We start from the raw sequence: 143,575 nt of genomic DNA, 5'->3' as shown, positions 1-143,575 counted from the left end.
CCAGCTGTTCTCTCCCGTTCAATTTGCTCCCTGCTGGGAGAATCTGATGAAAAGAAAGGGGGTTTGGAGATAATGAATATAACAACCAAGCTGCTGCAAAATTGCACGTTCCACAGATAACTTGGTTTTAGTCGTTGAAAGCCGGCGTGTAATTTCAAAGCGCTCGGTTACAGAGAAAGCGTGTGGCGTCCTGCGGGTCATGCAAATGAAAGCAAAACCGAAGTGGAGGTTCTCCTGGGGGCCCACACTGTGGTTGTAATAAAATGAGCTCAAGCGGCTTGGCTGTTTCACGTCGCTCTGTTTTAGGAGGAAGAGTGGAGGGAGGAAAAAAGTGTCTCCTATTAGTGCTTCCAACCGACTGTCGGAGGCTGTTCTTTTCATGCTGTCCAGTGCGGTGGGGATTAATAATTAATGCGTGGTATTCCTTTGAAGGCCGGGCCATGCGTGCTGCTGTCGAAGCAGTCCAAATTAATGATGTTTGTTGTGTATCTGCGCGGGAAGGCCTGTGAACTTTCCTCTGCCTTTCCCGGTGAGGGCACGGAAATAATAATTGCCGTCCTTTTCCCCTACTCCCGTTGTCTCTCCTGTCACAAAGCCGCAGCGTCCCTTACCGCGCGGCCACAGAGCGCCTGCAGCGGCGCGGGACGTGCCAGATCCTCCCTACTCTGTTGGCAACATCTGTGTGCCGCCAGCACAGTCTGACGTCGTTTGCACGTCCGTGTGCTTTCGCTAGGATGCAGTGTAAACTTTTTTTTTTTCGTACCCAATTTTTCCAATCATTAAGGACAGAGGCGACCAAAGAATATTTGAGGCCCCAAGGAATGGTTTGATTTGAGGGCCCCGTGACGAGTTAAGCCCACCAGCCTCTGTAATGCCGAAACCTTCTTTAAATTGTCCAAACTTTATGGTTTGTACTTTTTTTTTTTGCAACAGTTTAACTTATTATGACTTATGGAATGAGATTCACTTCTCCTTAATAGCAAAAAAAAAAAAAAATAGCAGTGAATTGTAATTTTCATTTAAGCTAAACAGTTTCATGACTTGAGGAGATGAATAGTCTTAAATGTAACAGGTCATTTAAGATAATTAAAGTGTACATTGTCAGATTTTTTTATTATGTTATGTTCTTATTTATTTTGTTTCTAATTCTTTTTGGGGCCCAGTGACTCTTACAAAATATTAAATATCAAAGAATATCACAGCTGCGATCAACTGCAGGTACATTACATTTATTGAACTCATAACCATATTTCTTTAAAGCAAAATACAGAGTAATATTTAAAATTGCCAGTTGACAAACACAAAACATCTTCTTGATGATATAGCCTAATCAAGTTATTTCCGATATGAAACAAGTAAGAAGATAAAGCAGAAAGAAAATAATTAACATGTGACACTAAATTGTAACAAACAAACTAGTAAGTATTATCTTTTTTTTAATTAAAAGTAGAATTTTTTCACTTAAAAAAAATCTGACTTGCATCTTATTCGGCTTAGAGGGGAAGAATAGTTCTCTTGCACTAAAAGAAACATAACACTGCACCTTCAGGCAATACAGTCAATGGCAAATTGCTAAATGACATGCAGAGTGTGATTGGTCAGTACTGTCTGTTCATAAACCTTCATTAATGACATGCAGAGTGTGATTGGTCGGTACTGTCTGTTCATAAACCTTCATTAATGACATGCAGAGTGTGATTGGTCGGTACTGTCTGTTCATAAACCTTCATTAATGACATGCAGAGTGTGATTGGTCGGCACTGTCTATTCATAAACCTTTAAACAAACCTGAAATAAAGCTAATTGTTGAATCAAGCTAGAAATGTTGAGTTTTGAAATAATGTGTCGTATCAGTGGTGCTACCCAGCAGCTTAGCGGGCATCTACCTTGGGCCGGCGTACTGTTCCCGACATTCAAAAAACAGAAAGGCTTTCTGTCCTAAATAATGGCAGCGCTTCGTCGTCTTTCCGACAAAAGGCGGAGCTTCGGGAGGGTCTCCCCCGTCATTCGTCTCTACCTTTTCCTCGTGCCGACGTTCAGCTCTGCCTGTTCAATCTGAGCTGTTCAACACTCCCAAGACAAAAGGAGGGGGGGTTACAGTTACACGGTTACGCCGCTTCGCCATATTACGGATTTTTAATTGTCGCGGGCACATAATGAAAATGCATGGCCCCCTCACTTTGCTGACGTTATTATTCCCCAAAGCGAGGCCTCCTCCACCTCTTCGCCCCACGAGGGACGCGGAGGCTGCGCGGCTGCTCCCCCAGCCGCGTGTTTCCACAGAGACAGCCAGCGAGGAGGCCTTCTCTTCATCACCTGTTCCGACCGCACAGACATATTAACAAGTGATTTTCACCCGCCAACCCTCGAGCCACGCTTGGCGGAGCAGGTATAATTACAGAGAGAGGAAAAGAGGTGAGAGAATAAATGGCTGAGTGACTGGGTGGTGGAAGAAGTGTTGGGGGTGAAATAAATGAGTGCAGGGAGAGAGCTCTCTGTTCTTCCGGCTCCATCAGCTGACTCCTTCTGCTCCTCTTAGCACAAGACCCCGAACAGCTTGGATGTCTAACTAGCCGAGCTGTAGTTGAGTCACGGTGTCAGCCGAGGACCGGGGAGGAGGTGGAGGGTCTCGGTCGGCGCCTAATAAAGGCTGGGGGTTTCTAGACGTCAGCTGGACCGACGTAGGTCCGGGTGGGTACGCAGGCGGACCCCCACCGGGACACGCTGGGCTCGGTCCATTTGTTGCCTCTTGTCTTAACATTCATAATAGCTAATAATATCTTTGGATGAATGTCTGCAGTAGATTTCTGTCAGAAACCATGCAGACAAATATTTATGTATAGGATGATATTTTTTTAAATAAAAATAAAAACAATAATGGAAGTACATATACTTCCATTAAAATGTTTTTAGATTCTAAAATCAGGATCATGGAAGAAGCACAATAACCATTAGCCCAGCATTGTTGATGCTGTACTAGTCAGTGGTACATGCTGTCAACACATATATTTAAAATTGTACAAAAATGTATACAATAATGGTTTTCCAAAAGAGAACAGCAGCAAGCGTTTGTATTCAAACAGGTCAATTGTATTTATGTAATTTTTGACTCAAAGAAGTGGGTCATAAACCATGAGCACAAAAATTAAAGCATGATGGAAAAAGACACTTGAATTTAGTCAAATACTTCCATTTTGCAAATTACAACAAAAATGTGCTTAAGTGAATGTATATTCAAATGGGAATGTAATTAATTGAGCTCTAAAATTTTTACTCATTGTGAGTTGAATTTTTTTAATTTGTTAAATTTAAGCCAGAATCAGCCTCTACTGTCATCGTACAACAACGTAAGGACATGGGTAGACAGGCGACTGAGGATATCTTAATATTAGTCAGTATAGTTAATATTTTTCTTATACGGAGTAACACCTGAATAACAAGATGGTTCATTAGTCAAGCTATCTGCTCTAGCTGAGTCTACAGTCAGCTGCAAAACCGACACAACATTTTAGCTTGTTTACCGTGGTTAGCAGTCAGCAGTTACCGTAGTAACTGTATGTGCTGCTCAGCGGAAAAATATTACCAAACGGGCACATTCGTTTAGATTTACATTACACTTCTTTCAGCAGCAACAGGTAGGGAGGGTCCCTACCTGTTGAGTTACTCTATGCTCCATACACCCTAGAGAGAAAAAACCTCAAAACAATTGGAGTTATTATGGAACTTTCTCCGATGTCACCCTAAAAGGATATTAAATAATAAAAACATCATGACCTTAAATCTTACCAGACACTACTACCCTCTTATCGCATTGGGCAATCAGAAAAAACATCTCTCCTCTAGACGTAAAAACCTTGAAATGAAAATTGTTTTAAGATCCAGTTAAAATCTCCTGGCTATGTAAATCTGACTCGTAATCTGCTCCAGATTATTTGCATCCAAGCATGAGTCTGTGAGCAACACCATACAGACATAGGCTAGCCCATCAGGTTTTCACACATATGTCTGTTGAGGCCAAAAGGTAGCAAATAGGTTCTGTAATTACCAACAGCCTACAGTATTTTAACAGCTTGATGAAGTAAATTAGATTTTTGTTGTTTTAAATATTGTCACACTTAAAGTTTTGAACCAAATGTAGCGAGTGATGACATCATATTGAAACGTAATCTTAAAACAGGCCCATAATGCTCACTTTCTGACGTTTAATGGTCAGAAAGTGAGCTCGGTTACGGTCTCTAAAATTATTTATATTTGCTAAATGCCAGAATAAATACAGAGAAAAATAAAAATCCTGTGGGGTTAAGAACAAGGCATTGAAATGGACTTTCAAGCGCACTGACTTTGTTATTTCCACATTACTTTACAACTTATTTGGCGGTGTGTTTCAAGTCATTGTCCACTTGTGCCCAAATTTTTAACATCCCTGAGTGATTTCTGGAAATGTTGCGTCAATAGTTTTTAACCAGTCATATGAAGTACACCAGTCCCTCCTGCAGCAAAACACTAACCAGAGCTTCAACTAGCACATCTTTAGACGTTTCTGCTACGTGTGATGCTCAGTCTTTCTTTCCTACAAATCCACTTCCCTTTGCATTTCTGCATCACTGTTTCAAACATCGGCCACCACTGCTTCTGAAGACCCTCCTCCCCCCATTTTCTCCATTCGGCTAACTGAAACTTGCTTGAGTCTCTTAGCCCCAGTGAGACGCGAATCACATCCATCTCACGGAACGGGGCCGCAGCCAATTATGTTACTATCTGTCATGTAATCTGTGGCTTTAGCACTCCCACGAGACCCCGAGTCTCTCTCTCTCTCTTTCTCCTCACTCTGACTTCAGCCGTCCTTTCAGACAAGTGGCATACCAGCCGAAGGAGAAGTTCTGCCTTCAGGAAGAGAGCAAAAAAGACAAAAAAAAAAATCTCTTTCCTTGTTATTGTCAGGCCACAAGCTTTTCTGAGGCGATTGAGATGGATGAGTAATAAAACCAGGAGGGTGGAAATCATTGCACTGGCAGTCATTCGTTCACCCTAGGTGGACCCAATTGGAACTTTACCAAGACAGAGGACTGGCATTGTTTAACACCTCACTTTAAAACACAGTCATTAAAATCCCTCCCTGCTCTAGCCTGTGGTCCACGCCGTGGGAATGCAGGAGGGCTGTTCTCATGCTCACGACCGTGTTTGCAGAGCCACATTTAATATGCCAGTGTACTTTCACTGTGTTGAGAGACAGACTGCCAGGTTATCGGATTGCCAGAGTGCCGTAATTACATTCACCACACCGCACTGGTTTGCTGCTCCACAAACACCTGGCAAGCTGCCCCAGCGGCTGACCTTTCCCTTTGAAAAAACTCGCGCGGCTATGTAAATGGAAGTCTTGTGTGGCGACAGAGTCTCCCGGCTCTCGAGGGACAAATGGCAGTCGTGTGAGATCTTCATGTGCACGCCGGGCTTTGACTCTTTGTCAAAGAGACGTAAGTCTCCCCAATTTCTCCCGATAAATCCCCCAAGGTCAGTAAGGAACCATTAAGAACACTAAATGTGGATCCTGAATACCGGTCTTCGGAAAACTCAGACCATGTCTGCCTGGGAAAGTTTTTTTTTTCCTTCCTAAAATTGGTTGTCGGTTTCAAAACACTTTCTTCCACACAAAATCAGTCCTTGAAATGTTTTCTCTCAATAACTACTGGTAGCTGCATTTCTGTTGCAAATGTGTTCAAAACGTACTGCATCATTTTCCTCCTACTACTTCCTGCCGTCTCCTTCTCGCCAGTAGCAACATCCTGTTGTTGATCAAATGACTTGTGTGATGCAAAAAAGAGAAAACCCATCAAAGTTTATTCTAAGGTACCTGAAATAGTACAATTTACCAAATATTGCTTCTAAGAAGTATTTCAAGTGTTATCGTAGCAATACAAAATATCACTATATTAGTTGTGCAGTTTGACATTGACAAACTAAATTTGCTTCATGAAAATCCGCTTATTTGGAAAAAATATCTTTCATAAAAAGTTTTACTGCTCAGGTGAAGTGTTATTTCAGCTATATTAACTAAGTTGATACTCCATGGCACATTTGCGATGGAAATGTAGAATGATCTGAAATGTGTTGAATTTGTGGCAAAACATTCCAGTAATTCTTGGTAAGGTGATGGGCTTAGCCGGAGGTCTGGCCCCAAACCGAACTCTTCCCAGGGTTCCCCCCACAGTTTGGGCCGTCTAGGACCGCGAGTGAGAAGCCTCATCGCCTTCCGTAATGTGGATTTATAAGTTATGACACACGAGCACGCCATGGCTCGACGGGAGTCAGGGCGTCCACGCCGCGCTCGATGAACGAGCGGCCGCCTACACGAAGACGGATCTGAGCCGGCAGCAGCCCGGCGCCTGCTCCGTGGCATCTGCCGCACGGGCTGCAGAGAAAGCAGCAGGGGAATTGCAGAGGTGCAGAGATGTCAGGCAATTCAACAGAGGGAAAAAAAAAAGATTTCCTGAAATTGTACTTAGTCGACATGGTATTTCTTGTGTGACTTTTTAACGCTGGAGTGTTTTTGGAAAATGTTTTCTTTGATGTATTCTCGTGGGGGTTTTCACTGAAAACTCCACTCAGCTGATATAAAACAAAATAAACCTTTAAAAATCAAAGTGTTTACCTATAAAGTTACCACATTTTAGTTAAGAATCTGTATGTTCCTCTCCGTGACAAATCTGTGCCTGCATCTCACGATTTAACGGTCTTCACTCTTCATACCTCAGCCACGAACAATCTTATCAGGCACACATGGGCGATTCTCACATTGATTCCTCGGCGCGCAATAGCTCGGCTGATCAATGGGCCCAGTCTCATTCGCCTCGTGAAAGATTTTTCTCTGAACTCAAAACTTGAAACTCTTGGCAGCTTGTTACTCGAAGGCGGCCCCTACACCGCTGTTAAAAATCAGCCCAGATTGATTTTCCTGTGCAGAAACGTACAGCCGGAGCGCTGCTGTTCACGGTGAGCTCCTGGAAGCAGTTAGTGCTTTTTTTTTTTACTAAGAAAATTTGCAAGGGACGTTATCTGATCCTTTTTCAAAACTGTTTCACTTATACAAAACATGTAAAGCAAATTACAAAGATGCAAGGACAGGAAAGTTGCAAGAGAAACGGGATTACAAACAAAAAAGGGAAATTAGATGCAAGTTTTGGCAGATTAGATTATATATTCAGTACAAAGTGATAGTCTCTTTAGGCTTGGGCATTAGTACAGTACTTTAAATAAGATAAGTGGGAAAATACTTAGACAAAGAAAGCATTAAATGTGGGGTTTAGCTTTGAAAATTTACTGTTGTGGATATGAAATTTTACTAATTCATGTAAAAATCAAATTTTTGAGCTTTACTTCATGTCACAATGTTATTATCTCTTAAAGAAACTAATGTTTCCTTGATTAGTTTCATGCATTTTTGAGAAATCATTCAGTCTCCCATGGCAACCATTAGCTTGGTTGCAAAACGCTTTGGTGGCTCTAGCCCCGCCTTCCACACACAGCTCCTCCTCAGAGTTGATACCATGTGCTTGGAAAATAAATTTTGCCCATTCAATTTCAAGTTTATGTCAAGACTTAGTTATTTTGGGGTGTTCAAAGAGAAAATAGAGACCTAATATAGTTTTAGAGTTTATTTCCAATTTTATTTTTACTAACAAAATATATCTTTCCAAAACATTTGAGCGTAAAAGCTGTCCCAGTAAATATGAGTGCTGGTTTCCTCAGAGTTGTAGCACAGTGGGTTGAATGATATCTACAGTTCTTCTCACCCTTTGACACATGAAAGCAGAGGTTTGATGTCACCGGAGCTGGTTGTTTACGGAACAACAATCAGATCGGTAAGTAAGAGAGTAATTCTGCTCATTTAAATTGCATTTAAATGAGCAGATTAAGTGCTGCCGTCTGTTTGGATTTGTAAGTCTGGGAAAGTGATGGAGCCCTGATAACACCTTCGGCCCAGAGTTCACGGAAACATGTTGCTCCGCTGCTCTGTCACGCTACCGGTGTTGTTCACGTTGACTGGTAATCACATCCACACGGCTCTGGGTTGCCACTGCGGCTCTGTTTGCGATGCCTCTGAACACAGATTGGGTTACCGTTTACTGTTTCTCCATTCAAGAATAACTCTTTGTGGACAGCTTTGTAACATTTGTCAACTCGTCATCACTGTGACTTTAGTTTCCTTTATTTTCTTTTTTCTCCTCGGCTCTTACAGGATTTTGTTTATTACATGTCTGTGAATCGGGAGTCCTTTTCTGACTGAATTGATACTACTTCAGTTTTGTGTAAGCACAGCAACATGCTTACACCACATGTGTAAGCAACATGTAGTGATAATTTGTAATAAGGTAACAAATCATGACTAGAACTTTGTTAGTTTCTTCTTGCTGTGGAGTTGGTAGCAACTCTGTATTCTTTCAGAATGACATTACAGTACTTATCTTTAAGTTATTATTTTTGATTGTGTCTCATAATATATTGCCTGTCTCTTTATATTGGCGTTGCTGAGTGCAAAGTGGATGCTTTTTAAAACACACATTATCAAGACAATTAGTGAAAAAAAAAACCAAAAAAAAAAAACTGCATCCTGATGAGCAATGAGGAAAACCATAAACATACAGCGGAACAGTTCACATCAAAGCATATGTTCATATTGGCCCAGTCAAAGTCCATCTGCAGCTCTTTATCAGTCTAGCCTAAAAAAAAACATTTTTTCTATTACTACTGTAATATGGCTACCTTTCAAACCAGACCTTAAAAAAAAGGTAAGGCAAATATGAATGCTGTTATGGAAATGCAAACAGTCAACTTAATTATTACTCTTTTTTTTTTTTGTCTGATTTTATCTGTAAATCTCCAGCCATTTTAGGGTCATCTCGCTTAAATCTAAGCAGCCCCTTTCGGAGACCGATGAATGAGATTTAGTGAGGAGCAAATAAATGCAACCGCCTCAGGCTGAGACCAGAAATCATCTGTCCGTGTCCCCGAGTGCAGTTTATTTCCAATATTGCACTGTAAGGAGGAAATCCAATGACAAGAGAGGGAAATGTGTGATATACTGTACTTCAGTTCTGTTCATCATAGTTAGATCTGGCAACTTTACGCTACAGGGTATAAAAACTAAAGTGAGTTTTGTTTGTTTGTTTGGTTTTTATTGCATACCCTGTGTATTTCTCTAACGTTCCTCAGAGGAGGTGATCAATAACAAATCAAACCGGAGTTGCAAAACAAAACTTGTGAAACTTTTGCAGAAGGAGACCGGCAGTCGAAGATTTCCGTGGGGTGGGGGGAAGGAAACGCTCACACAATCTTCATGATTCATCCTGCGGAGCCTGGGAGTTCCCCAGGTGGACGATTTTTTCATTATTATTAATTTATTATTATTTTGTTTCGCAAGGCCACGCGGTCAGCAGGGAGTGATAATAAATGCTCGGTAATATGATGTAGATCAGCAGAGGGTGTCACGGTGAGTAATGACCTGCACCGGGAGCAGAGGCGGCCAGGAGGAGGTGGAGCTCCACATCCTGTGCTGCCTTCACAAGGTCAGGCAGTGTAAAACATCCTTTCAAACACATGTAGCGCTTTTTTTTCTTTCATTTTTTCTTTCTTCCTCTAAATGAGAATGCCTGGGAGACCTTGGAAAAAACCCAAACAAAACAAAAACAGTGTAACAAGGTTCATGCTGAACATGACAACAGGGTTCCTGCTATTAATCTGTTGGCATAAGAGGAGTTGAGGTGGACTGTGGGTTCCTCTCCTCAGGGAACTCCACATAGTTGGGAATTTAGATGAATTTATGTTTTTTTTTTTTTCATGGCCATTGAGCATTTTGTTAGAAGTTTTCGCTGTTTAATTTTTCTGACATCCTCAGCGCAGCATGTAAGAGGAGATATGAGCAGCGGCATCCCGCAGACTGAGACTGGCAGGGGACATACTTGCTGTGGATTGTGGGCTATTTTAAGCACTCCTGATGATTTCCAACTTGGCACTCGGTCAGTACTTCAGGTTTATGAAAAGGTCATAAAACTCTGCAAACAGTTGCTTGTCAGGCACGACGCTGACTCCAATCTGAGGCTAATCACTGTCCGTCTCTCCATGAATGGGCTTTGCTTCCCATTCATTTTAAGTCATTGGCCACAATGAGATCCTCCATGTGAGATGAGACTGAGCAAAGACAAAAATTGAGTCAGCTCCCCAGATCCTTGGAGCCAATTTGTCACAAGCTTTACGCCAAGTGGTGTAAAGGTGTGAGAATCTGATGAGAAATAAGTTGTGATGGAGGGCGGGGTAACGTAAATGAGTGTTTTAATGCGGGCAAGAAATCCAAAAATACACTCGAAAATAACAACAGAGCCCAACAGGAGAAAAGCAGATCACAACAACAACAAATAATCCAACAAAGAACTCAAGACACAGACGAGCTTAAATACATACAGGTGAAAACCAAGGAATGGGGAACAGGTGGATCCAATAAAGGACCATGATATGATACATGGGTACTAAATTAACCAAAATGCATACATACTAACTAGGCAGTAGGATCTCAGATGACAAACGGATCCCAGGTAAAGGGTCAGGTTGTAGCCTAAGATGAGCAACAATAATGAATGCAGTGTTTTCTTGCCCAAATGTGAAGCCTTCCTTGTAGACATGCCTGGTAGCCAGACTTTAACCAATGGAGCTCATCCCAAAGACAAAACATGAGTCCCCCTTGCTGTGGACGCACCACTTGCAGGCGGTGCCAAAGGAATTGGTTTCCATGAGAGACGGGAGGAAACACAAGGCAGGGAACTTGACGGTTTGATCATCATCGACAGAAGGAATGGAAAGTCACTTCCCTGGTGGGGTAGGAGCTGGAGCTCAAGAGGTTAGAACAGAACAGGATATCCTTTATTGTCCCGTAAAGGGAAAAATCAGGTGTAACGCTTGAAAAAAAGGAAGAGAAATATCACAAATAATATACTGTACAGTAGGGACAAAATTACAAGATAAAATACTCAAAAGTTATGAAAAACAGCACACTGATCAAAGGAATTACAACTGAGTTGGTAGGACTCGTTCTGCTCAGGAGAGCCATTTGACAATTGACTGTACTTCTATAGCCTCCAGAGCAAAGTTACATATATTGGGGTAGTGTAATTGTTCATTGCACAATTGCTACAAACACCACTAATCAAACGTGAGTGGTGATCACATTCAGGCTGCATGTGTAAATGCAAACGCTACACTGGAGACCGCTCCTTGGAGTCACGGTGATGGAAATGCACATGTTTGCATTTCTCCGGTTACAATCTCGGCCTTCGGTTGTCAAGATCGTTGTTCCGGCCTTTTGCACTCCGGGCTGTCGCTTTTTATTCTCTGTATGAAACGAGATGAGCCTTTATCCCACCGAAGCACTCTGGCAGCAGCACTCGCGAGTAATGAAACAAGCCTCAGATACATGGTTAGACATTTCTCCGTGACAGATGACACTCAGCGCTCCTAAAGTGCTGTGTAACCCGAGCTTCATACGCAGATATCAGATAATAGTGGACAATACCTCAGTTACCCTTGTCAAGCCAGTGCTTTGAGCAATTAACATCTCTCCAGTTACCCTGCTGTACATAAACCATTTGGAGATGAGAGGGATAAACAAAGAAAAAAAAAAGAAAAAAAAAAATCAATTAGCTTTTGGAAAGTCTTGGTCAGTCGGTACCAGTTCACGTATTTCGTACTTCTGAGTTAGAATCAAATGCTAAGGCTTTTCTTGCTCTTCTTTGACTTTTTTTGAGTGAAGAATCCAGTCCTCGGATGAAACCCCGAGTTCTCACGGCTCAGTGAGAACTCAGGCTTGAGAAGGGATTATTTCACCAGGCTCTCCCCCGAATCCCTTCGACAGCGTTTGAGGTAAACACAGACAGAGAACTCGATGCGACAACTGGTCCTGTGGTTTAGACATCCATGAGTGGGCCGTCAAAATAAGTGTCAGTTCAGTAGCCTCAAGGGTACGTTGTTAAGTCACAGCTTTCTCATCCGTCAGCATGCAGGAACTATAACAAAATGGACCGTTTCTTACGACGCCTTCTCTCTGCACTCCACTCCCTATTTTTCTTTTCTTTTTTTAATCATTTCTATGCCCTGCAGACATGCGATCTGGCGAAGAGTCATTGATCTCAGATATACTGGTAGAAAACTGAAATATCTAGATAGGGACCAAAGCGGCAGCAGTTGTAAAATTGTACCTGTGGGGCACAGATATCTATTTCAAGATTTGATGGGGGGGCTGTGAAGATTAAAGAAACGAGACAAGCCCGGTGTTGCTGTTTATTTTTCGCCCACCATGAAGCAACCAGGTTTCTCTGAGGGGACGCTATATCCACCAGTGACCTCACAACGACCTTTGTCGCTCCAGCTCTTTTCAGCAATGTGGCTGGAGGGAGCGACGCCTCACTATTTGACCGAAGTAATCCCAGTTCACACCTGCCGCCTCTGTTTTGACTGTAAACCCGAAGAAATGAAGCTCATCAAATGGCTCTCCTGAGCATGTTTGCCGGGGACTCACCGTCGCAAATGTCTTTGAATGTTGATGATGGCAATAAGACCCCAACTCAAAGGGTGGCGCCAACACCAAAAGAGAAAAAGAAACAAGCAGAAGAAAAACAGAGTTTTGTTCATTGACACAGTTTGGGCAGATAACTACTTTAACACAAAATCTGATCCAGGGAGTTGTTTTCTTCTTTCTTCACAGTGATTTGCTTCTTCTTCTCTTCTGCGTAGACAGCTAACAATCAGGCGAAATGTCGCCCCCTACTGGGCTGTAGTAGGGGGCGACATTTTGCCTAAAAGAGGATGAAACTGTGTTCAGCTTTTGTTTCCAGACTCAACCATGTTTAATTTGACCTATTGAGTGACTTTCCCACCTTTTCAAAGCTTTATTGATCTCAACCTCTGAGAAAACGATAGATACTGTGATTGTTGTCCATTCTTCTGGCAAAATTACTCTCTGCTTCAGTTGAAGAACCCCCACCAGCATGCCGCCGCCACCATGCTTTACCAGTGTGAACGCTGAGGGTAACGTGAAGTGATGGTTTTTCCTCCAAACATAGTGTTTCGCATGTAGACCCAAAAATTCAGTTTCCATCTGAAAAAATAGCATTTTGTGCTTGGCGTGTCTGTACTTTAGGTTTCATTTGCGTTTCAGTTTTGATCACTTCTTTGTTCTTTACTTGCTTACTTGATTCCATTGTGTTCATTCATTTATTTATCTGTGTTATGTAAGTATTTATTATTTCCCCCCCTTGTGATCATTACTTCTCCCTTCGCCTTTCCATCGCTCTGCCAACTCGCTTTCCTTCTCAGCTGTTTTCCCATCACTCAGGCTCACGATTGGCTCTTTTGTGAGGGAACTTTTGCCTCCACTCTGCTCTTTTCCTGGTGTTCCTCGTAATGCCGTTTCTGCTATTCACAGCTTTTCCTCCAGAGCGGAAAATGTTAGCTGGGGAACAGCTTTGGGGCTACAAATTACATTACAAGCAGCCGGGCATAATTTAGCTCGACTGTCATATTAGCGCTGCCTCCCGACTGTTAAATGTGTTTGACGTTTTAACTTTAACAGAGACATCTTTCACCATTTGGCACAGTTTTCCAAGGTCCTAATTACATTTATGTGTCAAAATACTATTTAAAGATAGAGACAGCTCCCCTTTAAGCACGAATTTGCACCTTTCTTTCACACCGGCCTTTTTGAAGGATATGAGAGTCTCTGCTGCCCACATTCAAAGTTAATTAATGGTCTATTTATTTCTGCATTGAGGGCATTTTTGAAGGCTAGTGTAAAAGCAGCTGCTGAAAGGTCTGCAGAGTCAAAACAAGATGTTGGAACTTCTGACTGGAAATGACTACGTTCAGGAAGTTGGGGTCTAGATTTTTAAAAAAATAAATACGTCCATTGAAAATGTTCCCACTTTCCACATATTACCTCTTTTTGTTGCTGAAAATGGTTATGAGGGTCATCTATAGAAAATGCACACACACATACACAACAGGCCAAGAAAGAAGCACAACATTAAGGTGCGCTGTTCTTTCAGCTCTGGGTCCAGTGGAACCGAACGTTTGAGAATATTGTGTTCTTTAGTTCAAATGAACCAAGGCCAATGAATCGGAGTGGGAAGAAATAATTTCTTCTGTACATTTTATTACAATACACTGCAAAAACAGTACCCACTGACCAAAACAGCTTACAAGGATTCAAATTCACTTGATTTCATTTTACAGATCTTGTTTGTTCACTGTGCATGCAGTTTTGTGGCGACTGTGATGTGTGTTGCGTTGTGTTTTTTGTGCCATTGCCAAAGATAAATTTCCATTTTATGTAAGTTTAATGGACAATAAAGGAGTCTAAGTCTAAATCAAATCTGGTACTTAAAAGGGCAGTTTTACATAAATTGGACTTTTTAAAAAAAATGTTATTCCTGCATCAGAAACATATTCGGAGCGTCGCTTTGATTCTTTCATGCATGTTTTAGACGTCCTTGAATTTCCCATGGCAACCATTCAGTGTTAAAAACAACGAGTTGTACATGATACTGTCCCTTTAACGTTAATTCCCAGAGGCTTTACAGTGGTGGGATTGCTGACAGTTGACATTTTACTTCTGCAGCTGTCCGTTTCCTTTAAACACTTGGCAGCCATTTTGGATTTTGTTGAGAAGGAACCAATTTGCCGATGGATTCTCAAAATGTAAAGGTGGCCAACTCCAACTCCTAAGCAGATATGGAAGGTATGATTACTGTGAGGAGGGTGGAAAATTCCTCTACGAGATCATCATGTTCTTCTCCCCCACGAATCTGAATAGATCAATTTCAGGTACAGTGGCTGCATGAGTATCTGCTCAATTGAGACACCTTAACGGGTTAAACTTTGCAATCTCTAGCCCCTCAGAAAGATCCAGCGGCGTCCGACGGTGGATAAAGTTTGCGCAGCGCTCCGCGTCACACCGATAAAACAGAAGGAGACGCTGAGCAAACAACACCCCAGAGACATCAATCTTCAAACCAGAAACAGCAACAACAGAGACGCTGGTTTTAAAGGTCGCATGTCCTTCCTGGTGATAAAATGCTCAAACTAATTGTCCTTGTTTGATCTTTCGATGATTCTGGAGGAGAGTCTCTGAAACAGCGGCTCCACTAAACGCCGTCCGTTCAGGTTACGCAAAAACAAGTGGCGGCCATTTTGACCGACTGCCGGCAATTTCTACTTCCGCGTCGCATCACTTCTTGTGCGTACTTTCTAAGGTGTATGCACACATTATAAGTGTCCCGCTTTTAGAGATCGCATCGGCCACATGTGCAAAGAGCTGGAAAATGCAGAAAATGCCGAATAGAAATAATCTTCAAGGCATTGCTCTGGCGCCCGCTCTAGCGTGCCATCTAGTCTAGAACATGCCCCATTTTTTGCACCACTGCTTATATCTTATAATTATATAGGCAGCTGTATATTAAAGTTGTGTTTAGTGATGAAGGAACATGTATGCTTGGCAGCATCGACCGGACAGCTGCAGCAGCAGCAGGATGAAACTTCGTCAGTATTCCCTTTATGAGATTTTCTAACACCCTGTTTTCCTCAGCAGTAATTCTGAGCAAGGTGGGCAGGGCTGCAGTGGGGCTCAGGTCACAGTCCCTCCCACAGTGAGACATTCATGTCACAGAGAGGGGCCTAAAATGTTAATGTCCACAGACTGCGCATGCATGATCAGTGTGATCACATCACAATTATACAAAAATGAAATAAACTTCAGTGGAGTTTGAAAACAAAATACGTATATAGGTTCATGTCTGGTTGAAGAAAATCTTGAGGAACCACTGCTTTAATGGAACAAACCAGATTTGCTCTATAAATCTGTTATAATATTGAATATCGAACTGATGAAAGAAATCACTGGAAAACACGCAGGGAATCCGAAAGACCAGAGGGAAAAAATCTGTCGTAATAACATTCTCAGTTTGAAGCCCTGACATCCCGAGAGGCATCATTTAGCTGGATGGAAACAACAGAGCTCTATTTCTCCACAGCTGCACACTTAGCTTGATTTGGGCTCACTCATAAAACGCTGCTGAGGTCGACTCGCTGTCAGAACCGCAGCACGTTTGGTTCGCGGCACGAGCGCAAACCTGTTCAAACAGCAAATGAAACTGAAGGCGACAACTACGTTCCAAACTTTGCTCTTTTTTTCCCCCGACTTAACAAATTGTGTCAAAGCACTTTATGTGAACAGAAATCTCGTAACTATCTTTCATGGCAGACTCCCTTTGAATAGGAAGAAAAGTTGTGGACGAGCACACTAAATGAGCGGTTTCTGCCTCCAGTGGACGGAGTGAAGCAACAGGAAGGATGAAAAAAGTTATCAAGAGTACCGACACAGCAGAAAACAATAAACAGAGAGAGGGCAGCTGGGAGAAAAGTTCCCTAAACGGTCTCCTTCAGAACATTCGAAACACAAACTAGTACTTTTTAAGCAGAATTGGACATTTTTTCAGATGTCAGATCGGTTCATGATCCCAACCCGACCCGAAGCTGCTGCATGTGGGTGGACCTTTGGGTGAATGTTATGATCTGGAGCCAGATTTGGTCCAGATCTCAGGTTTTATCTGTACCTCTGTCAGCATATAAACACAGAGAGATGTCAGTCACAGATTATCAGAGTTGTGTGCAGCCTGTGTAAATGTCCGGCAGGACCAGCGGATGGGCAGGGCCGTAAAGTGGTTGGGCTAATGGGCCCCTTGCCCCCCGTTCTGGCGACTATGTTAAGGCTGATTAAAAAAAGAATGTTTGTATTTCTGCGTCCAAATCATGGCAAAGAAGATGTTTACCAGATATTTCTGTAGGTCCAGAGCTCTGACCTGATTCCTCTTGGCTCTGATTGGTTGCTTTTTACAATTTTTCCAGACTGCAAGAATTAAGCTGAGAAAAGGTGGAGGAACTCCATTTTTAATTTTTTTTCACAGATTATCTGTCTCACATTACACCGTCACAAAATGGTGCAAGTTTCAATAGGTGTGCGGGGAAAAAAAACATATTTTTTTGTAAAAGTACACGCTGCAGCTTTGACACGGCTCTTAAAATGATCACCACCAGCTGTTTTCATTCTGCTCAGTTATTTTGGGACGTTTTTGAAGTTTCCATCCGGGTGGAACGAAAGAGGGGAGGATATTTCAGCGAAAAAGCAGAGGCCTTCAGCTTGTCTGAACCTTCCTCCCTCCTCCTGGTGCCTCCGTGGGACAGAGAGCGTCTTTGTTCTGCCCCCTCGGTGGGCCGTTGAGCGAAGAACGGGCCACCGAGGACACCTGCGTTTAGAGGGACCTGCAATTTGGGAGAAACTCCAACAGACTCTTGGACTCCACAGCCTGAAAATAGAGAGCATGCGCGGCTCTGGATCAACTCAGAGAGCGGGAGCAGTCACGAAGAGTCTCGTCTAAAGATAGACTCCTGGAAATACGTTGGAGAAGACAAAAGGGCTCAGCTTGGCAGGAAGCGACGGGGTAACACACAAGCTGGCAGTGATGCGCACACAGAAAATGTGGCGATGGTCCTGCTTGGCCAGCAGAACGTGTGTCTGCCTGCCGTTTGCCTCAGTTCCAGGATTTTTTATTTGTTTTGTGTGTGTGTGTGTGTGGGGGGGGGGGACATGGGCACTGGGGGTGTGAAAGGTGATGGAGGCATGAATGATGTTTCGCTGCGGGGCTCTTCCGGTTAGGCCTGCTACACAAACAGGCGGCCTCCGTAACCCACAGCAACAATCGGCTTAAACAGCGAACAGACGAGAAATGATCTGAGCAATATTGCAATTTAGCCAGAGCATATTGTCTTCCTCCCTCCCCGGCTGAAGTGTCTCTCATGTTGGAAAGAAAGTTGTTTTTTCTGTTTGTTTTTGAGCGTATGGGAAATCAAATCTCCGCTAAATGAAAACGACGATAACTCTGCTGAAGCACAAAACGGTTTAATATTCCAACACCATGTGTGCTTAACGGAAGTTGGGGATTTTCTCCTTATTGCACAATGGCTGCGTATACTTTGTGAATTCGCCTCAAGCTCAACGTTGGACACTTAAGACCTTACGACACATCATTTAGTTACGCTAAAATTACACACGCACTCATTGTTTTGTCTCAAAAAGCGTGTGGCTGTGTGGAAGCAAGTCTTTGGATAAGCAAGAGCCACTCTTCTGAAAGTGAGCATGGATAAGAAAACGTGCCTCTGACCTAACAGCTCAGCTGTTGTATATACATTTGAAAAAGCCACACAGAAAATTTTAAAAGGAACCTTGAAAAAAAATAAAATAAATCCTGAGTTTTGTGGGTACGGCGAACATCTGGCAAAAACCCATCAATTCAGCCTTCTGTTACGAAAACATCTCCAAGTCACTTGCACAGGAGGTAGTTTGTTACAAAAGATTCTTTCTCTGTTAAATCACAACCAAATGGAAATCTTTTAAACACATTTTTCCTGATTTGTTGTCTTTTTTTTTCCATATTGTACTCTTTAGTTTCTTTCAGGCAATGGTTACCATTTTATTTTTGGTGATCTCTCTTTTTGTTTAATTATTTCATCTTCTTTTTCTTACGTTTTGCTCGCTGTGAGGATTCGAGTTTTCCTCTGCGTTTACTTTAGGTTTCCGTGTCTTCTGAGTCTCCGCGTTGTCCTGTCTTCCCCTTGATTGTTCCCGTGGATTTAGTGTTGTTTGTCTTTCTGTGTCTCGTCCTGTCGTGTCCGGTTTGGGACTCGCCAGTCGCTGCCAGCGGTGAGCCTGGCCTTCCCGCTCACCCTGTGCTGCCTGGCATTTTGGATCATTTGTGCATTTTCCTTCAATAAAATCATCATCGTGTCTCTCATCTTTTACTGGGTCCACTGTGCCATGACACGCACTCTCACACCGGCTCTGAGTTTCCCAGATCCTTGTGTGTTCCTTCTTTTCACTTTGGCCCAGTCACGACTCCCTAACAGCAAACTAAATTAGGGGAGGAAGAGTAATCGCTCCTCCTCCCCCTGTATTTAATCACATAGTTTTCAGGAGAACGATGAACACCTGAGGGCAATTATTGGGGAAGAGGGAGGCTGAAATGTAGGTGAAGGAGAAATGGTATGATCCGAAATGCTGGTCAAACAAAGGCAAAAAAAAAGACCTGTACATAACAGGCAAAGAAACTAAATGGCAAAGGAAGGAACTAGAAACATCGTAGAGTTGTGACAGTTTCACTTCTGAATCGGCAGCATTAGGCTTTTGGGGCGAGACACATTTTATTTGTAAAAACTAAGAAACTGTTGTGTGTCAATCATGAGAGGGAATGAGAAAGAAAAGCTGCAGTGGGGGATTGTGGTTCTAATGAGCATTTGACTCCCACAACGCCGGGTCACCCCGTTTACAAGAAAGAGCCGCGGCTGACTGAATATGCGTTTGTGGAAAACACATTCATCATGATAGGACGGTAAATTGGTCACGCCGGCTCATTCTGCAGATCTGTGGAATCCGCCTGCTTGTGATAAGAGACTGAAGCTGCAGCTTGCAGAAATGGAGGGAAATATTCACACTCTCCCATTGCATGCAATTCTCCAGGTGCAATTGTGCCTTCACACAGTCCAGAAATACCCCCAGTTAGAGCAATTTGCATCACTTAATAGACTCCAGATTCAATATTGTACATTGGTATAAAAAGAACTCCTGGAGTTTTCTGTACATTAGTACAGAGAATATTGACCAGAGACACTAAAGTATAAAACCTTAGTTTTATACTTAAAACAATAGTTTCCCACTCTCCTACCGTCAACAAAGAGTTTCTCCACTTGTGGATTTGCGTAGTGTTTGATAAGGGCAATGTGGTTTACACCCAGGGCATTATGCAGTTGAGGGGCAGCACCTGTACTCAAAGGGGTATCACTTTAATTGTGAATTAGCATGTTTAGCAAACTCCTGACACTCCATTATGTTGTTCAAAATGCTACAACTGTCACACCATCTGGCTAGAAGCCCAACTTTAGACATCTCTTTAGAAAACGTTTTATAATGTTCATTCATTTGTGGCGAACATATCTCTTTTTTCTTTTCTTCTCACTTCTAAAATGATTTTTCAGATCTGTTTGTGCATTTGTGTGTGTTTGGCTGCGTGTGTGTGAATGCGTGTGTGTGTGTGTGAGGCAGAAGGAGGAGCTTCCCTTTGAAACCATTCATGCAGGAACTGCTGCAGCCTCAGGCTGTTTGACTTTCAAACACTCAGGAACCAAATTGAAAATTAACGCTCTGAATGCATTTCCTTGCTCCGTTTGCGCGTCCGCTGCATTGTTTTGCACCTCAATGAGACGACATATGTTACTGCGTCCTGCTCTGGCTCTGTTTTGATTGCCTGAACGGCCTTATGTAATAATCTTCTTGCAGTGTCTGCATACATTTGCACGAAGCATCAGTGTGCAGTGAGTAGCGTTGCATTATGTGCGTTTCCACATCTCTTTGGATTTTTTCTTCTTTATCACACAGCAGAGCCTTCAGGACGTCTTACGGCTTTTGTTCCCCCCAATAGTCTCAAATCAGGACTTGAGAATAAATTGTGAAATTTGATAAAACCTGATGAGCAAGGACTAAAAGAAACTGACAGAATACGAAAGGACTAAAACTAGAATAAAATCAATAAACAGAGTAGTGCACCGACGGGAACATCACAGAGAAAGTACCCAGGAACATTTATATGAAAACATGAGTCTAAAAGACTTCTTAATGAATTTGGTTGAGCCGCTTTTTATTTACTGGCATCGGATTGAAGGAGGCCGAACACAGAGGGGTGACGCATTTTGAGAAAACGTGAAAAGTTGGAGTGGTAAGAACAGATTTTTTTTTTTTTTAAGTACAGATTTAATTCTTCTATTAATAAAATGACAATTAAAAAAAACCCCTCTGTCCTTGACCTGAAATTTGACAGAAGAGTATTGATGAAAACGTCGATGAAACAGCAAGCAGAATATGTTTCACACTGAACTGCATGTGCAGATTTTGAAGAATCATCTTTTGCTCCAGCAAAAACAAATGGAACAGAAAAGAACAGAAATCCACACGAGGCATTCAATGCCTTGAATTCTGTTCATCCATCGCTCAGTTAAATCCCTGCAGAACGGAGGAGCATAGAAAACCTTTATTGGAGGGGAACAAATTTCTTAAAATATTTGAAAAAAAAATCCCCCAAAAAATAGATGTTACGTATTGAACACTTAAATCCTAGCTGCTGATAAGCTTCTTTTCTCTTTTAAAGGTCTGGTGTCTTGACCCTGAAGAGCAGCCAGCTAAATCATCTTTCCTCAGGCCCAGAGAAAATTTCAGGCTTCAGCAGCATCAAAAAGGTCTCCTTGACACCCCCGAGCCCGGCTGCCAACCCCCCTCCGCCGCGCTCTCTTTCCCGCAGCGGGGGGCCTCAATCCGTCACCGTCAGCTCCAAACCCGTCCCGCCTGTCGCGCCGCGACTTTCGACTCAATCTCTCTCACCGTCCAAAGATAGAAAGGAGGTTTAACGTCGGCTGCCGAGAATCAAAAGCCCGTGTGTCTCCTGGAATGTGGACAACAGAAATACTGCTGATCCGTTTGGCAAGTTTCATTCCCACCGCTGCATTCTCACACACCGGATTCCTGACAGTAAGCAGTTCCCCCCCCAGCCCCCCACACACCTCTCCTCCGTCTGTCACAGCGCTGTCACAGGCTGTACACATTAGTCCGAAGAAGTGCTTTCTAGATTTCTGTTTTGAGTTGTTTTTGCCTCATACTTGCTGAGGCAGCTGTGACATCCTTCCCCGGGAAGCAGGGCTGACTGCGGCCTTCCTCCGCTTGAAGGCTCGAAGTGGGCCGGCTCCACGGTTGCCACTGAAGCTCGTTGAGTCCAATGGACAAACTAATGAGCCCCTGAAGGCTTGTGGATATGCCCAATAGTCTTGTTAGAATGCCAAGATGGCAGCAGCCATGGGTGCAGGGGGGAGGGGTGGCTGTTAGAGTAATGGGGAAAGAAGGGGACACCGGAGGGAAAGACGGTTGTGACTTGGAATTTGGGAGGACAGTCGGGAAGCTGCATCGACGCCACAGGCGGTTTAGAACCGTTAATTTGGCACTGAAGAGGTTTAAAATGAAAAACTCCCAGCGACATAAGCAGGCTTTAAGTGACAGCTTCTTATTCGAGCACGGCAAAAAAAAAACAAAAACAAAAAAACAACTAGCATTTGACCCTCACATTTGCTGCTAATTAGCGCTAACCACGTGAACGAATTAGTACAGTTCCGACTTTGGTCAGAGTCTAAATCTTCATGGAACAAAATGGCGACCCAGATGACACGGATCAGGTTAAACATGACAGTGAAGGCCTAATAAAGTTTGGATTTTTGACAGCAAAACTTGAGGCAGTGGTCCCCAAAAATTTTCTTCTGGATCCCCCGGTAGATCACAATAAAATCCCGACCCCCCAAAAGGAAAAATATAAAGAAATCAACCGAGCACACACATCGTTCAGCCAGACATAAACCTATACACACAGTTTGTTTATTTCATTTCAAGTTGCAACAACACACACTACAGGTCATCTTCACAGTGAAATACTTCCGTGTAGCAGTTTTACTGCTCGTCGTGTCTGAGCCACCAACAATGTTAGTAGCGGATCCATTAAGTCCCGTAGACTCGCAGGTGTGGCCTCCATAAACTGGGATTGCTGCAAAGCCACCTCACACGGATTGCCTCTTGATCCAGTTGCCAGTTGCCGATTAATAAGTCTTTGGTTTGTAGCTAAGGTCTTCCTTCACACCAACAAACCGGGATGGACAAGATCCTTGCGGCTACGACGTAGTGGCGAGATACCATCAGCGTGTTGAATGGGTGAATGTATGAATGACTGTATGTAGTGTAAAGCCCTTCAGGTCCTCTGGACTAGATAAAGTGCTATTTACCATTTAACCTGATGGACGGAGTCCTTACCTTTTATCAACCGTGAAATCCTTCGTGGCCTTAAAGTCAGCAGTCGATTCTCATCCCCATCACTTCCTGAATATGAGATTACTCAAAATCCTTTTAAGCATAATAGAGTTGATTGATTTCTAGAATTTAAAAGGCCATTACAATAAATACAATAAAAGACAGATGATGAAAGGGCGTAGTCAAAATGAGGCATTAACTATAACATGATTATAAGCCTTTGAACCCCTTTTAAAAGCTGGAGGGCAAAAACCCTCGACTCTTTTCGAAAGTCTATTTCGTATTTGCCAGGAAAAGGCAAGAGCAAACATTTTGTGATCTGTCTCTCTCAAAATGACTCCAAGATCCTCAGGATAGATGACCCATTAGGATTGGGTGACTAAAACAGGAACTCAATCTAATGCCTCATTTCCTCCCTGAGATGAGACAAGCTTTATGGCTTGACCTCCCCGAACAGGATCTCTTTCCTGCTACGCTGGCCACGTTGTAATCTCACACATCGCTGTCTCGCTTAATCCAAAAATAATATCAAATACATTAGTGAAGGCAAAGGGCTGCAAAATCCAATTTGAAAATTACACTGTGTGCTCATAGACTTGATCATTCGGCAATTTGTGGTGTCGAGTGTGGTTTCCTTAAACATGTATCTCAGATGGAGGGGAGGAAACGTGACACGGGGAAACAGGTGAAAGCAAGAGCTCAAGTCAAACATTTTGTTTCCAGTGGTAGAAAGTTTGCCTCTCGGAAGTAGATGAAGGAATAATAAAAATCTTTTCCGGTTGATCAACTGTATCACTTCCCGTAAGAAAATCTCTCAGGAACCTGTGAAATATGTTTGCTGTTGACAGCTTATTTCATTTCCAGCATAAAGTGATTAGCCCCTCCAGCTGCAGGGCTCCAAGAACCTCATTGCTGCTTTGGTGGTTGGTTCACTGATTGGGTTGGGACTGAGAGGATGGAGTGACTGGATGGCATGCAATGCATTTTACACAAACATTGGCAGTTCCTCGGGGTATATAGCTTACTGAACTTGGTGGTCCTCACATCTTGACATGCAACACATAGATGTTTGGCTCATTTGGCAATTCGCTGCAGGCTTTTGTAGTTTTCAGAGGTCGATGGTGTCAATTTCCTCAAAGTGTCCTGCCTCAGTGTTTTAACAATTTTAGGCTGACGTGGATGTTGACTCTACGATTCTCCATAGCTTGAAGGCTTTGACTAGTTAGCATCCTTTAGCGCTCTAAACTTAACTGCTGAACTTCTGTAAAAAGCTGGTGAAGGTGAGTACTGTAAGCACCTGTGGCTTGAAGGTAGGTTTGTGCATAAACAAAAGATTAAAGTCATCAGCATGGATCTGCACTGTGACAAGTACTTCACGCAATCACGTGGCGAATTATGGAGGCGATCATTGAATTCAGATAAAAGAATACAAAACGTCTGACGCACAAATGGTTCACCTCTGGTTGGATTGGAGATTTATCGCTGGTCTCCTCCAAAAAACATCAGGGTTCTTTGCTTTTCAAAGCAGATTCAAACCAATGTCACTGCTGTCTTGCCACACACAAATTTGCAAGAGTTTAAACATAAAGTGCATTTTGCGAATCGTCATACAACCTGCGTGAACTATACATGTTGCTTATGATGAGGATGCACTTTTAAAAACGCAAAACAGATCAGCTTACTCTATGCATCTTTATCTGTGAAGACAGAGAGTTGGTATAATGTGGCAAGAATTTTTTACTTTTTTAAGTCTTTGCTGTGACATTGGTGCAACAATTACATACATTTTGCAACACTGATTGTGGCTCCTAGTTTCATCGTCATACACGGCTGAAATCTACAGCAGACACACAAGAACGTGTCGGTACAAGAATCGTTTTTGCTACTTTTGGGAGTCGACACAATACAGTTGGCTTACATGGTAAAATGTCCTCAGCTGGCTGCCCTAGGAAGAGCATTAGCACCGACTTACCATGACCTCTATGTTGGTGGACAGGAAATTTGCTGATGTCATTTGTTAAAGCACATAGTGTAGCTACTTATTGGTTCCTATTGAAGATATTTTATCACAATACGTTGCAGTACTAATATAGAAATATTAGAAATTCAACTGTCAACTGTCTATTTTTGGTCAAACAAACCCACAGGATTCCTAGCTTTGTGTTAGTGTTTCACAATCTTAGATTGCACAGTTGGTTTGAGCAGCATTAAGAAGCTAGCACTTAACTGTATGTGCTGCTGTCTTTACATCAGAATGGATAAATTAGTTGTCCATTCAAATGTAAGAGTCAAAGGGGGAAAATAAAACCCTGAAAATCTATCCAAAAGGTATTTTGCTCTTATAATTATTTTATTTTTTTGCAATATGCTGCACAGTGGTCTATCACCACTCTGTTGCTTGTGCAGATCCGCCAAATGTGTAAAAGAAGGGCAAGTGAGAAAAAAAAAAGAAAAGATCTCTTCCAAGCATGAAGGAGTAATTACTCAGGGAGGATGTGTAGTAGACCTTTACTCGGACTGAAATTTTTCATTAGAGTACTGTATGAAAAGGCTAATGAGCCGCACGGTGTCGGCAGATGGCAGCGGGCTGGCCAAAAACTTTTAATTTGACGCTTCTGGTGTCTATCATGAAAGGGAAGAAGACAAAGAGAGCCTGCAGCTGGAGACGCCTTCGGGGCGACTGTGTCTGCCAGTGTGTTCAACACACCAGCATCCAGTAATGTGGCGCTGCTCCTCCTGCTCGGCCGACTTGAAACAAATGGGTTATTTAGAGCCTACTTCATTTGCACTTGTGGAGAAAAGGGCTAGGAGGAAACGCGAAGCCCCTGACGGTTCGGCGTTAGATGTAGTTAATTAGCCAATTCACTCTGTGCTTTGCCGCCTCAGTGGTCGCTCCACTGCTTTGTATTGTTACACGTAATTGTCACTTGCTGCATCAGCATTCCAGATCCAGGCACGCCGTCAAGTAGTTGATGTTTCCCCGCTTGCTCCTACCAGGAGCTTGTAAAAATAGACGTTCGGGCAGATATTACGCCGGGCTGCTTTTCAGAGGAGAAGCGTTAACACTGGACAGTGGGAGATCCAGCCATGTGTCTAACAGACCTGTGAGCTTTGTCTCAGCTGGTGTGACTCTTTTGCAGCCAATGCAACGATAAACAAAGTGGTCACATTTTGGTTGGCTTCCAGAAAACCTAGTAAAAGGATTTTGAAGGTGCGGTATTATAGAAAAGCAACTTTTTTGAGCTTTAGAATCGTGTTATGTTGTTCCCTCCTCAAAAGCATACCAGGAGTGACGCCCTGTTTCTGCTGTACAGAACGCTTGGGGGGGACTTAGCTCCGCCTTCGAGGACAAAACTCCTCCTCAGAGCTGCAGCTTCCTTCCCCACTCGCCTCCTTCAGACTAGCCAGTACACACCTGATGGACCTTCTCATCTACTGAGCTCATTATACGAGCTACTTCTCAGTGCAACGCAGGTAAAAACGTTAATAGAGGAGATGTCTTCCTGAAGACGGAGTTTCGTAAAGAAACGGAGGCTTTCTTAAAGAGGCGGAGGCCCCAAACGCAGTTTCTTTAAATCAAAGGCTAAAAACCCACCTGCTTATAGTTGCCTTTGATTAACAATGACTGCGGCATATTGAACAATATATTTGATCTACATATCCTTGATAATCTTTTGATGATTTTGAGTTGAGAAAATGTAACGTTCATTGTTTCACAAATTGGTTACTATATTCAGTTTTTATCATGTAAAGCCCTTTGAACTGCCTTGTTGAAAAGTGCTATACAAACAGATGTGACCTGCCTTAAATAATGTCTGAAGAGGTGTTCATTATTAATCAAATACTTCTACATGCATGTTGAAAAAAATTAAACACAAAACATCAACTCCGAGACTGATCTGCCTGCACAAGAAACTTTAACAGCCTAGTAAAAGTTCCATACAGACGCCAGCATTCCTTTCTAGCAAATCAAAAACGATTTTTTTGTAAAAAAAAAAGAGACTATGTTTATTAAAAAGGTAAAAAAAAGGACGATTATTGAACATACATGTTAACAAATATTAACTACAGTGAAATTATGAATTCCCAGAAAACTGGAGCCTTTCAGGTTTTACCGCTGCCAGGATGTTGGTCTCGGAAGCATCATGTCTCAACATGAAAACCACACTATGCTCAGGATATCTCATACCTTCTGCATTCCACACTGAGCTGAATCCATACAGAATAAAAAAGGAGATGCACTGGAGCTCAGAAGTTCCTTTGTCAGCTGCAGCGGGGGCATCTTCAAAAACACTCGGTAGAGTTGCCAGTCTCGAGCCCTCAGATCTCATAGTCTCAGGTACGCCACCTATGGAAGAAGTTCAAGTTCAGGCAGGAAGAAGTTCACAGAACAGAAATCTCTACAGATCTCAGAAAGCAGAATAAAAATAAAACACTTCCTGAAACACCTCCCTTAAAGCTCAACAGTGCTGCATCTCTCTCCTCTGCTTATAGGACAGCAACAAAATATCTGAATTGGCTCGTTTTCAGAAATGATAATAAGAAAAAAAACAGATGGTAGGGATCTAACCAACTTAAACCCCCACCCCCCAAAAAAACACATCCACATAAACAAAGGCGAGAAAAATAAACGGGCTCAGCGCCGTCCGCTCCCTCCATCTGCTCTTCCTTGGTGTTTGTCTGCTGCAGACAATGGCTGCGCTCCACTGAGGGCTCTATATTGGGATGATGGATGAGGGCATTTGCCACACTCAAGACCCTGTCTTCTCCGTCCCTGTGCCAGTGTCTGCTCACCGCTCGGGTGCGTCCGCCGTAATTCATACAAATGATACAAAATGGCAACTGAGAGGTGAAGTGGACAGAGGGAGAGGGGCGACCGCGAGACCGGAGGCCTGGGAGTCAATCGGTCTTAAATTGGATTTAAAATGGGAAGGAGGTGAGAATAAATAAAAAATAATAATCCTTCAATGAAAAGACCTGCAAAAGACACTGTTTTATGAAGTGAGGCAGTGGCAAAGACCAATGTCATCCAGCTAAATTTGCACCCAAACCATGATAGATGCAAAAAAATGGCTAGCTAACTAGCAAGGGAAGAATGGCAACTTGTAACCTTAACCTCCTCAAATCACAGAACACAGTGAAGATGTCAAACTTTTCCCTAACAAAAAATAAATAAAGAAAAACTACAATAAACTAAGCTAGTCTAACAACCCATTACTAGAGCAGATCAAAGGCTAGGTTATGCTAGGCTAACAGGTCATTACTGGAGCAAATGGAAGGCTAGGCTAACAGTGTCTGACTAGATCTTGAAATTGTGGCAAAGTCTATATTGATATTCACTATTAGTTACAGAGAAGACAAAATTCTTTATTTTTACATCTTGAGATAAAAACAGTTGTTTTATTGTGGTCGTAGGATTTGTCAGCATGTTAATACGAGACTAAACAATCCAGCAACGACAAAATTTTAGGTTTGTGATTAATGTATTAAAAGGCCAAATTACATTTTTCTTTATTTTAGATGCTTTTTAAAACGTCTTAAGGATGTGGAGACACTCAGTTTGTAGCTCTGGGACTGGACAGTGAACCTACTTTTTTTCCTCTGAAATCTTTGAAATCTACTCAAGAACCGTCCCACATCTCTGCTCTGTCCCACGTCACGACAATGCCACTGCCATGTGCAATTAGGGGGATGGTGTGTTCAGAGTCACAAGCACCTGATTATATCAACTTTGCAAGACACCATGGCCGATTTAAAAACTGATCTCACTGACAAAACATCTTGGAACGATCCGGAGAAACGGTCGGACAATGCTTTTCATTCTGACGTGGCAAATTTCCTACATTTCACCAAGTCATGGGATTTTGGAATTAATTTGTGGAAAACGAGATGGAGGGTCAGATTTGGAGTGAAAGTTATTGTTGCCATAAACACAAACTGAAAAGATACGGAGCCGGGTGACTGGTTAACACATCGCAGACACAAAGCTAATTCTCCCTTGCAGTCCTTCTTGCAGTCCTTCTTGTTAATCAATGAGAGTCTTATGAGAAGATGCACAAAAAGTCTTCTCAGATGCATTTACAACTGTGAAATACGAACTTTGAGCTCTTTCAGGGTTTCTGACTGTAAGTCAGCCTATTGAACTGAACATTATATGCTTCAGGGTGCTCTGGATCTTTGATTTGATCAAATATGAAACACCAATAAAATGTTGGGGGTAAGACATCGGGTTGTGCTCCTTTAATTTTCCATCTGTACGAAACCTCCTCGGTTGACACCCCCTCCATCCAAACGGGAGGTGGTTATTTAACGTCTGAGGTTATTAAAGGTGTTGAGACGGTGACAAAGCGCTGCTGGTAAGGAGAGGTGAGCGATCCCAGACTTTGGTGCTTATCAAACAAAACACTTCAACCTTGGCAGGCGGCATGGAGAACGTTTCCTTCCATGTGGAGAAACAGAGCGAGACGGGCGAGGACAAGCAGAACCCGATTAAAGGAACAGGGGAAGAGGACTTTCAAACAGATAATAAGGCTGCTGGCCTATATAATTACATGATGCTACTCTGTTGTATTGATGGGTGTGTCTGCACCACCCGCAGCTGAAAATATGAGCTAAACTCCCTTTAACCAGTTACTGACATTAGCTGCAGAAATAAAATAAATAAATATAGTGGTTTTGGTGCAAAAAAATTTAATAAAAATAAAAACTATGTACAAATGTTTTCTATGCATTAAAAAAATTATAAATAAATTTAATATATACATATAAAAAATGGAAAGAAGTCATGGGAGATAAAGAGGACAGAAATTAGAAAGTTATTGGCAGGAGAATAAATCTACAGCGATTAAAAAAAGTAACACATTTTAAAGAATGTATAACGCTGTGGAAAAAAACCAAAAATGAATATTGTTACCTTCCTAAAGTAATAGCCTAGGTCATTTTTCTCCCTTCATGTCATTTGGCAAAAAATTACTTAAGCCATGACTTTAGGATGCATAAAAATTAAAAACAAGAAAAACAGTGTATACCATTTTCCAAACTCTCTTATCGTTTCAATGCACCGGAAATCTGGAACGACCTTCCAAAAAACTGCAAAACAGCTGAAACACTGAGTTCCTTTAAATCAAGGCTTTTTTATGCTTTAAAGCATAAAAAATGGAACATTGACCGACATATTTGATGTGGTTTGATGATTCTCATGATGTCACTTGACAAAAGGCAGTATTTGTTGCTGGCTTGCCAATTAGTGACCACAGCATGTTTTTATGACTTTTTGTTTTTGTTGTTTTCGTGATGCAAAGCACTTTGAGTTGCCCGTTTCCTGCCTTCATGCAAACAAACTTGATTAATTGATAGTACCATATTTTTTTATTATTATTTTTCCCTTTTACATCTTACTTTCTTCAGCTGAACCTTCAATTTATTTCTATGCTTATTCCTAACTGGGGCCATAATTCTCAGCTGGGTCGTCGTTTCTTACACGATCAACAACCCTGAGTTAGATTTTTGATGTTGAATGGATGGGGAAAACAGAATCGGTAAATATTGTTTATCAGCCATGACGGCAGCATGCTTTTACCATTGGCCCAAGTGTTCATATAGTTTGAATACAGCTGTATTGACTCTAGATGGACTTTGCTGTGCTTGGCTGAGGTAGCACGGCGGTGCATGCCGGAAAAACTGACACTGTTTCCACGGAAACGTGAAAGAACTGAGCCATCATTATTAACATCTGTTTTACCACTCCGTCTGCTGTGGCGTGCGTGCCAAGAAACCATTCCGATGTAAAGTAGGTGGTGAACAGCTGCGATATCAGGTGACAGATTAACATCTTCAGCAGCTCTTCTACTTTTCCATCAGGAATGCAAACGAAGTCACGCGAAGCGGTGCGGCGGCCGGCGCTTCCGATGTTGACGGACGTGTCGGGTCCGAAAAGCTGATGTGAAACAGGACGGCGTCAAACGCCCACGGCTCGGTTGATGAACTCCTGTCAGATGTTGCTGCGTGAACAATCGTTCTAGATGCCAGCAGGTTGGGGGAGGTCATTTATAAAAATTAAAAAAAAGAAAGAATCAAAGAAGCTGTGGATGCACCTGCTCATCTCTTTAATGTAAATCACCCGGTTTCTAATGTCTCTGTGGGAGTGATGAGGAGATTAATGGAGGAGTGAGTGTGGGTGGAAGAGGAAGCCGGGCACCGTCTCTTTTTTTACCCCTGACCGGAAGAGCGACGTTCTTGAACCCAAACTACTTTGCAGCCCATTACGCCGGCGGTGGCGAGACGAGAGCAGGAGCCCAGACGTTCCGCAGGCCGGGTTGCGACACCGACTCGGGCGGAAATTAACACCGAAAACGCACCGAGTCGCACGGGTCGGCGTTTTTCTCCCCGCAGAAAGTGATTCGTCGCTGGGTCGAGAGGACGGGTTGTGGTGGGTGGCTTCTGCAGCTTTTCAGAGAAAATAATGAAGAATTGTTGTGGATGTTCATCCAAGCATGTACAGTTTGTAATATTTACAACAACGACAAAAAAAAAAGGATATTCAAGTAACATTGGATTCATATATCAAAGGATTGATCTTTTTCAGGCTGCAGGACTAATTTGAAACATTCTGACTCGCCACAGGAATGATCATAAACGTGTTTCTGATGGGAACAATGGCTACATTCTGTTAAATGAACACACTCACAAGTTTTTGAGAGGCATAGTTCAAACAGCAGACACTTAGACTAGTGATGATGAAAGTGGTACCAACATCATTAGGTATGGCTCTGGTTGGTTGTCATACCGCCTCAGTGAGCCCTAAATGGATGATGATGCAGTTGCGGTTTCTATCTATGGCCTTTCATTTCGGAGTGTAGAAATGCTTCCAAATTTTTCTTGTAACACGTCATGCGACTCACATAACAATCATGATTACGAGTTAAGAGTCGTTTTCATTGACCATGTAACTGCGCAAACTGGAATTACGTCAAGCAGCGATTTTGACATGTTTTTGCGCAAGGATGAGGTGAGTTTTGTTTTGGGCTGTATCAAATTTAGCGCATTTTGTAAAGCTGCAATGGAAACACTTTCTTGCATCACAAAAGTGACGAGATCAAGAACTGTGTGTTACTGCTAACGGAAGATGAAGAAAACGGCATAGAAGGGGCAGGAGGATGACGATGCGGCTCATCGTTATCCAGATACTCACGTTATCTGGGTTACAATTTACAGTGTTGCTTCGAATACGGACGGCATTTTGAAAGCTGCCATGATGCAACCGCCGTGGTCGATGGTGTAGTTTTGTTTTTAACAGCAGTGATGACGCTGCATCACATCTCAGAGGTAAATGTGAGGTCAGCAAAGTGATTGTCAAGATTCAGACTAGACAATCAATTCCTGTGTATGGCAACATGATCCCAGGTCAACCTTCACTAGTCCAGACAGTGTTTGGATAGGTTAGTATGAGAGAATGTACTGGTTTTACATAGATGCTTTCTACTTTTAAAGTTCTCAAGTTTAAGTGTGATGTATACTAAGGGTGCATGCTATTAGAAAATCTTGTGATGGCGTTAATATCGGTAAATGTGACATTGACAGCAAGTGCAATATATTCCCGTTTTCTTTTTTTAAATCCTCTTTCTAATCTGTGCTTCCTAGTCTAAGTTTGCTGGCAATGTCATTTATGTCTAATGTGACTTTTGCCCTCATGGCTAAATGTTGGATAGGAGGAAAAATACAATATATATTGGCCAATAATTATTGGTCTCCAAACAGTCCTGGTGATGATATATTCACTACTCATTGTGCAGAACCAATCAAGCAATGGTATATTTTATGATTTCCAAGAGAACTGGCAGTTTGATGTTGCTGGAGATCACTTATTTTAGAGTACTGCTTAATATGAGGCATGTATTAATTGGCTCAAAAGGCAACATAGCATACACAATTCATGAGATTTTATCTGGAAAAATCAAACATTTTTAAATGTCCCTGTTTTTTTGTGAACAGAAAGAAATCACACATTTTTATCTTGTTTTTGACACATTGGGTCCTGATGCCAAAGCAGTACATAAAAAGGTTTCTGTTTTGATTTTCACACAAACAGTAAGAGCTCATAAATCTTCATAAAGCTTTAAAAATATATATACCGTATATATCTGTTCAGTGGTGAGGAATCCAGTTCGAGCAGTACCAGTTTTGACTAGGATCCCAAATGCTGCCAAGAAAACTATGTAAAAGTGGAAAGAACTTCTTAAATACTTATGTAATAAAACAAACCCTCAGCAAGAATTCATAAAGTGTTGCGTAAACGTTGACTCAATACAGCAGGGCAACTCCGAGCAACTTTGATTAACACTGCAACAAAAAAAAAAAGAAAAAAAAAGTCTCAGACAGAAATATAGGCTTTTGAACCTAAAGCACTGTATTAAGACATATTTCACCATGCTGGAAAAAAACTTGATCGTGCTTTGTGAGCCAGCCTTTAGTTAAAACTAAATAAATGAAGCCTGTTGGTGTTTTGATCTGATATCTCGTTACAGCTTCAGAAAAGAAATGATGCTACGCCATTTTCTTACAACCATAACTCTTAATAGGCCAAACCTTTCTATTTCAACTGTAATGAAACTATTCTATGTTCCCTTCTTGGTGTTTATGTTGATGATGTATAAAGAATAATACGTTTCTAAAATGTTGGAGATACAAACAAACCGAGCATATTTTAATTGGATTACGTAAAAACAGCCTTAAAATGCTTTTCATCTATTCAGCCTTTCCAAATCCAGACGTCAGCTACTCCGTCTTCTCGTCCTCCACCTCCGTCACCCAGGAGTGCGAAGCACTTTGTTAACAGCATTTCCCCAAGACACTTCCAGTCCATCTGAGGCCACAATCTGGTTTCTAGATTATAGCGAGCAGCTCCTATCAGAAAGTGCTGAATTGCATCAGTTCACCTCTCACTGCGTCGTGTTCCGTCTCAGCTTTTCTATCGTTTTAGGGAGGACAAGCCCCCGTCCCCCGCCCAGCATAAAAAAACAAAAACACAGTTTTATGAAGTCGCAAATGGGAGCTAGTTTTACCTGAACAGCAGAAAATGACAATAATAAAACAAACCTTCTTCTTTTCTAGACTAATTAAACCAACACAGATCAAAAGTAGCAGGCTTGGCAGTGACAGAAACCTGGTCTCCCCCAGAAACTACATCAGTTCCCCTATTTGCTGATTTGTGTTGCTTTTGAAAAAAAAAAAAAAAACAAAAAAAAAAAACAACCTTTTTCATTTATGTAAATTTGAAAAAAAAAAAAAAAAAAAAAAAGACGTTACTGAATCTAAAAATCGGAAAGCAGACATGTCAAGGTGTAAGATGAGAGCTATAATTTGAGAGCAAGCCAGCCCTCACTAAATGCTGAGTTTGCTGATGAGGCAGCAATTTTGAGGAAGAACAGTTTGGTACTTCCAAAGAAGTAACAAGCAAAATGTCAGAATAGTGAGAAGAAGTTTTATTTATTAATTTATTTTTTAAAAAACAAAGCTTCGTCTCATTTGTGGAGTGACTGCGGCAATGACGCCTGAAAAGAAAATATCGTAGAAATTGCAAAAGTGCTTTTTGTGATGTCTCCAAAATAGCTAGAAGAGACGCATCATTTTCTACTTCAGAGAATTTACAGACAAACTGAACCAGGATCTGGGTTTGTTTAGCATCTGAGTCCAAATGCTTTGTTGACATCAGCAGTATATTGGAGTTCATGATGTATCAGAATACTGTTTGACCATTTCTATGGGTGACGATCATTTCTTTTCAGGCTGAATCATTGATAATCGTATTTAGGAAGTTTTAACATATAAGGAGACTGATCAGTTCCTTTAGAAATATAAGCAATGCTCAAATTTTATGCAATTCATCTTTGTCACATGATGCCCAAATGTAATTTCGGTACCAAAGCGATGACAATAAATACTGATTATGTTTTGTGAATATGGAAATGGAAGGAAATGTGTGGCTTGTTATTGAAAAAGGCATAAAATTCTGAATGCGAATGTTTTCCAACATAATATAACGGTATGGAAACATGAGAAAGTTTTAATCAGGGGTGAACAAATGAATCGACCCCGACTTCCTTAATTTTCGGTAATCGATACTTACATGATCTTATCTTATGTAGATCAACCCATCAGGTCACAAATGCGCATGCGCAATTAACAACAGAAATCTGTATTGGCCAAAATCGGAATCGGCAGGTCGAGCTTTTTAAAAATCAGCAATTGCTGAGGCCACTGCATTTTGTCCAGCCTTAGTTATAAAAGCATTATGAAGCGAGTCACAAGTCTCCATTCCACCTTTTATATTCAGCAGAAAGGAAACTTTAAAGCGTGGGAGTTACTTTCCTCACATTGTGATCAGTAAGTTGAGGGTAATAGTGTTAATTATCCTCCCGTTACTGAGCTAAAAACAGCTCTGAGAGCAGAGATGTCAGTAAACCGAACAACTATTATCAAGTCAAAAGGAGTCTTCTTCGCAATTCGTGGATATATTTTGCACATTTGCAAGCATACAGAAGAAAAGATGAAATAAGTAAAAACTCAGTCGTTCCACTTAATCCCCAAAGCAAAACTGCAAAGTGAAAGTTCTGAATCATGAAATTAATTAAGGCAGGATGAAAACATTGTCAGGCACCGCTGAGTACAGAAAACAACAAGATGCCGGAGGTCGAAACAGAGCGAGTAAGTGACTGCTGTCAGCTAAAAGCAGAGTTGGTTTTTTTTTACAGAAGGCTAAAGATCAATGAGACGACCTGGAGCGTCTCTTTGGATTCAAAACGGCAATTTGCTACAAAAGCTTTGGGAAGATTAAAAGAAATCCTTGATAATGTAAAGCCGCCGCATGCTGCCGTCGTTATCAGAGGCTTCGTGAGATGCTGTAGATGCCTCACCTCGTAGGACCTCATGCAGCGCATGGAGGCAGGAAGCGTGGAGTTGCTTTCATCCATCACCTGCAGCAGCTCCTCACACACCTGCAGCGGCAGAACCAAGGGGTGTCCGATGGAGTTGACCTCCCAACTAGTAACAATCCTGAAAATAACAAACATTCAGAGGAGCTGGGATTAACTGAGTGCATCAACATTACACAACCAAGCAAGGAAATCTCATTCAGTCTCCTAGTTCAACTTTGTTAGTTTACACAGAGAAAAATGAGGCATAATTAGAATTTGCACTGTACTGGATAGTAAGAGTAAAAACCTAACCCCAGAACGATAGGATTCAACCTTCACTGGCACAGAAAGAGTGTTTGCATAGAGTAGCATGAGATAATATACTGTTATTTCTACTTTTATAGGAACTGAGTTTTCATGAGATACATTCATGTTACAGCTTTCAAGAAATGGAATATTTTATAATTTCAAATTAAATGGTGGCTGTTTGATGTTGGAGATTACGCACAGTAGATTATCAGTTAATCTTAGGCATGTAACTAGACAATCAGCTCAAAGAACAACATAAGAAACATAGTTGTTGGGCAGACATCAGCTTCATTTTTGGGAAAATTAAATATCTCAGCATTTTGTATTGTTTATAAAATGAGCAAATGTTTGACAAATCAACTTTATATCAATCAGTCGGGTTTATCTGTACAGCTCATTTCATCGAGTTCAAAGTTCAAAGGGCTTTAAATCATAAAAACACAAAAAGAAAAAGTCACACAAACATCCCAGATTATGGCTAAAAGCACCTCTAGACAGGTGGGACATTAGTCTTGATTTAGAGAAACTCTGTGTTTCAGCTGTTTTGCAGTTTTCTGGAAGTTTCTTCTGGATTTGTGGTGCATAGAAGCTCAGTGTTGCTTCTCCATATTTATTTCTGGTTACATTTCGTTTTCACCCTCATCTTTGACACACTGACTGCGTTTCTATTGACCACATAATTGCGCAAATTTGGAATTGCAAAATACATTTGCTTAATGCAAATGTCCCAGTTCAGAAAAATAATCAGACTTTTTCTCCATAGACCTAGCTTGACTATGGCTGAGGCATAACTTCATCCCAGCGCTGCCCGTTTTCCTGGGTTGCCATGTTGCCGTTTATTCGCTAATTAAGATTTTTCTTGTGATTTAAGTTTTTTGCCATTACAAGCTAATTTGGGTGGGAACATCAACTAAAATTGTCCCAAAAATACAAGACGTTTGTGAATGCAATTGTGAGAGAATGTGAAGAAGCTTATGAGGTATGAATACTTTTGCAAGGCACTAAAAGAAGACGACGACGCGCACTTCTCTCAGCCCTCCTCGAGCCTCTACCATAGGTGACAAGAGTAATCCACTTAGGCCCCGGCTCACTGATTCTCCAGCCAATTATTGGCAGTTTAAACAAGACATACTGTAACCCCCAGCTGCAGCCGTCTGCATCCGACCGTATCCCAAATAGGAAGGCCGTCATCACCGGGGGAATTCAGCTCCCCAGGCATAACATTTAATTTAAACTGTCAGAGGTGAGTGATGAAGGATGCCAGTAAATTATGTAGAGGGAAAATGGAAGAGTCAGTTATACCTGCAGGAAAGTGGGAGAAGGAGGTGACATTTAGGAAAAGTTTGGGATGAAATGATGATGTCTTCAGTAATGTAGGGGTCGTTATAATCCGGAGACGTGGGCATCAATCAACTCCAAGTTCTTATGCTGGTTTTATGTATCTGAACACTCGAGCTCTGAAGAAAAGCTCTTGGGCATGTCCGACATGCAACGCGAAAAGAAAGTATTCACACTACTTCCCTTTTCCACACGTTATACAGCCTTAATTAACATTGCATTAAATTAATCCCTTATCAGAAACTTCTGCACAAAATTATGACAATGTGGGAACTTTTGTGTTTTGGAAATGTATTAATCCACCTTGTATTTTTAGGGTGGAATTATTCCAAAACAACTGCAGTAAACGTTAAAGCAGAACATTGTGTGAACAGTTTTGAATTTGTTATAGATTTTGTTTAATCCATAAAAGTCCCTTACCAATTTTCCACTTGGACAATTTTTGAAGTCTGTATACTCCAGTTAAAGATGAATCAATTACTAAATTCGTTGACTATTATTTCAATGAGGAATTCATTCGGTTAATATTTCAACCCTACATGTGGCTATAGTCCTTTTGAAAAAAAAATAAAAAATCTGACAACAGCTTAAATGCTTCACCTACTGATCTACTCTGAGTAAGAAAACCTTTTGGTAAGTTTGGTAGATGAACAACTCAGTCAGGAGAGGGAGAGAAAACATATGTTATTGTTACCCTCTGCAAATCAATGCCATGTTTCTTTTAAACACATCAACACACCGTCGCACTTGGGCGATCGACAGCTGAACAGCTACTTACAAGACTGCAAATATGAGCATTTCTTCTTCTGTGAGGAGCTGGAGCACGAAGGTGAAAAGCTAGAAAGTCAAAGTTTGACTGCAGCAGCCGTACATCTCCCGGCATCCAGCACGTTCACATCCCCATGCGTCACTCAACTCTTACAGTAAACCACATCACTCAGCGTGAGGCGCGCCGCTTTGCCTGAGAAGACCGCTTTCTCTTTTAGCAAACTTTTGTCTCCAAGTAATTACCCGTTCTGTCAGTCAGCCGGTGGGCTTGTCAAAATGGAGGAAACAACAAAACCTCCGTGTTCTGTCTTCACGCCTGCTGGCTGCAGGGAAGATGAGGACGATGAGAGAGAGATGGAGGGGGTGGGGTTGCGGAGGGATGTTAAGTGCTGATTCAGTTGAAAATAATGAGGGTGGAAGCATCTTCTGGTGGGGTAATACTCAACTGATCTTGCAGAATTCATCTACACATTCTGAGGAGGGCAAGCAAAATGCTCGAGCAGTGATGGTAATGTAATAGAGTTGTCACTGGACTTCATTTTCCACCATAGTACTTGGAAAACAGAGGGAAAGAATCCTAAAATAAGAGGCTTTTTTTAAATGACGATTTTAATTATTGCATTTCCAAACGTTACATTCAGTTAACAAAAATGAGCAGTAGGGGGGTTTGTCTTCATGAAACGTTTCTCAGCGACGCACTCAAGCTTAGAGAAAATATCAACAAGCTGAACTGAAGGATGATTTTGTTAACAGACTGATTCATTAAGTCAGTTTTAATTGGACAGTGTTTTTCCACATATGATTCATTGTGTCTGCATACTAATCAATCTGAACCGACACGGACCACAACCAAACGACACCAGTTCACACCAACAACCCCACTCCTCGGTGTGGAGACTGTTGCTGCAATCTTAGCCGTTTTCGCTGTCAGTCAGGTGGTTAAAAATGAAGTCAGGAGGAAGACAGCTGTTCATTCAGACTGCTAAAACAGAGAGAAGTTTGTACTTTTGCTGTTTCGGTCAACTTAGTTTCGATCTTTTTAAGTCCACAAAGGACCCTTTTGCTGACAGTATTAAAAATATTGGTCCAATGAGCAAAATTGTGCCAATATCAGCAATTTTGCATCTTGTTGTCATCTTGTGTTTCAGGAGGAAGAGTGGAACAGGCTGTCCATGTGGTATTTGTTTGGCCATGTGATGGGGATACAGCACGGGATTATGGGAATGTAAACTGAAGCAGAAACGCAATACAGGTGGTGTTGTAACTTTTATACAGTCTCAAATATATACAATATCGGTAAATATCGGTTTTAGCAATACTGATATCGGAACTAGATATTTTAAACTCCATTTAACTTTATCAAGTCAGCCCCGAAATCTGCTGGGTTCATTTTTATTATGCGGTGATTCTCGGCTTTAAAAAAAAACTGCTGTGAAAGCTGCAGCAGCTGCTCAGTAGTCTGTCTTAAGTGCCTGTGGTCGAGTCTGCAGAAATGTTTCGCCCAAAAATGTCTGACGAACTGAGCAGTGCTCATTTCTTTGCAACATCTCGCCCTTATAAATGGTCTTACTGTAAATTAGCAAACCAGAATGGATTTGGAATGGATCCCACAACTATTAATTCTCACAAACACACATTAGTCTCACAGGAGGCTCTGAAAAATGAACCGACACAACAAAGAGCCGGATGAGAGCAGGCAGCAAACCCCGCAGTTTTAACTGCATTCAGTGCTGGGTAACAACAGTTTCAACTCTCAGAGTTTCACTGTTTGAAATGTTGAGCATTATGGATTATTTTCTTACCTTTTCCATATTCTCTATTTTTGTTTTTAATCATGTGTCATCTTTTTAAACATAAGATCAAAATTTGCCAACCTTCCTTGGGCATCAAAAGTTAGTTAGGAAGCTAAAACAAGCTGGCAGATATGGCAACATCTTTCTTTTTCCTTTCCTATAGATATGTAGCGGTAAAGAAAATTCAAGTGTTCCCCGGGTTCACAGTGCTTACAGATCTGCTCTGCCTCACACAGACTGTGAAAGGAAGAGATTCCCAAAACATATGGGGAAAATATTTAATCTAATCAGTTGATGGATGATGTTTCAAAAATAAACAAGAAATGAAGGAACATTACTAAGGCTACTGTAGCTGCCAACTCGTTATAACACTAATTTTCTCTATGCAGACAAGCACACTGATAAACAAAAACCAGACACCCAGATTAAAAGGTTGAGATCATACCTAAATAGATATTGCATGAAGCTTTATGGGAAAAATCTAGAGGTTTTCAAGACATTCTACGCTCATTGAGTAGAGATGTCCATTACAATGGACATTTTAAAAAACATATTAAAACATGATAGGAAAAATTTCTCTTTTTCCCTTAATTTCTAAGCTTAAGCAGAGTAAAAATTAGCATCAGCTGAGTAAAACGTTTTTGGTCACTATACACACATTGAACACTCAGAATTGTTGTGTGTTCCCTCTTCACTGACCTTTCGAAGGCCTCTGATACGGTTAATCTTGGCCTGACACACTGTACTCTCCAGCTCGTTCATTTTTTATCTGTATAATCAAAAGCAGAGTGTTAAAGTTAATGAACTCCTTTCTGGCCTTTTGGATGTAGTTGGCACCTCAAGAGTCAGTTTCAGGACACGCACTATTCACTGAATTGATAAAAAACATAAACGGATAGACACAAACGCGTCTGTCCGTTTTTACGCAGATGATACTGTGAACAGTTGCACAGGCTTTTGAGCATTTGAACTCTGCTTTTGACCACATAAAGTTACAATTGCAACACCTCTGCGACAAAACCTAAGTTGTTTTCCCACAGAAAGACAAGTCCCTGCTGTTCTACTCTGTAGTTTATCCTCAAAATGTTCTTCTATTGAGATTGTGTCTTCCTACAAACAATGACACAGCTGGTAAAGTTAATAAACAACATAAGGTTGTTATATCATAACACAATATAAGTGTTTCATATCAGTCCATATTAATAATTATTAGCCTTTTGTTTGTGAAATACTGACAAACTGGTGTCGTTATTTTCTTTTTTATCCAGTTTTCACCTCATAGTGTTGTTTTTTTTTTAAATTTATCTTTAAACAGATATGATAGAAGATGGCAAAACTTAAAACTGCTGCTGTGGAGCTCACTTAAGTTCTTGCTAAGTAACAGAAAAGTGAGAGGTTTTTGATTCCACCCATCTACCTTAGTTGAAATTGCAGAAAATTGATATCACGTGTCTGTATCGCGATATATAAATTGTTGCTGATGTAATGCCCAGATCCACTTGTAATTGATGAAAACATAACTTTTAGCATTGATGTCAAGAATCTTTTGAAAAAAAAAAGAAAACAAAAACAGATAATATTCTAAAAGTTAATAGATTCTCAAACAAACTAAATTATAGCTATAATTTCAGTATGTTTTAGTTTTATAAACATATGATATAGTTTCAAATAGTTATATTTTTCCCCCCATTAACTTCTGCTTTTATTCATGCCAGGTAATGAACATATTTTCTTAATTTCACTTTTTGTTAGTTTTAGTTAACTATGATAACCTTGCTCCTTGAGTAAATCTTCCATCTAAGGTTGTTGGAACTGGCTTTGTGTCTTTTTGTAATAAACGGGAATAAAAGGAGCTTTTAATGATACCATTTCGAGCCAAATAATAAAAAAAGAGAATAGGAAGTTTGATGGCAAGTGCTTGTGCAAAAAGTAATAGATGCCATAATGAACAGGGAACGACAGCGAAGGGCGTTCCATTAGGAAATAAAATCTGTCCACCTGCGATCTTTCATCTGGTGACGGGTGATCCAGGAGGCAAAGAGCCGTGATTAAGAAGAGGAAAACAAAGATTCAATGAGGCCTGAGGACGTGTTAAGCATCCTCACTTACTCTCTCTGCTGGGTGCTGGCGCCGGAGCAGCTGATGTAGAGGAGCTTCAGGGCCCTGGCAGCTCTGAGTGATGGACTGAGAGAAGCGGGGGGGCCGCTGGGGCCCCCCTCCCTGACGCATGTCTCTGGGACCGAGGCAATGATGGAGTCTGCGTTCAGCAGCCAGAGCTGAAGGAAGGAGCACAGCTTTTGACTCACAAAATCAGACTAAATTGAAGAAAATGTATACAATACGATAAGATATAACTGTATAACTTGGCTCTTTATTGTAGTCTGTTGCAGCAACTCTCTCAAACTTTTTCTGGGATTCAGAGAAACCCATAAAGCTAGAACATATTCCTTTTATTGTAAAAAGATCTGCTCCGTTCTGATCCAATTTCACACCAGATTGATTATAGTGCTATTGGTCGCCTGAGTCTCAGAGCGCTTTTATGACTCGCTGTCAGCCAGCAACACATTTGTAAAGCAGGTCAGACTGAATGGACAAACACTACAATCTGGCATCGCTCCGGCAGTCCCTTTCTAGTTTTATTCCCTGATAAAGTCTGCTTGCTCAGCACACTGAACCCCGTTATGTGGTCAGAGCTGAGTGGCTTGATGGCATCCTGGAACTGACCGATTCTGCTGCCACTGACATTATGCCTCGTTCTGTCCACCGTCTTACCAGTAGGACGACCTTCCCATCAGGCGTCTGAAGAGAAAAGTGGAAGGAGCTGAGTGAGCTGGACAGATCCCACAGACGAGCTGCAACCGTCTTCTCTAGGAAGGAAGATCTAAATAAAACACACACACAAGTTCGTTCATTTCTATCAGTCCTATTTTATATTGTCAGTCATGTGGGCACATGTAAGAAAAAGGGGAAGGAAAGGAGGGCCGAAGGAAGAAAAGATAGAGAAAGAAGGAATGCAGGTGATCAATAGGAAGGAAGGTAGGAAGAAAACAAGGAAGGAAGGAAGTAAATGAAGGAAGGGTCAATGGAAAAAATGAAGCAGGGAAGGACAGAAGGAAGGAAGGAAGGATGAAAGAATGAAAGGGTTGATGGAAGAAAGAAGGAAGGACGGAAATAAGGAAGGGTTAATTGAAGGAATGAAGGAGTGAAGAAAAGAAGGAGTAAAGGAAAAAAAGAATGGAAGGATTGATGGAAGAAAGAAAAGATGTCCTTTTTTTCAAAGGACAGAAAAAAAGAACTAAGAACTAAAAAAAGAACTAACTAAAAGAACTAACTAAAAAAGAACTAAAAAAGAACTAAGAACTAAGAACTAAAGAACTAAAGGAAGGAAGGACTGATGGAAGAAAAACTGGATGGAAGGTAAGAAACATTGAAGGGAAGGAAGGAATAGTTGAATGGTGTGGGGAGAGAAGGAAGGAAAGAATGAAAGAAAGAAGGAACCGTGAATAAATATATCTCAGTAATATTTTCTGTCCATCCAGACCTTCAAAGTGCTTCAATAAAACTCCAACATTTCCAGACTGTGTAGGAAGTCTGTTCGTCTTCCTGAGTTAACAGACCTTTTGTTTCATTGCATTTTCTTCACCAGAGTTTCTAAAGTGTCACCATGAAGAAGGGAGATAAAAAACAAAAAGCAGCAGCGTGCCTGTTCAGTGAAGCATCAGGCCTTTCATCTCCCACAGCGGGCTGCACCACCACCTGGGTGATGTACAGCTTCAGCGTCCCTGGAAGATACAGCGACGTAAACAAAAAACTCTCTGACGCACCGCCGAAAGGCCTTTTTATTTAAAAAAAAAACAACATAAAAATAAAACCAGCAGGAGTGGTGCAGGAGTGGTGCAGACCTGTCGCGACGGCTTCTCCCAACTCCGCCGAACAGCTCGCGCAGGAGACAAGGGCCAAACGGTGACAAGGTTTCTGGGCACACAAACAAAATCACAAGTGAGCTGCTGCTTTCCGAACGAGAGAAAGGACGACACGTGGCAGACACTGAAACTACTTTCCAGCTCCTTTCAGCTGCAGTCACGCAGAGCGTGAGTCGTGCGGGGAATGACTAATGGAAGAAAGAGGAGATCAATCTTCATCTGGAGCTGGAGTTGGACTAGACTGAGGAGATCGTGCCTGTGAAGACGACAGACATGCACCGCTCCAACTTTTCCATTTTGTTGCCTTCAAAAACAAAAAAGTCACAAAGGACAGAGAAATAGAAGTAAGGAAAGGAGAAAAGGATGGGTCAAGACCCATCTCACCTTTGGGTCTTGACCATCAGCAGCGCCGACAGAGCCCACTTCCTGTGTCAGAGTGTGGTCGCAGCCGGCGTCGCGGGCCAGCAGGACGAAGGTGTCCCCCAGCAGACAGTCCTCGGCTCGGGGCAGCAGCTTCTTGTTGGCGAACGGATCTGGGTGGCAACACCAGTCGTCCACGATGGCGTTCCAGTTGCCGTTGGGGAGAGGGAGAACTCGTGAGAACGCTCTGGGGGAAAGGAAACGAGAAAAACACAACCGAGAGAGTCAGACGCTCAATGGGCTGATTCCGGTTTTATCATAGTTAAAATGGAAATCACAACTCCTTCAGAAACTTAATACTAAGAACTAATGTTTGCAGTTTGCAACAAAGTGTGAACGTTATAGAAAAAACACATGATCCGCTCAGATGAGGCTGAATTTGAATCAAGTTTGAACACACCATCCACACAGTGAAACAGAGCGGAGGAAACATCATTTTCTTTAATTACTAGAGAAAGGGGAAGATGAGGCAGCAAATGTTGGATAAAAATGTTGCGATCATCCCACAAAGGCTTGCGGCTGTAATTATATAGTAGGGTAGTTGACAAAGCCGTTTCTAAAAGAATAAACCGATGAAGTTTTTATACTTAGTTACTATCTATTTCACAGATCCAATAATCACATAAGCCTGATTGATATAAACCCTTTCAAATTTGTGGTGGTACAGAGACTACATGTAAAAATGTTTGTGAAAACTTTTGCAGGGCCTTCTAATCAGTAAATTAAGTTAGCTAAACATCTGACTGCATCGTGTCTTCTATTAAAATTCTTTTGGAGGGCAGAATATTAGTGAATTAGCTCTGAGCCAGAGCTCACAGCAAACTGGATATGATATAGTTTACAAATGCACCATGATTTTTAACTGATATATTTCCCGCACTCCATCTGAAGCACGATTGTCTCAAAATGTATATTTTTCAATTATTTTTAGTATTCAGCAGCTGAGCGACGTCGACAGAAAGCAAACATTTTCACCTCAGGCTGCAGTAACAACACCAGCGTCCATGTAAACTCCCACAAGGTTTAAGAAAAAAAAAAAAAAAGAGGTGCACCGATTGCAGTTTGCTGGCCACTCATAACCAATTTTTAAAAAGTCTGATATGTCAATTTTGATTTTGATGGATAACGTTTTTTTTTTGTTTTTTTGTTTGCCAGAAAAGTTGCTAAATAAGATTGGTAAGTTAAGAAAATCGGGCCAATTTATAAGTGGATCTCTAATCCAAACATTTTTGCAAGACGTTGCAAATGACTTGAGACTAGGGTGAAAGTTCACCATCCAGCAAAAAAAACACTGTAAACAGATTGCTGTTCATTCACTTTTCATCCAACATGGACTGTTTTTCAAAGATGACTGGGCAAATATTCCAGTTTCAAGATTTGAAAGAGAAAACCGGTTAGAGGGAAGATGGATGGATCCTAGTTAGGGATACACCGATTGTTGATTTCTGGTCGATCACTGATCTTTAAAAAGCCAGAGCTGCTGATTCCGAGTAGATAAATTGGCAACAGTGGGGTGACTGTTTAAGCCTGTCGCAATAAGCAATTAATCGCATGATAGATTAACATAAACTCAACTTTCATTCTGACGATTCACATTTTTCAAAGGTCAATTTTGCGTACAGAGACATCTTAATCCATTGTATTGATAGTTTTTAGATTATAAGTTTTAAGGTTCTTCCTGTTTCATTTACCGTTTTCTGCTGTTGTGTTTAATTTGGACATTTGAAACATTTTCCATTTTAAGTTACAATAATTCTTGGTTTTTGAGGTAGATATTGCATTATTATGCCATTATCAATATATTACTGAAAAATGGTCTCAAACCAACATTGTAATTTACCACAATCACTATCGGGGACAAAAAGTCAACACACCCTACAAAAAAACTGTTTTTAACTGGCGGTGCGGCCGTCTACGTCACACACACTCCATGACTGTATCTCAGCCAGGCTGACAGCTTCCCCCCAAGAGCCATCCATCAAGTTTGCTCTCCCAGACTATCGCTTCTGAGGACGGGCCGCATCATCCATAAAAAAACGGTCCTCTACCTGCTGAGGAGGCTGTAAATAAAAATGGAAAATAAAAATAAAATCCGCCGTCCCGTCTTCTCCCTCACCTGTCCTCCAGCAGCCGGGTGGTGCAGCCCTGGCAGTGGAAGCTGTACGTCTCTTTTGCCTTGAGAGTCTGCATCATGCTGGTAGGTCCCTCTGCGGACGCGGCAAGCAAACAAATGGGGCACTTACATCCAAAACTTGGAATGGTGCTAAAATCCTGCTACTGAGCACAAAATCAATGAGACAGCAGGTTGTAGGAGGAGGGGAGAGACGCTTCTATAAAACGGGGGAATCAATCTGATGGTCTGTTGCTGTAACTTTCTCCTGCCTTGTTAGGGCAACAAAAAAAAAAGAGCTCTTCAGATAACGTCACTTAGAAGGAAATTCACCCAAGATTTGTATTTGAATTGCTACGGGTCAGTTAGCGATCTGCTCCACTGGTTCAGGAAGAAGCACTGGTGCCGGAGCCGCCCTGAACTGTACCTCGCTCGCTCCGTTCAGTCGTGATTCGCAGCCTGAAGTGCAGCTCCTCGCCACCGGGTTCACCCACAGGTGTGTGAATGCAGGACCCCGTCTCGAAAGCGACCCCTGCTGGCAGAGCGAGGCTCAGTTCTCCTCTGGGGGTCCGGATGAGGAGAGAGGAATCTCCTCCGGAGGAGACGGCCACGTCTGCAGGACCTGCGGCCACGTTTGCCCTAGAGCGGGGGAAGGGGAGATGTTTGGATCGTCATTAGTGGACCCGTTTTGACTGTTTGTTTCTCGCTATTCTCAACATTTTAAAACCCAAAGAAGACAAATAAAATGTCACCGGATGGATCAGAGTGAAATAATCTTTGCAGTCGTTCTGTCACTGATCTCTATTATGGGGAGGACTATTATAAATTAAGATCATTTATTACTACTTTAACGCATGTCAGTCTTGACTTTGTATTCATCGTCTGAAACAACTGTATTGTTTGTGACATTTTGTTTTTCAATTGTGATTGTTGAGGAATTAATTCAATTAAGATTTTCATAAATTATCTCAGCATTAACACTTATAATCTTCACTCTATGCTTCTTATATTTTCTATATTTCTCTCTAGTGTTTCTTTCTCCTCCTCCTCATAAACATAATCCCTTTTAATTCCTACAATCCAACCTGACCTTTATTAACTACACTTTTTTGTACAGTAAGTTTCCCCCCCCCCCCTTTTCAGTTAGCTGTTCTCGTGTCTGACAAGTGCTCCATAAATGAAGGCTGGTTGATAACCACACCACTGAATATTGCTCCTGAGCTTCTACGATCTATAATCATGTTGATTGACACTTTCTATAAATATCTGACCTTGGACTTGACAAATCAGCCGTCCTTCCGACAAGACTCTGAGGAGCTCTGTCCCCTCTCACTCAAAGGAACGATTGTGACGGTGAATAAGAGCAGCGTACGCATATTACAAGCACATGAAAAACCTAAACTGTACAAAATTTTAAATCAGTAGCATTAGCTCAAAGAGGGCAGGGGGAGAAAAAGAATGCAACATTTGTCCGAAACATCTGTGTTTCATTTTTGGGAGACATTTCTGCAAATAAGATCAAGCGGAAATCTTGTCCAGATCAATTATGTTCCAGATTGTTTACCCTCTGCTGATGACCTTTCCAGTAGAGAGGACGTGCCTTCATCTCTCAAGACCAAACACTGCACCCTTCTTATTTAAATATAAGTAAATTCATAGTTAATTTTTAATGCTGGGCTACACATTATATCTTTCCGTACACCGTACAACTACAGATAATCTCACTGCTGAGCACTTAACTGTAGCTGCACATTTAAAGAAAGAGGCAAAACCAAGCGGTTCACTTTGCTTCTCTTTAAATCCCAACGGCACCATCTTGTGGTAGTTTTGCGCACTGCAAGCGCAATTTCTCAAAACAGTTTACCTTTGAAAAAAATCAGCAAGTTGAGAACTAGAGCATTCTCAACTAGCATTTAGTGAAAAAAGGAGCCTTCAGTACAATATGGTTTCTGTTTGCATTTTCAAACAGTCATTTGATTTCTAATAGAATGAGATTACAATTATGTATTACCAGAAATATTGTGAATTTTGCTTTTCTATATTTTGACTCACACACAGACTTCAGTGTATGCTATGTTTTGTTTTTTGTTTTTATTTAAAAATGCAGTAAGTGACACACGCACTAAAGACACACTTTGACGACGGTGAAACGTGGTGGTGGCAGCAAAATGCTCTGGGAGCAGAGGTTCCCCTTCCAACAGGATGGGGACTGGAAAAGCGTCAACATTTGGGGTAAGCGTGGCCTAGTCAAAGTCGATGCTGGAGTTCAACTGACTCCATGGCATCGCAGCCAAACAGAAAGCATAAACACATCTGGATGTTGTCAAATTCAATTCAGCCAAAGTGACACAGATTTTCACAGAACACGAAGTGATTATGATACTTTCTAACAGGTAAAAGCAGATTCCACTTCTAGTATAATTGCAAATCAAATTTGGTTGACGGATTTCTGGTTGGGTAATAAGAACTATGTGTCATCTTTAATATTTATCACGTCCAAATAAGGTCTTCATGCGGGCTTAAGGTTTACGTCTTTGTCATGCTAGGTTAGCTAACGCCGGCTAGCCTAGCTGCAAAGAGCATGGTAACTTAATAAAAACTCAACACTTCCTGATGATATGTAAAAAAAAAAATAATAATAATAATAAAAATGCGTACTACTCCTTTACCCAACAACGAGAAGTCCACTCTGAAGCCTTTTCCTCAGCTCTAAGAAGACTCCTAGTCCACGCGTTTCCACCGACATGTCTTCAGCTGTTCAGAAGGTCCAGGGAGAAATTAATGACGACAGTAATAAATACATAGATTCAGTCTCTAATTAAAGCGGCTTTAATTCAGAAAATTCAGAGAAAAATAAGTAAATAAACACGCAGTAACAGCTCGGAAAACCGCACTTTCTATCCTCTTGGTTAAAGCGTGACAACAGCGGACTGCTCGTTGGCAGTCTGCCGGCGGGCGATCCGGACAGAGTTGTTGAGGGAGATGCGTGGGTGGAGTTTTCCTGGAGCTGACAGAGCGATGACGTTTTACTCTGTCGCTAACTACTGAAAAGGTAGATGAATAGTAATGATCAGCTGGAAGTCACAATATTCAATAGGCACACTGATACATTACAGTCATGCATTTTTTACCAAGTATGTGATCAAATTAGGCATTAACTATTGCAAGTGGAACTGATTCTGGTTCTTTGAAGTAAATATTGGTCTACAAGTCTACTTTTACATATCACTGCGTCATAAGCGAAGCGCCTCACAGATGTAGCAAGCAAAATCCAATATGAAAAACAACCAAACGTAATCAAACAGTAATATGTCATGATTTCACTTTCTTTTCTTTTCTTTTTTTTGTTTTTTTTGTTTTTGCTGTTTGACATTTAAGATGACAACCGATACAAAAATCGTATTTTTATACAGAAATGTAGAAGAACCACTAAGTGGTTATTTTCAGAGTACTTTTTATTCCGGCAAAATGAGCCTCATAGTAACTCGAGCTGTGATTGTCTGAAGTACAACCACGCCTATCCAACGCATCACCTCGCAGGCTGACAAAAGGTGCGCACCCATAGTGGCGAAAAAAATGAGAAAACAGAAGCGCAACATCCGGTTCTAAACGTCAAAACAGACGTCATGATGTGATCTAACTGAAAATAATTATAAACGTCTACATGTCAAGCCTACATGTCACTAGCCCCAAATTTTTTAATTGTGTCACAATTTTATAAACATTTGGGAACGTATTTTAAACTTAAGCTTAAAAAAAAAGAAGAAAAACGATCATTTCCCCCAGATTAGTAAGAAAAGTCAATTTGCTAAGAAATAAAAAAATGTTTTTATTTATTTATTATTATTATTATTATTATTATTATTATTATTATTATTATTATTATTATTATTATTATTATTATTATTATTGTTGTTGTTGTTGTTGTTATTATATTTGGCTTAAGTTAATCCACGTAATTAATTTTTATCTATCATTCTAAAGTCATAATTCCTGTTTATGAAGAATTGCTTTATTTTGAAAATCTCCACAAAATGACAAAAATGATATCGAACGGAATAAATGAACATTTAAGTTTTTATGATGCATTTGTTTATTAATCCCATCATGGGCCTGTTTATTTATTCGTCTGTTCTGAGCTGACAGACGTCACGGTTTTCCGGTACCGGCACAACCAGTTGAAGGAACCGGATGTAGTTCATGAACGTGTGCGGCGTCTTGACATCAGGAGCGGATAGGCGGAAGAGCAGGCGGACGGATCTGCAGTGCAGTCTGGGAGCTGTCAATCGTTTAGCTTCGTGCCTGCAGCGATGGCAGCTCTCCGTTCTTCGCCTCAGTTTATTTACAAACAGCGGGGTTGTACGGAGGCGGGCAGGAACATGTAGGATAGAGCCATTTATTTCCTGCGGACAGAATATTTCCTTCCAGGGACCTGGACTGGGTGAACTGGCTGTCATCGGAACGGGCCCAGCTTTTAAACAGTCTGTAGCTAAACGGCTAGCTGTGACACATTTCTGATGTCAGCCGTTTTCATTTATCGTTTAGGATACTTAGTTGAATGACAGTCCGGAAACGGTAAGGCTTTCTGTAAGACTATCTTTTCTTATCACGTTAACCTGCCCACGGAGAAATTAGCTCACCTAGCTCGTGACAAGCCAGGATGTTACAGTACTCCTGCTCTAATATAACATTCCTAACAAAAACCCTTAGAAACGGAAAATATATTCATGAAATGTAGTGGGTTTTCATTTTTTGTGCTCCACCAAAGTTGTTATTGTTGATAGTCTTCATGTTTGCGTCACACACAACCTGAAAGTTTCCACCTATTACAAGCTAATATTTGACCAGGTTTTATGTCATTGAATGTTTTTTCGTCTCCATTCTCGCGACTGTTATTCGTCCACGCGCGTGAGCCACTTCATCCCATCAACCTGTTAAACCAAGAAGCAGCCAATCAGGAGGCGGGCTTTCAGGTGGATGAGTCGTGTCCAGGAAACGGTGAAACTTGAACCAGCCATTAAAACTGACTGGAAGACCTGATCTGGTAGAAACCTCTAAGGATCCTCACATCAAGGCAGGAAGGTTTACAGCAGGGCACCACGGCCAGCTTATCAGTTTGCTGTAATATGTTGTAAATTATTTAGTCATAAAAAACAAGTTTCCCTGAGCACGTTCTGTAGATTTATTATAAATAAATTTCTTTAGTGATCATTACAAGATGGTCTCCTGTATAATTGCCACATCACCTGCTGCCAGGCAGACAGATCCTTGTACCTCTTGTGATGAAGCAACAGGATCAGCAAGTTGTGTTTTTAATATTGCCAAGCATTCTATTTCGATCATGACTGGACTGCAATGGAAAGGCGGCAACAATGAAACTGAGCCAGCTGATAAACCCACGTCATAAATTATTAAATCTTGACACATTGGGTCACTCTGTCATCCACTTCTAGCCTCTAAGAGCAGGAGTGTGAGGACACATTTGGCCCTGTTTAACGTGAATCAGACACTGAATCAGCTGCGTTTTATTCAAGACCTACCTATAATAACAGGAACAACTTTCAACACCATAAACGTCATGTCATGTCATAGTGTACTACATTAATAATAATGTAGTGTTACTGCAATGTGTACAAGTAAAATGTGTTAAAGTAATTAATAAACTGAATCACTGTGAGATTTGCTAGCCAATTAGACATTCCAATGTGAAAATATGACTTCCTTAAAATATATTAACAAAATATATATTATTTTTTTCAATAGTTAGATCTTTTTTTTGTCTTTTTTTATTTTTAAATGGGTGGGGAAAACAAACCTGACCTGAATCAGACTTGTTCCTGTAAACCGAAGTTCAAATGTTTTTAAATGATATTGAATCAGAATTATTGCAGAAGCTGCAAACTATGGAGAATGGCAGAGTGGGTCCAAGCACTATGTTGAATGGCACATTTCATCAAATATTAATGCTGGCTTGTATAAAATCTTGACTCCAGGTGGCTTAGAGAAATTCTAATAGAAAATCAAACTTGCTTAGCCAGTACTTGGTGCTCTAATTGATGATTGTTAATTACTGAAAGATTGGATTTTTCAGTAATTTCAAAAGTTATTGAAAAAAATGTTTCAATTACTGACTTGCAACAGTTTCCTTCTGTTTGACTTGCAATCTTCTACTGCTGAATAACCTCCAGCCTATTTTTATTTTACTTTTATATGTTCTAATACTTCGAAAAAAACGATCAGAATACGTAGATCAAAGAAAATCAAAAACTGGTTTTGCCAAACCCTAAAACCCACTCAGTGTATCTTTTGTTTTTGTTTTTAAAAATTACTCGTATTTAGTTTTAAATCTAGAAAAAGGTTTCACATTAATTTAAAAAAAAATAGTAACTTGAGAATAATCATTGGTGAACCACATATTTTAATTCATATGACGTGACTAGTAAGAAAAAAACTATAATAGTTGACTAAAACCAACAAAATAAAAACTGAAATTGACAGAATATTTTTAACTGAAATAAATAAAATTGATAAAAACTATAGCTAACTGGAAGTATATTGTATGTTTATAAAAACCAACGACTTTGGTGTTTAGGAATCTATGTATTAGCCTTTCAACCTGATGTGAAATTGTTTGTTGCTCCCCTCCACACACACACATCCCCATACAAACTGTTTACATCAGTTGTCAGCAAATTACAGCGCCCCATTCTCCTGCTGGCGGCTGTGCAATGTTAGTCCACGAAATGGCAACAGTAAATGTTGGGGGGAAAACTCCAGAGTCAGTTTCTTGCTCAACAATAATTGAATATATATATTTTTTGAAAATTATATCTTCTGTTGAGTATCCATTACCCAGTGAATGTATAATCTTAATAATCACAATATGGTACTTTGACCTTTTTAATTCTGCACCTAAAAATGAGCCAAAGTATGAAAAAACTAAAACTTCTAACTAATAAAAACTAGGCTAAAACTGAACAATTTTTAACTAATAACTAGCAAACACACTGTAAAAACTAATCAAAACTAACAAAAAGTCACACACACACAAAAAAAAAAATATATATATATAAAACGAAAAACCCAAAACTATTGTAATCCCACGGTAAACTAAAAGTTAGATTTATGAAGATAATAGAAATAGCAGGACAGGCATGTTCTACAGCTTTTAATGTCTTCTGTGTAGCTCCATGGTCAAGACATGGGACTGCTTTTAATCAGCTATGTTAACCCAAAACTCCATCGCAGCATGAGCTCATTTGATGTTGACGCTCTTAATTTCTAAAGGCGATGAACAGAGGAAAGCAATTCTGAATCAGAGGAGCCAAATCATTTTAATAGCTGTTCTCCAGAGACATTAGGTTGTAGGAGGAATAGAAGAAACATTCTAAGTAAATGTTTCATTTCCTTTAAAAATCGACAAAAGAAAATAAGAAAATGATGCAAGAGTTGCTTGCATCAAACATTGGTTTGATTACCCCTTCCTGTTCTAACTAATAAGTTTCAGTTTTTTGTGGGGGAGAGGGCTTATACCAGCCTCAAATAATTGGGCAAGTAGTGTTTTCCAATCATTTTGATTCGTTTAAAAAATGTCCTACCATTGCAGGGTTGATGTTTCTGTGAATGGCTTGAGTTGTTGCATGAGCGTACAAACCAGCCAGGAGAATGAATGCAGAGGAAGTGGAGCTGCTCAGTGACTCAAAGTACAGGAACTATGTGGCAGCAGTGGACAAAGCCCTCAAGAACTTTGAGTACTCCAGCGAGTGGGCCGACCTCATCTCCGCACTGGGCAAGCTCAACAAGGTCAGAGTGGCGCAAGACCTCAGCAAGCCTGACTGCGTTTTCTTTAAACAACTTCACAGATTGACACAGTTTTGTCTCTTTCCAGGTTTTGCAGAACAATGCAAAATATCAGGTTGTCCCCAAAAAGCTGACAATAGGCAAACGGCTGGCCCAGTGCCTCCACCCAGCGCTGCCCAGCGGCGTGCACCGGAAGGGCTTGGAGACCTACGAGATCATTTTCAAGATCATTGGGCCCAAGAGGCTGGCCAAAGACCTCTTTCTATACAGGTAAACCTGATCCCAGCCAGAAGTAACTAACTTTTTGTCAAAATGTTTCAGAAATTAACGTCAGTTCTGCTCTGGTTCTGGTTGTTGTCGCTGTAGCTCGGGACTCTTCCCACTACTCTCCAACGCTGCTATGTCTGTGAAGCCTGTGTTGCTGGGGCTCTATGAAACCTACTACCTGCCCCTGGGGAAGACTCTTAAACCAGGCCTGCAGGGCTTACTGACCGGCGTCCTGCCTGGTTTGGAGGAAGGTTCAGAGTATTACGACAGGTAGGAAAAGAGAAGTGCTGCTGCAACAACAGTAAGAATGAGAATGATACCAAGGAGAAAAGTATTTGGAGGGGATCTCTTGGCGCACAGGGTGGAAATAATGTTGATCATATTAATATTGTGTAAAATTAACTTTTTTGAGGTTTACATCATCTCATAATGTAATTCCCTCATCAAAATATACATGGAGTGTTAATTTGACTCTTTCAATGCAAGTTTAAGAAATCATTTAATCTAGCATGGCAACCATTCAGTTGTGCAAGATGCCTGGGTGGACCTGGCTCCTCCTTGGAGCTGCAGTTTCCAAGCTTCTGACTCGCATCTCACCTCTACTCCATGACTCTCCCACTCAGCTCCTTCAGACTAGCTAACACCAATTAGTAAACACAAAATGGAGCTGCACATCAGCTGAGTTCATTATAGGAGCTAATTCTGAGTGAAAAACTGGTAAAAATGTTGTTAAAGGATTCATAGAGGAGTGATATTGTGATAACTTCCTGAAGGTGGAGATTTTGATAGAGCAGGAGATATTTAAAAAGACAGAGACCCAATTTCAAACTGTTAAATCAGAAAGTCAGATTTCTTTTAAGTTATATTTGATATACAATATTTAAATTGCTATATTTCTAACAATTGAAGGTAATATACTTACTTCAATTGTATATTACCTTAATAATATTAAGGTAATACTTTAATTGTACTTTGAAATGGCACTGTGTGTCTTGAAAATGCACATATTCTTGACATTAGACTTTTTTTCCGTTATCTTAAAATGAAATCTGGCTGGACACTAGAGGGCGCTCCAGTACTAGGAATGTCATTGTGGACTTAGCAGCTCAGCATGGCTGGTAACAGGATATGTCCCTTTTCCAAAACATTGTTGATATATTATTATTCCTTAAGTAATCATCTGGTGATTAAAACTGAGGTCAAATTATATGGATGAAAATGTTACACACATCTGTAGCAATATGTGATTGAAAAGAGATTGCCTAAATTCTGGCTTTGTAAAAGATTGTGAGCATTTTGCTTTCCACACAGAGGAGGCGTTTACATTTTTTTTTTTTACTTTTAATGAAATACATACCTGTAACATAAACAAGTACCTACATAAAACTCTTTTTCTGAACAACACCTATAACAAAGCTGCTTTCAAAAAAAACAATGCAGTGGCCAAGAAAAGTTATTGATCTTCCTCCTGTGCACTACAACCACTAAGCACGTTTTCTTCTTTAGTATTGGAATTGAGCAACCTCACACACACTTCCTCAGTCGCTCTCAATCTACTTTCATCTCGAGGCAAATTTGGTCTTGAGTTTGTGCCAACCTCTTAGTCTCTCAGCACTCCAGCCTTTTGAAACCTGTTGGTAAAAGGCTGCATATTAGCCACAAAGTATAGCGACTTACAAATTAAGGAACATATTAAAATTATTTGCTTCCAAATTAGTTTATTTCAAATCTCGTTCAGAAAGATTGTTTAAAACTTGGTGAGTAGAACAACTATTTCTCTGCCAAGTCTCCCTCTGTGGATCATTTCCCGTTTAAAGCTGGTGACTTTATCTGTGTGGGTGTGTGCGTGTGTGTGCGCGTGCGTTTGCTTGCAATACCTTTTTTCCACAGCCTGGTCAGGGGTTAGATTTAGGACTAAGGTGCAAATTGAGTTTTGGTTAGGATTAGGTATGTAATGGTTGGGGTTAGGATAAGGGAATAAGGGTAAGGTTTAGGTTGTAGAAATGAATGGAAGTCAATGGAAAGTCCCCACTAAGATAGCCACACAAACATGTCTTTGTGTGCATGCGTCTGTGTGTCCGACAGAACCAACACGCTGTTGGAGAAGGTGGCTGCAGCCGTGGAGCAGTCGGCCTTCTACAGTGCCTTGTGGGGCAGCATCCTGACCAGCCCCTCTGTGCGTCTCCCCGGGGTCTCCTTTGTTCTGCTGCACCTCAACCGGAAGCTGTCCATGGAAGACCAGCTCTACGTCATGGGCAGCGACATTGAGCTTATGGTGCGTGCTAAATGATCCAGCTTTATGAAATCAGTTCACGACCTTCCGCTAACAACAGATAAGTCATATTTTCTACATACAAAGTAAAAGTGTGTTCCTGCTCTCACCAGGTGGAGGCTGTTAGTACGTCGGTGCAGGACTCGAGCGTTTTGGTCCAGAGAAGCACTCTGGACCTTATCCTCTTCTGCTTCCCCTTCCATATGAGCCAGGTAAATATAACCGCTACAAAACATTTTTAGTCTAGTTCAGGACGATTCAGGAGCTGCTGAAGTTCGAACAATCTCAAATTTTCTGTCGGATATGTCAAATAAGAAAAAAGGTTTTGGTATTCTTGTGACAATACCATATAATGTTTGCATTTGAAATGATGCACAAGATGGACAAACGAGAGGAGAGCAACATGCAGGTCCGCAGATAATTTATTTATGTCCACTCCCAGTAACTCCTCTATCCACCCTAATTTCTCTGGCTTTCTTGTAAACTTTGATGTTGATCTATAGTTATTCTGAACTTCTTTTGAAGAGTTTTTTTTTTAGGACTTTAGCTGCTTTTTACTCATTTTCTGTCCAGACCTGAGCATGAAAGCATGTTGTGATTAAAAGAAAAAACAGACAAGTTGACAAATGTGCCCAGAAACCATCTTTGAAAATAAGAATCTGTCAAAGATCCAGCACACAGTGATAACATCTGTTTATCCTTTGGTTATGTACCATCTCTACACCATGTTTTCAGCTAACAGGGCTTTGGGACTTGCCTTGTTGGAGCTAAAATGTATTTTATTTTGTTTTGTTGCATAGATTCAATACAAGAAATCTTATATCTCTGTGGAAGGCTGGTGTTATCAAAACGTTTGAAGAACCAAGTTTACCAGGCAGTTGAAATTAAACCACCATAAAAACGGAGGAAGCAGCGAACTTATAAAATCAATCACAGAGCATAAAACACTTATTTCATATAACACTTATGTTCTGTCTGGACATATGTACATGGATTCAGAAACACTCTCCCACATGTTTGGCTGGGTTTCTTTTTTGGTTTCGTTTTCAGGCTACCCGGCCTGACATGATCCGGATCCTTTCAGCAGCTTTGCATGTGGTTCTGAGAAGAGACATGTCTCTGAACCGCAGACTCTACGCCTGGCTGCTGGGTGAGAAAGACACACAGACACAAGTTACACACTCTTATATGTGTGACAAATTGGTGAAAAAAACAGGATGATATTGCATTGGTAATGAGGACAAAATACTCCTTTGAATGTTACAAGTGATTACTATAGCATTCATACTGCTTTCCTATACATGTTTTATCGAAATGCTTTTTAAGCATTTTATGCCAAAAAAACTTTTCTATGTGCACAATATTAGAAAGTCACGGTAAAAACTGCAATGACTTTTATCAGTCTTATTTGATAAAATATTATGCAAAGTGATATTTAGATGACAGTATTTGCAACAATTTGTGCAGCCCTACTTCTGAACAGTAAGGAGTATAGTGTATAATTGCTCTGTACACTGTTTTAATTCACTTTCTCTCATTTTTTGCTCCCTGTGGGCAACGCAATGGTGAGTATGAATGAAGGGTTAATCCCAATCTTTAGGGAATGTATCATCATACCATTATTTAAAACAAATCCGTTCAAAGTTGTTGGTACTGATGATTAAAATGCTTGCTTGTAATTCCTACTGTACATTGTTAGATTTTTTAGAATAATGATATTTTATTGACGATCAAGCAACAACTCCCAGTCTCAAAATTAGTTTAGTTGCACCTCTTTAAAGTTTAAACTGCTTGACAAACAGTGGCTCTGTAATGTAGTTGAATAATGAGACAAATGTTCCAAAATGTGATACATATTTCACGTTATATAGACTTAAGAAAACTTGTTCTCGGGGACAAAAATATAGAAGATGAATAACTTTGTGGCTAAAATATACACACCCTGTTGAGGCACCCCACGACTTGACTTTGCAATTTATTCCAATGTCTGTTTATTTTCTAATAGTTATTTTCTATCCAGTTCTATTGATTGTAGGTGTAAAGTCGAGACGAAAGAGTACTGAAAGTGAATCAAGTAACATTTTCACGATATATTAGCTTAAAGGTCCAGCCATGTTATTGTAGTTTTTCAATTTTATTTTTCCTGTGGTAAATTAGTTTGTCACAGTATATCAGAAAAAAAAGTTTATAATTTGTCAAATTCCCGTAATTTTACATCACAAAAATCTAGAATTTGTACAATTTTGATATTCCTTTCAGTTCTGAATGTTTGACTTTGTCACTTTTAAAGGCTTTGACAACAATGGCGGGATGTCAGGCCCCCGCAGCACTCGGCAGAGCAACCCAGAGGAACACGCTTCCCACTACTTCAACAGCTTCTCCAAGGACATGCTTGTCCAGGTGAGGTTTAAAGCTGAACGCACAATCAGGTCAACCAAGGTGTCCCGCATAACCCCCAAAGAACGCAGCTTAAAAGAGTATACGCGTCTATTAAGGGTGGCCAAGTGCCTGTCTGTTCGGAATGTTCCAAACCTTTCGCTGCTTTTGGGCGCCAGACCTTTCCCTTTTTACTTCTCTTCCACTCAGATGTCCACTCTTAGATGTGGATGGGTTTGCTGCTTGTATTCCCAGCAGCCTGAGCTTTAAGTGCGACTCTTTGTTGTAGTGAAAGACATCACACTGCACTACAAATCACGGCATCTTTCCTGCTGTTTGATACGCTCAAGTTCTCAAGGGACTGGAACAGGGTGCGCAAAAACTGAACAGGAGCTTTTTTTAATTTTTTTTTATTTTTATTTCATGTGTGTTTGTTTTTTTCCCTCCCACCTCTGCCATCTGCTCAGAGATGGTCATTGAAGCTCTCACCTGGGAGAATGAAGGCAGCTCTGGGACTCAGAAGGCAGATGAGGCGTAAAACATGCAGGAAAAAAAATCAAAACACATAAGAGAGAAATCATGAAGTTGGTTTTCAAAATAAATAAAAAAGGTCAATGCCTCAGATATGGCTTATGTCAATATACACAAACCATAATATTTTATTTTACAGCTGGTAATAAAATGTTAACATATGCTGCACAATAACAGGCTTGAGATCTGTTTCTTCCTCTTTTCTCAAAAAAAAAAAAAAAATTAGAGATAATATTTTCAAAAAGCAGCCTTCAATTCATTTATCTCTTCTCTGAGTTGTACGATAAAAAATTAGGGCAATGAGAATTTTTGTTTAATTATGAGGATATAGTCATTGTATCAGCAGAAAAAAAAGACAAAATTTCACCAGACAAAAAAAGACTCGTTATCAGGATCTGACGTGACCAGCTCAATTTTTGTTGTTCTTCTTGATACTGTTAATAATTTGATGCTGATGTGTCAAAAGATACAATTTCATCTTCACAATATGCTCAACATTTCTCATTTTAACGTTGTACTTTATTCTCATTGTGGTAATGTTTTGACTCTCTTGTCATACGACCGTTACTTGTTATATTCTGACTTTATTCTCCTAATGAAAAAAACAAACAAATCTTAGCTTGGACTTTATATGCAGTCATACAGTTGATCTGAATTTAAAGTCCAAATTAATAGAAGCTGTAAACACATGCAGAAAGATCCCAGGCCGAGAATCGAACCCAGGACCTTGTTGCTGCAAGGCAGCAGTGCTACCAACTGCGCCACTGTGCAGCCCCAAAAATTAAATCTTCAAAAACCTACATTTCTCTACATTGAACTGATTTGGTTTCCATATGTTACTTTCTTTTCTTAGGCAATGGTTGGGATTCTGCAGGGCAAAGCTCGAGGTGGGGAGGAGGAAACCATCCTGATGCACGACCTCAAGCCGTTTCGCATCCTGATCAGTCTGCTGGACAAACCAGAACTAGGTAACCTGTCAGTCAATGTCTCAACCTCATCAGGCTTTTAATTATGTGGTTAAAAATGACATTTATCATATATGTAATGGTTTTACTTATACCGGCTGCTTATTTTTGATCTGTCGCTCCAGGGCCGGCAATTCTAGAGGACGTTCTGATCGAAGTGTTTCGGACTCTTTACACACAGTGCCGGACAGAGTTGAACCTTCAAAACCAGAGTCCGTTCAGCAAAGATCACACACACCTCAGCAGGCGAGTTTAAACAAGGTTTTGGTGTTTTATTTTAACTCAAAAATCAAACACCAATTCTGAATAACAGAATTTATTCATTTCTCTCTTCTAGTAAGCTGCGAGAAAATAAGAAGACGGCAGAGCTTATCAAAACAGCCAATCTCCTGTTCAACTCGTTTGAGCCGTACTACATGTGGGACTATATCGCTCGCTGGTTTGAGGAGTGCTGCAGGTTGGTGTCAACATGCATTGTAGACTGAAATACTTAAATGATAAAGCCTTGTACAGCAGATTAGCAAAGTTTAACCTCCTGTCATTGCCTTTTAAGCAGTTTGTCTATAAGCCTGTTTCATTAGAGGCCTAGAATGGATTATATCCTCGTTTTTCCACATTATTTTCTCTTAAAATCACCTCTGATCTGCTAGCATTGAACTGTCTCTGATTTATGTGTGTTTCAGGAGAACATTGAACCACAGCACACGTGTTGCACGATACGGTTGGAGTCTGGAGTCTCCTGATCTTTCTCTGGTGGAGTTCTGTCAGTTGGTAGATTTTCTACTAGACATCGTTTCCTTGGTGAGATTTCTCTTTCTTTTTTCTCTCTCTCTTTCTCTGTTCTGTCATTTTTCTTTCTTTCATTCTGTCTTTCCATCTCACTTATTATCTTGTAATTTTTTTTTCCTCTTATGAAGATTTGTCTGTGTCAGATGATTTTTACTGTTACTCTTTCAATTCCTGCTACATTATTCTTTTATTTTGTTAGGATTTTTTGAATATGTGAGATCTGGAGGTGCCAGATTTCAAGATTTAACTCATCTGCAGCACAACCATTGCACTTTTAAGAGTAGTTGTAAATAAACAGCAAATGTTTTTTAAAAAGTAGTCTTTAGGGTTTGCCTCATGTATGGGGTAACTACAGTAGGTGTAATGCACCTAAAACATCCTTGGCTGCCGTTTTTTTTTTGTTTAATTTTCCTACTTATATTTCAGCTTTTTTTTTTTCCTAGTGTACTGAAGGAAGTCTGAGCACAGAGCAGCACAGCCAATAGAGTCTAAAATTAAGATTTGGTTGATCAGCAAAGTGCCCATGTTTCATAATACAATTTTGGAAACAGACGACCAGAAAGTAAAACTTGCATATTAGAAACTTATCTGCCATTCTGCAGCTTTTCCTTCCAGCATTTTCAGTACAATTTATTCAGTTTTTAGAATATTGGCATCAACGTGGTACAAAAGTATTGTCCTTTTTATTTTTCTGTGACATAATTTGTGCTATTCTTCCTTTCTCTTCATTCCTTCATGTTTAATTTGATCTCCTTTACATTTTCCCCCCCTCTTTTCTATTCTATAATCTTTGTAATTATAGACTCCTGCTTGAGCTGCCCGTCTCGCGCATGCTTTGCAAACACCTCCTCTATATATCCAGTGTGTTTGCTGTTTTAGTATGTTCCACAAACATGTACAGTGTGGCATCCATGTTGTCAGAATTTGGGACTCAACTCTGTTTCCTCCCTAAGTTTTTGGATGTGACACATATCAGAGTTTGTGTGTTCTGCTTACAGTCCTGGCCAGAAGTTTTCAGTACTCTCAACATGGGCTTGAATGTCATATTGAAATTTATATTTGGGCTTTTAATAGTTTATTTGAACAAGCTTAAAGAAGTCGTAGCCAGTTTCAGAGAAGCCACTTGCTCCGCTGCAGGACTCTGGTTGTACATTCGAACACTCTTCTTCTGTTTAACTCGTGCCGTGCATCAGCATGAGGCTGACGTTATTCCTTTTTTTGCGATAACAAATTTTTCTGGCATTTCTCCTAGTGATTATTTCCCATACATCATATTATAATTGTTTTGAGACCATTTTAAAGTAATATATGGATAATGGTTCATATATTACTCTGCAGGATTAATACATTCAAATTTTGTAAAGAACACTTCACACTGGAACCGGACAGCGTTTCAAATATCGAAAATAAAACAAATCAACCAAAAAAAAATGAATAGGAAATAAAAACCGCACACAGCCAACCTGACATTGGTTTTCTTGCATGTTCCAAAGTTTTCTTGCATGTTCCAAAGAATAGGAAAGAGTGTTTCTGGTAATATTAGGCTTCTAGAGCGGCCAACCTAAACCATGACACATGTATAAAAATAAACTGACAATGATTTCTGTGCATTTATAATGTTTTGACTCTGCACAAGTTAGAGAAAATCCACAATAAATTCAACATATCCTCAATTATTATTGAATTTGAGTCAATATTTCATTACAGAAAAATTAAAAAGTTTAGTTCTAATAAATTTTTAAAGGCCCAAAGTGATGATTTAATTGACAACGAGTGGAAGTAAACTTATGACCATAACTGTATGTGTTTTATGTATGCAGCCTCCACACAGTCTGAAAAAGCCTGCGTGGGGGATGGGTTTAAAGTCTCCTTGCCAGAATATTGTTTGCATCTTATTAGTAAGACTGTACGCTTTTATACTGCTGTTTCCAAATTGAATAGTTTGGAAATCCTACACTAGTTTTACCCTGTTGAAATGCTCTGTGAGTGTGTGTGTGTGCGTGTGTGTGTGTATGAGTGTGTGTGCGTGCTTGCGTGCGTGCGTGTGCATGAACTATTCGGTAGTGTGGTAATCGTTATGAAAGGATGAGTGTGTGCGTCTCTGCAAATGGTGACGTGTGGCCGATGCTCTGCTTGCTCCTCTCTGTTCAAACTCTCTGCTCTTTCTCCTTGAAGCCTACTAGAAGCATGAGGGTAATCTGCCAGGTAAAGTACAGCTCTTTCCTGCTTTTTCACCTCACCTTGCTTCACTGAGGCTACAGTAACATTTCAGCAATGTCCTGCCAACATCCCTCAGGCGACCTTTGTTCCTTTTCTTTTTCTTCTTCTTCTTTCTGCTTTAAGTGTTCGTGACTGACTTTGCTTTCATCTTTGTAATGCCGAAACGAGAACATGATCTTTAGGGATTATGATCATTACATGTGACAAAAACTTCCCTTGTTTTTTGTTGTTTTTTTCCCCTCTCTATGTGCTTTGTGTTATGCATGCATGCAGTTTACGCTACTGCTCACATCATGTTTTTTTTTTTTTAAGAATTCACATGTTTTAAGAATTACAATATTTTAATTTCATAACATGATTTCATGCTTATTTTCTAATTAGAAATTTATTTACATTTTTTGTTTATGTTTTGCTTGTTTCATAAAAATCACTTTAATTGATTCATATGAAATAGGTAGGTGTCCATTCATTTTTATTCGTGGTGTTTATTTAAATAATATTTTTACTTATTTTGCCTTGCAGAGCCTGTTGAATAGTTTCACATTTTCCGCATTATAAACAACTTCATTGTAATTTATTGCAATTTTTATCTGCTAGTCCAACACAAAATAATCCATAATTGTAAGGTGAAAGGAAACGAATACCAGGTTTGATTGTATTATAACGTACTTTTTTTTCTATTGCTTCTTTATAGAACCACATTTCTACACAAGCATCACAAAGTGGCTTGACTACTTCTTTGTTACATAATCTTGCTGCAGATTCTTAAGTGGATTTAGGTCTGGATGTTAGCTAGGCCATTGTAATACATTAGTATGACTAGTTTCTTTGTAATTTGGATCCTCTTTGCTCTTTTCCACATACTTCACAATTGTGTTTTACTTTGTAGTGGTCACACAAAGTCAAAATTATACATTGATGATTGTGGCAGTAACATTTTGAACGATTCAATGGGGTTGAATACTTTTGCAAGGCAGTATCAGTTACAACAAAAACATGCAAAAAAAAAAGAGAAAAAAATGCTTTAAACTTTTTCTTGAATTCAAATTATTTATATACGTTTGAATTATTTTTTTAAATTTTTTTAGAAACAGTTGGTAACCGATGCACCCCACCCAGTCGAACAAACGACTTGCTCTAATTATTTGTCCGTATTTCCAGGAGACGTACATAGAAATCCAGACGGAGCATCTCCCTCAGCTGCTGTTGCGCATGGTGGCAGCTCTGACCTGTCATCTCCAGGCGCTGGACCTCGGGGAGCTCACCCACTGCCTTCGGCTCTGCTCCAAAATCCTTAGCAAAGTGCAGCCTCCGTTGGTGTCGCCGCTAGCTCTGCCCGCGAGTCCGCAGCCACCGGGCCTGGCGGCGCAGCACAAAAGCAGAGACGTGGATATTAAACAGGTAGACTTTTAAATTAAAGTCCAATCAGTTCTTTCTTTTTGATACTCTTTAAAAAGGGAAGAAGAATCTGGGTCTTGCCGTTGGCATCGCATTTGGTCTGCTTTGGCCTAGTTCTGATACAAGTTACAGTCTAAAACCCCATTAGTTTAGTCTCTGATGGTGTGTCCTGGTCCCTGATCAGGGCCTCTCGCTGCATGCTGCACACTTGGTTGGGTGGCCATTAAACTCTCCCTTGACGCAAAGCATTTGAATCTAAAAAAAGAAACTCTGCTTTGGTTAATCATTGACCTTCTGGTTCCTTGGTTGTTGTAAGTGTTTTGCGACTCACTGAGCCGTAGCTGACAGTTCAAAGTTGCCTTCCCACAGAAACATGGATGAGTTGAGGTACGTCCCTAAAGACTTGGAGCAGAAAGATGGAAGAGGAATATCCAGCAGCTGAGCCCTTTCATTTTCTCCCAGAGGAGTTGGACGACTAAACTAGCTTTAGACACCTTTACTTAATTCTGTGTTCTTTAGAGTGGAAACATGCAGTCAAAACTAGAACGACCCGATCCCACCCTTAAGAGACTATGGATAATGTTTGGTTCATCTGAGTCCAACGCTGTAAACGCTGCTTATTTTTGTTATGGAGCGCCAAGATAGCAGTGGCCAAAAAAGTGGAAGTTATTGTTCAAAGTAGTACATTTTATCACAATGTATTGTACTATTGTGACAGTGATAAAAATGATAAAAACTTATTAAACTGACTTTGTTCTGTGATATGAACAGAAGCAAGCCTTTTTGCATCAACAGTTCAAGAATGTGAAGTCTTCGCTTTACAATAGCATTTAATAGGAAGGTAATAATGCAAACTTTACAGGGCAAAACTGCTGTGTAATATAATGTCAGCAAAAGCCTGTATGTCAAAAAAAATTAATGACCCGCATTCAAATTGAAACATGCTTTAAAAAAAATAAAGCATGGTTATTTTTTGTCTTACAATTATAATTTTGATTATGAGTAGTTTTTGATCATGAGTAGTTTTGACACTACTCATGAGATAACACTTCCTTTTTTGTCGATAGACTCCTCCCTCTGCCCCAGAGAAGACCGACAGTGGGGACGTGTTCGACGATGGGGAAATCGCTACTGGCAGTCGCTCTGCAGAAAGTGGCTTCACTGACTTTGTTCAATACCGAGAAGATGGTTCCGAGGATCCAGAGCGAGCCTCTCATCCCCACCCGCCTCTTAGAGCAGGCAGACGTCCGTCAGGCTCGTGTCAGTCCAAGCCTTTGGACAAACCAGTCATGCAGTGTTGCCTGGAGCACTTCCAGCAGTTTCTTTCCTGTCTGATCACTTTTTATATTATCCCTGAGCACCTGGACAAAGCTGAGGGTCACAGAGGTGAGCTCTTGCATTCGGAGCCCTTGGTTTCTGCAGGTTCCCAGTCCAGTAATTATACGGAGCCGTGCTCCGGAGCTGGAGTGGTCCACAAAGATTGTGTGGCTGCATTCACTGCTGCCTGTCAGCTCTTCTTAGAATGCTCCAGTTTCCCAGTCTACATAGCAGAGGGCAACTTGAAGTCCTCGCCTGCACAGGAGGAGCAATGTGGTACGTCTTTGGTCCAAGAAAAGATGAAACAGATTTTATCTTCTGTACTTAACTATCCGAGATAAATAAATGCCTTGCTTCATTTATCTATACAGACAGTGAGCAGGTTCGGCTGCCAGTGTGGCTGCAAACCCTGATGGATGCCTGCTGCCTGGCTGGAGACTTCAGCCTACAGGGTGTTGCCATCTCCTTGCTTATGGACCTAATAGGCCTGACTCAGTCTGTTGCTGTGGTGACGGCAGAGAGTCTGGCTTCCAGTAGCAGTACAGAGCCCGCTCAGCCAATGAGCCCCAGCCAGGGTCGAGTGGCTGTGGTCATTAGGCCTCCACTCACTCAGGGAATCCTAAAGTATATTGCGGATAAAACAAACTTCTTCAAGGTAGAAAGTGAAGAAGTTGCTTTACAGTTGGTGGGATTCGTATTAATCCTTTAGGGTTCTGACTTCTGTGTCTTCTCTTTGGCTCAGAGCGTTGCAGTGATATTATGGAACCAGCTGGGTGAAGGAACTCCTCAGCATCACCAGCGCAGCGTTGAGCTCTTCTATCAGCTACACAACTTGGTTCCTTCATCCAGTACCTGTGAGGACGTCATAAGCCAGCAACTCATGCACAGAGACAAGGTCAGCAAAATGAACATGTCTGTTAAGAAGGGGAAAATGTATGTAGTTTTATATTTTATGAAATTAGTGGAAATTATTTTATTATCCCTGTTTTGTTTTTCAGAGTATTCGTTTGGCGGCCCACGTGAAGTTTTCTGTTCTTTGGCATTTAACGCGAGACTTGAACATCACCAAGTCTTCTCCGTTTAGTCGCACATTTGACAGGTTAGTTCGATCAGTTATTTATTAAGAGTTCCCAATCGTTCTTTGATTTAACTTTCTCCAAATCATCCCTCTGATTCTGATTTCTTTCCACCCTCAGGTCTCTCTTCATCATGCTCGACAGCTTAAGTTATTGGGATCCATGTACCAGTGCGGTCGGTCGGGCTTGGTTAAATCAAGTCCTTCAGAGACACGACATTGCACGGGTTCTTGAGCCACTCCTACTTCTTCTGCTCCATCCTAAAACTCACAGGGTTTCTATTCAGAAGGTGCAAGCCCAACGCCACTGGGCCCAGATATTTCCTGAACCACCTGAGCAGGAACCAACAGAACCAATCTACATTAGAGACTCCGGCTTCTCAGACAGTGAGCTGTGGATGTTTACCTTTGTCAGATATATTGATGACTCAACTTCTCTGGTTGGTTTCAAGCTTTTTCTGAAACATCTGTTTTCCTTTCCTGTCTTTAGACTTTCTTCAAATTCGAAGGGAAGGGATTGGGCATGAGGACTTCAGAGGTCTGACAATAGGTGACATGGAGCCATTTTGCCTGACGGTAAACCCCCTAAGTGACAGCTTGTCCATTCTTAGCCTGAGCAGTGAAAACTTGCACTTAGCTGGTGAGTATCAGACCAGGGACCAGCAGGAGGAGCAACAGAATTCAGAATCAAGTGGCTCTCATGCATCGACACTGGAAAACGGTAGCTTTGAAGACCCAGAGGGTGTCAGCTGCATCGGAAATGGCTCAGATCGACCGCTTGGTTTTTCTGATGAAACATCTGATGACTCCATAGACGAAGCTGTGTCTTGTGTAGTGAAGGACCTCATTGATAGGGTTCTGAATTTAGTCGATGATGAATCAAATGCAACCTCATCTCCACCTGAAAATTGGCCCCAAACTGATACAGAAAGCACTTCTTCAGATACCTCCACCGGGATCCGCCTGGACTCCGGTCCTCCTCAATGCTCCAACCACCAGAATTTGCCAGAGTTGTTAGCTGAAGGCACATTAGAGTTCCTCTCTGTTACTCCAGCGGAGGGGCTACCCAAAGAGGGCATTGCCCGCCACAGTTCATCACCCTCCATTGTCATGTTGCCAGACAGCACTGATGCAGCCACCCCAGACCGCAGCCTGCAGGTGGAAGACCCTCAGGCTCGCAAACGCAGCCACAGCAGCACTCAGCTTAGCCTTAAAGGGAAGATCATGGAGAAGCTGGTAGACAAGTCTCCAGGGGAAAAGCCCAAGAACAAGAAGACGAAGAGGAAAGAGGAAGAGAAGCAGAAAAAAAATAACCAAGCTGAGAAACTGCATCCACCCTGTATTTTCTTTGGAGACAGTCTAGATCTTGAGAACTGGTACAGTTGTGGTGAAGGGGAGGTGTCAGAGATCGAGAGTGACATGGGCTCACCAAGCGGGGGCTCTAGCGGGACCAGTGCCGGGGCGAACGTCACAGGGCGCAGATTGTCCTCCGCTCTGCCTCGTTTCAACATCCATCCTCTCTACCAGCACGTCCTGCTCTATCTACAGCTCTACGACTCCTCCAGGACTCTGCATGCCCTGTCGGCGATCGCAGCCATGGTGAGGGCCGCTCCCTCAGGCTTTGTAAGCGCCATCTCCACCACCAGCATCAACAACACCTACACTCCACAGCTCTCCTTGCTGCAAAACCTACTTGCTCGCCACAGAGTCTCTGTTATGGGAAAAGACTTCTACTGTCCCATTCCCCAGGACTCTCACTCCCATTCTTTCCGCAGCGCCATGTACCTGGAGATCATCATCTCCCTCTGTCTCTACTTCCTGAGAAGCTATTACTCTGCCCATGTGACATTGGGTCCTCAGGACTTGGCAGGAAATCGGGCCATGCAGCTGACCAGTGTGGAAGTCTTGACGCTGCTATTCAGCGAGCTAGCCAAAGTCACAGCTGGCTCGGCAAAGGGCTTTGCTAGCTTCATCAGTGACGTCCTCTTCAAGTGCAAAGTTCAGAAAGTCATCCTCCATTGCCTGCTTTCCTCCATATTCAGTGCCCAGAAATGGCATGACCAACGGACAGCAGGGGTCAACGTGGCCACAGTGGAGGAAGGTCTCTCGGAGGACAGCGTCATCAACATGTCAGAGGACCAGATAGACAGCTGCAGCGCTGTTCAGTCCCAGCTGCTCCGGCTGCTGCAGAGTCTAGTTGTACTTGAGCACAGGGTCTTAATGCCAGCAGACGAAGGTGGAGAAGGAGGACCTGCCGCAGGAGGAGCAGCTGGAGGGTCAGGAAGTGGTGGAGTGGCAGGATTTGAGATCATAGGTGGGGAGGTGGAGCATGTTAACCCTCAGCAGCCTATGACGTCACTGCAGTACCTCCATGGTCAGCCTATTACAGCGCAGGGCATGTTCCTGTGTGCAGTCATCAGGGCCCTGCACCAGCACCATGCTTGTAAGATGCACCCCCAATGGATAGGTCTCATCACAGCCACCCTGCCTTACATGGGAAGGGTCCTAAGGAGGGTGGTGGCCTCAGTGACTCTGCAACTATGCAGAAACCTGGATAATCTCCTCCAGCAGTACCGCTATGAAACCAGCATAACTGACACCAGGTAAGAACATGTAGGAAACATATTGAAATAAAATGACATAGCATGACTTGGCCAGCAGATGGCAGTCTTTACCACAGAATGAACATCATTTTGCCTTATGTTTCACCCATGTATGTTTGACCTGCAGGTCAGATTGGGTTTTAGTCAAACTGTGTGTTGTCCGACTATCCTATAGACCCCAGTGGATGGCTCTTTGCATCCCTCCGGACCTGATTCTGACTGTTCTGGAGGGAGTCACTTCCATAATCCATTACTGTCTGCTGGACCCCACTTCACAGTACCACCAGGTTAGAGCGCTGCACATCAAGCCCTGAGGATTATGCTTCAGAAAATGAATGAAGTTCTTGTTTTTTATGATTTTGCTGGCACTAAGATTCGTCAGGACATATTACAAGGTCTTGAAAAAGTATTTACAACCTTTCAACATTTCCACACTATAGCTATTTCAATAAATCTTTGTTTATTTTTGCGGGATTAATTTAGATGAAGTAGTCGACAATTTTGAAGTGGAACGGCAAAAATGCTTGGTTTTCAAAATTTTTTTGTATTCAATTTTAATTAATTTTAAGTGTGGCATTAATTTGTATTCAAGCCCCTACTTTGTCTATCACATAAAATGCCAACAAGGGATATTGCAATTTGAGGTTCTAACCTGAAAATTGTGGCAAAGTTAAGAGTATAAACACTTTTACAGGTAATATTTTTAGTTTTCTTTCACAAAATTTGCTACCAACTCAATAACAAGGACCTGGTTGTGATCTTCAGTTACAAGTGAGTGTTGACCAGAAGCACCTGGCCGAGGCGCGTTTAGGCATCCTGTCCATTCTCCACACCATCATGTCTTCCGTCACTCTGCTGTGGAGCGTGCTCCACCAAGCCGACAGCTCTGACAAGCCAGCTGCCGCTTCAGCTGCCGCCACCTCTAACATCAACCTGGGCTCCACCAAGGTCTGTCAGCAAAAGTAGATCCATGAATTTCTGTCTGATAAAATAAACAATTTTGCAGATTTCGAAAAAAAAAAAGAACTGGAATAATTCTATCTGTGTCATATTTAACTACGGATCTCATCTAGGTTCCCTTGCATGTCTTTCACAGAATCTCCGTCAGCAGATCTTGGAACTGCTGGGTCCGATCTCCATGAACCACGGCGCTCATTTCATGGCTGCAATTGCTTATGTTTGGAACGAGAGAAAACAAGTCAAGACGCCAATCAGAAATAAGGTAACTGGGGAAAAAAACGGTAGAACAATGTTGAGCAGATTGAGGAAACATTTCTATGAAGTGAGATATGAAACAGTCTTGAAAGCCAAGTTCTCCAGTAGGTTTTATTTTGGATGGTGCTCTTTAAATCCTTTCGAGGTGTTATTGCATATTCATAATGTTTATCTTTTAGGTGATCCCCGTAGCGAGTGAGGAGCAGCTGCTGCTGGTTGAGCTCGTTCGGTCGGTCAGCGCCATGCGCACCGAGACTGTTATGCAGACAGTGAAGGAGGTCCTGAAGCAGCCACCTGCCATCGCAAAAGACAAGGTTGGTTTACAATACTTGATGTTGAAGCCGGCAAAAAATTTCATCTGCTTTGATATAAAACTCTCTCAAATTGAAATGATGATCAAATTCATTTTCATTGAAAAGTTGATGTATGTCAGGAAGTTGTATCAAAAAGTGACTCATTCTTTCTTTTTGTTGTTTTTGTTTCTGCTAATTTTGAGGATTATGGTTTATGGATTACACCAATGAACACCTTAGATTTCAAAGGACTGACAAGAAAAGTTTAGTGGCTAAGTTAAGGCCCGTAGCACTTAATGATAATTGGGAGGCTTATAAATAATAAAAACAATTTAGAAGATGAACAGTTAACTCTTGTCCATTTTCTGTGTAAATGTACTAATAAATTGTCTGTTTTTTAGTAATCTAATTACATTTTTCACCCATTTTTAGAAGCACATCTCTTTGGAAGTCTGCATGCTGCAGTTCTTCTATGCGTATGTACAGAGGTTAGTACATCACATCAGAGCTGTTGGTATTGAATGATATTTGGTTAATGATTTCTGTTTTTTGTCCTCCTTGTGTCCCAGGATTCCTGTTTCCAGTTTGGTTGATAGCTGGCCGTCTCTGCTGGCGCTGCTGAAGGACTCAGTCCAGTTGGGTCTGCCTGCTCCTGGGCAGTTTCTCATACTGGGGTTGGTTTCTCCACCTAATCTCTTGCTTTATAGTGTCAGAATATCCTCTCAGGTCCACGTTTTTAAGAAAAAAATAATACAAATAATAATCTGCAGAAATCCAGAGATTGTTCAGCCATCTGTTTTGTTTGTTTTCTTTTCACTAGAGTTCTGAATGAGTTTATCTTGAAGAATCCCAACCTGGAGAGTAAGAAAGACCAGCGGGAGCTGCAGGTAATTGTAGTTTTCCTCTGTTATGAGTGAAAGTAGAGGCAGAAGCTGTGGTAAACTGCTGTAAACTGGAGGATTTAAATATTGGGTTGCTAAAAATTTACTTTAACTGTCCTCAATAGTCCTGAAGAAGAAAGAATATTTTTACTAATAAGAATCTGAAAAGTGTGGCAAGCATTTGTATTCACCCCTATACAAAGACAATCTATAAACTACAATAGCATTTATTTTAAGAGCTTGATTATTCTGCACCATAAAATCCCAGTTTAATATATGTTGGTACGTTACAGTTGTATATAGTGGTATGACAAGTTAATAATTTCACAAAGCTCTCTAAAACAAGTGTGTATCTAGACGCTGCAGAGCAGTTCTAGTTCTGTGTTTATCCTAATTTGGCAATTTGTTGAAATACTTACTTTTAGGTTGGAAAGACTTTGTCATAAAAAACGTAAAGAAACAAGTATATTGTAATCCCATGAATTACTGACCAGATTTATCTGCTCCAGTACCAGAAAATATCTCAACAAGACTTTAATCCCGTGTTGCCGTATACGGTTGTCGTGATTATCAAACCGGGGATCGTGGTGAGAAGGTTTTCTTAAGAAAATTTGTTGCGTGTTCAGGATGTGACTCACAAGGTGGTGGAGGCCATCGGCACCATCGCCGGCTCCTCTTTGGAACAAACCACGTGGCTAAGGAGGAACCTGGAGGTGAAGGCATCTCCTCAGATCGTTGTGGACGGAACCAACCTGGAGTCAGACGTAGAAGGTGCTCCGCTGCCAAAACTTTCAGAGTGCTTTGGGTTGCTTCAGCACGGCTGTATGTGTCATCAGCTTTGTTAGCCGCTGCTAACGTTTGCCGTATGTGTTTTGTAGACTTAATGCTCACAGTGATGGAGGCCTCCAGCTTCACTCCATCTGTGTACAGTGTTCACGCCCTCACGCTGCTGGCCGAGGTAAACACGAGCGTCCGTGACCCGACTGATCCCCGGCGAGTCGGTGGTTTTCGGAAACCTGTTATTATCCACATTAGCAGTACGCTAACACACAACATATGAGTGCCTTAAATTAGGTTTTCACTCCACTCCTCCAGACGTCACCTGTGAACCAATAAATCAATGCTTCGGCTCGGTTCTGGCTCCAGAGGATGTGGACAGTTTGACTCATTGACGACCTCTCTTTTGCATCCTGGCTGTTTTTAGCTCAGTGTGGGTTTAATTATGAACACGTTGCCTGTGCTTCACTGATATAAGAGCTGCACATTTATGAGTTTAAGCAAGGCTCTGCATCAAAGACACGCTGCTCCGCTGCGGTTGAGATTCTTGCTCTGTGCCTCTTATGTCGCTTCTCAGCCACTTCGGCTCTGTAACATCATTCACTTCTGGTTTGATATATTGACGTCTCTGTTAGGTGCTGGCTCATCTGTTGGACATGGTGTTCTACAGTGACGAGAAGGAGAAAGTCATCCCCCTGCTGGTTAACATCATGCACTACGTAGTTCCCTACCTCCGCAACCACAGGTGTGGATCAGGTTTCCTGTCTTTATTTCTTTCAGTTTTACACCTTAAAAAGTTGTACATAAAACTACAAACTGGACATAAATTTTGTGACAATGCAAGATGAGTAATCATTGGGTTGCAATATATCATTTGACAATAATATATTGCAAGAAAGTACCAAATGTGAAAGCTCAATGGATCAATAATTTAAAAAATAGATTCATTTCTGTTTTTGTAAAACTTTGACCATAAATTATTAGTTGACTTTAATATCTGTATATTGCAGTTTTTTCAATGCTTCTTTATAAGGAGCTTCTGTGATATGAATGTAACTGATTTTACTCATTTAAAGCAGAGAAAACAAAAACAGAGTTGACATTCGTAATATATAGTGTTATATATTACAGTTTAGTATGATTAGTTCAGTTTTCATTAGTGACCGTTTGCAGCAGTTTTTCCTTTACCTGGCCTGAGATTTCCCTTAATTACCTTCATGCCTGACAATAGCAGACAGGCTGAAGTCACTCCAAGTCAGTTTGTTCCCCAGTTAAAGGAAATTAAGATGACATAAAAATTATATCTTGTGGCAGACAAAGTAACCAAAATTGGAAACTTGCAAAATGACCTGCAACTGTAAAAATGTAATAATTTTCCTTTTTATGTAAAGCTTCTTACAGCTTCTGTTCTTTCTCTGACATCATTTTTAAACTGAACGCATTGCAAAAAATATCACTTTTTTTTCTCCCTTTGTTCCTTTTGTAACAACTTCCACACTGAAGACTGTTTTTGTACATACAACCTGAAAAACTGTGTTTTTTTGTTTTTTTTTTTAATGTTTCCTCCGACAGTGCTCACAACGCCCCCAGCTACCGAGCCTGCATCCAGCTGCTGAGCAGCCTGAGCGGCTACCAGTACACCCGCCGTGCCTGGAAAAAGGAGGCCTTCGACCTCTTCATGGACCACACCTTCTTCCAGATGGATGCTTCGTGTGTCAGCCAGTGAGCACAGAACCTATTTATACATGGGCTAACACTCACAATGAAATGACATTTCTAAAACACAAATTTAATTAGAAGGGAAAAGGAGGTGTTTACACAGAGTAAAAACCTGCTATAACTTTAAGACTTTTTCTAAAATTACAACCTTAAATCTCCTAAATTTTCCTGATTTTATTTTTATTATTATTATTATTTTTTTAGCTGGAGAGCCATCATCGACCACCTGATGACTCATGACAAGACCACATTTAGAGACCTGATGAGTAAGTGTCACATTTAGTATTTATAAATTTGTTTCTGCCATATCTGGTCACAGAGAGTCGGCTGTGAATCAAGTCGAATAATTGAACATGCAAGGGAGAAAACCTTTTTAGTTTTTTTTTTTTTTTTTCAGTTTCATTCAAACAAAGTCTGAAATCCTCTGAGCTGAAAACTAAAACACTGTTAATATAGAGCAGGGGTGTCAAACTCCAGTCCTGCAACTTTTAAATGTGCGTCTGAATGGAATAATTAGGTCATTAGCACAGCACTGGAGAACTTATCAACACAAGGAGGAGGTAATGAAGCCAGTTCATTCCAGTGTTTTTCACCTGTGGCACATCTAAAAACTGCAGGACAGCGGCACCTTGAGGACTGGAGTTGGAAATTGTAGTTAAAAATGTTTGCCTGTGTTTTCAGCCCGGGTGGCGGTGGCTCAGAGCAGCTCCCTGAGTTTGTTCACCAACAGAGACGCTGAGCTGGAGCAGAGGGCCATGCTGCTCAAACGCCTGGCCTTCACCATCTACAGCAGCGAGGTGGACCAGTACCAGAAGTACCTGCCGGACATCCAAGGTGAACACAAGCAAACCTTTTACTAGTACTGAGCGCAAGGCTGGGTTTCTATTGGCCATATTATTGTGCAAAATGGAATTGCGAAAATAAATTTGCTTAGAGGCAATTTTGAAAAAGCTCACGTTCTTATGATGAGAGGATTTTGAGCTAAGAGGAGGCGGTTTTTCAGCCAAATTAATTTGTTCCGCAAAACTTTAATGAACATACTTCTTTCATATCAGTCACATGATGAACAGTCAGATGTTACTACTGGCAAAAACAACAAAGACAACAGAAAGTAGTAGGAGAGACAGTTTGTTTTTGGGGTGTTTGTCTTTGTGATGCTGTGAGAGCCACACTGTGGCTGAGAGGATTTGTGTGTGGCTCTCTGTGGCTTGTGTGTGGCTCTCTGTGAGAGCCACCCCGTGGCTCTCACAGCATCACAAAGTTCAGACAAACTTTTGATTCTGTAAAATCGGTGACTACAATTTCCCAAAAACGATGCTTAAATATGTAGCTGATCCCCAGTAAAAGGGGCTTGGAAGAGTTTAAATTTGTCAAATGTGTTGATTTTCATTGACTTATGACATGAACAACCTTATTCACATGTGATTATAGTTGAATTTCTTATTTAACGGAAACCCAGCAATTGCGACATTGTCTTTTTGACGTTCACATTATTGTACAACACTACTGATGGATCCAATTCTCTTCTGGGATTAGATTCTTTCTCATACCAAGTTGATCAAGCGGACACGTGTTGACTGTGTGTGTTTTAGAGCGTCTGGTGGAGAGCCTGCGTCTGCCTCAGGTACCCATCCTCCATGCTCAGGTGTTCCTGTTCTTCAGAGTGCTGCTGCTGCGCATGTCGCCTCAACACCTCACGTCACTCTGGCCCACTATGATTACTGAGCTGGTGAGCTCACGAACCGCTCCCTGCTGTACTACTTCACCCTTTGCTTCTGTTACACAAATCAAACATTGGCATGCGTGCGTCTTCACAGGTCCAAGTGTTTCTGCTGATGGAGCAGGAGCTAACCGCTGATGAGGACATATCAAGGTATACTTGCACAGTTGAGAGCAGAACTGTTTAAACAATGAAACGATTAAAAATGTGGCAGATACTTAGTAGCCACAAACCAACTCGCTTCGTTCCTAGGACGTCAGGACCGTCGGTTGCCGGGTTGGAGACCACCTATTCTGGAGGGAACGGCTTCTCCACGTCCTACAACAGCCAGCGCTGGCTCAACCTCTACCTCTCTGCTTGCAAGTTCCTGGATCTTGCCTTGGCGTTGCCTCCTGAGAGTCTCCCTCAGTTCCAGATGTCAGTGCAGATAAAACCCGCATTGCTGTGGACTTTGCATGTGATAGGAACGGGCTAAAGAATTGGGCCAAAACACCTTTATCCACTAGAGTATCAATTAATGTTATGATCAATTCAAAATGAAACATTCATCACTCAAAGAAGAAATTCAAGTATTTCTTTTATAGTTTTACTGACAATCTGGTAGATTCGGTTGGACTGGGACCAAACGCGCAACATTTTTTAAATTCTCATCTGCTGCGGTTTGCTTTCACACTGCTCTGTGTCAAACGAGCCAATCCCTTAGAGCAGGGGTAGGCAACTCCAGGCCTGGAGAGCCGGTCTCCTGCAGCTTTTAGATGTTTCTACTTCAACACACCTGAGTCAAATAATGGGGTCATCAGCGGAACTCTGGAGAACTTGACTGCATCAACAGCTGCATCAAGAACCACCGATGGACACGACCTCTGAAGAAAGGTTTTGTTTACAAACTGTTACCAAAAATGCAGTGATTTTAGCGATTAAATGTGACGCCACTTCATTTTTGCTTGCATTTCTTCAAAATTGCGCTCAGTGTCTTCCTCAGATGTTTTCGTATTGTTGTCCTGGTGCAGCGCCACCGCAGGCGAGGGGATGAACAGGTTTCCCAAAGGGTTAGGTCGATTTGACACAGTGCCGTGTGAAAGTGAACCGCACCGGCTCACAAATGTTGCATTTTTGTCACAAATGTTGCATTTTTGGTCTCCAGTCCATTTATAGTCCTGAGCCTACAGGACTATAAAGGTGAAAACACCCTGAAGTTTAGTCATCAGGTATGTCAAAAAAAGGAACATTTGAAGTAGATTTTCAACTAAGTATATTTTAACAAAAATTATTGAAATAAATTAAGATTTTGATAATATCTATTGAGATACACCTGTATATATGTTAAACAATGTGCATCACTGATTTCATGCATCTAAATTGAATACCTTAAATTCATTTAAAACAAGGAGGTTGGCCTTTAGATACATTATTCGCAAGTCTTGGCAAAACTATTTAATTTTAAAGCATTCCATTTGTATTTTTTTTCTCTCGCTGGGTTTTTGAGGCTACCAGAAATTCACTCCAAACTAACTCCCTGCTAACTAGCTAGATAGCTTTTTTTTGTGTGCCTATGAAAGAGAAATACAAGTTGGATGGTTGAAGTTTATATATTTTCTGTGGCACTATGGGTCCGAAATTCCATTTAAATGGTCTTTTAAGTCCATGAAACCTACAGAAACAGTGGTTACAGTTAGAATCCTAAGAAGCTGTGCACCACTTCATTGCAGGTACCGCTGGGCCTTCATCCCAGAGGCTTCGGACGATTCAGGGTTGGAGGTGAGACGCCAGGGGACGCATCAGAGGGAGTTCAAGCCCTACGTGGTCCGTCTGGTGAAGCTGCTGAGAAAACGAGCCAAGGTCTCTCCTCCTTGATTAAAAAAAAAATAATTAAAAATTAAAAACTTGAAAAGGAATGCAGTTATAAATGTAAATTGTTTTTCTGCGTACCATAGAAAAACCCAGAGGAGGACTGTTCCACTAAAACCCTGCCGTGGGAGCCGGGCCACCTGATGCTGACCCTCTACGTCATCCGCAGCATGGAGCAGCTGCTGCCCTTCTTCAACCTGCTCAGCCAGGTCTTCAACAGCAAGGCGAGCTGCCGATTGGGGCCCGTCTATACCCACAATCCTGTGGATTCCTCCTTCCCCGGCAGCAAGGAGGGCCACAAGCTGGAGAGCCAGAAGGTGTTCTGGAGCCGAGCCCGACAGAACATAGAGGAGATGGTGGAGAAAGACTTTCTAGAAGGTCTTATCAAGACATGAGAGACCCTCCCAGCGAGGGCGGAACTGGGCATTAACACATTACTGAACACTAGTGAAGAAACTTTAACTTGTACATTCACGAACGATAACAACATGGGGATATGGGCAAGTGGCGAGTCTGTACAGTTTTTCTATTTGATTCTTGAGCTACTGTATTTAATTTTAATTTTGTGTATATACGGAGCAGCTTTTGACAAATTTTAACATTTCATGAGTCGTTCAGAAGACGCTTGAAATGCTCTGTCATTCCATGTAAGGTGACTTAATTAAAAAAAAAAAGGTTTCTAATGACAGTCAAACGACTCGCTCTCTTCAAACCTTTTAAAAGCTCATCCAGAAAAAAGTTTTGAAGGAATTCATATACGAGAATATGGATTTGCTAAGAAAAGAAACAATAAAAGTGTGACGTTTGGGGGACAGTTGATCTTCAGCATGTGAATTTAAACTCGGCGTCTGAACTGTCGACATTACATATTTTCTCAGTCAGGTTTATTTGTACAGAACAAGGCAGTTCAAGGTGCTTTACATTGTAAAAACAAAAATACAGAGTCGTAAAACAGTCAATATATCGAAACATTACATTTGGTCAAGTGCCGCCATTACACACTTTAAAATATCAAACGAATTAAAAATAAAAAGAGCATTTTCTTGTTCTGAGAGACAATTGTGCTCATATTTTGCGAGTCTGAAAGAACCACGTGGTGCTTTGACATTAAAAAAGTGTTTTCATCAGTCGATGTTTATTCTGCAAGGGGCTGCGTAGTTTACCCTTAATGAGTGTGTTGGTCATTCAGGGTGTGTTACTCGTTCCCCTTGAAGTTTTCCACCTTTTGTCACATTACACAAAATTTTATATACATTCAACAGTTTACGTCTTCTATACAGCAGGCCCAACACAGTAACAGCGTCTAAAAAAAAAGTTAAATATATTGCGTAGAAGTACAAAATTTCTTCCCATTCATTTCATTTTATACACATTCAGCAAAACACTTGAAGCTTTTATCTTTTTGCCGTTTTAATTATTACAGACCAATGAAAAAAATGAGTGTTTTGAGTAAAAATGTGAGGCGACTGAAAAGTATTTGCACTCAATACGAGGTCGGGCCTCCTCTTGCAGGAGTTACTGCATTAATGCGCCAAGGCATGGAGGCTATCAGCAACTGCATAGGCGTCATGGAAGCCCAGATCGCTTTGCCAGCTGCCTTCAGGTCATCTGCCTCATTTGGATATGGGCACTCTCATCTTCCACTTGACAACAACCCATAGACTTCCTATGGGGTTAAAGGTCAGGGGAGTCTGCTGGCCAAAAAGGAACATGAACACCAGGGTCCTTCCACAACACAAGGCCTTTGCCATTTTATAAAAATCCAGTCTTCCCTGAAGTTTGTGATTATGAAATAATAAAATGTAGAAATCAGATCTATGGCGTCGGTCACGATCTAACGGGAGAAATCAGCACCATGGACAGAGACTGAACCCGCCTCTCCTCTTCACCTCCTGCTCTGCTCGTCATTCATGGTTTGTTTTGCACAAACGGAGGACCAACGGCGCATCAAGTCTTGCTGCATGCGGCTCGGAGCTCCACATGACCTTCACAGAGAGCATCACGCTCGGTCGTTTGGACGACCCTCCCACCCCCTCCTCCCATCTGATCCCCCCCATCTCGTGTCTTCACGCCTTCTCCAGGTCTCGCGATAACAGAGGAGGCAGCGCGGCTGGCAACGCAGCGTCACTCGACTTGGAGTGTATCGGGTGGGGAGCGGAGGATTTATGGGGGAAAAAAATAGAAAAAAATATATATATATATGTAGCCTATTTTATAAAAGCATGTTAATTCACCGAAAATAATCGCGGGCTGTGGCGCATCACTTCGGTACCACAGGCCGCGACGGAGCCGCGTCGGATGGTGGGCGGAATGATGGAGGTGATGATGGTGATGATGGTGATGATGCTTCCCCGTATGAACCGCTGATACACTGGGACGGTAGGACCGCGGCTGCTGCTGCTGCTGGTGAGGATTATCCAGAAGGAGGAAGGAAGACAGGGAGGAGGGGGAGGCAACGAGCAGCATCCTCCGGTAGGCTGCATTCACAGAAACACCGACCTGAAATAAAATAGTAATCATTATAATAACACCCCCTCCCGCCTCCCTCGTGGGTTTGGATTGGATATTTCTTTTTTTTTTTTTTTTTTTTCTTTTTTTTGTCGCCTAATGTTGGAGCCCGGCCTTCGGGGAAGGAAACGCGTGAACACCCAACAGGACGGACTTCCAGTTGTTACGCAATCAGAGAGTGTCCCAGCGGCTCCTCTCTAGCGCCGGAACCTGTGCGGCCGTTTTCGAGGGCAGCGGGGGATTATTGGGGCTCCCCGCTCTTTTTGCTGCGTGTGTGAGAGCGTGAGTGTGCGTGCGTGTGAGTGGGGACCAGTGGGGTGGGGGGTGGGGGGGTAGGACCATATTGGACGCTGATCGTAGAGATTGGACTCAGCGGATATTTAGAAGATGTCGGGGCAGACGCTGACAGATCGCATCGCCGCGGCTCAGTACACCCTGACGGGCTCTGAGGTCTCCAGGGCCGTGTGTAAGGCCACTACACATGAGCAGACAGCCCCAAAGAAAAAACACCTGGAATGTAAGTATCTATCTATCTATCTATCTATCTATCTATCTATCTATCTATCTATCTATCTATCTATCTATCTATCTATCTATCTATCTATCTATCTATCTATCTATCTATCTATCTATCTATCTATCTATCTATCTATCTATCTATCTATCTATCTATCTATCTATCTATCTATCTATCTATCTATCTATCTATCTATCTATCTATCTATGAAACCCCTCCATCCATCATAACACATATTTTTGCCATAGTACAGGAATATTTCATTCAAAAGTACAGGGTCATTGATTCACACTAGTTTGTTCTGCTAGCCTTGCATTGCACTGACCTCCATTGATTCAATGTAGCCTAGCCCCCAAGTTTCACTGTGTTTACTCAGTTTCTAGTGCTAACCACCAACCAGCAATACGATACTAAATTGGTCTGGTATTTGGTCCCCATACCATCTATGGGCCTTCCATGGGACTGTTTCAAGTGAGGTTCCAATGACACTACAAAAACCAGAAATACGCACACACACATTCTACACACAAGTGCAGATTAATTGGGTATTTGGAGGGACATCATTTGCCGCTTTAGTGTGGCACAGAGAACACATAACTGAGAACACATAACTGAGTAAGTAGCTGCGACCAGAGTGTTGAACTAAAACATGCAGGATATTGGCCCTTGAGGACTGACTTTGGACACCCCAGATTTAAGTAGAATTCACTCATGTGAAATTTACTCACAGTGCAGATCAAGCTGTCAGGTAAGGCCCTCAAATGGTTGTTAGGGAACATTACACATAGCAATCAAGTCAGGCAAAAAGCTGAAAAGCATGGCTCAACACTATACTTACCCAGACATGCCCAGGGAAAAGACAATAGTTCATCAAAGAAAGAGAAATCAGGCCATTGGTAAACATGGAGGGAAGAATCCGGTATTTATGAATTAATAATGGGAAGAAAATTTTTTTTGAAATAAAGCCAGAAGTCATGTTTCAAGCAGACCACAAATCTTGTAGAGGCAGTGGAAACAAAAGGTCAAAAAGATCAAAATGTAACCTTTTGATCCACCTGAAATACACTTCAGCAGACAACTAACACTGCACATCACCATCTTCATCATAAAACATGGTGGTGTCTGCATCATGTCTTGGGACATGATTCTCCAGTAATGACAGAGAAGCTGAAACTGATGGAGGTAAATAGAGGACATTGCTGGAAGAACGACTCTTAGCATTTTTGAGAAAGGGTGGAGGTTCTTGATCCAGCAGGATAATTACCCAGAGATACAGTTAAAATTGCAGTGGAGAGATTTAATGAAAGCAGAGCTGATATTCTCACATGTTGAGGGTGATGTAAAACACTTTCAACATGTGTTTTACATCATGCAATGTAATTACAGATGCAATGTAATTGCATCTGTAACTGATGTTTCTACAAACCAGACTTTTCTGGTTTACTGGGTGTCATACTTTGGCGTGACACTGTAACTCAGGATTATATACGACTTAATATTTTAAACAAAAATGAGACAGAAAACTTTAATGAAGCTTTCACAGTTCAAATTATTCAATATTAAAACATTGAGCGTAAATACACACACACACACACAAAAACCCCTCATAATTTAGTACATAACAGCCAAGAAGTATAGATGCCACAATGTTTGGAATAAGGAAAAAAAATGAAATTAAAGGAAATGTTTCTAAGTTGGAGTTGGGAAAACTCAAACAAACTGAGTTTGTGTTAGAACAAAGAATCAGTCCATACAAAATATAAATATGAACAATGAAACCTGGTGATTTAGCTAATAGTCAAGTGTAACCTGGTCTATTTGCAGAAGTTTGTTTCTGGACTTTGTGAAGAAACGTAATCCTGCCCTCATGGAGGCTAGTACTAGCTTTTCTTTAACTTTGCTGCTGTCAAAGAGGTTTTTCAGATTATCATTGGACAAAATTTATTTTAAGAGGACAGAAATAAGTATGCTCACCTTTATTTAAAAAATATTACATTAAACAAATCCTCGTGAAGCTGCAACTAATAATCTGCAAAAATCTTTTCATTTGTGCCATTACCTCATCTCTTCTTCATTAGAGAAAACGGCAGTATTTTAAGTTACATACCTTATTTTATCTGTTTCTGTTAAGTGCTGCACAAAGACACATTGAAAAATGTGTACATAACCAAAATTTGGTGTGTGTTCACATGCATAAATATAATCATCTGCAACATTGATCCAATTGATCCAACAATGCTAGTTTTAAGTCAACTGGCAACATGAACTTTTATCAGCTTTTTTTTCAACCCTTTGTTTTTAAATCAATGTTTGTTTTGTTTTGGCAGATTTTGTGGTCTGATTAATTGTTATTGACAGGGTTTAGACAGGAAGTGAGCTGGCAGATGGACAGATAACCAGAGATATGATGAATGTCGGGTAACTCCACTACCAAATACATGCACTGCAAAGTGACAGACATCGTACTGCAGTGAGTTTGGAGTAAAGTTAAAAAATCCTCACAGTGATGGAAAACAATATAAGATCAGTTTTAGTCTTTTAAATAAGTCAGGTAAAAGAATGGCCATCCTCTGGCTAGCACTTAGCCTTCAACAATGTATTTACATTTCTTCAGATTCACTCTAATAAACCTTTTTACTACTACAACTGATGACAGTGGAATTATCTTTTTTTCGAGCTTGCTCTTCAAATGCCTAAAATGCCACAGACCAACCAAATTCATAGTTAAACTCTTTAGAAGTGTTGCTCTGCAAAGAGCTTCTAGCAGTCGATATTTAATCTGCACTAAATTATACTGCTGGCATCTTTGCTTTGATGAAATGGAGATTGCTTTTTCAGCCAACAGCAAAAGTCAAAATACTGACTGATCATAACTTCACAACAGAACCCACTTTCAAAAACATCTAATTTGTCCAATAACAACAAGCTTTAGACCTTGGTATCTTTTCCTACTACTTATTTGGCTAAAACCCCAATTAATGTTACATAAGCACAGTAGTCGATGAGAAGCTGAGTGTATGTCTGACCTCGCTCTCATCTCTCAATAAGTTAAAAATATTAAAGAGTAAGAACTTGAGAAGATTGGTTCTTCTGGATTAAAGATATCACAGTCTACATGTGTGCCTGTTTGGTATAAGCAACATTAAGGACATGCTTCTATTTTAAAACTTTAGATAGACCAAAAGTAGGTAATTCAATCAAAAGTCTTCAGAAATTTCGATGCAATAAAGTACAATCATGTTTCTCATTGTAGAAAGCATTATACACTGATCTTATTAGTCAATTTTACCAAAACATTATAAGCCAACGTGTTTCTCTGACATCTTATAAGGTCTATACAATCTTGCTGCAGTCCTTATTAACGTCTTTGTTTTTACACTATAACCAAAGTCCTTGAATGCTATTTTTTATCTATACTTGAAATATTTCTGCAATTCTATAATTTAATAGTAAACAGGTCTCCTTCTGGAGATTTACAACGAAGTTAAAGGCACATTTTGATCTTTAAAGAAGCTCAGAGACAATTGTGGTTAAAAACCTGACGCGTTTTCTAAACTGGGAAAAGATTGGCTTGTAATGTGGGACGGATCGCTCAGCATAATGGGATGTACATTTGCAACTTCACTTAGCTTGCATTCTGAGACCCAGGCTGGGAGCACTGAGTGCCCTGTTTGAGGAAGTGGCCTGAATTGAAGATGCAGCTGTGAGTCAAGGGTCTGAATTGGTAGATGATTTTCACACCATTCAGACAAAAGACTACAATCTCACTGCATCCAGATTTTGCTTAATATCCAGAAGTATTAGCTCACCTTTGCAAGTAGCTTGTCTTGTTTAGGAAGCATATTTTTCTCTAAATGGGTTTGGAGCTGGTGTATAATTATCTGAACTACTGGATGGGATACAAATCAGCGAAAGAGGAATGTCGCACCAACCACATTCAGTGCTAATTCTATGATACAGTGCTGTGTGAGATGCGAGTCAGACAGTACTGTTAGACATTTTGGAGCGATTGCATAATGTCTGTACAGAGAAATATGGGTTTAAGGTGCTCTTCTTGTATTGGTTATCTGTTTTTGGCACAACATTTGCCCTGATTCCTTATAAAACATCTGTTTATGTAAGTCTCTCTCATGACAGACAGAAGTGTCTATGCTGCTTCATTTTTGAAATTTCTTTTTTCTCTCAACAGCAGCTGCTAAATGAATGCTGCGATAAGCAGAACGTGTGATAAACGCTATTTGTTTCTCTTGTGAGGAATTCTGGAAGCATAGGTGAGAACCAAGCCTGCTGGGGCAGTTTTATCTGCAGACCAGAAAGAATCAGTGAGACAAGACTTGAATGTCGGCCAAATGAAAATGGCTCTGTTTCTAAAGACAAGCCCAACCACTCCTGCTGCTCCTAATGGCCTCCATCATTTTATCTGCCCATTGCATTCCCAAACCTCTAAATCTTACTGCTATTCCAACAGTCACGACGTCTTGGCAAGTGTGAAGGACACATTTTAGAAAATTTGCTTGAGAAAAAAAGTCTCTTTTTTTATATCCGCATCATGCAAAGATCATGACGCAGATGAAGGGTCTGGATCCTTTGGTAATTATCACCTTATCTCCTGCGGCTCTGAATAGTGCAACTCCAATTAGCGGTTTTATCTCAGCAGAGATGCTGGAATGCCACACTCAGAGTGAAAGCAGCACATTTTACCTGCTGGGTGTGTGTTGGTGAGTGGCGGGGTGGGGGAAGCAGGACGGCAAGCGATTAGGAACATAAACTGCATGCTGAGTCCCCTCTGGCAGACAGGGTGCTGTTACCGCTGCATATGTCACAATCAATGTGTTACCAGATTTCAGAGCCAGAAGGCCTCCTGGATAATGATTAGGCTGGGAAGCTCTTAGGATGGTCTTTTGGACTCATCTGGTTTGCTGATTTTTTCCCCCTAAATATTCATGTTTGTTGCTCTATGGTTTCTTAGTTGTTGTGTTTTTTGCAGAAGGAATTCACTGTTTGGAAATGTTCAGTGGCAAACGCTCAATCACATAACTGGGAAGACTTTGTTTTGTTTTTTCTTATAATGACTGCCTTTGAAAAGGGAGACATATATTTTTTGTTCTATTTTATAATATATTACATGCATATCCTTTAGAGCAGAGGATCCAAAAGAAAGTTAACAACAAAGATCTTTTCAGTGCTAAGGTTTTTGAGCACCACCACTCAATATTTTCAAAATGGTAATACAATACACTGATTTTTGTATGGTGTTCTTTAAAAAAAAAAAAAAACAGAAGAAGAAGAAAGAAAAATATAAACTGCAATTTGAAGGATGCAGTTTGATTAGGCGTTTATGTTTGATTTGAGTTTTTAAAAGTTTTCAACCCACGCACAGACAAAATGCAAATAAGAGAATTGGAGGTCTCTTCCCAATCCCAACTTTAACATTTTATATGAGGTGTGTTTACGTGTGTGTAGTAGATGCACAAATCCAGAAGCCCAGCTTCTAGATGGTTCGCATCTTATAAATTCTTTCATATCTGCCACTGACAATGTTCTTTCATTGGCTGCAAACATAAAAAAGGGGATTACAGTAAAGTATTGTGTAGTATAGTAAAACATAGAATAGCATTCCCTAGTATAATATAGCGTAGCATAGCATAATACAGTATAACATAATACAGTATAACATGGTATATTTGGGTGCTGTGGTGGCACAGGGGTGAAGCACAGCCCACACATGGAGCCTTAATCCTCTACATCGTTGTCGCAAGATCGAATTCTGGCCTGGTGACCTTTGCCGCATGTCTTCCCCCTTTTCTCATTATTCACTTTCATGTCAATTCACTGTCAAATAAAGGCCACTAGAGAGAATAAAACCTTTAAAAAAAACAGAGTGTAGCCTAGCACCCGACTTGATTGACAGATATTACACTGGGGTTTTTCAATGTGGTATTTGGAACTTGGTTATAAGCTGTGTCCAAATTCAGGGTCTGCATTTTTCGAAGGTCGGATTTGTAGGCCGATTATGTCATAGCGTAGCGACAAGGCCTGTCCGAATTTGAAGACTTCTTCAAATTCGGCCTTCAAACGCACCCTCCGTTTCCCTATATTTGAAGGATCATCGTATCCTATAATTTATTGCGGGTCCCAACCGGGCATTCAGGAAGAGCATCAATGGTGGTGGAGAGCTACAAATTATTGTGCTACATTACGCTTTAAAATGACATAATGTGATTTGGTACAATGCTTTTAGGCGAGAATGTAAGTGTGTAAGTCTCAAATATCTGCTCGGTTCATCAATACCGAGCAATAACTGCAGTATTGCTCTGACATTTCCCCTCGTCAGCTGTCAGCTGGCCGGGCGCTTCAGGTTCGTTGTCCCGGAGGAGAACGCCTAACTCTTGGTCCATTGTTATTAAAATTCACGCTAGCTTTCTCCAATGAGTGTAAGTTAAACACTGATATTATTCAGACAAGTATTAGGTAACCTAGTCGTAAAATGTTTGGTTTACAAAAGTATTTCAAAGCAGAGCAAATCAGTTTGATTTATTGAAATTGAGCCTTCAAACATAATAGGTCTATTTAATAGTAGTGTCCTATCTGAGATGTGGAGAGTTTATATTTGTAACAGAATAATTTGCTTATATGTGTTCCATGTAGAAAAGTGCAGTTTTTTCTTCCGGTCAGCGTTTATTCGCGGTCTATGAAGAACCCGTCCTACGTAGACGTGTCCTTCGATGGATGCAGACCCTGAATTCGGACACAGCTATACAGTAAATTGAAAATAACTAACAGATATTAAAAGTTCCATTGATTTAAAAATAATGATAATGGGCATAATCCTTAAATGGCATTTTATGGCTACTTAAAGTAAGATGGACCAAATATTCACTTGAAAAAAGTGACTTGAGCATTTCTTTGACTTTTTCTTTTCCAATTGATGAAACCTAGCATTCACGCTGTTTTCCTTCAGCGTGAATGCTGCTTGACACTAAGATCCATTTCTTTTATCCTCTGGGCAGAAGAGGATGTTGTTGAGTTTTGTGTTTTAATTCATCTGAGTTTAGTAATTCTATCTCTGGATGCCACTCCGACCCAGATTCTGGCATGCCAAACTTATCTAAACACATCTGCTCGGTCTGCAAAGTGTTTAGCTTTTCATTGTGGTTTGTTCAATGTCCCTGTCCTGTTGAATTGTTGATTTCCATCCAATTAGTGCTGGTGTTATATAAGCCCAGACTGCTTCGATGTACCTCCAAATGAATTTCTTTCTAAAACGTCTGGAGTGGAATCATCAATAAAGTTCAATATAAGGGTTCTGTTGGCAGGAGCACAGGACTGATTCTTGAGCCAAGGTTGCTGTAGATCATCAGTTCTTGTTTTTTGCCCTGACACTTCTCATCATTCATTGGTCTGCAGAGCATAACTCATCAAGCCAAACGTATTCTAGTCAAATGTTTCATTTTGCACCAATATGGGACACACACATAAGTAACAAAGAGAGTCTATTGACCTTTCCGTTGCTTAATGCAGCTCTAACTTCTGTTTTAAATTGATAAAATGTGCAAAATCACTTGTGTTCACAGTGTGTGGTTGCCCCCTTCATCTTTGGTCCTCCCTTCTTGTTTTTTCTTGTTTTCCCAGTGAGGAGTGATTTTTGCCAACAGTTTCACTGCAAAGCAGAACTTTGAAGTTTGTTGTTGATAAAGCTTAGCATGTACTGCAGACTCGATCGCTCAGCGGGTATCTGTGTAATGTCAAACACAGCGTGGGAGGTGGAGTGCCCTGCCATCAGTGTGGGTCCAGATTAACGAGCCGAGTCGAATATCTTCCACGCCGTCACACTATTATCTCTGCCTCTCTAAATCTTAGTAGCAACTAGATGTGCTCTCCTCTGTCAGGCTGCCCCTCAGTTTCTGTTTCTGATCTTTTCATGGGATGTTCTGGGGAAAAACTGTAGCGTAAGAGTCGCTGCATATTTAATGCCCATTTAGTATAAGAAAAAAGTCATCCAAATCAAACTAGCCCTACAAAAACAAAAGTAATTGTCCCTTAAACCAAATGACTGGTTGTGGCGCAGTAGTGACTGTCGTCAGGCATTTTCATATGGCCATGGAACAACATCTCCATTGGATACAGACTTTGACTATTCCAATCTGAAACCTTATTCTTTTGAACCATTCAGATTTGAACTTGAGGTTCAAAACTTTGAATCACTGTCCTGCTTTAGCTTGAAGTGTAACTGAGGCCCCCTGTGGAAGCCGAACAATGACCCTAAACAATTTCTGAAAAATTCCACCAAAGTAGGCGCAGCCAACAGACTGAGGGGCATAACGATGTGTGGGTACAGTGGTCTGCATGAGGGAAAGTGTTATTGCCAACTTAGCAACCTTGTTGCCATTTTTAGTGACTTTTCAGACCCCTTTGGTGACTTATTTTCAAAAAACTGACAATCGACTTTTTCCTGATGTTACAATCACTTGGTATTGCTACATCTACCAAAACGGCTTTCCTCTGTTGTTTATCCACTATGACAGTGTCTGGTTGGTTCGCCATTACCATTCTTGAATCTCTTTGGTTTGAGGCCTGATAAGTCGATCTTTCCGATTTTTTCCCTACTTTGCGTTGCCAGACAGGCTCTTGTCATCTTTTGATGGTACACTGGTGAAAATGGACCAAAACGAAGGGGTTGGGATACATTAGTTGGCTTCCTTCACTTAACTCATCAAATGAAAGCTTTATTTTGTATTTACTCAGACTATTTTTTTTTTCTGATATGCAAATTTGTGTGATGATCTAAAAGATTTCAGTGACAAAAAAGTAAAAAAAACAACAGAAATCTGAAAGGAGACAAATGCTGTTCCACAGTACTGTAATTGGTTGTGCGATGCTGTTCGCTAACCGTATGTCAGCCAACCGCATATCAATAATAGAGTGAAGCTCGTGTTTCTTGCTGTATCATTGCCCCACTACTGAGTTGTGCCGGAGGAAAAGAAACATGTCACAGAATTTGTTGCATGGGATCTTGTGTAGAAGCACCAATGTGGAATATTCCAGTTTAGGTTTGACCAGTTCACACATTGTAACTTTCATCTTTATCTCTTTCTAAGTGGCTCACATTGCCAAAAGAGGGTTTAAAATGCTTCTTTTTTTCAATTTTGTGAACCAAATAAAGGCCCTCATTACTAGTTTCCTTTTTCTACAAAGGATCTAATGCTCCCACATACGATTTAAAACTGGTGAAGGACCCTGTAATGTGTTTTAAAATCATTCCAACCTCTGAAACACTGTTGTGTTTGAATATTAAAACCATTAAATCCTGTTACCAGGTTTGGTTTTATCGTCATGTCAATACGGATATTTTTTTCATATCTTTCCATATGATTGCTTTCGGTGATCTGTGAATAACTGACGACCTGGATGAATGTCCGGTATACAGATGAGATTGTTTTTTAGTGTTTTTTTTAATGCACTATTGACATGGAGAGAAGCTGCAGCACAGCAAACAGTAGACTGAGTGTCCATATGAAGTCAGCAGAGCAGGTTCCAATGGCTGCCAGCTTCTTCCTCAGATGTCATATCCAGACTCCACAATGTCCGCATCCCATTGGCACCCTCTGCCTTTGGCTGCCACAACACGTTGATGCCATGCTATGCTGCGCTCGCTACAGTGCATTCTGGGTATTTTTTTCTTTCTTTCTTTCTTTCCTTCGTAAACGTTGCCTGAGGGTGAGAGCAGATTAAAAATAAACGCAGGGTTCCGGTTCTCCCTTCATGAGCCGCTCAGCGCTCCATCGGTCGACCTGCGGGCGTCGCGTCCTCATTGGAACACGTCTGTCGCCATGTTTAGGAGTCGTCTGTTTGAACATGGACAGAGTAATATAAAGGACGTGGAGTGGATGTCAGATGGAGAGAAATCCTATAGGGTCTCGTGTGCGGTCAGGTGAATCCAGACAGTCGGGACACGTCATGGCAGGTGATGCAAACATCATGACAACAAGCTGTCAGGATGATTTTAAAGGAATTTAAACTCACTCTCCAAGCTCGAGGGAGCTGTTGCCAAGACGACCACCTTGGCATGTCTCTAGTAGGTATTTTGCACCATTCAGTATCTGTGGGAAAGGAAGGGAGGCAGAGGATAGAGTGTTTCCTGCAGCGAGTGCTTCTTTTGGGGGATTCGTCCTGAGTTGTGCTCCGGCACTGTGAGATCACTTACAGCTATCGATGCGTTGCAGGCTGCTCGTCGAAACCGGAGTCCTGCTGTGTGTTGCCGGGTGTGGCAGGCGCCGTGGAGGAACCCAGATTCGGTGGCAGTTATCCGACCCGGCGCAGGTCAGCTGGGTAAAGAGCTCAAGACAGTCGGCGTACGCCAGCTGCTTCGCCTTTCCTCCTGCGGTCTTGTGTCAAAACTGACTGCAGGTTGCTCCAGCAACTGCCCAAAATACACACTGTTCAGACATATGTACAGATATTGCTCACATATTGAGAAACAAACAGAAACAGGTGACACCTCATTGATACACTGAACAGCACGACCAGACCTTGACCTGGTTTAATGGGGATTAAGTTGTGGGTTTGCTAAAGGCATGGCGTTAGCTTGGCGTTGGTACGCTCGCACACATCTGTGTGCTTCACGTGTGCATACAGAAAGTAGTCCCTTGGCTGATACTACTGGCGTAGTCATCGTAAAGGTCATTTGGTTTATGTGGCAATAAATGAAATCCTAATCCAAGCATGCACACAAAAGCTAATTGTCATTCATGCTGATAATTTGTATGAATTCTTACACTCAATCTTGTTTGCAGCACTTCCTCTCTGTCTTTCCGTTTCACTCACACTGCTGCATGTGTGTAATTGTGAATGAGCACGATTGGGTACATGGGATCAGTAAACGTAGCTTCCCTCTTGGTCCTGGGACACTTGTCTGAGCCAATAAGAGGTGTTGCGTTTTGTCCCCGCAGTCATAGCACAGCCACTGACTCTTAACAGGAGGCAACAGAGAGAGAAGCGGGCGGAGAGTGAGACGGGCTGACAGACAGAAGGAGACAGGGACACGAAGAGTGTAGGATGATGCAGGCTGCTGACTCATCGGCCCTGTAGGGATTATCCTTCACACTCCTGCGTGTGCGCGTGTGTGCCGGTGCTCTTGCTGTCTTACGACTGAACAGGAAATGTGCTCTTGTTGTTGCTGCATGATGGAAACACGACAGCGGAAGCAAAAGGAGCCGCCCGACTTGCCAGAGGTCAAATGAACCTCGGTCTTCCTTCAGTCTTCAGAGAATGCTATTAGAGCAATATGTATAGAAAAGTGGCGGCTAAGCTGTTGAGCTCGGCTAAATGGCCGAAAACACGGGCTTCGCCAAATGAGCTGTCAGCTGGAACAATGAAAAACATTGTAAGGCCCATTCAACGCCAAGCATGGCGATAACACTGTGACTGTTCCCTGTCTCATATTTCTAACCAGTGCAAACCGATTCAGACACGCCACGATGAATTGAGAGTGTCAGAACCAAACGCACAAGGCAATTTGTCAAAAAACGAGAGCGCAAAGCAAAAGCAAACACAACGGGATTAAACGGGAGTCGGTGTTTGCGGCCGGCGGGGAAATATTTGCAGAAGGGATTTTAAAAAATACGTTGTTTTTTTTAATGAGGCGTTTTGGGGGCTGTATCAAAAATAGTGACACTTTTTTCCGCATTGCACTGGTCACATGATCAACAACCGGATGTTACCACTGGCGCAAACCACAAAGAAGAAGACGACAGGAGGTAGTTGGTGGGTAATGGCAGGCAGGTGTTTTTAATGGCAAACTTATTCACACATGAGATTGATTGCATTTCTTATTTAATGGATACATCATCGCAGTTGCAAAATTGTGTTGTTGTCTTTTTTTTCAACATTAGCGGAATATTGGCAATGTTTTGCGCACTGTTGTAGATGGAAACGCCGCTTGTGACAGACAGACAATATAATGATGAGGAATTAGTTGCTAGTTGAAAAACAGCTGTTTGTTTCATTATCTTCTGAGGGGTTTCAGTCTGACTGCAGTCATCTGGTCTTTTTGTGCATCTTTCTGCTGTGGAATATTCCACTCTCTCTTTCTGGCTCCCTAAGCTAGCTGAAGAGCTCTGCTGCAGAAACCAAACAAAGCGTCAGCCAGTGTGACTCACACAGTAAGCAAAAGCATCACAATGTGAAGCGAACGCGTTTCTGTTGAATGTGAAACAACGGCAAGGCTTGATGAGATGAGAACCACCTCAGCTCACAACCCGAGCTTAGATTCCAAATAGGAAGCTGCTCGTTTAAATACCAGGACATTTAAATGATTTTTAGCAACACTAGTAGGCACTAAACAGTGTAATTTCACACATAGAGTGAGTCTGAGCGACGCAGAAGCAGATATTTAATGTCCCCACAGTTATTCTCCATATTCCCATCTGCTTTCTGGTCATCTGTCTTCCTCCTTCCGCCAATCTGTTTGCGTTATTCTCAAAAGCTTCAGCACCAGCACTGTATCATCGCCCGACCTCATGTTTGTTCTTCCTCTGCTCCTCAGACCTGATCCAGGCCACCCAGGACTCCAACGTGAACGTCCCCCAGATGGCAGACACGCTGTTGGAGAGGGTGGGCAACGCCAGCTGGGTGGTGGTTTTCAAAGCCCTGATCACCACACACCACCTCATGGTGCACGGCAACGAGGTTAGACCAATTGCACACAGAAAGCATGATATATATACATTTATATATGTTTTTTTTTTTGCTGTTTTAGCTCACCAGCCGACCTAGATTTTGCTGTGAAGCCCTAAATGCAAAACAGAACACCGATTGTGCATTAAAAGAAGTTTCAGTCGACGCTCTGTGAGCCAATATTAACATGAGACGATACGCAATTGTGATGACGAGGGGAAAAAGTCGCATAGAACTCACGGAAAGGACAATCCGGCTTGCTGCCATAAACCCAGATTCTACCAACAAACCACAACACAGTTTTATAAGCTCTACCGGGAAAACTGGAATGAAAATTGCTTGTGAAAAAACTAGGGGATATTTCAGCAACGTCACAATAACGGCATAAACCTTGTTGACGTCGCAGCAGGAGCAAGGACAACTGCATTGTGTTGGCATGGGCCACTGAATTATAGTGACGTGATAACTATAATTTCATTATAGGGAACAAACTTACATGTCACAAATGGTTTGTAAATTTAGAGATTTTTATTTCTTTCCATCAAAGTTTCATTAAATTGCTTCCTGTTCCTGGTAGACAAGAAGTTGGGATATTCTTTATGGCTTAATACCATTAGAGTTTATTTTTGCACCACATTTTAGTTTTCTGACCCATTATGTGTCCACCTTAGACTAATGCTTACCCTCATCTTTATTTAAATATCAGTAACATTGAGCCTGTTCACTTTATGCTGTCAGAGAGCTGCTTGACTCCTCTGAAACGAGTCCACTGTGATTTTAAAGACATGACAGACGCAGGGAATGCTTAACAAAAACTAGAAAGTAGCGCAAAAATAAACTCCAACGTAAGACCATAAATATGTGACGTTGTGCATTTGTCCTTTTCTGCAGAGATTCGTCCAGTTCCTGGCATCTAGGAACACTTTGTTCAACCTCAGCAACTTCCTGGACAAAACCGGCTCCCACGGTGCGTGGCGTCCGACCCGAACAATTACCAGGTCACACACAGCCACAGAGGAGCAGCTTCAACACTCAGACAGAACAAACCAAAATTACATAATCTGGGTCTTGAGCGTTAATGAAACATGCAGATTTTCTTACATCCTTTCAAGCAATGTGGAAACATATACTTGGATGTGTATTTTTTTTTTAATTTCAGTCTTTTTTATATTGACTCGTAAAAATAAGTGTTTAAAATCAGTTTAAAAAAAAAACTTAAGGCAGCAAAATACACCTTGACATCCACAAGTCGTCTCTGCTGCAGTCAGAGGAACCGATTGCTATGGAAATTAGGACATCACCCACGCTGATAAATGCTGGGTTCACAGCCTGCTGTCTCAGATGTGTTTCTGCTTGCTTGACTGGAGAGTTTACAGAGCCAAAGTGTGCATTTTAAGAACCTTTTTAATGCTTCCCATGTTAAGAAACGTTCCCACAGAGGCCGACGAACATAAAGCACCATCATGAACTCAAAAATATTTAAAAAAGAGCCGCTTACCACTCTAGAAAAACATGCTGTCTCCTCTATTACCTTGGGTTATCGTCGGATGAGTCATTTTGCAACACATTTTTGTGAAGAATGGTAATACGACAAACAGAAGTAACGCTAACATGGCTTATTGAGTAAATGATCTTTTCCTTATTTCTGTATTCATACATCAGTCATTTCTAGCTACTCTTAATTGTTTAGGTGTGACTCTTTGAACCCAACTTCAACATCTGCTGGAAGTAAACGTAAATGTGCATTTGCTGTAAAGAAAATACTGACATTAATTACCCATAAATTCCCGCCCATGTGAAATTGCGAAAAAATAAAGAGGAAAAGTGAAAATGATACAACCACTAAGAAAAATCAGTTTAATTTAAGCACAATTTAGGTTAAGAAAGACTCTTAAGTTATTTGAAAATAAATATCTGTGCTGTTTATTCAGCCTCCATGGTTCATTCACTCCCTCTGTTCTCTATTGCTGCCTGTTCCTTTGCATTTATGGTCGAGCCTTGAATTAAAGGGCAGACACGCGTTTTCTCAATTCTAGTTCCCACATGGATATGAGTTTGGAGCAGCTTTACTGCACATAGAGCAGAAATCCAGTCTGTTCACTGGTGAAAAAAAAAAATTCATGACTTCTCTTCTCTACAATGTAATGACTGCAATGTCGAAACAGAGCGTCGTTTATCGTCACCAGAGTAGGGTCACATCCTTCAAAAAAAAAAAGAGCTTCATCCGTTTGCACAATGGGAACACGGCTCACTGCAGACATGATGATATGGATGTGTTCTCCGCAGGCTACGACATGTCAACGTTCATCAGACGCTACAGCCGCTATCTCAACGAGAAGGCCTTCGCCTACAGACAGATGTCCTTCGACTTTGGACGAGTTAAAAAGGGGTACTGTTGCTCAATTCTTTGTTACGTTTTACCGCAGCTGCCAAGGTTCCATCATTTATTGTTTTTATCAAGAGTTAAAGGATTCTCTTCCTTCCCTTTCGCCCCCTCATCCATTGAGGCGGGACGCACCTCACAAGGGGATCCAGGTGTGATACTCGTTTGGTGTGTCGGATAACGCTGGAGCTTCTCCAGAGCGAAGAGATGAATGTTTCGGTCATATTTGGATATTTTACAGCTCCATGTGTTGTAGCTGGCAGACATGAGGTTTTCACTATGCCTGCATAAACGGGCACCGAACCTGAACGGAATAGAAACGAGGCAGCTGGAAGACACGTGCGGCAGACGTGGGAAGAGCTTTCCGAAGAAGTCGTCGTAGAAAAGTTCACCTTTTCTCCTCGAATGTAAGCGTTTCCTCTGCTCCTTGAATCTCAGAGCCGACGGAGCGATGAGGACCATGTCGGTGGAGAAGCTGTTGAAAGGAATGCCGATCCTGCAGAGCCAGATCGACTCGCTTTTGGATTTTGAGGTAAGAGACACTCGATGGCAGGGCGACAACGCTCACCGGATTCGCTGCGACACGGGAAACACGCCCTATGTTTTATGATCATTACTAAACTAATAATAAAACCAGAAGGTTGTGTTAGATTTTGTTTTGTGTGTGTGTGTGTGTGTTATTAAGTACTTCTATGCAGTTCATGTGTGTTTCTGGAAAGATGGTGCAAATGTCTGTGGCTCTAAATCAAAAAACAAATTTACACTTTTTGCTCACAGGTTCACCCCAAAGATCTGAACAACGGCGTGATAAACGCCTGCTTTCTCCTTCTCTTCAAAGATCTCATCAAGCTGTACGCCTGCTACAACGACGGCATCATCAATCTGCTCGGTGAGGAGGCGCTTTCTTTTAGCGGATTTTGTTCCAATGTTGGAAAACAATCCTTCATTTAAGCTTGAAAGGGTCCTTGGCGTGAAAGTCGTTTTCTCCATCCATCCTGACCGTTGTGGATCCTTTGGCAGCGTTCTGTTGGGAAACTCTTAGAGCATAAGGTCATCTCTGATTCCACGTTTGAAATCGAAAGATTTCTAAAAACCAGAAAGAGAGAGAAAGAGAGAGAGAAAACGGAAAAAAGAAAAAAACAAAACAATAAACTGACGTATTCAATGTTTTCACTTATTATAATATTTTCCTTCTTTTCCATTGTTATTCATTCTTATATTTCCACAATTTAGTCACACAAAACAAAGAGCCTCTCTGTCCATGCAGTAACATTTGATGACTCCACATTTTTCCCGTTGAAAGTATTGATTTTCTCTTCAGTCGACATGGCAATACGTAGAAGCGAATTGTTTTCAGCATTGAAAACATCAGCCGGTAAAATGCAGAGTAAATTAAATAGCACATTTGAAGGGACTTCCCTTTTAAATTTGTTTTCTTCCTCTTCCTTAATATTTTTCCGGCGCTCAGAAGAATGAGTGGAAAATGCTGAGCTGTGTATTTTGACCTAGTTTCCCCGCATCGTCTCCAGCTTAAAGCTGCTGAGGACTCGTTTACAAATCCCGAAATAATTGCAAGGTTGTGGAATTTCATCCACGGCGGAAGCAGAAGTGTCTTTTTTTTGTCACACTGTTGACGGCCCCTTGCTGAGCGGCGCGTCGTCTCTGTTAAGGGTGACGTTTTCCGCCGTTTTGTTTGTCCAGAGAAATTCTTCCAGATGAAGAGGAGCCAGTGTAAAGACGGACTGGAGATCTACAAGAGATTTCTGACGCGGATGACCCGGGTGTCTGAGTTCTTCAAAATTGCAGAGGTACCGTTTGGAGCAGGGGGAGTCGAACTCGTTTTTCATTCCAGGACACATGTAAGCCCGGTTGTGGTAAAACATATCAGTAAAACTACATATTAAACTGTTAACATATGAATAACTGGCTGTCTCTGCAGTCGATGAGACAAACATTCCTTAAAGTTAGTAACAATGAACTTTTTTCAGCGTATTTTGACAGTGAAACCTGCTTTAAATTAAACCTGCTTTAATTTGACCGATTGAGTGCCTTCCCAAAGGTTCTCTTTATGCGTCTCTATGGCCACATAAACAGTTGTGTTATGAATCTTGAGTTTGACTCTTTGCTCAAATTTTAACGTGTCGTTTTTCTGTTGCAGCAAGTGGGAATAGACAAAAACGACATACCAGAGCTCACTCAGGTACGACCGACCAAAACCTGGGGTTTTTTTGGGTTTTTTTTTGCAGCCTTTTAATACTCTCTATCAAGTGAGAAATGTTCACTGAGCCTCTGACGATGCACGTCAGGTTTTCTCTTTCTTTTTCCTAACTGTCTTGCATGAAGTACGAATGTCCTCCACCTTTTCTTTTCCACTTCCTGCTGGTGTTTCACGGTGGTTGCTTCTCCTTGACAACAAAAACACATCCTGGGACGCCCGCACCCCACCACTGAGCTGTGGTTCTTTTCTTTTTTCTTTTATTATTATTATTATTGACCGCTGTTTTCGCCCACCCCTTCTCTCTTTTGTTTTCAGAGATGCAGATTGATCATTCAGGCTGAGAGTGTGAGTAGCGAGCAGTGCACAGAGCTGGCGTTTGGGAGCAAGTCAGCTTAGGGGGAGGAGAGCCGGGTTGTTGCTGGGGTTTTTATTTTATTTTTTTTTGAGAGCGCTGAATTGAACTGTAGCCACTCAGACAAAGTGGGACCATATGAAACTTTAAGAGCTTCACTGGATGAAGGTGACATGCGGGCAGCTGCTGAGGCTGCAAAGCGCATTTTCAGTTGAAGAGATTGCATCTCTGTGGAGTTTCCACGGCCGCACGCTCGTCACAGGGGTCACTGAATGTGACCAGTTCATGGGTCACATGAAGGTGCACCAGATTCCCGGGATGAGAAACTTGATGTTTCTTCGTCTCGTGTTTCAGACGATCAACCTGTGGCCTGCGGTGGAAACTCAACAGCTGAGGTTACTGTTTTGGAAGCGGCAGCATGAAGGGTTTGCATCGGCGGCATGCTGAGCAGGTGGCACAAATCATGGCATCGGCTCTGCTGCGGCGTCGGAAAACCGTGACCCGTGTTTCAACGTGGCATTGCGACGGCAAGAAGTGGGCTTGGCTTCTAATTTTAAAGCCAAATTTTGTTGATTACACAAGATTTTTTAAGCAGTAAGTGCTGTGCTGTTCTGCAGCAGCTTTGCTTGTATTGGTTTGAATATATACAGAAACCATGTTTATGTTTCCAGGCATTGCTGCACAAACTTTTTACAACAATCTTTATTAAACAGCACAAGTTCTTCTGCTGAGTGCTGATATTGGTCAGCTGGAAAATAGACGTCACAATGGATATGTGCAAAGCCTTCTTTAAAAAGAATAACCTTTATTGATCATTGAGGACAAAAAATAAAGGCTCATTCTAGTAAAGTGGACCCCCAGTACTAGCTGGGGTTGTCTGCAAAAATTTTAGGCTCCTGCAAACAAACGTTAATAACTACATTCAAATGCCAAATGTACATCAATCTGCATTAATTCAATTCAATTTAATAATAATAATAAAAAAAGCTTTATTGATTATAAAGGGAAGTTAAATGTTAACACAGTCAGTGGAAACTGTTCTCAGCATCCACAGTCTCTCTACTGCAGCCAATCGGCAGCAGTCAGAAAATGAATGGCGCTCTTGGATTGGCTGCTTTGTAAACCAGCCAATATTGTCACTCACTGTAGGCATTGTGTGCGTTCAGGCAGTTCGTTTTTTTTGTTCATTAAACCAAAATTTAAAAAAACCGAACTAACAAACCATTATTGGCCTGTCGTCAAGTTAAAAATAAGCTTGCACCAATTGGCCAGGATGGAGCAAAGAAGCCGGGTAAATATTGTAAAAATGTAAACAAACATCTTCCTCTTCGGTCTGAAGCAGCCCTTACTGCAAGCAGACTGAAAAATCGTCACTTATGGTGACTAATAATTTGGCCATTTATCTAACATGCTCCAATGTCGATTTTCATCAGAACAGGTTCGAAAGGGTTTTCCTTACACTGGAGCCGTCTGGGCCTGAGCTGTGCAGTGGTGAGGACAGGCGCCTGAAAAAACCCACCGGGACAAAGTGTCTCCCCGTCCCTCTCAGGCGTATTGTCAGTCTGGCTCCTTTCAAGTTTTAGCATAACAGATTTTTAAAGCTCTAAATAGACAGACACAGGAAATGAGTGTGGAAATCCAATTAATGATTACTTCATTGGCCGATTTAGCTTCGACCTTTAGTGGGGGGGAACCCCCCGAAACAAAACTAGCTGGGTATTGGGCTATCCTTTGTTTTGCATGCTGGGAGCTGGCTGTGTCCGAGTCGAGCATGCAGCTTTGCACTCTGATTGACTGGAACCGTGCTCTCTCGACTTGCACACCGTTTTTGAACTTATTTTCTCCGTAACACATCTGTTTTCCGATTTCTCTTCCTTTCTGGGTCTCTGTTTAAGTTGTGGCACATAAACTGTGCGAATCAGACCCCTTCTGATTTAGTGCCAGGTTCTACATGCCAGGGGGCCCAGCTCGATCAAAGAAACGTCGGCTGCAACAGGTCAGGATTAGGAGTCACTCTCTGCATTTTCTCCGCAGGCCCCTGAAAGTCTTTTGGAGTCTCTCGAGACTCATCTCAACACCCTGGAGGGGAAGAAGCCGTAAGTAATTACTACAACTTCCATTGTTTCCCTGCCATCGTACCTGCACCTGTCTTTGTCTCAAGGATCTTTGTCTCTAATCTGCTGTTTCTTCCTGCCTTTATCCAAACGCAGTGAAGACAAGTAAGTCTGTTGTCATTGTGAAAACGGAGTTCAAAACCATCATCATTCGGGTCACGAGCGAAGCTGTTCAAACCCCTGGAGCGTTTTCAGATGTCCTCACATGATGTCCATCTGTTTCACTGTGTCCTACTGGGATTTTCTTTGACAGATCAACACAAGTGGGGCCTGATTGTGAAGTCGAACGTCACATTTCCTCTTGGATACTGAAATAAAAACCAAGTGCAACAAATTGTCTCCAGAAGTTGCCTGATTGGTGGATGAAATCCACTCGTGTGCATGCTGCTGCATGGGAAACCAGTGCTTAGCTCTGTAGCCTTTCAGCAGCAGGAAACTTCTGGCTCTGGGTAGTTTGAATGTGATTACTCTCCATGCTCATTTGTTGACATGGTTTTCTGTGGGAACTCAAGTTTCCTCAAAAACAGTTCAAGTGGCTTAATTGGTCTCTCCAAATTGCTCTGAGATATGATTTTTCATGTGTTTTGTGTTTGTGTGCTTCGTTGTCATTTGCCCAGTGATGGATTCATAACCTGACCAGAGTGTAAGAAGAATAAGTTGGTGTAGACTTTGTGTGATGGATGGATGTTCACATTAGGGAACAAACCGCATCGCAGCATGGGGGATGTCAGCAGCAGGATTAGGTTATAAAATGTTATTTTGAACTCTGATCATCTCGCAGAGTACTGATCAATCCATTGTGTGACAATGGAAAGAGCGTAGCGGTGGACTCTAGAGCTGCGTTCCTCGAGGGACAGAGTCCTTTATCACAGTGCATCATTGACTGTCATACATTGACGGTGGTGAACCACGCTGTAGTCTGGGACAGAACCGAGGCCGACCTTCAGTCAGTGCTGCCGGACCCTATCCAGGGTTTTTTATTATAAGCCTGGCGGGCCACCAGACTTTACTTGTGCCCCCACCAGGCTAAGCACCGCCTATTTATTTAGGTTTTTCTTTTTAGGATGTCTGCATTTTTAAGACGTTGCATTTGGTGTTCATGTACTGATCTTCCAATCGTTGAGTAACACATAATTATCAAGCGGTATTTTCAAATTTCCTGTCAACTTTACACATTTTTTTAACTCAAAAACACGGCAGACCACAGGGTGAATGACTGCTCTGCTCTAGCGCCCAACCGCTGGACTTGGCAAGTTTTCCGGGGGAAACTTTGCTGTCTAAGTACCCTTGAAGTGAGATTAAACTAACTTATAAGTCTCTTTGTAACTCTTTAATACTGACGTAAGAACTGCTGATTAGAGCAGAGGTTCATCTTCCACATATAACTTTAAACTACCATGCATCTATTTCTTTCCTCTTCACAATGATGCCCCAGTTTGTATGAGTGTGATGCAAAACAAAAAAAAACCCATCCTCATATTCATCGAGGCTTGTAACGTGACAAAATGTTGAAAGCGTTCCCTGGGGTTTACAGGACAGTGACTCCATAGAAAGAGCATCTGAGCTACCAGGTTATTGTCACACACTGTCATTCAGTTTTAGATGCAGCTCTATGGAAGTATTTTCACCAGAAAGTGGATTTCCCTGTGCAACGTATCCCATTGAGAAGTCTTGTTCTTTAGTTTTTAGTGGCACTAGTTCCTCCTGTTCTTAATCCATCTATAAACTTTGTTTGGGAATTTTGCACGTTTTCGTTCAAACAAAAGTGAATTTGTTAGTAACCAACCTGCATGGGGTCCATTTTTTAAGTCATGTTTTAAGCCTGACGGTGCAAAGGCGTGAGATTTTACTCTCACTTTTTGCACCATCTCAATGACAGATACTGTGACCAACATGCGTTACTAAACTCTAACTTCTGTACCATTGTTGTTTTCACAGATCGCCCACCAAGGTAAGTCTGTGATCATTGTTTAAGACAATCAGAATCAAAAATCTCCCAACACAGCGACACATTTAGCTGCAGGGGGGAAGCTGTTGACTTCCATCTCTCAAACTTGTGATTTGCCCCCTCACGGGGCGATTTCTTTCGTGCCAGGATGCAACAGCCAACAACAGTACTCCTGCTGCTGCCGCTGCAGCACCAGCCAAACCTGCTCCTCCTGCTGCAGCCGGCGGGCCTCCGGCTCGTCCCGGTCCGCCTGCGAAACCCCCGCCGCCCTCGGTCACTCCGACCGCACCGGCCCCTGCCACCGCCGTCACCAGCAAGTGGGTGTCACTCGACGACGCTATGAAAGCTGCACAATTCATTTATGAGAACGGGGCTCTATAAATAGTCTTTTCCTCCGTTCACAGCGCGCTGGACGACGGGTTCCTTTTGGATCTCGACCCGATGTCGTCCTCGTCAGCAGGGGGGGCTGCAGCCGCGTCCATGACTGGATGGGGAGGTGAGATCTCCTTACAGATACATAACCCACCAGCCTGCATTGGATTTTGTCTAATCCTTGCATGTTTCCTCATGAACCATTTTGAAACTGACGTCTTTCTCCACATTCTGATAACTGAAGTAAGATCTCATGACTTTGTTCGCTCAAACAGGACGATCTCTAAACCAAGACAGCGACAGCAAAGGCAGAAAGACACTTTGAATTCCACACCTTCGATCTCAGGATACGCTATTTGAAATAATCAAAAACAGCACACACACTTTAAAAACGTGAGAGCTCTCCATGTTCCATAAAATCAGTTTGCTTATACTTGGACTCATCTGTCACATGCTTTTCAAAATGCCAGCAAACATCCCAAGATAAGAAACTGTTTCAAACAATGCTAGAGCCTTACTGACGCTTTCACAGTCATAAAATGCTGCTTTGTCTAAATACTAAAGTTGGATATAAAATTCTCACCAAGAGAGAAAAGGTGTGACCCAGACGGTGAACTTTTGGTCACTTGCTTTTGTTTGTTTTAACTGCAGCGCTGCATCATTTCGTTTCCGAATATTCGCAGCACCTTTTTATTGACTTCTTTGTCTTGTTTTTGTCTCTCTGTTGCAGATCTCTTGGCAGGCGGTGAGTATTCCACTTTCAAAGCGCCACAGACTGAACCTGTGAAATTCTGATATTTGCTCTTCAGGTCCCATCTTTGTTTTTTCTGTTCGAAGATTGTCTGGGTGGCCAGCAGTTGCTCCCACCACCCACTTCAGTCTTAAGTTTGTGGTTCACTTTGAATGAGCCGTTTCTCCTCTATTTTCTCTTTTCCTCCTTTTCCGTCCGTCTGTTGGGTGGGTGGGGTTGGGGGGGTGTGACTGGGTCTGGCCATGGGGTTACGGGGCTTCTGTCCACATAGCCGCCCCAGCCGCCACCAATGGCGCGCCTCAAGCTCTCGCGGCAGACGGGAAGCCGACTGATGCCGCAGGCGCTGCTGCTGCCGTCACCACCGCCCCTGCTGCCACCGCCACCGTTGCTGCGCCTGCAGCCGCCGCAGTTGCTGCGCCGGCAACCGCTTCCGGAGCCACCGCTGCTGCAGCTGCACCGGTGCCGCCCCCCACATCGCTGCCTGTCTCTGCTCCTGCTGCCACTGACATCGACCTTTTTGGAGGTCAGTGTAGGTTAGCGTGCAGCCCGGCATGGCTTAAGCTAAACCTCGTCATTGTGAAGTCATACAGTGTCATATGGCCAGGGTGAAGAAATAAAATAATAAACTGAATTTTAGGTTTGAACTTCTGTACTTAATAGCTTAATAACTTACTTATATTTAACATTAGATGGAAGGCAGAGCCAGAAACCTCAATCATGTTGCTCCATTTTTTTTTTTTTTTTTGCAACTCTTCGAAATAAGCCTTACTTGTTCAGTCGGTTCTGTCTAGAACTTTATTGTTCAGTATGTTGACTTCAGCCAGGAAACAGAGTTTTTCCAGTTTCTCTCATCGCAGCATGAAGAACCGGCTGAAGCCTTCTCGTTTGGGAAGCCTGCCGACATGCTTCAACATTTCCCACTGATCAACAATATTTATCTGTGCAGAATAATTGGCTTTCAAACTGATTAGAGTCTCCTCAGCCTTCCCTGATTGATAAGCAGCGGCAATTAGGTATCTGCAGTAACTGCTAATATCTTTCCTGTATGCTTCAGAGCAGCAGAAAACGTATTATGGTGCTCATGTCACCTGATGAAGTCGTTTTCTTCCGTTTTAAACCTTATGAATTAATGCTGCTTTTATTTTGGTTTCACACAGGTATTGGTTTAATCTTTCTTACAAAGTAACAGTGTGAGAAATGCTCATTTTTTCACATGTGAGGTTAAATGTCAGTTATTGTATAAACTGTTAAAGACGAAATTAAATTGACTATTTCTTCGTAAACCCCTAAAACTGAAACGGTCTTAGGTTTTTTATTATTATAATTAATGTAAAGATTACATATCAATAATTTGCAAGTGTAACAAGACAAATATCAAAATCGACCACAAATTTTTTATATGGAACCGTCAGTATATTGTTATCACTGAGTAATAACAATATATATTTTTTAGGAAAAACAATTTAAAACTCATGGGACCAATAGTGGAGAAAATAGTAACTATGATATTTTCGATAATACTGTCAGTTTTCTTATTATTATTATTTGGAACTTACTGAGATCATAATGAATCTTGATAAATAATCAATTTATATGATAAAAGCCCACCCTAATCACAAATCAACATTTTTTTAACTGTTATTTGTTTTATAACAAATAACACCGCCCCTGAAATAATGTGCGCATCGTAAAATGAATCTGCTTTTATGCGCTGCATATTTTTTTGGGCTTCTTGTAAAACCGCTTTAATAGTTTTAATCCTGTTGTTCCATATTCATGGCTATGAGCTGACGGGTCACGCTCACAATCACTAAAATCACTCCTAAAGCTTAACGACGACTGAAAAAAAGTCAGTTCTTTGTCAAAGAGAGACCATGATGTTTTTCCATCCCTGCTGCCATCCTCCCGACTTGTCACAGAGTCAAAGTAACTTGTGACAACTTGCTCCATGACTCCAGCCTGTGCAGGTCTTGTGCACGGTGAATGCAGCATTATGCAGCCCCCCCCATCATTCTGTCCCCACCTTCCTCCCCTCTAAACTCAACATGTGAGCAGCGATGCAATTGAATCTATCACTGCACCGAACCAGGCTGCATATTTCTTGTATTCTCAGCCTTATTCCTGACGCTAACTTGTCATTTTTTTTTTGTTTCCTGTCCTTTTCATCTGTTGACTCATCTTTTGTTCTGTACGTCTATGTGTCTTGGTGTGTTTGCCTGGGTGTTGCCTTTCGCTTTGTTTTTTTTGTGTGTGTTTGTTTTGTTTGTTTGTTTGTTTGTTTGTTTTTGCGTCTCCACTGCTGTTGTCTGCAATACCCCAGATGCGTTTGCACCTTCCCCAGGAGACGGTCCTGCTGCCGCGGCCGCGGGCCCCGCTGCTGATGCATTTAGTGGATCTGGTGGGTCACCAAACGGCTTCTTGTGAGCGTGCGTCTGCGAGGACGTTTGAATACACCAATGTGTGTGTGTGTGGGTGTGTGTGTGCGTGTGTGTACGTGAGACTCCTTGCTCCTGTTGTGCTAAAGCTGCCACTGCTTTATAGGAGACAGTAGAGCAAACCTTTGCCCCCGGGTGGCCTACTGTCTCACCCCAAATCCTGCTAATGCCCCAGTCATGGACCCTCTCCTCCTTCATCTCTACTATTCCTTCTTCTTCCTGTTTAGATAGCAAGGGAATATTCTTTAGAAATATACCCAGTAAAGCTGTTAACTGCTATTTCAAGAAATTGAATACAGTCTGTTTGAGTATCACTACCCATGGTAATATTAGATGGGAATTATTATTATTTTAATCCTTGCAGAGCCGGTTTTTTGTGTTTTTTTTGTTTTGTTTTTAATAACTCCATGACTTAACTCTCTTTGACCAACACGGTTGTAATGCTTGTAGTTTCAAGCATATGTACACCAATCTCTCTCTGCACATCTTAATGAAGTTACTGTACGTTACAAGCAAAATGTTCACACACGTACTGTTAACTGAGCAATTCTAGAGATGTGCAAGTTTAATCCGTGGCAATGTGGAAAGCAAAAACCTTTGAATTGTTTAGTGATTTTGGCGGTGAAGAGTTTAGGCTGTTTTTGTGTCCTCTGAAACAACAACATCTCTGTCATGTTGTCTGACTTGAAGCGTAAAACTAACCCACTAATAATAGCAACATACATTTTTATTGATAATGTTGATGAAACAAAAAGAAATTCATATTTACAGAAAGAAAACATGATGGCCTTACAGTGATAATTACAATTTCTGATATATATTCATAAATTTACTGACTAAATGTAATCATTGATTTGTTGTGGGGTTATGAAAATATGATTGTATTTCAAAACAGTCATGCACAGTTCTGACATCATGAACTGTGCATGAAATGTTAGCATGCACAACTTCTTTTCTTATAGCCTGGAAAACAGTAAAGAGTTAATTTCCTCTTAACATGCATAAATTACACTTTACACTACAATGCAGCAGACTACAAGGTTTTCCATGTAGCATCACAACCGCTATGTTAGCATTAGCATGTTGAATTTATGCTAAAAGCACCATTAGAGACAACTTTTAGATTTGATTTTCACTCACTCCCTTTAAATAAACATCAACTTATCAGCTTAAAATGTAGCAAGTGAGAAAAGGTTTAGTTAATAAATAAGCATATGATAACGTATCTCATAATTTGCTTTTTTTTCCAAATAATTTGGCACACAATCACAAAGTGATAAATGGTTTTTTTTTGTTTTTTTTTTCTGCATTTATTTGAAAAAAAAAAACTCCAAATAAAACAGATATTTGGCTGATATTGACATGACCATGTCTCTCTAAACTTGGCTCAACTATTTTTCTTTTTTTTTTCTTCTAATTTTTCTCCACAGCTCTTATTCAAGTTAGAGGAAGTTAATTGTGACTTATGGAAGCCACTCCTGCAAACAAATAAATGCACATGACGTGATCTCGAGCTTTAGACAGCATTTTCCCCTCAGAGCCATGCTTTTCAAAGTAATTGTTGTTTTTCACCATCCATCCCTAAACCGCCTTTTTCCTTTTCTCCAATCATAACCCGCTCTAACCTGTCCACACCGAACCCCCCGCTGCTCCTCCTAAAGACCCCTTCGCTACCACGGAAGGGAGCTCAAGCCTCGCTCCAGAGCTGGACCTGTTCGCTATGAGGCCTTCTGACTCGGAGGCCGCCACCGCCATCACTCCTCCCACCTCTGGCGAAGCGCCGACCGCCATCGCCCCCATCGCTGCCCCCGCTGCTCCCGCCCCTTCCTCCACTACTACTACCACCACCACCACCGACACCACCACCACAGAGTCTGCAGCCGCCCCGACTCTAGATATCTTTGGTGGTAATGTCCTCTCGCTCTCATTACGCACACACTCACTGCATTTTACCTGCATTGTGGCAGCAGAGACGATGAATTTTTAGATGACTCTGACTGTGTTGCTCTTTGCTGCTGATTATGATGATTTTTTTTTTTGCCAGTGATACATTTCTGAATTATTGTTTCGTTGACTGTTATCCAAGCACTTTGACGGCCTCTGTGACAGCCGAAAAGAATTTCCATGGAAAGAATGAAAAACAAAAACAAATAGAACATGGTTTGGTTTTTTTTTTTTTTTTTTGTTTTGTATGAGGAACAAAACCAAATCGGATTTGTTGGGGCATAAAAGCAAATGTCATTTTATACACAGAGGCGCGTTGACTTGCTTTGATTTTTGACTGAATACTAACAGAGTGCCGAACCTTAAAGGGAAGAAAACCGTTTTCTTCTGCTGTTTGATATAACTTTAGATCCTCCTGAGAATGCTTTTCTTGTAGCTTATGCATTTGAGTTAAAATGGAGTATTGCTTCATTTTAGACTTTCTCTTTTTTTTAAATGCTCCGACTCGCTTCAGAAGCCTGAATGGAAAATCTCCAAAATGGATAAACGTCTCCTGATATTTTGTGTTTGTACAGAATATCTATGAACTCGATGATCAAAATGTGTCTCTCCCATTTTGATTTTAAAAAAAATGAATGATGGAGCGGCGAAACAACGAATCACTTAAATTCCCTTATTCTCTTCAGCAAAAATTCCGCTAATATGGGAACAAATTCACATCAATTTAACTCAGTTTATTCATACCATGCAAAAAACACTTACCGAGTATTTTAATCCAGTTTCTAGCTCAAATGTTTTTGTACACTTGAAGTGAGACCAAATGAACTCAAATGCAACTTTTCAGCAAGATAACTTTACTAATTTAAGTCAATAAATCTGGAATACAAACAAAAAAGTTGTCAGCTCTTACTTGTTTCATTTTGAGCAGTTAGCCGAGGTGCTAGGCTAATGCTAGCACAGTTCTTTTCGTTTTTGATATGACTTGTTGATAATTTAGCTAACATAGCTAAATAAATAATATATGTTGATGCCATTCCAGTTGAGTGGGTAAAGATAAACTTGTAGAGAAAGTTGTTTTCCTGCTTGTGGCCTCTGCCACGTTGACCTTCACTGTAAAAGGTGAAGGTCAAAGTGTAAAAGGTGAGAGACTTTTACATTGAAGTCCACTTTTTGTGCCCGTCTGATCTGATTGCAGACAGTTGGCGAGATCGGGAGCTGTGTTTCATTAGACTCCTGATGTCAATCATTTCTAAATATACTTATCTAGAGTCAGAGCCAATACTAGAGTCAGATCAATAATAATACATTTTAGCAGAGGCCCCGAAACACTGGAGATGAAAGTTGGAGAATCACATTCACTTTTGAAGGAGCTGTATTTTTCTTATAGTATGGTGAGCCCACCACAAAGATTGGCTTGTTAAGGATCAATAATATTGCTTTACACTGACTTTATTCTTATTTCTTTTGGTCAGTTTCCAGTGTTGAAACGTTGCAGTTTTGCTTGAAATTACATGCACATGTCATTTTTGCCAATAAGCCAGTAAAACTGGACAGATTTTACGTCAAGCATATGTGGCAATATTCCACTTTAACATTTGCATCGTCTCGTTTCATTGCACTGAAAAGCTTCTGACTCACTGAATTAATCGATGAGAAAGAACAAAAGAAAAACACAAATCTGCTCTCTCTGCTCTCCCCTCATCTCTCTTCTTTATAACTCGTCATGCACCGGACTTGAATCTGAATGTCCATGTGGTTGTCTGTCCCTGTTCATAGATATGTTTGATTCTATGCCTGAGCAAAGCCCTACCACAGAATCCAAAGCCGCTACCACTCCTAGCGTAGACCTTTTTGGTGCAGGTACAGGAGTTGATGTCCCTTTCTCTGTTTGTGGAGCCTCTTCACCTCCTCTGGTGTCCATAGTGATTCTCCTTTGTCAACAGTTTATTTATTTATTGTTTTTCTCCCTTACATGTCCTGATTTGTCCCTCATAGTGAGATGAAAACGTGCATGCGCCCCCCACTCGTCAATTGCCGGATTGTCTCTGTGGCTGCTTTTTCTGTCTATGTTTTTTCTTTTTCTTTTTCCGTTTCTACCTGCCACGCTAACGCTTTTCTATGCTCCCCCGACCTCCACGGTTTTTCCCTCCCTTCCTTTATCCTGGCTCTTGCTTGCGTTGGTAAATTAGACCTACCTGCTGTTTCACGCGGGCCCTCTCCGTTGCCCGAGCCGGCTTCTGTTGGAGACATTGTGACGGGTGAGTTGGTCGAGCTGCTTTTATCATTGACTTTCATGGCCTGTTTCTCTTCCTTACCCTTTATGAGGAGTTGCAGCCAGATAAGTTTGCATGCTCGCTCCGGACGTCTTGTCCCGGAATGCTGCACGCTTTCGGGATGTGGATGCGCTGCGACGATGCGGGGATGCTTGCCTCTCTCTGCTTTTCTGCTTTGCTGTTTAACAAAAACAGGCAGAAGAACTCGAGTAAAAAAACAAGCATCCTTGTGGTTTTTTTTTCTGTTTGTCGATGAATAATTTGAAAGGATCTAATCGTGCTTTTTTTTCTCCCCTCCCTCCCACTTTCGCCTTAGATACGTTTACATCTCCAGCTCCAACCGCCACGCCGTCTCCTGCCCCAACTCCTGCCCCGGCCCCGACTCCCGTACCAGAAGCCTCCTCTCCACCCAAACCAGAGCCAGAGCCGGTCATTGACCTACTGGGTAATAAATGTCACAGTGCACAAAAAAAAAAAAAAAAAACTGCTTGTTACTAAACGTCCAGAGAAAACACAGACTCGCCATCAGAGTTGCACAGTTTTGCATTTCCTGCAGAACTTCCTCCCAGGATCAGACATGTTTAAGCATTCTTTCCCAGCTGTTGTCAAAGCTGCACAATTTTGTAACTTGGGCAACTAACAAGCCCACGTACTTTATGCGTTTTATGAGATCGCCCAGGTCTCAGGACCGAATGACCTTAGCATCTGAGGCAGCTGTGGCATAGCAAACCGGACTGAAATATCCTAAAAGAAGAGGGTTTGAATATCCATTCAATAAACATGCTAACCATTTTCACCACTGATATGACATGATAGGTTGCGTAATCAGATTACTATTGTCCTGAGACGTGATGTCGTTTCCGTCTGAGCCAATTCGGTCTGACATCTTGCCGATGTTTCCCACGAGGCCAAAAATGGCATCCTTAAATTTTAACTTCACATTTTTTGATACATTGTTTTGTTTGAAAGACCGTACCATAAACCCTGGTAAAGAATATGCATCACATCACTGCTGTTTATCACTAAAGACCCTCAAAATGCACCTGCAAAATGGATTTTAGCATCATCTGAGATGCATAAGAATCCCAGATAATTGCAGAGTTGAGTCATTTTGCTGTATTTATTTATTTTTTGAAGGAGCTATTTTCAGCCCAGACAAACAAATTTATATTTCCTCTGAATGGCGATTGCTGTGCTGGAACAGCAGAAGTCGACCTTTCAGCTCCTCTCTCTCTCTCTCTGCAGACTCCTTCAGCGGACCTGTGGAGGAGAAGCAAAGCTCTGCCCCGGGAGGCGACCTGCTGGGAGGTCAGCCTGCGCTACAAAACCTATAAAATCTGAGTATTCAAGTTTAAAAAATGGGAAGTGGCTGCTGGAAATGTTCGATGCCGATGAAGTAACGATAGAGGCGCTTTAGTCAGATTAGCTCTGCTGTTCCGCAGACTTGGCAAAGCCCACTTGGATTAAACACACAGCAGTTCCAGAGTGGCTTGGAGCTCAATTGAAATATTTCCCCTCATGCATCCGTCGAGGTTTGTTCTGTCTCGGTTCTGTCCGGCTCATTTCCTTCGGACCTGGCCGGTTTGAATTGGACCTTCGCATTAGCCGCAATAAAAGTGTCGGTATGTTTCAGTGTCTTGTGGTGAAACGGTCCGCGGACGGAATAGAGACTCGGGGTCTTCAGGCCCAACTCTTCATCTTCTTCAGGTCGCATGAGGAGGACGAAGCAGGACGATCGACAATAACGCGGAAACGCTTCACCGGACAACAAAATCAAAAGGAAATTGGGTGGATAAGATGAGGAGGGAGCAAGGGAGTAGAAAAAAAAAGTTGTTTCCCTAATAAATGAACATCTAGCATAAATGTAATACCATGACTTATTTACATGATACATGTAAAACAGCTTCAGGTGACAGAAATTTGACTCACTACAAACATTGGCTTTGTAAATGCTGCCACAATATGCACATTGTTTCATATGTTTAAGTTGTTGAGATCCATTTTTCTGTTTTTATTTTCATTTAAAGGGGCAGCATTATGTGAAATTAACTTTTGTGTGATCATTCCCTCATCAAAAACATACCTGGAGTTTTGCTTTAAATTTTTTTTCATGCATGTTAGTGAAGTCCTTTAATCTCCCATAGCAACCATTCAGGGTTCATAAGCACTGCCTTTTCCACACGGCTCCTCCGCACACAAGCTCCCTTACTCAGCTCCTTCAGACTAGCCAGCAGCAATTAGCAAACATTGCTAATTGCAGCTCATTATATGAGAAAAACGCGATTAAAAATGCAAACGCTTTGTAGATGAATGCTGCGATGACTTCCTGGAGGCAGAGTGTCAGAAAAAGTAGGAGCTTCTTAAAGCGACAGAGACCCAATTTCAAGGCAGTAAATTACAAAGTTCAATGTCTTTTATGTCATGTTGATATTCACAGTATTTTTAGTACAGCTGAAGGTAACATTGCTACTTCACTGTGCTATAAAATGGCTCGAAATGACATATAACTGCCCTTTTAAACTTTTGCTTTCTTGATTCGATCCAGTCTGGTAGCAGAGTGAACCGTTTGGGTCCTTCCTGTGTTTTCCTGCAGGCCTGATCTCCCCCACGCTGGCTCCCACGACCGCCCTGGCCCCGGCCCCGGTGCAGAACGACCTTCTGGAGACCGGCTTCGACTCGCTGGCCTCGCTCCCGTCCCCGACACCGCCGGTGCCCGCCGCGGCTTCGGTAGTGCCGATGGCTCCGACCGCGGCGACGTCAGAACCTGCGTCCGCCACGCCAGCGCCCTCCGGTGGCTTCGACGCATCAAGTAGGTGAAATTAGGAGTTTCCTCAAAAGGAACAGGCCTCTATGGCCTGTTCCTTTTGCCATGCCGTGTGTAACAAAAATAAGGGAGGAAAAAAACCAAAACCAAAAAAAAAACAACAAAGCATTTTATCGGCGAAGGTGCTCTGCTTGGTGTGCTCGGTTTTCTTGCTGTCACTGGCCTCCTGACGTACGACTGTCCTTCCTGCTGACTGCTTTTCTCTTCAGCACCGCTGCCCGATTCTGCCTTTACTTTCTTTGCACTCTCATAAACGCTGTGCTTTCTTCACTTTCCACCCACTCCTCCTCCTCTTCTTTTCTTCTTCCCTTCTTTTTGCCCTCTTCCACTCTGCTGGGTCATTGCTTGCTCCATCTAATCTGTAAATGGTGAGTTCAACTCTGCAGTGCAGTTTGGACGGCGCTCCCTCTCTCTCCCCCCTTGCATGCCGCAAAAAAAAAAAAAGTGCTCACGTCTAACGCATGAGACGAGATTTTTTGTCATCTGTTTTTAGTTTTAAGGCAGCCATATGTCACCAAGGCCTGTTGCTTCTCGTACCTTTCACCACACTTGCAGCTATAACATTTCGGTAAACCTGCAGGTATAGAAAGTGTTGCTGTCATAAATGCACCACGGAGGATTTCTTTAAAGATATTGGAGTGCCCTCCGTATTTCTGGACACTGGTGGGAAAGATGCATAGACACGCTTGAAATAAATTTGACTTTTTTACTTCAGCAGCTTAATCTAACAGAAAAATGTGGGAAAACATGGAGTTTTATTTGATTTGACCCTATTTTGAGGATTAATACTATTCATCAACGAGAGTTGTTCTCAAATATGCTATTTAAATACATTTACATGTTTGATTCGAGAGCATTTGGGCCTTTCGTTTTGCGAGGAAGGAGCATCCAAAGAGTTTGCGCAACATTTCTAGACCATCCGGATCTATGTTTCCTCCCTTTTCCTGTTTTGTCTCCCAGGTCATATCATCATTTCAGTAGGCTTTCGGTCTGTGAGGCAAAAAGAGGAGATGTTGTGTTTTTTGACACACATCTGTGCCGACCTGCCCAAATGCTGCGGACCTGTGTTGAGATAAAAGACCCGTTTTCAGTTTTCTTGCAATAGTTTAATGGAAGTCACCTGAAATCTGGTAGAAATCCTGATGCCGTTCACTCTCACGAGACTTGCAGGTCGTTTGGAAGAGAAACAGACCCTCAGCATCACAGATCCTCCACCATGCTTCCAAGTAGACGCAGCTCAATAAACGGGCTATTCTGCACGTCTCGGTCTGAAATGCTGCTGCTGCAGTGAATTTTGAGATTGATGAAATTTTACATAAAATGTTAATACTGACAACTTAAGGTGTCAGTAAGTTTGGAGGTTGCTGCGTATTCATTGATGAGCTAAATATGTCTTCTCTATGAACAACACTGACAAAAAATGTACGTGAAATGGCCTTGGTGTCATATTTCTACCAAACACGGTTGCACTTGCTGCCGCTGCATAGCTTTGAATGCTCCGTCGCATTCTTAGCTCGGCGTGAGACGGTGTCTGCCACGCGCGGCTTGCCTGCAGATGCTGCCACGGCTGGACCGCCCCTGTGTTGTCGCACCGCCTGCAGAGGGTGGTGCTTTTCACCCTCTGCCCGCCTCTGGCCGGCCGCTGCAGTCCCACGTCGATAATCGTTCCTCTGTGTCTCCTCCCGCGACTCTCCGCCAGTGTTCGGCGGACTAGGCGACTTGCTGATGCCGGCGGTGACGCCGCAGAGCACCGGAGGCAGCACAACGGGCAGCACCGGGACCCCCAGCGCACCAGGAGGAATATCAGCCCTCCCTCCCGCCACCCCGCCTCCCGCCAAGACCATCGGAGGAGACCTGGACTCGTCGCTGGCCAACCTAGTTGGAGGTAGACAGCGACTATTAACACACAAAAAAATTTTTTTTAAAAGAAACTGCAGGTTTTGTAAGGTAATTCTTTGTTTTCTTTCATCTTTTCAGACCTTGGAATGAAGAAAAAGTAAGCGTGTGATTAAGAACGCAAATGCACCGTTAAAATAATCCCCAGCAAATAACCTGGACAGAATCACACGTTGCAACTATTATTGTTCGTTTCAAAGGGACCCGCTTGGCGAGAAGAAGCTGACAGGGGGCGCCAACTGGATGCCGCAGGTCGCTCCCACAAGCTGGGGCTCCCCAGGGGCCCCCATGGTGAGAACAGCAACTCCACCATCAGAACCGGAACAAAATTGGCTTATGAGCCTCTCTTGCTCCAAAAGATTCACAACAAGCGTCGTCACAGGGCACTTTATAGAGAAAAATCCTGTCAATTCAGTCACACAAACATCCAGTGGATCAAACAGCAACACAGTGTGCACTATTGATTACTCAAAATAATTTTAAAAGCTTTTGTCTAAGAAAACCCAGGAGTTTGCAGTGAGTCAAAAATGAAGAAGTTTTTGTAAAAGCTTAGCAAAAAAAACTAAAAAATTAAACGATATACTTGCGTCCATGTGTGTCTCAGAAAGTGAAATTCATATTAAGAGGCAGTACACAGTGATTTATTTCAAGTCTTTATTTAATAATGACGATGAACTTTATTTAGAAAGAGGCAAAGTACAGATCAAACATAAAAGCCCCCCATCTGATGCTCTGTGCCAGATTGTAGCATAAGTTAATTCACGTCTGCAGTCGCTTGGCAGCCCATGGAAAAATAGATGTTCATTAAAATGAAACAGAAGATATTATTACTTTCCACTCACAGTGCACAGAAAAGTACGCACACAAAGACTTCGTCACTGATGCACTGATTAATACTTCTGTTAATTTTGAAGTTTATGCCTCAAAGCAAATGAAAACCCAAAGTCCAGAAAGATCCGATATACTCAAACAGAATTTTTGTAAATGTTATATTTGTTAATGTATTGTTATTTTAATTAATTAAATTATACTATATTTCAGTCATTTTTAAATAAGTCAGAAAATGTGTGTTTTTTTAGATAAATTTTATATCGCCAATGTTTATATTTATTGCTGCTAATATCTGGCATTTTGGAAACAGTAACTCGCCGACGAATCAGTGAAGTATATTCTCTTTCTGATTTATAGTTCTCTCAAAAAACTTTTTTTTTTCCGGAGAAAACGATTTTTGGGGTTTTCATTCGACATAATGATCAACCTTGAAATGAACGCTTGAAATGTGTCGCTTCCTGTGTCATGAAGTGTGTACCAAATTCAAACTGAATTGCTGAAATGAATCAGTTTCGTGGTCATTTTCTGACTTTAGAGAGTTTGTTGAGCCAAAATGCTCTGAGAACTAAATAAATGTGTCTGGATGTTCAGGCGCCAGGAGCAGCGCCCCCTGGTGCACCGATGGTGCCAACAATGAGCGCGCAGCCTGGCTTTGGCATGGTGAGCTTTTTAATGTCTGTGCTTAGAGAATTGAATGAAACAATTCAATCACTGTTTAAAATAAAACATATTTGTAATTGATTCATTAATAGTAACAATTTCTGATGTCATTCTGTTTTCTAACAGCCTCCTGCTGGAGGTCCAGGGGTCCCAATGATGCAGCCCATGATGGGGCAGCCTATGATGGGGCAGCCCATGATGAGACCTCCGTTCACGGGGGTTGCTGGAGCTGCACCGGGAGCGCCGGTAACTCATCATATACCATAAGAAATATTAAAGTGTCTTTATATGCCTTCAATTTATTTATTTATTTTTATCATGGTGCCAGCAGACAGATTTCACGAGATAAACCAACACAAATCTCAGCGTAATAAATGTTTCTACCTTCGTTTATTCTGATGTCCTAAATAATAGGAAATAAAAACATTAAAAAAGCAAGACAAAAATGTGCTTAAGCAGTATTCTCCCTCTATCTGCTACTCAATGCTGCTAAAACAAACTTTGCACAAAAACAGTGCTAGAGTATAAAAAAAAGCTCCAGGGCACTGAATATAAAAACAGATTTTTCTCTGTATCATAATACGTATCCCCTGTTAATGATAACAGGGGATTATTTGGGCCTTTTCAATATTTTTGTTTGAATAAAAAAAAAATAGAAAATTAAATGTGCATCAAAACCTACTCAGCCTAACTTTTAAGATGGAATTTATGTATCTGTTAATGATGCTGACTTTATTGTTTATCTTGCTGAAAATCACTGTTTTGTTTTTTAAAAGGATCCATTTTGCCTGCTTTTGTCTTAGCTTTCTTCAGGACCTGCAAATCAGAGCCCCAAGAAGCCCAAGGACCCTCTGGCAGACCTCGACCTCAAGGACTTCTTATAATACCCCAGGTAGAAAAATCAGCTTTATATTTCTATGCTGTGTATATATGGAGATGGTTCTTTCTTCTTCTTGAATAAAGTAGTCATAAGCTACTGTTAGGCTCCATCGTTCATACTTTTGCAGTGACGTACAGCGTGTCACCAGTAGGTGGTGCTGGTACTCTGAGGTATTTACAGATTCATTTGTGTGATTTGAGGAACAATAAAATTTGGATGAGGTGCTCTTATATAGTCGTCTGTAAAGTACGCAAAGCGTTAGCACAAACAGCTGGAACGTTGTCAATATTCTGCTAATGTCGCAAAAAACACAATTTCGGAATTGCGGTGTTTCTATTGCATATGAAATGTAATTATTTTCACATAAATAAATAAAAAAAACATTCCGTGCCATCGTCCTCGAACTACTTCCTGTCGTTGTCGTCTTCATGGTCTGCGCCAGTGGCGACGTCCTGGTTGTTGATGGTGGGATTCATGTGATGCAAAAGAACAAGCAAAAAAAAAAAGTGTTTCCATTGCAGTTTTGCAAAAATAAATCAGTTTTGACGCCGCCGCCAAAACTTTTACCCCAAAAAACAAGTTTCTATTAAGGACGTGTTTTTTTTAAAACGTCAAAGTGCTCGACTATGTGCTCCACAGAAACAAAAGACTGCACCCTTTATTGAAAGCAGTAAAAGATGACTAAGTCTGATGTTGTGTTTCCTGTCTCCCAGCTGCTTTTCTCGTCTGGATCGGAGCCTTCTCAGCGTTTACCTGGCGCCCGTCAACATCTCGAGATGCCAGCAATGTTGCATTCCTGTTTTTCTCCTCCTCACCTGTCCATGACCCGACTTCTCCTGTGTGATGTTGTAGCACAAACTGTGAAAGTGAACCATAATGGATTATATACAAATATAAGATTAAAAAAAAAAGAAAAAAAAAAGAAGTAAAATCCAGAGCTTGTGCTTATGTCGATGTACTAATTTTATCGTCGAAACAAAATGACACAAAATCCTGACAAAAAAAGAAAATAAATAAATAATAATGATGAAAAAAATTGTTCAGGACGGTAAGTGAGAGGAAGTGAAGAAATATGTGTTTTAGATTTATTTATCGTGCTGAACTGAATGATTGATGTGCTTTGGTGTCCCGAGCCCCGCCCACACCTCGTTAATGTCTCCGCCTCCTCACTGAGGGGGGAGGAGCTTCTGCGTGTTGCCATGTTGGTTGGATGAGATCGGGAAACAAAAACTCCCTGTAGATTTTGGAAGAGGCATAGTATGTGTGACGCTTTGACAGGAAGGCCCTCCTCGATGCACAGAGGTTTTCTTTGGTGAGGAGTTTGTCCCTATTGTACGTCTGTTGAGGAGAACCTCAAAAGTGAATCAGACATGAAATTGTGAGAAGTCTTGTGAGTATCCCTGTTTGCCGTCATCATAGGAACTAACTGAAACGAGTAAGACCGCCACTAAAAGATTTGTATGCTGTATATTAAAATCAACCTTGGTGGGATTTTCAGTTGTTTAAAAACAGCAAGTGGTCCTTTCTTCTTCTTTTTTTTTTCCTCTGTGTTTTTACTTGTGGCCTAATTTTCTACGTTTTCTTCTTTTTGTGTCCTTTAGTTGTATGCCATCTGCAACGTCCATTTTGGTTCATTTCTCCAGACTGTGGCTGTCTGCGTACCTTTCTATTAAAGAACATATATGGGAACTTTATGTACCTCCAGAGAACTACACTTTAGTCTTCTTAGAGGCGTGTTTGAACTTTCCTTGGGTAGAAGCGTTAAAAGTCGTTGGAGTGGTCGATTTTAAGAGTGTCGTGTCATTTTCACGACTTCCACAGCAAACGCCATGCTCAGAAGGGTCAGATCGACGAGATTAATATGATTATGGTCTAATTATAGTCATTAAAAACGAGAAGACTTGTAGTTTTCATAGTTTTCAGAGACTTTGCAGTCATTTCACTGTATTTTCTCTAGATTTGGAACAGAAATGAAGCCTATTCTAATTGCTATCAATCCATCCACTCCTGAAAAATTGCTAAATATTCATCATTCCCTTAAAAAACACTTATCTTTAACATTTATTTATTGTCTTAATTTTGCTCGATCCATTAGAGCAAAAGCATGGAATATCCAGCTGTTAATTGAGCAGATGTTTTTATGTTCCTCCTGCTCATTATTGTGTCCCTTTGTATCATTCTTCAATTTACAGAAGTAAACATGATTGTTATTAATTGTTAGTGAGACTATATTCCACTCACAACTTGCCAAACAGCACTAATATGGGTGATGGATTGTCCTTAGTTTTTAGTCCAAGCACCTCGACTGCACACATTTTCCCCAACTGGAAGTATTTCCAAGTACTTGTAAGCGAGGGAAAAGTGCAGTAGCCATATTTCAAGCAACTTTGCAGCAGCATGTTGGGGAGGGGCGGCCTGAGAAAACGCTCCGCTGTTTTCTCTGGCTTCTGGCAACTTTGGTGCACCCCAAAAGAGCAGTAATTGGTCCACGCCTGGTGGATTTTTGCAAAGAATGCTCGGTCACCCCTTGCTCAGCTTACTTTAATGAGAAAAGTGTGGCGATACAATGTGGCGTCTCGTCCTCTAAGCAAAGCGAATTCTGTTTACGCGCAGGATGACTCATCAAAGGATGAGGCCGCGTGTGCGTTCGTGGCTCCTGACGACACGCTAACCGTGTTTACCTCAAACTTCAAAGTTGACATTATTTACAAGCTGCAAGGGCTTTTTCTCTGACGGATCCTCCTTGATGTCGCTGGCGGCCAAAACGCCACACTGCACCTTTCGCCTCGGGGAGAACATGACCTGCTCCAGCGCCAGAGTGCGTAGTAAAACTAAACAAAACATTCGTTTCGCTTCCGTCTGAGCATCGTGTTTGACTCTTTTCCTAATCGATAACATCTGGCTTGCCTCTAACTGTGGAGAACTCTGCTTGGGGTTATTGTTGAACCTTCCAGCCATTTTTAACCCAGAGTTCAGTAAAAGTCACTTTGAGCGTAATCACACATTTGGTCATAATTTAAGGCCAGTCTTCTCTTCTGTGCTGTAATCTACGGAAAGTGATAGATCTTTCTCTGTGTCCGTTCTCTGTCATGTTTTGTGGACTGGTTGTGAGAGTCAGAGTAAATCATGGGAGAATATTGACATTTTTTCATGACTGATTTATTAGAAGTGTAATTTTTTTGTTCTTGTTTTTGTTTTATTGTAAATCTTGTTTTATTTTACAATGGCCCTTCCCAGTGCATGTAAGCCCCTCGAGATGCAATAAATTGGATGACGGATTGAACTGTTCTGACTCGTTTCAATGTGCATCAGGCTTGAATTGAAACATGGACGCCTGCTTGGATCACCACAAACTTACTGGAATTAACTCTGTGGCGCATTTTACTAAACTGAGAAACAAATCGTGTGTTCTCCTACTTTCATACTTTCTGTGAGGAATTCATACTGTTAAAAGTACTAATGAGCAACACCACCGTTCGTAGTATGACTATATACCTAACCAAAATGTCAAGAGATGTAACATTGTTCTGTGGAATAAATGGATGAAATCTTTGGTGTCAGAGGCTACAGACAACCTTGCATGTTTATCCACACGCATGTTCAAATCTAGCTCTTTTTATGTGCCCAGATGTCTCCCTTTAATGGCATTTTTAATTAATATCTTACTAAAAACAGACATGCGAATCTCCCAGTCCAGTTTTTATGACTGGATCTGAAGCTGAGTGCCTGAAGAAATGCTGCGGCCCCTAATCATAACACTTTCACCACTGTTTAACCTCATAGGCCGTCTGACTCTTTGCTGTTTGCTTAGATGCATTCGTTTTCATCACACAGACACACACACTCAAAGGGGAATCTCGGTTTTAATGGCTTTAGGCTTCAACTCTAATAATTATTTGCAGATATTTGGTATTTAAAAAGGAATAGCCTTGCATTTCCTTGGAGTAAAAGCAACAGGAACAAGTCAGAAATATTATATTTAATCTTAAACTATGTCTATAAAATCAAAGTGACTTAAAAAAAAAAAAAAAACATCTGTTACCCTTAAAATAGAGGAATAAAAACAGCTCAAGTAAATTGTTGAATGCTTCAGTCTCGATGTAACGCAAAAACATGTAGCCTCACCTTAAGCTCAAAGTTACAGTACCAGGCCAGCAAAAATATTTTCTAAGTCGTTCCGGAACGGAAACAAAAAGGTTACAGTCCCATAAATTAGCACCACGTCATTCTCTGTTATAGTTATGTGCACAACAATGAAACCACATTTCACTGTACTGCAAGAACGGATGAAAGAGGATGAGACACAAATCACACAAAAACAACATCTCCTAAAAGGCATCCAGGAGGAGAAAAACACTCATTAAAAGATAAGTGTAAAACACAAAACATCTAATACATTGTTCGAGATATACACAAATCAAAACATCAGCTTATTTGATTTTTCTGTTTTGTCGTCTCTGAATCGTCATATCGTTCTTTTTTTTTAAGTATTTAAGTTGGTTTTTGGGCATCCCGTTATTGCTAATTGCCACGTTTCATGCTTACAGTGGTGGAGAAGCCTTTTCTTTAATAATAACACCTTGCAGGTACACTATAAACCATTCACTGTACTATGACAGTAGAAGTCAATTTATTTTGAAAACTGTCAAAGTAGATTTAAAATACTTAAAACGGATTTCTTTTCCCATCTATATTTCAAGCAAATAAATAAAGAAAGACAACCGACAAGCCACAGTTCCCTTGATGCATTGATGAGTTCCTATTGTTGCCACTTCTTCACCTGAATCACTGTAGCAGAGTCATGAGGAGGCACACAAGGTAAAAGACGGGAAGGGGAAGAAGTTGCCTAGTTCCTATTTGGTGAAACAAGGTGATGTGTCAAGGTAGGTGAAGTCTGTAAGGAGGCACTATGGTGTGAGATGATGGGTAAAAAGCAGAAAAGTGGGGAGTTTCCATGTTGTTTTAGGCTACCTGACACTCACTCGAGTCCCCGTGGACCCAGTAGCAGATCTGCGCGTACTTGAGCGGCGTAATCCTCACGGCCACATTGTAATCCTGCTGCATTCCGTCCCCGTTGACGTCAACCCACTGGTGACCGGAGAAAACCCCGATGATCTTTCTCTTCCACTTCTTCTTGCCCGGCTCTTTGAGGCGGACGTAAACTCCTGAGCCGCTGGAGCCGGGTTTGGCGTCGCAGTACTGATACAACAAGTCATTGGATTCCTCAGACACAGAGCAGAACCGGTACACCAAGTCACCGGGTCGGTCATCGTCAAAGCCGGAGAAGTGGATCCTACCGGCGGGGAGCTTCTTAACGGAAGGTATAACACCTAGATCCATGTGATTGACTTTTGGGGCTCTCTTCAGCTCGAGAACGGCGTAGTCGTAATCCGCAGCCAGTCCATCTGACACACCTTTAAACCAACCCTTAGGAACCTGGGTCTTTTTGACTCTGGTCCATTTGAAAGAAGGTTTGCCAAAGTCAATACTTCGACGACTCCGGATCTTCTTGCCTTTTGCTCTTCCTCTTCCTCTTCCTCTCCCGCTCTTTTCCTCCATTTCCAGTCCTTCCTCTTTACCTTTGTCTCCTTTTCTTCTTTTGCCCCTTTCTTTCCCTCCCTTTCCTTTGCCTCCCCTTCCTCGTCTGCTCTTCTCTTTCAGAATGCCAACACGCAACTTCTGGACTCCGTCTAGATAATCCTTTCCATCGTGGATGCAGTGTGCAGCTGTCAGCACGTGTTTGGGTGACACCAGCACCCCAGAGCACCCTGTAGATATCTTCACCGAGGTGGAGAAGGGATATTTGGTGGAGTACTGCTTGTCAGCGATGGTGAAGCGAGTATCTGTGCCGTATACTTCTCGCTTGTGACGAGACCTTGATGAAGTGTTTCTGGACCAGACAGTGGCTTCATTGAGGCCATGCACAGAAACGGAGGTATACGTGCGTGTGCCATTCTCGTAGACCGTCTCGTAGGATAGGAACTGCTCCAAATCATTCAGGGAAGGCGAGGGAATGTGGCGCTGGCACTCGATCCCGCAGGTGCCACTCAGCTCCGGTTGAGGGTGAGCTGCAAAGCTGGGGCTGCTGAGGGGCACAGTGCGTCGTTTCCTTACCAGTGGCACCTTCCAGTGGGGCCAGGTGTATTGGTCGTCAATTGTGTTTTCCTCAGCAGTTACAGCCACCACCGCAGTCAGCACCGCCACTGGAAGCAGGACGCAAAGTGGTATAGGGCCCATAGTTAAGTTGGGCCTGGCTCTGCAACATAGAGAACCAGAGAAGAAGACATTACTTTACGCACATTGACACTTCTGACAATCACAAGTACCAACAAAAACCAACTTTTGACTTTTGGGGCCACTGTAACATTGTGGCATTTCAGATATCTTTTGCAACCAAACACAACAAAGTGAATTTCTGCACATGCATTTGGTATAGATTTATTTTCACTTTGGTGAATGTAGCACTTTTGCTCAAACAAAAGCTTGAAGTATATACTTACAATTCTTTTTATGATAGACTTTGCTAAAAAGTTCAAATGAGTAGATATTTCCTTATGCATTTTCACTAACAACTAGTCCAGGTTGGTCCCATTTTGAAGTGGAATGCTACCATCTTAACAAAACTCCATAAGAGAAAATATTATTTGAGAAACATCATCGTCGTTATACGAACAGTGCTTGTTTGACCCCTTAAACTGTTGCCACTTTGTCTACTGCAACAACATGTAAGTGTGTATATATTTACTGAATCACTTGCGTTTTAGTGATTCCCGAATTTCTCTAAAAAGAAACACAGCCAATTCCATTCATGGCCACAGGGAAGCAGTGCAGCTCCAGCATTCAAAGGAGACGGTGACTGAGCAGGTCAGGGGTGTGTGTGTGTGCGTGTGTGTGTGCGTGTGTGTGCGCGTGTCTCACTTGAATGTGTTTAAGCCATCTGAGGTGGTTGGTGCCCTCATTTTTATACAGAAGTCAGTAGCGTAGGGTTTTATATTTTTGTAGAGTTTCCGCAGCGTAAATCCAGAGCTGCTGCATGAGCTGTGTGGTTAAAAGCTTTCTGCTCCTTGAGTCTACCGCTGGAGGGGAGTGAGAAGACTCTGAAACGAGCTGAGACACCTACTGCTTCAATAATAACTATATCTGGTTTCCTGCAGCTCCACAATGCGTACAAACGACATCAAACACAGAGAGACTGTGAAAGCCGACGGTGTCTGCTGACTCCTATAGCCAGGAGTGTCAACGAGTCGTATGGATGTGTGTGTTGTAATGGATTCGACAGACGGTCGCTGTGCTAGAAGAGCGGTAGAAATGAAATCTGTCGGCTGTGAAGTCAGCCCGCCGATTTCAGACGCTGGAAAAGAAAGTTATTTGGCTGGAGGAGGATTTATGGCTCTGCTTGACGCTTCACAGAGTAATTACAAGCGAAATGCCCGCGTCTGCCCCACAAATCAGTTCAAAATGAACATTTAAGGGGGAAAATGAATTCGGTCTCAAACAGATACTTGTGTAGTTTAAAAAAAAAAAAAAGGTTTCCACGAAAATGTCATCTTTCCACCCATCACCACCTACAAGCATTTCATCATCTGTGCAATGCTTAAAGTAGCATTAAGATAGAAATCTTATGAGATGTTTGTGATGTTCTTAGCTTTTCTTTGCTACTGGTGTATTCAAGCTCACCAGACCAGACATGGCCAAAAAGAAAACGTTGCCCTCTACCTCAGGTCACCTCTGACCTGCTGCACCTATTCCACATGTAAGCTTCCCCTTTCCTCACAGAAGCTTTTTTTTATTATTATTACTTCATTTTCTTGTTTTATATCCCAAGGTGACCGTGACGTCTCCTCCGACCGACTCCGACTTGTAATCGGGACATTTTTGAGGCCTGGCTGCACCCCGCAGCCTCCTATAAAACACAGCCGGCGGCTGAAATCTAACCAGCATACAACAGACTGGCAATAAAATACATGGCCGCAAAGAGCCGTAAAACACTTTCAATAAATGAAAGAGGAAAAAAAGAAATTCTGCTCAGCTTCACATTCCCACTGCCAAATTCATAGAGAGAGACAGAGAAAGGGAGAGAGAGAGAGAGACAGAGAGACAGAGAGACAGAGAGAGCTGTTCCCCCTTAATCAGTGGAAACTGATACTCTGCCATGATGGCTTTTTGGTCTTCGAAAAGGCTGATTTTCGACCAAACTCTTTTTTTTTTTTCCACTGCACTCAGCTAACGAGGATGACGAGGCTGTGCCCTCTTCATCCTCCGGTGGAAAACAAAGTGGCCGAGAGGTGGCGCTCCATGGCTCAATCTTGTGCGTGCAGGTCTTTTGTTCGCTTCACACACTTTTTTCTTTGTTTTGTTTTGTTTGTTTGAAGTAAAATTAGCGATAACCAATTTCGACATATGTTCCGACTTTTTTTTAATTTTATATATATATATATATATTTAATCTTTTTAACCCATATAAAGTTAGAAAGACAATAAGCACGTGAGGAAAAATATATATATTATTTTCTATTTGGCTAAATCTTTCTGAATGAAGCCATTGTTAGTGTCATTTAAATTTCCAACGTAAATAATAGCCAGTTACCTGTGATATATATATATATATATATATATATATATATATATATATATATATATATATTATTATATATATATATATATATATATATATATATATATATATATATAGTGTGTATCCTTCAGATATCCGCTGATCGACATCTGCACCATGAATGCGAGTTATTCCAGCGTGTTCAAATAAAACCCACGCGTCTTTTGGTTCCATGAACGCACCACAGGATGAAAACCGACGAAAGGTGGAAATCTGGACAGTTCCCTACTTTTGGTGACGTAAAAATCCAAATAACTCAGAAAAGAAAAAAAAAACAGAGGTGAATCAAAAAAATCTCTTTTTTTTAAAGAGGAAAAAAAATCAAAAGGAAAAAAAACCTCATGGGTTAATTTTTTTCCCCTTCTTTCTCTCTATCGAGTGCAGGAGACCGCGCAAGGCGTCCCTACCTGCTCGCATCCGATTGATGGATCACGCCAGATCCGCGGTGTGTTGTTTGTTGTCCTCGGATGTACACAAGTGTGATCCCGGCGGCAAACGGTCGGCGGTCACTGCATCCCCCAGGCGCGCTGTCATCAGCAGGGCCACGGCTGCCCGCTCATTGCCTCCTTCTCAGAGTCTGAGGGGGAAAAGTCGCAGCCGGGACGCTGCGCTCAGGCTGCACTTGATGCTGAGGAGGGAGGGAGAGAGAGAGGGAGAGAGAGAGAGAGAGAGAGAGACGAGAGAGAGAGAGAGAGAGAGAGAGAGAGAGAGAGAGAGAGAGAGAGAGATAGGAAAAAAAGATATGAAAGGAACCTTTTTTTCTTTTTTTCCGCCACTTGACAAAAGTTGCTCATTTTGTGGATGGGGCAAGAGTTTTGGACCCCACCAAAGAGAGCCCTGAAGGTGAAGGCAGTGTTTCTGTTCAGGTCCTCCAGTTTGAATCACTGACGCCTTGTGAAGAAATCAGGCTTCACAGTCGGTCCACCAGAGGAGGGGGAGAGGACCCCAAAGTTGTCCTTTTGGGTCTCAAAAAAGGACAACATTCTGAGACCCAAAAGGTGTCACTCAAAAACAAGTTGACGTTTTTTATTTGTTGTTGTTGAGTACAGCAACTCGAGTAAAAGTGAAAGCTGCCCAAGGAATTACTTTAGTGAGTGGTAACTGATCAAAAGATCAGTCATATAATTTAGACCAAAATATAAAAGTTATGTGAAAATGTTGGCATTTTTAGAGATCAAAAGGGAAATAATCTGTTTAACATCGTTACAAAAAAAAAAACTAACAAAAACTGCAGATGTAGGAGCAGCGATACGTCATAATAAAGCTACTCCAGGAAAAGTAAAACATACAACTAGTAACATTCCCACCCACTAAGAAAAAGTTACACAAGTCAATGTGGTTAGTTACTACCCATCTCCACATTCACCCAATGACACACATCAACGTGCGCATGTACGTACAACATGGGCTTAAGTGCCTTGCTCAGAGGTACACCTACATGAGGCAGTAGGAAGCCAATCCTGCGACTCTTTGGAAATTGAAAGCGGTTTCTTGTTTGCATCCCTGGAGTGTTGCTTTGATTCTTTCGTGCATGTTTGAGAAATCCTTTAATGTCTCCTGGCAACCATTCCGCTGTGCAAAGCTCCTCCTTCAGACTAGCCAGCAGCAATTAGCAAAGGTCTAGTGGAAAGGTGCATCTGCTCGGCTTATTAGACGAGCTACTTCACCGTCTGGTACTGATCAAACTACAGTTAGTGTCAGTAGAGGAGAGACGCTGTGATGACTCTCTGAAGGCGGAGTTTCAGAAAGAGCAGGTGTTCTTGAAGAGAGATTTCAAGAAGTTACATTTCAAATCTCTTTTAATCAGTTTGTTAAATTTAGCTTTTTCATAACAACTGAAGTTAACACAGTTACTTGAATGTGCAATGTAATTGCAGTATGTGCCTGGAAAACAAATTAAGCTAAATAATACTAAAACGTTTCCATCTAAGGAAGCCCAGCGGACTGCATGGCAGCATTCACTCCACTCTTCCTGCTGAGAGATGAACTCATTACAAATACAAACAAAACTTCGCTAATGCATTGAAAATTTTCTATTAAATCAGAAATGTGATCAGAATCACACGTGGTTAAGTTTTTTGACATAATGAGCACTGCTTCCTGTTGTCTTCTTTGTGGTTTTCGCCAGAAGCCACATCTGGTTTTGATCATGTGACTTGTGTGTTGCCAAAAAATTGTTTCCACTGCAAAGTTTACTGACTTCAAACAAAACCCCCACCTCGTCCTAACGCCAAAACTTTTTATGAAAAAAAAAAAACAGAGCTTTTTCAAAGTTGCCGTTTCCATCAGGTAAAATTTATTTTCAAAACGTCAAACTGCGCGGTTATACGGTGGATGCGAGAAATCGTGAGATGGTCCTGCAGCCTCGTTTTGTGCAGACTGCTTTCATCACAAAGGTCCAGGCCTGAAGAACAGCAGCCGGCCGGGTCTTTGGCAAGAGGGACAACACAGCAAGAAGCCGAAGTCTCGGTGAACCCGCCTGAGTAAGGTGTAAGACATGGGGAGGCCTGACACACATCTGACCCCGTTTGGAGCCTGACGCTGATACCCCCCCCACCGTCAACCACTCCCACACTGACACCTGCTCCCTCCGCTGCGTGTCTGATGGGGCTTCAGGGTGGTCGGCACACCTGACCGTCATTTCAGTGACGGATTCGCGTCCACTTGGGTGGCGATCAGTGTGTGCGTGCGCGCTTCACGTCCCTGCATGGGTGTGGTCCTTGTTGCTGCTCGTTGCTAATGCAACGTGCCTTCGGTTTTTAGGAGAACTGAGTCACTGGCCAATGAAAACACACGCAAGTAAGTGCCTGCCAGAGACGGTTGAGGTGAATCTGAATTGCTGAGTGTTTCCCCATGTCTTTCTGCCCGTTTTATTTTTATTTAGCTTTCTTCTTATGGTGTTCCTTGTCACGCGCCATCCTCCATTTTGATCTTTCCTGACTCGGTGCACGCCCGTCCACGTGTTTGCAGTGAGGGGCCCAAACTGCAAGCCACACGTTTTTAGATTTTTCATTTCATTTTTATTTATTTTTTTAAAAGAGACATTTAAAAACCATGTGTCATAACCATACTGCTATTTGTGTCTGTTCTGGCCTGTAAAATTCTTAGAAAATTAGACAAAATAGCTGAAACGTTCAGGTTTGGATGCTTTAATTAGACCCTGAGGTTTGCAGAGTTGGACACTTCACAGTTTGCATCAAAGCCCACAAAGGAGCGAACTTCATTGTCGACCGCCCACCTCCTTTAAGTTGCATTATATAGCATAGCCCAAGCTGAACTCAACCTCCATCAACGATTGGCTGCCTTTCCAGCAGCTGTTTCTTTGTGTTTTCCAAACTGTATTTTTCTTTCCTGCTCAAGAAACAGAATTTCTAAATCAAGCTTTACAACTCTTCTCGCCTTCATGCCCGGCCCACATACAGAATCGCGGTGCCAAGTCGTTCACACACACACACACACACACACACACACGCTGCACTCGGGCCCGTCGCAGCGGCGAGAACCTCACAGAGCTCTTGCTGCATGTGGCAAAACAAATGTCTGCGTTAGCTGCGGCAGACTTTTCCTTGAAGTGAGCAGTTCATCACAGAGAGGATTTACAGGCGGCATGTGTCGGCTGATTTATATCACGGGGAAAGAAGTGCTAAAAGAAAGAACACCGAGATCACAGGGCTGAAGTCATTTAGGCTGAAGATGGCTGTAAAAATGTCAAAATCTCCGAAATTTTTGGACTCGCTGTCAGTTAAAGCTGGCAAGGAGTTATCAGAAAGCTGCATAAAGAAACATGAGTCAAATTCGACTCATATCATCCCGTGTTGCTCCGTTTTGGAGGTTCTCCTTTGATATCATTGAGGCCTGTTGCTTGCAGGTCGACTCTAGAAGCTTCTTGGCTGTTGGGACAGAAATTAAGTGGATCTGACCCAGTTTGTTGAACTGGAGTAGGTCCATCTGTCACGTCGAGAAGAACACAATGCTGTGTTCTTGTGTTAAAGTCTGGGCTGTCCTGATGACTTCAGTTCACCCTGGTGAACCACTTTGTTCTCAGAGAAGCTGAAACCAATGGTACTTAGAGTTCACATGAGTCAGAATCAACCTCATTGGCGCACAAACAATGACTTTTCACTGTTCTAATTTTGGCCCCAATTAGCCGAGTGCCTCCCTGGTACCCCTGGATCCCAACATCAGAGCGCTAATCCCAAATTAGCTGCCATACAGTCCTTGACTGTTTAAAATATATCTCTCCAGAGGGAAAACCCACACACAACCCGCATGCAGGATGCAAGATTTCTAATTTATTTGCAGGAATTACAGCTTCTAAATGTAGTGACCAAAGTCCCTCCCTTTCCCAAATGGAGAATCGGTTTACAACCTATCGGCAAATCACAAACAGCCGTGTCTCAGAAGATTCTACACGGCGACACGTTCAGTAACATCTAACAGAGATTGGGTCGACCACTTGTGGATTGGAAGACAAACAGGAACCTGCAGTTGGTTTCAAGACGAAATCTCGCAATAAATTTATTTATTCCAAAATAAATAAACTTATTTTGGAAACTTATTTCCAAAATAAATTTTGCCTGATGGAAAACAGGGTGACCTTTTCAGTTACTCTGTAGTGTCAAATCTATCCAGAACTGAATCGGTACAAATTAGACCGAAACCTACGTTCGCAAAAGTTTTTTTTTTTTTTCATTTCGACCCACAAGTTTTTAAGTGTAATTTAAAAACTCTTTTTGGTTGATTTGGAGCAAAACAGCACTTGGCCGCGGTCTACTGACGCAGTGCTCAGATTCATACCTCACCAGGGTTCTCCTCTGTTCCGAATGACTCATTTTAGGCAAATTCAAGGTGCACCAAATCTTTTCCTCCCACCGTAAGAGTGACTCTGAGTGCTCTCTCTCTTTCATAAATATCTTCACAGCTCGCTAATCCGCCCCGTCTCCACCGACCCACAATTTAACTCCTCTGGCTTTATTTTGACAGCTGAATGAATCTCTCAGTGCCGGTGTGTGCCAAACAGGCGGCCATTGATCTGACAGATCCGCTCTCCGCCTGGCAGCGGTGTTAACACATAATAAACACAGGTCAGATACTCTATAAACAGCATCGAGACAGTTGGCTAAAGGTCCCGCTCAGCTCTACGCTCACTTCGTCACCTTTTTTTTGTTTGTTTTTTTTTTGGTACAGTAAATATTTGGGTAAGCTGTACCGTACCGGCTTTGAGAGACGGGACTGTATGTGATGAAAGGCGGACTGAGGGTCACGTGAGCGCTTTTCAATCTAATGTGGCAAGTGAACAGGCAGCCACAGTCCTGCCGAGAGACGGACTTGTGAAGACATGTCAGAGTGCTCCTAAGATGCTCTCTGCAGTTGTAAGTTTTTCTTTTTTTTTGTCTTTCACTGGCAAATGTACGCCCACAACAAAAAAATAGAACAAAAAGATAGACGGCTGGGCAATGAAATTCTTCTGCAGGATTTCAGAAGACGCAGCGTTTTTAAAATGTGCAGTGAAGTGAAATATTGACATACAAACTTGGCACCCTGCTTTGTTCTGTTTGGTTCAATGACATCACAAGAGGCACACAAATTGAGCCAATTAGCTGGCTTTAATAAATCAGTTTCCGTGTGCACTCAGCAGTCAGTCTCTGGGAGAGCAGGCACTCCAAACATAGAAGTCACAGCAGTCAGTGCATGGCATAATAATGTTGACGCTGCCTCAGATACATGCATGGCTTATCTCAAGCGGCCACTAAATGACTCTGCCTGCTTATTGAAATATCGGGTGCAGAACATTGGGACTTCAAATGGTTTTTAGATCAGCCTGGCTCAAAATAATCGCTGAAGGCCTTTGTCAATAAAAGTCTAGCCATTCCAGCCCACCTATTTTCTCTTTGCAAACTGTTTCCATGTGTCTCATCGTTCCCAAACCTTCCTGTATTCCATGCGCTGTTCTAACTTCGAATGCAAAACACGGTCACATGAAAGCTGGGGTTCTGGAAACCAGATTCGGTTTTTGTTGAGTAATTCTTGATAACACAAACAGTGAAAAAAACAAACATTTGAAACTCTGAGCGTGCTCCTGATGTGACAGGAGAGTCTCTTGTTTCTTGTGGCCTTTTCAGCTTGAGAAAGAAGATCATGAGTCAGCTCTTGTTCACAAATTGTTCAACAATGATGTCATTGCTGAATTTGCCCTGTCGTCCGTGTTTTATCTCTGGTTAGGAGCTTTGAGCAATTCCCACGGAACAGAGATTTTCATCTGAAGACGGACACGGTGAGGAGACTTGGGTCAAAAGAACCGTGAGTCTGACAATGTCAGCCTCGTCTGCACCAGTCTGCCTGAATTTTGTTGGAAACATTTCAGATATGTAAATTTTTAATTTAACTGCAAAAAATCCAGGAGCACCAATCCAATTTCAAGGCACTGCATGAGTCCTTCTTGCGTCGCTTTGTGTTCTCGCCGACCGCCTTTTTATTTCTTCTTGCAATAAAAACATAAAATGTCTTTCCACGTTGCAATCCCGGTCTCTCCTTCACCCCGCGGGGAACAAACAGGGCGCCTGTTGTGCGTCGGATAGCTGGGAACACTATTTGAACGCCTGAGGTTTCCAGTGGTGATTGATGGGGTTATAATTTTTGCTCCTGTACAGTGATGGTTTGCGCGGCAGCCTCCAATCACACGCAGGGATTGATATGTAGGATCTGAGTCTTCTTTCTTCCTTCAACAGGGACCTAAATATAGGAGTGCTCCTTCACTGACCTCTCTGTGACACACAAAGGCCGGCCTATGTGTCCGCAACACAAACAGGCCAACGTTTCTGTGCCGACTGCTTCAGCATTGACTTTTAAATGCATTTAAGTTCATTAAAATTTTTTCAGGTCAGAAAATATTTTCTCCTTTTTGCTCAGCCTGACAGTTTTAGAACCTCTTTAAAGCTGCAGCTTTTTTAAATCTTTTTTTTAATTTCATTTTTAAATATGAGGCAGATACGTGAAAATGATGCAAAATGAGGCAATATGTGAATCACCTATTGATGCTATGAGAGGAAATGCACTGCACTGCTTCTATCCAAAAACAACAAATCAGAGCCAGAGGAGGGCCTTGGTACTGACAATCAATCTCATGAACGTGCTGCTAAATGTGCTAATGGTGTAAAAACACCTGCTGACAGGGGGAAGCTCTGTTGTAGCAGAAATTAAGGGGAATTGCAAGGAGTGGGCTGGCAGCGCGCACAGTGACATGATTGACAGCGCTAAGATTTCCTGGTGCTGATCAGTTGTTGCTGGTTAGCACAGGGAGAAAGCAGAAGAGTTAGATTTTTCCACAGATTATCTGCCTCATGTCATACTGTCACGACATGGTAACAGTTTCAACAAATTTGTTAAAAAAAAACAACATTTTAAAAAAAAGTCTCGTACTGCAGCCTTAGGAATCTGGGAATCTGATTGAAAACATACAACAAGCCAAAGAGAAACGGCGGCTGTGTCTCTCGTCACTGTGAAAAAGCGGTCAGACCATTTCGGAGGCGCTCTTCAAACAAAACATTTGCACTTAGCGTCGGCTGATCGCAAATCTGCTTCCTGTGCTGAGCCGGAGCCTCTGTGCCAAACATATATTTTGCAGATTATACAGCAGACGTTTCATCACACCAGTGAGGAGCACCTGGCAGCAGGAAGCAAAGCAGAGCCTCCGCTTCGTTGCTGTTGTCAAGCCGAGGAAACAGATCTGCAGTGTGTTCCCACTTGAGGCGAAGCTATTTAGACACACGGAGACAAACAAAAAAAGAAAAAAAAAAAGAAGAAGGGATGTTTATCTCTGAAGGACTCGTTGAGGGGATCTGGCTGGAGGAGGTGTGATCATTTTCCAACATGCTGTCCGGACTTCTCTGAAGAAGAAGGAGGAAAGTATGAAAAAAAAACTGTTTTTGTTCCCTTGGCTCTGTGGATAAAACCTTATTAGCTGGAAGGATGTTGTCTATAAAAATGAGCTGCATGCAGTGATGTCCCCCAAAGACCAAATGGATAGCGTTGTAAAAGCGAAAAATCTGCTTGTTTTGCTTACAAATACACTTTATACATGCAGTCGACATTTAAACGTTAGATCTTGAGCACTTTTTGAAAAAAATTTGTTTTTGTTTTAAAAAATAAAATAGAAATTTAATTCTATTTTACTCCATCTGACATACATAGGTGTGATTGACAGCGCTAACACCCTCCCCCCCTGGCTCTGATTGGTTGTTTCTAATTGCACTGGGAGACGGCAGAGGAACTCCATTTATTTCCCCCCCACAGATTATCTATCTCATTCCCATACTGTCACGACATTGTGACAGTTTCAACAATATGCAAAAAAATAAAAAATAAAAAAATTGTAAAAGTGACATACTGCTTTGAACAGCCTGGAAACTGCTTATACTGCAGCACTCTTCACAAGATGATAAACTATAAACTACAAAGTTCCATCTTGTTATTATTACTTTATGTCTCCGACGTGCTGCTCGACAGATAAGTTGCAGAATGAAATTGTTTCTTCTTCCCGCTCCCTCCACAGCTCTGGACTCAACAGGGGGTCATTGTGAGGGGCAATCAGTGAAAGGGCCCATTGATTTTGGTGGTGGGGGTGGAAGGTCATGCGTGGACTCAAAGGAGAAGCAGAGATCTTAAAGGAGCGAGAGCAGTCATGCACATTTGGAAGTGCCGGCTTTGAGTGTCCCCCAGGAGCCGAGCAAAAACATCCACCCACTTCCTCCGCTGCAGCTGAAGGTGCAGCACAGTCCCAATGCCGGTCTGTGCATTTGCTCTGTGGAGAGTTCAAACAAGAGTTAATGCTTCATTCAAGAGGTTTTGCATACGTGTTTTGTCCTGTACCCATATTTTATTTCTATTTTATTATAAAAGATGAAAAAATGTGCAGATGCCCCTAATGGTTGAATCTCACTGCGCTGGTTTGACATGATGGTTAATACTTATTTCTGGAGATAAAATGTAAAAAAAAAAAAAAAAAAGAAAAAAAAAATTAATACAGAAAATCATTTTGAATCAAAGGTGTAACCCAAAAGGCACATCTTACCCTCATAACTGGAAAAATTTACAGATAGAAAATAACAAAAAAGGTTACTATTAAGCAAATTAAGGGGGAAAAAATAAACTAAACAAAACCAATCTCACCAGCAACACTGGAGGCAACAAAGAGGGGAAATCATGGAGATGTTATGGAGACTGCTGATTCGCTGATGACGGAGAGGAAAAGCATAAACACTGTGGTGAGGGTCACTGGACTGGAAACGTGTGAGATGTGCAACAGCTGTGCAAGAACAATAACAAGTAAACAAGGGATACTGACTAAATACATAAAATATTGATCTTAGACCCGCTCTTATATGCGCCTTGTAAAATAAGCCCATTTCCACCACGGCTTACTGCTGTTGAGGCGAGGAGCGGCCATGTTGAAACACACAGAGTCGTAACTGGGGTGCATATGCAGTTGCTCCCGCTCTCCCAGAAGGATGTCTGACTTTGTCTCATCGTTCCAGTTCGACTAGAACCAAGAGGTGCCTGTGGGTCAGAGAGAGACAGAAATGAAGCTATAATGTCATCTTTCAAAGCAGACATTTTGAAATTGAGCCACTTTGGACCTGTTTGCAAAAAATCTTGACGTTCAACTTCCTCCAGTTCCTCTAGCTGTAGCACAGGCTTAGCTAAGTTAGCTCAGCCTGTGTTAAATTGTGTTAAGCCCAACTAAATGCCAGCTAAAGTTGTAGCTTCTGTGTGAAGTGACATCTCAATTTAATCTAATGAGTCATTTGAACAATCTTTCCACAGTTTATACTGACATGTCCCAATCCAGCCACAAGTTATGGTTTCCCAACTCCAAAGAGACTAGCTGTAATTGCCTTTAATGAGCCTGTTTGTGAGTCCATTACCGTCGGCTACTGCACAGGAAGTTTGCTGCTGTCAGTGTGCAGCGGATGAGACGGCGCAAAGAGAAAAATAAAAACACGTGTTTGTGTGCGAATCCATTCTCAGTAATTGTCTGGTGTGTGCTTCTCTTCCGGGCCGGGACTATCCCCAAGGGGATAAACAAAAGGGAAAACACGGGGGGGAAAGTGGGGACAGCTGGGTATGTATGGATGTGAAATGTAAACTGAGGAAGTTTTCATCCTGGAGATGCCGCATGTATGTTATTAACATGGCCCAACAGGTGGTTAGGTCTCCTGTACACCTGGTTTAACTGGTCTCATAAAATGTTAAGAGACCTTAAGAATATTAGCTGCATGACTCTGCGCTGTTACTATCACATTTACTTGATCACAATGTAGTCTGGATTTCAGATTTATATCACAAAACGATAGTTTAAAGGGGCAGTATTATGTATTTTCTAGGCATATAGCACAATTAAGTAACTATGCTACTTTCAGTTGATATAAAAATGCTGCATGTAATTTTGTAATTTAATGCCTGGAAATTGGGCCTCTGTCTCTTTAAAAACTCCTGCTCGTTCCAAAACTCCACCTTCAGGAAGTCATCACCACTCCACTATTAACCCTTTACCACTGAAAAGGAGCTCATATAATGAGCTCAGCAGATGTTCAGTTCCATTAGGTCTTTGCTAAAAGCTGCTGGCTAGTCTGAAGGAGCTGAGTGGGGGAGTGGCGCAGGAGGGCTCTGAGGAGGAGCTTCGTCCTTGAAGGCGGAGCTAGGTCCTCCCAGGCTTTTTTGAACAGCTGAACGGTTGTCATGGGAGATTAAAGGATTTCTCAATCAAGGCAATGCTCTAGGTATGTTTTTGATGAGGAATCTATACATTACATTATTATTTTAAAAAAGAGTCAATTTTTATTTTTTATTATAACATTTTTATTAGTTTTGTGTTTTCACAAGCAGAGAAAATAGAACATTGCACACTGTGCTGTCTATCACCTTATATAAGTATGTAATTAGGAAGAAAGAGTCAGATTCATAATTTACTGCCCCTTTAAAAGATTTTCCTTCATCCGTTGCATTTTAAAAAAAGTCTGTGGTCACGCTTTAAAACCATCCCACTGCTTATTCATTTCAGATGCATCATCTTGTGATTCCTACTGTTTTTATGTCATACTTACATTGTGGAAAAAGAAACTTCGACCTGATCCTAAAAGAAAGCTGCTTTGCCACACTTGCTGAACTTGATGTACAGAATTAGCTCTGCTTTGCTGATGTGTCACTGAGACATTAAGAGCAGACTGCAGGTGCATGAAATGGAAAAAAACGTGGAGCGGACCGAGCTTTTTACTGGACTCAGAGCTTGTTATGTTTCCTTGGAGCTGAGGATTAGGTGAGGCTTCTGCTTGTTCCTGCAACTTAAGCTAAAAAAAAAAGGAAACATTTTCAAATTTATCGATAATAATGATAATCACAGTTTCATAACCGGACTCTGCTCTTTCAGATTGACAAGAAACACTTCCCATCCGGGTGGAGGAGTTCTTGGGTTGCTCCAGCTCTGCGCCGTGATGAGCTCCAGTTGGCGGGCTGATGGCGCGTCCCAAACTCTCGTGCATTCCTCATGCCATCCTGCTGCCAGCTGGCCCCCTGCCTGAAGAGCTCAGAAACAACATCCCGGCCTTCGCACAGAAACACATGGCAGACGTTAATCGTTCCGATTACCTGTCTAAACACGACGAGAAAGCGTGATAAACAGGCTGATTGAGAGGGTTGTGTGTGGGAACACCTCGACTGGTCATGCTGATCGGTATCAAACACTGAGCTGCTGCCAGTTTCACTTTGTTTTTGTTGAAAGGTAAAAAAAAATCTTTCCTGGCTTACATTTCGCTTGTTAATCACCTAATACTTTGTTTGTATGCAAATTGCAAGAATTGGTGAACTGTACTAATGATGCCCACTCTCAATATTCTTCAGGATATTAGAGTTGCAGTAGTCTTAGTTTCCTGCAGTCAGTAGATGATTTTGTTGTGTTTGTGCTTTACAAAGTACTCAAGTTATTAATAAGACTTCCTAATAATGTCTATTGAAAAACGTTTGAAAAAATATCACACCTTATTACTTGTTTTCTTGTTGACAGCAAGAACTTGAGAGATTTCTGAACCCCACATTGGATCTGATTCAAGTTCGTAGATGTTTGCTCATGAAGCATTTTTAATTAGTTGCACCCTTTGAACTTTTTAATGCATTTTATTTGACATCCCAGTACAAAGTGGCCGCATAGACGTGAAAAAGGGCGAAGGTCATTGAAAGAAATCAGCTGCAGCTGCAAGTATTTCAGGGTTTGCCGCCACCACCTTTGCACCCCCAGAGATTGCTCACGTCGGGTTAAATAGAGAAAGTGTGGAGAATGACAACTTTCATGTCTTCCCGCGTGGACTTTTACCCGACCACTCTTGCTCTGGCGGAAGGCAAAAACCTCAACCGCAGTTGTTTTGTAGCTTCTAGTTAAATTACACACACGTGGACTCCACTAATTATGCGACTTCTGAACTCATTTGATTTATCTTGACTTTATTTAGGAGTATCAGACTGATTGGGGTTGGTTCAAAAGCACAAATCTTGCACTGGTGTATTTTGCTCCAACACATAAAATCCCACTAAAATACACTGAGGTTTGTTGCACAAATACTTTGGTAACATCCAGATTTCTTTAGATCATCTCCAAGCATTTTGTTTTGGATTTTGGGACATAGTAGCACTGCATTGATTATTGTCTATTTTTAGCCGCTCTGTTGTAAAACGGCTGCAGTTTTTGGGTTCATTCTGGCGTGACCCGGCCCGAACCTCGGCTGTCAAACAGATGATCTCACATTTACCTTTGGATTACTTTGCAAAAGTCAATCTGATGATGCAACACGCTCAGATCCAGAATAGCAGCTCTCCACCCCCGGATCTCCCCTATTATAACAGATTTTTGATCACGCTGAAACGTTGCGTTTGTTTTGATTTTGATTTTGTCTATCGGTGAGAGTTATGAGCAGATATCTGTGTGAAGGACATTTTCCCTTTGCTTAAACTCATCTTCACGAGCCTGAGCCACAGTGTCGGGTTATTTTAACACAGGAAAAAGCTTTATCTTGGCAAAACAGGACTCATTTTCCAAAATGTACTTTCGTAATGTTAATGTGCAGCATGCTAACCGCAGCCTCTGAAATCTGAACTCTTCAGTTTAAGGAGAGGGGGAGCTGACGGAGACGTCCACTCTTGGAAAGATTGGAGTCTGTTTTCGGTGTTTTTCCTTTAATGCGTATTTCTTCCCCCGCTGTAGAACAATCGATTCCAAATATTTTGAGAGTGGCCTCAAAACCCTTCCAAGACTGACCGACAGCAATAATTGCGCTTCTAAAATCTTTGCAGATGTATTCCTTCACTGGCTGCCGTAGAGAAACGGCCTGCCAAAGCGTTGTGCCATTGAAGATGTGCACACCCTCGCTCCTGGTCAGTCAGGGCGCGTTGTTTCCACAATTTGAATCCAATAGCAAAGCGCAATACATATTTTCATTGTTCATTTGCTGAATTTAACACTAGATAACACTAGTAAATGTCTGCTTTGCTTTTTGATGGCCTGGAACGATAAGTTGCCAGAAAGATAAGGCAACTTACCTCATTATAACTCTAACTCTACGATCCAAACAGACTTCTAAGTTAAGGCCGTCGCGATTAATCTTTTAATTCAATTTCTTTGTGTTCTTATGTTTTTGTGACAATACTGAATAAACTTCAAAATCAATCCATGAACGGCTCAGTCCGTTATTGCTTTGGTAAATATCGGGCCGAAGTGTCGATGCTCTTCTTCTGTGAATGCAGGTCGCTTTGGGGATGTAAATTGTTCATGCGTGAACGCATTGGCAAAAAATATAAAAAATCAGACTTCAGCAAAATTGAGCATCAGGACCTGCTGTGTGGACGTAGCCTGGATCCTGTTGAAGACAACTCCAAGACACAAACTGCAACTAAAGTTGCAAAGAACAACATAACTTAATCCTATGCTGCGCTATGAAAGTGCTCAGTCTGATAAAGATTCAAACTGAGTTCTTGGAGTAGCTCCAACTTGCAGCAACCCGACCTACTTTCTGATGAAATCGCCTAATAAATAAATATCTGTCTGAGCGGGCACGCCCATCAAGAATTGTAAATTCATTCCCAGATGCTCAACTGTTCCTGAAATGTGGGAAAAACGTAAAACTAAACATCACAGCAAAGTGTGTGGCGAATCCCGTCTTGACGCTGCGCATCCTTCACCTCACACACAATACAAATTCAAAATGGTGGATGAGTGCTTTGAGGCATGACTGGTTTCAACCTTCCTCTAATGTGCTTCATTTTAGCTTTCCAGTACCAAGTTGACATGCTTTTCAATGCGCTGATAAGATGGAAACGAGTTTGTGACGTGAGTTTTCAAATCATGTCATGATTTCTAAAACCTTTGGAGCGATAAATATTTACTGTTTAAGCGACTAAATGTTTGTGCATCATAGACCCATTCGATAAATTAGAATATTATTGAACAGTCCATTCATTTCTGGGCCTTTGTCACTGAATAAAACACATTATGTAGGTTCACTGCACTACAGATGGACTTTATTGCTGTTAATTCTGATGATTTTCCACTTATGCTTGATGAAAACATGACATTTAAAATTAGATTACACCAGATCAATAAAAAGAAATTGTCAACACAGAAATGTAGCATTGATGAAAAGTATGTGTAATATCTGCTCAACGGTTGTCAATTTTAAAAGGTACTTTTAATCTAACAAATAAGCCTAGCGTCCTAATGAAATCTGTAGTTACAGTTTTTGGGAGCACTTGTGCTTATAAAAGTTCCTGTAAAGTCCACTTTCCCACCGAGATGGGTGTATTTGGCTCATCGATAAGAGCCCAGAGAAACAAGAGTGGTTTCACAGAGGCCATTCAGGTTTATCCATTTGGCAGAGGAAGAAGTTTGATATGAGGAAAAAGCGGTCTGTGAGTTAGCCCGCGGCCAAGTGGAACCGCTTCATGCAGAAACCATGTGAGACGACCAGGAATTTCCTCAAACGGCTTGGTCTCCAAGGGACCGGCATCGTACCCGTCCTCCTCATTTCTCCCTTTTGCTTTTAATTTAATGTGTGGATGCATCACTGAAATATGTTCGCAGACAGCAGCCTGCTGGCTCCGCTCTGCAGCGCTGTCTGGTTTTAATACACGGCTGCATGAAAGCAAGAAAACGGATCCCTGCTTGTTTTCATTCTTGTCAGCGGAGCACAACGATATGTATCGGAATCACATGCTGAAATCGAGAATTTTAATAATTCCTTTGCAGCTTCAAATTGACAGATTGAGGAAAAGAAAAATCACCATCCCAACTTTTTTTACATCATAGTAAAATAAAGTACTGTCAGAGCATTTTTGTACATTCTTTAGCAATATATATATATTATTTTTGGGTACATGGGCCAACTGAGGTTTGACATGTTGGTAAAAGTCACCACTGGTTTGTCCCACACACTAACATTAATGTTTACAGCTGAATATTTGGATACAATGTTAAATGCATGCTAACAACCTTAAAAATACAGAATAATTTCCGTTTCTGAAAGCCATCAAATTCACATTCCTATCCAGTAAGTTTTTAATTGCTTAAAGATGAGGAAATTTAAGAAAACAACCACACAAAACTTTAACTTTCCATCTTATGTTTTGCCGCACAGTATAACAAAACCTTTCTTGTCGAGGATCATGCAGGATCTTCTCATTTGTATCAAGAAAATAAAATTAAAAAACCCCTAGAATAAAAACAGAGAGTCCACCTTCCACCCTGCAGACATCGTAGCTTTATCAGAATGATCGTTCACACCCTGCCCACACGTGAAACCCCCAACGTGCAACATCCAGGGTTCAAATTCTCTTAACATTATGCAAGTTTATAGAGGCTGTAAAATGATGGGGAAATAATCAAGATTAGCCGGAGAGCAAAAAACCTCAACATATCATCTGTTGCGTGCATGTGAGACTCTGCTCCCATGTCGGCAGAGTGAGCAGCTTCGAATCATCAGTCACCTCATCGTCACCACACACGTGGGCCGAGGGTTCAGTAACATTTCTGTTCACGCTAAATTGCCAGGCTCAGTGGTTGCAACACCGTCCTGCTGCGACTGTGTGAAGGCTGCAGGCTGTCCTTGGAAGCAGCGACGGCTTACGGTGTTGCAATCTTTCAAACTCTGTGTTTTAGAAACAAAAGCAGCACCTCTTCCTGACCAGTACGGAAGAATCGCACGAAGAAAACTCATTGCTGAAAGAAAGCCACGAGAAGTTACATTTGCGGTTCGCCGTGAAAGAAGCACAGGGGACAGAATAAACACGTGGGAAAAGGTTGTCTGGATGAAGTGGGAGTGTCATGGTGTGGAGACTCTGTTAAGCTGTTAAAAGTTAACGGAAGATAGATTGGCACAAACGAAAGAAAATCTTGCAAAGAAGCTTCCAACTTTGTTTTTGTGATAGCAATATTCATACCTTTTAAAAATGAACCTGCAGCTGTAGCTGTTGCGGGACGTGGTTCTACACAGTGTGAATTTTAAAATTATCAATCATTTTTTCTTCCAATTTGCAACTGTGTAACATTATGAATTCATAACGGTATGTACAGTATGTGGCTCGAGTCCATCCCACAGAGTCGCAGACAAACACGCAGGAGCAGCATTCACTTTGTATTTCACACAAATCTGGAACAAACTTCCAGAAAACTGCAAAACAGTCGAAACACAGAATTCCTTTATTATATATATAAAGACTAAA

The 143,575-nt window shown here is 41.6% G+C and overlaps 4 protein-coding genes across 17 annotated transcripts; 2 read left to right on the top strand and 2 right to left on the bottom strand.

Moving 5' to 3' along the window:
- Window positions 1-22,524: 22,524 nt before the first annotated feature.
- ube3d (ubiquitin protein ligase E3D) lies at window positions 22,525-49,486 on the bottom strand. 2 transcript variants are annotated; one of them, XM_055041888.1, is made up of 10 exons: window positions 49,226-49,486; window positions 46,984-47,195; window positions 46,563-46,653; window positions 44,411-44,633; window positions 44,006-44,078; window positions 43,807-43,885; window positions 42,876-42,984; window positions 42,213-42,379; window positions 35,896-36,034; window positions 22,525-27,332 (listed from the first exon to the last, which is right to left on the bottom strand). In XM_055041888.1, the coding sequence occupies exons 1-10, from the start codon at window positions 49,300-49,302 to the stop codon at window positions 27,312-27,314; spliced, it is 1,191 nt and encodes a 396-aa protein (XP_054897863.1). In that variant the 5' UTR covers window positions 49,303-49,486; the 3' UTR covers window positions 22,525-27,311. The 2 variants fall into 2 exon arrangements, 1 of the variants encoding a protein (XP_054897863.1); XR_008606706.1 differs by lacking the exon at window positions 22,525-27,332 and adding an exon at window positions 40,803-40,872 and having other exon boundaries at window positions 35,943-36,034.
- Window positions 48,680-79,310, top strand: dop1a (DOP1 leucine zipper like protein A). Of its 4 annotated transcripts, none has more exons than XM_055041885.1 (38): window positions 48,680-48,788; window positions 54,163-54,359; window positions 54,445-54,626; window positions 54,723-54,893; window positions 56,709-56,898; window positions 57,009-57,107; window positions 57,946-58,045; window positions 59,186-59,295; window positions 60,656-60,770; window positions 60,893-61,013; window positions 61,105-61,224; window positions 61,451-61,568; window positions 63,732-63,761; window positions 64,938-65,177; window positions 66,242-66,767; window positions 66,863-67,146; window positions 67,234-67,386; window positions 67,490-67,590; window positions 67,688-67,953; window positions 68,057-70,169; window positions 70,345-70,456; window positions 70,935-71,117; window positions 71,266-71,391; window positions 71,564-71,698; window positions 72,110-72,165; window positions 72,247-72,351; window positions 72,498-72,564; window positions 73,185-73,329; window positions 73,437-73,516; window positions 73,971-74,080; window positions 74,908-75,057; window positions 75,259-75,320; window positions 75,736-75,888; window positions 76,647-76,783; window positions 76,872-76,927; window positions 77,027-77,191; window positions 78,484-78,613; window positions 78,709-79,310. In XM_055041885.1, the coding sequence occupies exons 2-38, from the start codon at window positions 54,222-54,224 to the stop codon at window positions 79,015-79,017; spliced, it is 7,458 nt and encodes a 2,485-aa protein (XP_054897860.1). In that variant the 5' UTR covers window positions 48,680-48,788; window positions 54,163-54,221; the 3' UTR covers window positions 79,018-79,310. The 4 variants fall into 4 exon arrangements, with proteins under 4 accessions (XP_054897860.1, XP_054897861.1, XP_054897859.1 ...); XM_055041886.1 differs by lacking the exon at window positions 48,680-48,788 and adding an exon at window positions 50,788-51,131 and having other exon boundaries at window positions 59,213-59,295; XM_055041884.1 differs by lacking the exon at window positions 48,680-48,788 and adding an exon at window positions 50,788-51,131.
- A 1,421-nt stretch (window positions 79,311-80,731) lies between these two features.
- On the top strand, window positions 80,732-119,027 carry snap91a (synaptosome associated protein 91a). 10 transcript variants are annotated; one of them, XM_055041867.1, is made up of 28 exons: window positions 80,732-81,647; window positions 94,192-94,334; window positions 95,214-95,289; window positions 96,609-96,711; window positions 97,144-97,237; window positions 97,483-97,594; window positions 98,407-98,513; window positions 98,864-98,905; window positions 101,310-101,371; window positions 103,328-103,340; window positions 103,485-103,654; window positions 103,742-103,833; window positions 104,440-104,454; window positions 104,732-104,983; window positions 106,802-106,858; window positions 108,557-108,802; window positions 110,616-110,699; window positions 111,029-111,097; window positions 111,429-111,557; window positions 112,358-112,420; window positions 113,706-113,921; window positions 115,636-115,821; window positions 115,914-115,932; window positions 116,033-116,123; window positions 117,255-117,323; window positions 117,450-117,569; window positions 118,127-118,215; window positions 118,917-119,027. In XM_055041867.1, the coding sequence occupies exons 1-27, from the start codon at window positions 81,518-81,520 to the stop codon at window positions 118,205-118,207; spliced, it is 2,841 nt and encodes a 946-aa protein (XP_054897842.1). In that variant the 5' UTR covers window positions 80,732-81,517; the 3' UTR covers window positions 118,208-118,215; window positions 118,917-119,027. The 10 variants fall into 10 exon arrangements, with proteins under 10 accessions (XP_054897842.1, XP_054897841.1, XP_054897840.1 ...); XM_055041866.1 differs by having other exon boundaries at window positions 106,781-106,858; window positions 115,651-115,821; XM_055041865.1 differs by having other exon boundaries at window positions 106,781-106,858.
- Window positions 119,028-122,047: 3,020 nt separating this feature from the next.
- Window positions 122,048-127,421, bottom strand: prss35 (serine protease 35). The gene is made up of 2 exons (XM_055041875.1): window positions 127,225-127,421; window positions 122,048-124,459 (listed from the first exon to the last, which is right to left on the bottom strand). The coding sequence occupies exon 2, from the start codon at window positions 124,438-124,440 to the stop codon at window positions 123,166-123,168; it is 1,275 nt and encodes a 424-aa protein (XP_054897850.1). The 5' UTR covers window positions 124,441-124,459; window positions 127,225-127,421; the 3' UTR covers window positions 122,048-123,165.
- Between the last annotated feature and the right edge of the window lie 16,154 nt (window positions 127,422-143,575).

Source organism: Poeciliopsis prolifica, unplaced genomic scaffold (genome assembly GCF_027474105.1).
Source record: "Poeciliopsis prolifica strain line A6 unplaced genomic scaffold, Auburn_PproV2 SCAFFOLD017, whole genome shotgun sequence".
NCBI lineage: Eukaryota > Metazoa > Chordata > Actinopteri > Cyprinodontiformes > Poeciliidae > Poeciliopsis > Poeciliopsis prolifica.
This window is presented reverse-complemented; position numbering and strand designations above follow the sequence as displayed.

What these genes read in the sequence shown, in the direction of transcription:
- prss35 (XM_055041875.1), bottom strand. Translation starts at nt 124,440, where the DNA reads ATGGGCCCTATACCACTTTGCGTCCTGCTTCCAGTGGCGGTGCTGACT.
- snap91a (XM_055041865.1), top strand. Translation starts at nt 81,518, where the DNA reads ATGTCGGGGCAGACGCTGACAGATCGCATCGCCGCGGCTCAGTACACC. An exon ending in GGACAAAACCGGCTCCCACG is followed by an intron (nt 95,290 to 96,608) that starts GTGCGTGGCGTC and finishes TGTTCTCCGCAG; the next exon opens with GCTACGACATGTCAACGTTC. An exon ending in GAGCTGCACCGGGAGCGCCG is followed by an intron (nt 117,570 to 118,126) that starts GTAACTCATCAT and finishes CTTTTGTCTTAG; the next exon opens with CTTTCTTCAGGACCTGCAAA.
- dop1a (XM_055041885.1), top strand. Translation starts at nt 54,222, where the DNA reads ATGAATGCAGAGGAAGTGGAGCTGCTCAGTGACTCAAAGTACAGGAAC. An exon ending in GCAGCGACATTGAGCTTATG is followed by an intron (nt 56,899 to 57,008) that starts GTGCGTGCTAAA and finishes TGCTCTCACCAG; the next exon opens with GTGGAGGCTGTTAGTACGTC. An exon ending in ACTCTACGCCTGGCTGCTGG is followed by an intron (nt 58,046 to 59,185) that starts GTGAGAAAGACA and finishes TCACTTTTAAAG; the next exon opens with GCTTTGACAACAATGGCGGG.
- ube3d (XM_055041888.1), bottom strand. Translation starts at nt 49,302, where the DNA reads ATGTCGGTGGAAACGCGTGGACTAGGAGTCTTCTTAGAGCTGAGGAAA. An exon ending in AGTGGACTTCTCGTTGTTGG is followed by an intron (nt 47,196 to 49,225) that starts GTAAAGGAGTAG and finishes CCCCCGCTCTAG; the next exon opens with GGCAAACGTGGCCGCAGGTC. An exon ending in GACTGAACGGAGCGAGCGAG is followed by an intron (nt 46,654 to 46,983) that starts GTACAGTTCAGG and finishes CCGCGTCCGCAG; the next exon opens with AGGGACCTACCAGCATGATG.